The sequence below is a fragment of the Eucalyptus grandis genome, chromosome 1 (assembly GCF_016545825.1).
Source record: "Eucalyptus grandis isolate ANBG69807.140 chromosome 1, ASM1654582v1, whole genome shotgun sequence".
NCBI classification, from domain to species: Eukaryota; Viridiplantae; Streptophyta; class Magnoliopsida; order Myrtales; family Myrtaceae; genus Eucalyptus; species Eucalyptus grandis.
The window spans coordinates 15,694,944-15,821,700 of NC_052612.1; the positions used below are offsets into that span (position 1 = coordinate 15,694,944).

The 126,757-nt window shown below is 40.5% G+C and overlaps 15 protein-coding genes, 1 long non-coding RNA gene and 2 pseudogenes across 23 annotated transcripts; 11 read left to right on the forward strand and 7 right to left on the reverse strand.

Moving 5' to 3' along the window:
• Positions 1-1,355: 1,355 nt before the first annotated feature.
• LOC104432515 (non-specific lipid-transfer protein 1) lies at positions 1,356-2,191 on the forward strand. The gene is made up of 2 exons (XM_010044957.3): positions 1,356-1,819; positions 1,920-2,191. Exons 1-2 carry the CDS (start codon positions 1,455-1,457, stop codon positions 1,927-1,929), a joined length of 375 nt encoding a protein of 124 aa, XP_010043259.2. The 5' UTR covers positions 1,356-1,454; the 3' UTR covers positions 1,930-2,191.
• A 3,040-nt stretch (positions 2,192-5,231) lies between these two features.
• LOC104432525 (non-specific lipid-transfer protein 1-like) lies at positions 5,232-6,005 on the forward strand. The gene is made up of 2 exons (XM_010044980.3): positions 5,232-5,666; positions 5,756-6,005. The coding sequence occupies exons 1-2, from the start codon at positions 5,287-5,289 to the stop codon at positions 5,763-5,765; spliced, it is 390 nt and encodes a 129-aa protein (XP_010043282.1). The 5' UTR covers positions 5,232-5,286; the 3' UTR covers positions 5,766-6,005.
• A 2,826-nt stretch (positions 6,006-8,831) lies between these two features.
• Positions 8,832-13,292, forward strand: LOC104432505 (pentatricopeptide repeat-containing protein At3g22470, mitochondrial). Of its 6 annotated transcripts, XM_039311685.1 has the most exons (4): positions 8,832-10,977; positions 11,454-11,569; positions 11,654-11,846; positions 12,757-13,292. In XM_039311685.1, the coding sequence occupies exon 1, from the start codon at positions 9,866-9,868 to the stop codon at positions 10,901-10,903; it is 1,038 nt and encodes a 345-aa protein (XP_039167619.1). In that variant the 5' UTR covers positions 8,832-9,865; the 3' UTR covers positions 10,904-10,977; positions 11,454-11,569; positions 11,654-11,846; positions 12,757-13,292. The 6 variants fall into 6 exon arrangements, with proteins under 6 accessions (XP_039167619.1, XP_039167615.1, XP_039167613.1 ...); XM_039311681.1 differs by having other exon boundaries at positions 8,832-11,569; XM_039311679.1 differs by having other exon boundaries at positions 11,454-11,846.
• Positions 9,071-9,829, forward strand: LOC120285942 (putative pentatricopeptide repeat-containing protein At1g12700, mitochondrial). The gene has a single exon (XM_039317137.1). It carries the CDS (start codon positions 9,071-9,073, stop codon positions 9,827-9,829), a length of 759 nt encoding a protein of 252 aa, XP_039173071.1.
• A 3,187-nt stretch (positions 13,293-16,479) lies between the features above and the next one.
• Positions 16,480-17,689, forward strand: LOC104432495. The gene is made up of 2 exons (XM_010044937.3): positions 16,480-16,940; positions 17,032-17,689. Exons 1-2 carry the CDS (start codon positions 16,620-16,622, stop codon positions 17,365-17,367), a joined length of 657 nt encoding a protein of 218 aa, XP_010043239.2. The 5' UTR covers positions 16,480-16,619; the 3' UTR covers positions 17,368-17,689.
• A 1,885-nt stretch (positions 17,690-19,574) lies between these two features.
• Positions 19,575-23,543, forward strand: LOC104432485 (probable serine/threonine-protein kinase PBL1). The gene is made up of 5 exons (XM_010044932.3): positions 19,575-19,817; positions 20,838-21,547; positions 21,818-22,075; positions 22,310-22,429; positions 22,566-23,543. The coding sequence occupies exons 2-5, from the start codon at positions 20,882-20,884 to the stop codon at positions 23,202-23,204; spliced, it is 1,683 nt and encodes a 560-aa protein (XP_010043234.1). The 5' UTR covers positions 19,575-19,817; positions 20,838-20,881; the 3' UTR covers positions 23,205-23,543.
• A 2,888-nt stretch (positions 23,544-26,431) lies between these two features.
• Positions 26,432-30,098, forward strand: LOC104432476 (elongation factor P). Of its 3 annotated transcripts, none has more exons than XM_039300949.1 (7): positions 26,432-26,701; positions 26,814-26,891; positions 27,722-27,828; positions 28,651-28,785; positions 29,003-29,104; positions 29,361-29,459; positions 29,736-30,098. In XM_039300949.1, exons 1-6 carry the CDS (start codon positions 26,530-26,532, stop codon positions 29,412-29,414), a joined length of 648 nt encoding a protein of 215 aa, XP_039156883.1. In that variant the 5' UTR covers positions 26,432-26,529; the 3' UTR covers positions 29,415-29,459; positions 29,736-30,098. The 3 variants fall into 3 exon arrangements, with proteins under 3 accessions (XP_039156883.1, XP_039156875.1, XP_010043227.1); XM_039300941.1 differs by having other exon boundaries at positions 26,438-26,701; positions 29,378-29,459; XM_010044925.3 differs by having other exon boundaries at positions 26,440-26,701; positions 28,708-28,785; positions 29,378-29,459.
• Positions 30,099-30,138: 40 nt separating this feature from the next.
• Positions 30,139-32,221, reverse strand: LOC104432465 (pentatricopeptide repeat-containing protein At3g04760, chloroplastic). The gene has a single exon (XM_010044918.3). It carries the CDS (start codon positions 32,151-32,153, stop codon positions 30,531-30,533), a length of 1,623 nt encoding a protein of 540 aa, XP_010043220.3. The 5' UTR covers positions 32,154-32,221; the 3' UTR covers positions 30,139-30,530.
• A 2,662-nt stretch (positions 32,222-34,883) lies between these two features.
• On the forward strand, positions 34,884-36,724 carry LOC104453792 (disease resistance protein RUN1-like). The gene is made up of 2 exons (XM_039317143.1): positions 34,884-35,560; positions 35,944-36,724. The coding sequence occupies exons 1-2, from the start codon at positions 34,884-34,886 to the stop codon at positions 36,722-36,724; spliced, it is 1,458 nt and encodes a 485-aa protein (XP_039173077.1).
• Positions 36,725-39,263: 2,539 nt separating this feature from the next.
• Positions 39,264-39,947, reverse strand: LOC120295719 (pentatricopeptide repeat-containing protein At1g62670, mitochondrial-like). Its single transcript, XM_039317148.1, has one exon. It carries the CDS (start codon positions 39,945-39,947, stop codon positions 39,264-39,266), a length of 684 nt encoding a protein of 227 aa, XP_039173082.1.
• Positions 39,948-48,326: 8,379 nt separating this feature from the next.
• On the forward strand, positions 48,327-49,271 carry LOC108960088 (uncharacterized mitochondrial protein AtMg00810-like). Its single transcript, XM_018874885.2, has one exon. The coding sequence runs from the start codon at positions 48,327-48,329 to the stop codon at positions 49,269-49,271; it is 945 nt and encodes a 314-aa protein (XP_018730430.2).
• A 1,489-nt stretch (positions 49,272-50,760) lies between these two features.
• Positions 50,761-52,961, forward strand: LOC104453747 (disease resistance protein RUN1). The gene is made up of 3 exons (XM_039317153.1): positions 50,761-51,384; positions 51,769-52,861; positions 52,932-52,961. Exons 1-3 carry the CDS (start codon positions 51,203-51,205, stop codon positions 52,959-52,961), a joined length of 1,305 nt encoding a protein of 434 aa, XP_039173087.1. The 5' UTR covers positions 50,761-51,202.
• Positions 52,962-61,975: 9,014 nt separating this feature from the next.
• LOC104453739 lies at positions 61,976-63,288 on the reverse strand (annotated as a pseudogene).
• A 1,091-nt stretch (positions 63,289-64,379) lies between these two features.
• On the forward strand, positions 64,380-70,552 carry LOC104432451 (bifunctional purine biosynthesis protein PurH). Its single transcript, XM_010044915.3, has 12 exons — positions 64,380-64,929; positions 65,070-65,196; positions 65,358-65,433; positions 65,646-65,742; positions 66,335-66,437; positions 66,639-66,772; positions 67,261-67,438; positions 67,657-67,811; positions 68,550-68,759; positions 69,161-69,508; positions 69,596-69,722; positions 70,057-70,552. Exons 1-12 carry the CDS (start codon positions 64,807-64,809, stop codon positions 70,206-70,208), a joined length of 1,830 nt encoding a protein of 609 aa, XP_010043217.2. The 5' UTR covers positions 64,380-64,806; the 3' UTR covers positions 70,209-70,552.
• An 808-nt stretch (positions 70,553-71,360) lies between these two features.
• Positions 71,361-72,928, reverse strand: LOC104453724 (annotated as a pseudogene).
• A 65-nt stretch (positions 72,929-72,993) lies between these two features.
• LOC104432442 lies at positions 72,994-73,884 on the reverse strand. Its single transcript, XM_010044910.3, has 2 exons — positions 73,805-73,884; positions 72,994-73,706 (listed from the first exon to the last, which is right to left on the reverse strand). The coding sequence occupies exon 2, from the start codon at positions 73,652-73,654 to the stop codon at positions 73,214-73,216; it is 441 nt and encodes a 146-aa protein (XP_010043212.2). The 5' UTR covers positions 73,655-73,706; positions 73,805-73,884; the 3' UTR covers positions 72,994-73,213.
• Positions 73,885-89,125: 15,241 nt separating this feature from the next.
• On the reverse strand, positions 89,126-90,529 carry LOC108958845. The gene is made up of 2 exons (XM_018871656.2): positions 89,495-90,529; positions 89,126-89,297 (listed from the first exon to the last, which is right to left on the reverse strand). Exons 1-2 carry the CDS (start codon positions 90,527-90,529, stop codon positions 89,247-89,249), a joined length of 1,086 nt encoding a protein of 361 aa, XP_018727201.2. The 3' UTR covers positions 89,126-89,246.
• An 896-nt stretch (positions 90,530-91,425) lies between these two features.
• On the reverse strand, positions 91,426-95,900 carry LOC108956325. Its single transcript, XR_005548312.1, has 8 exons — positions 95,762-95,900; positions 95,506-95,603; positions 93,889-93,950; positions 93,615-93,777; positions 92,926-92,995; positions 92,775-92,840; positions 91,720-92,061; positions 91,426-91,487 (listed from the first exon to the last, which is right to left on the reverse strand). It is a non-coding gene; the product is annotated as an uncharacterized LOC108956325 (long non-coding RNA).
• Between the last annotated feature and the right edge of the window lie 30,857 nt (positions 95,901-126,757).

Sequence of the window (126,757 nt, forward strand, 5' to 3'; positions counted from 1 at the left end):
AAACTAAAAATTAGTAGACATTCCAATTAACTCGGTCCTCCATGAGGATTAACCAGGTCTAATCATGTGACACAAACTAACATAATGTTTTATCCTTGAGACAAGGCGAGGAGTACCTCAAAGGCAGGCGTTTTAATTTTATCCTAGAGGAAACTTACCATTGGCCACCTCAAATTGGAAAAGTTCTTATATGTACTCGAATTTGTGAGCTCACTTCATCTTAATCATTAATGATGTGGATCTCACGTAAAATTCATATGATCCAATGACTAAATGTGGTAGGCTCGTATACACTACGTGCATGTGAAATTTGCTTCAAGATCATAGGTGAAAAATTTATGACATACCATTGGGGTCTATTCATACTTCCCATCAACAAGATAGCACGGGAATTCCATTCCTTGGTAAGCGGATGGGAGTTTGAGGGCTGCCTTGATAAGGGTTGCTGGGACAACGCTCTCAAGCTGCAGGATCGTTTGTATAGTTTGAATCCACATTTTATTGATAGTTTGGGATTGAGCCCACGAACAGCTACTATGTATATACAATTTTTTTTTTAATAATAAATGAGGGTTATAATAGAGATGTGTGGAGTGATCATTATAGTGAAATTCTCTGTTAGATGTAGTCCTAATTTCTCTTTCCATTTCTCGCTTTTGCTCTTTATTTCGTTGCGTTTATGTGCCGAGTCCTAACAGGTATGCACTCGTGAATAAATGCTTCAAACTTGATTACGCCATATTGTCCTAATATCATTGTCGATATTTATGACTTTATTGTATTTGATTACAATTCAATGTGGTATAGTTTTATGTTACATATAGAATTAGAGTGTGCCGTAGAAAATGCCAGATTGTTGGTAGATTCAATTCTCCAATATGCACGAGCCATCCTAAGCTCTCTTAACAAAGAGGTGTGGAGTGCTAATATAGTAGAATTATCTACTAAATGTACTATAATTTAAGGGTAAATCAGAATAAACCTTGTACCTCAATTTTTTTTCTCTATCTATTTCATTGTATTTGTACGTTGAATCCTAACAGGTATGCACTCATGCCAAATAAATGTTACGAACTTGATTACATTGTATTGTCGTAATGTCGTTGTCAATATTTATGACTTTATTGTATTTGATTATGACTCAACTTTGTATAGCTATATGATACATATAAAATTAGAGTGTGTTGTAGAAAGTTCCCGATTGTTGGTAGATTCAATTCTCCAATATGCACGAGCCGTCCTAAGCTATCTCTAAATACACTCTCTCTCTCTGATATTTACCGAACTCCATCATAAAAACTAAATGAGATTCACCTACCAACCCAAACCTCCTGTTAAAATCTCCTATATAGACGCCAGCTTCTTCATATAATCCCCAAGAAGAAGAAGAGAACAGAAAGTGGTGTTTCATCCAAAGGTCTTGCAAGTGCCCTTCAAGCAAACTAGCCACGAATATGGTCAACCCCGGTCTCCTCAAAACCGCAGCTCTGGCGGTGGCCATCGTGTACATGGTGGTGGCCAACGTGCCTCCGGCCACGCCGCAGATGTCCTCGTGCAACCAGGTGGTCAACAGGCTGATGCCGTGCGCATCCTACGTGGTCAACGGCGGGGGCGTGCCGCCTGCCTGCTGCAGTGGGATCCAGTCGCTGAACTCGGCGGCGAAGACCACGGCCGACCGGCAGGGCGTCTGCAACTGCCTTAAGTCCGTCCTCAACGGGATCCCCTCCAATGCCTACAACATCAGCCTCGCAACGGGCCTGCCGGCCTCGTGCGGGGTCGACATCCCTTACAAGATCAGCCCCTCCACCGACTGCAAGAGGCAAGTGTAACGTTTCAGCCGATAGATTAACGAAGTCAAAATGCCTTAGAATGCACGCGCTAAGTCTCATTTTTTCGATTTGCGCGAAACTGTATTGCAGCGTGAAGTGAGAGCAAGATGGAACTTAGGCAGGACGAAGTGCTTCCAGTTCTAAGGGCGGGACATGGATCAACATCAGAATAAGAGGAACTACCGTTGCCTTGCGTCCGGTTTTCTCTAGTTACGATAGTAGTCGTTGCCGCGTCGTTCTGGATCTTGTGTCGAGCAGCGATGCGATGCATTGTGTAATATGGTCCGATGTGTTCTCGTCCTAGGCCATCTATGGATAAACTACATTGTGCTTTTTGAATGTTAACGTGTTTTCTGTGCTTACCTTTTTATTGTTACGTCCACATCAATTAATAAATTTTGAGAGGCTACGGAGACCAAGAGCCGCACTTAAGTTGGGCTGCGGGGGCTCAATCTAGCTTTAGGAAACTCTCAAATACAGATGGTTTCAGATCACATGATTTAGAACACGAAGGATGAGCCATTTGGCCAAAACCTAACATGATAGCTAAGTTCGGTACGTACAAATGCTTGTAGATAGCTCACACGAGAGTTTTATTGACCCAAAATCAATTAGAGATATAATTTGACAGGTTAGATTACTATAGTTTCGTTAGCAATTTCATTGGAAAGTTCATAAATTCGAAAAGTTGGTTGTAAGTTATGCAAAAAACTATTGGTAAGTTACCAGCAAATTGAGAAAAGAAAAAAAAAAGTCACGAGTAAGTTTTCCTACAAATGATCATGCGAAAAAGGATACTAGAAGTGTTATAAGTTATGTATGGCGCTGATTTTAGTGTTAAAAGTTTTTGTCGGCTCACTTAAATGTCAAAATTAGAGTTAATTAATTATTTAAGTGCATTCAACGAGAAATTCCTATTAGGAAAATTATATAGCTTTCATAATTAAATTTTTTATCTAAGGTGACATTTTTCTAGCACTAAAGTAATCATTTTTTTGTTTAAATAACAACTAGCATTGAATTGGTTGCTTTTTAATGTGTTATACGACATTGTTATTGGGCACATCGGTGGGCCACATAAGATCGAAAAATTAATAAAATATGATCACATCAGATTTCCAGTTACTCATATCAAAGTTGGCACTTAAGTGATCCAAAAAAAAAAAAAAACTTTTGACATTAAAGTAAGTATCTTACACAATTCATGATACTTTTAGTTCCCAATGATCATTCGACTCTTGTTGAAATTTATCACTATGGAATACAATTTGTAATCACGAAACCATGAAATTCAAGGAGAAGGGCCTTTTTCCTCGAAGTAGTATCATATATACATGTCTGGTTATGTAAATCTTGAAAATCAATCATTTGTTGTAACCAGGAAAAGCGACATCATTGTTACATGAAATAGAATTAAACATAAGGAGACTATCAATCGATTTTGCAAGCTTGTACACGTAGGAGTGACCTATTTGATACTGGTACCGAGTTGATAATATATATAGGGATGGAAATATGTTGAAGGTTCTTAAATTTTTGTTATCATTAAAGAAATAATACAAGGACTGTTTTTCACAGAAAACCAAATGCGAGGACCAAAATGTATACAAATCTAAACGTACGGGAATTGAAAGTTGAATTTTCAACTAGAGACACTAGGGTTGTGCATTGGTCCCCGTATAAACCAAGAATCGGTCAATTCTCGTGGTTCCTACGAGAATTAGTTCGTTTCTCGGTTCCAAATCTAGTTCCCAATTCCAAGAAAAGAACTAGACGGAATCAACCCAAAGTATATTATTCGTTTCTAAAAGTAGAAATTACTGTGAGAGTAATCTCCTCTTTCACTAATTACCTTCTTATAAGTAGTAATTGCATCCTACACAAAAAATAATTTTCAATATATTTAAGAATATTTGAGAAAAAAAAGCATTTAAAAAAAAAAGTAAAACTGTCAGTTTTTGAGACAACTAGGAACTGGATTAAAATTGGTTTTGATTAGTCCAATCCGATCTGATCTAGGTCCACAGTGAATAAGGTTGATTCTCGATTTCACAATCTGGGAACCAACTTTGTTATGTTCAGTTCGCAATTTTAGGATTGGAATTGACTCTTCCCAAAACCGATCACCTCTATCACATGTCAATGATAGCTTTTGCCTCGATAATACTTCTTTAGATTTTGAAGAGGAATTTGATGGGAAATTGATAAAGCAAAATATGGAGACCCCAAAATGCACTAGTACCAAAGATATAAGATGAATGTTACGTGATATTTCATTATGTCGTGGCGCATCGATTCATTATCAATTATTGACCAATTACTTAGCTTTTCTCATTGCACATCTTTGTTAAATTACAAAATTTCCGCACTAAGGAAAGTAAGTTTAGTTAAACTGATTCAATGGTTCTGTATATCATGAGTGGACCTAATCACGACCCAAACAAGGGGCGAGTCTAAAGAAGTAATTTCTGATTGTCCTTGAGCTCGCCTACATCCGTAGACCTGCTTGAGCTCGTTCAAGTCCAGTCTATTAATGAAAATGAATATTTTTAAATCACGGACCGGCGGGGATTGAAAATTTTAGACCAGATGTTCGCCCTACATCACCTAAGCCTTTTTAAAAAAATAATAATAATCCAAGAATAAAAGCACGCTCTATATCTAAATTTTAACAACCCCATTCAATCATTCAAAGAAATACAAATGATCAATTCTTGAAGGTCCACGGAATAATCTGCAAACATCCATGTAAATCCAGGTACATGACCTATTCAAGAGGCCGCAACCCAGATTAAGTGCGTGGGATTTGAGTAAGTTATTTTTAGTTTCTGAAGTGGAAATTTGTTCCAAAGGAAACTCACCATAGGCCATGCAAAGTGGAATACTTCTTAAATGTATACAAGTCATGTAAGTTCATTTCATCTTAGTCATTAATAATATGGATCTCATTCTGATGATTGAGATATAGTGAGCTTGTATTCCCTGTGTGCGTGCGAAATTTGCTTCAAGATTGTGAATGAAAATTCTTTGAGATATGCACTCATACCGGACAAATACTTTGAACTCGATATGATGTACCGTCATAACATGATCAATATTTATGACATTCTTGTGCTTGATTATGAATGAATAACGTTGCATAATTGTAACTTGTATGGTACATGGAATTACAGTGTACTGTAAAAAGTGACCTGTTGTAGTCGTAGTCAATTCCACAACCCGCGGGCCGTACTAAAGTGTCTCCAAACAGTAAACACTCTCTCTCTCTCTCGAATTTAATCTCCCCAACCAAACTCCACCAGAAAAATTAAATGACATTCACCTACCAACTCAAACTTCGAGTTAAATTCTCCTCCTATTTAAACACGCATTCTTCATGTATTCCCCAAGAAGAAGAAGAGAACACAAGCGGTGTATCATCCGAAAGTCTTGCGAGTGCACATCAAGCAAAGTCGCCATGAAAATGGCCAACCCCAGACTCCTCAAAGCCACGGCTCTGGCAGCGGCAGCGGCGGCCGTCGTGTGCATGGTGGTGGCCAATGCGCCTCCGGCTGCGGCGCAGGTGTCCTCGTGCAACCAGGTGGTCAACACCCTGATGCCGTGCGTGTCCTACGTGCTCAATGGCGGGGCCGTGCCGCCTGACTGCTGCAGCGGGATCCAGTCGCTGTACTCGGCGGCGAAGACCACGGCCGACCGGCAGGGCGTCTGCAACTGCCTGAAGTCCGCCATCAACGGGATCCCCTACAACGCCTACAGCGCCGGCCTCGCGGCGGGCCTGCCGGCCAAGTGCGGGGTCAACATCCCTTACAAGATCAGCCTCTCCACCGACTGCAAGAGGCAAGTGCAAGGGTAACGTTAGTCAGAATACTTCAGAACATACGTGCTAAATCTCATTTTTTTCTGGTTTGTGCGAACCTGTATTGCAGCGTGAAGTGAGAGCAAAGATGGAGCGCAGGCAGGAGCAGATGCTTCCAAGGGCAGGAGCTTGGATCCACGTTAGAATAAGAGGAACTACTGTCGCCTCGAGTCACCGGCTTTCTCTAGTTATGATAGTACTCATCGCCGTGTCGTTCTGGATCTTGTGTCGAGCCAGGCGATGCGATGCGTCGTGTAATATGGTCCGTTGTATTCTAGTTCTGCACCATCTATGGAGAAACTATTTTGTGCTCTTTTGAATGTTGACGTGTTTTCAGTGCTTCGTGGACCAGCTTTGCCTGTGTCTGTCGCTCTCTCTTGTTCTCAATTCGATGCAAAGCTTGTGAACATAATATGCTTGCTGTGAACAAGCATGGAGCTCTGACTAAAAAAAAAAACAGAGGGGAGGGAGAGAGAGAGAGAGAGAGAACAAGCATGGAGCGAAATATAAACAGATCTTTAATATATAAAGATTGTTATCAAGGAGGAAACTTCAAAACTAACGTATTAGAAATGCTAATAAGATGGGATTAGGATCTTTAATCCTAATACCTTATCGTCACTGAAAGGAGATACTAAGCGAGGCAGAGGATTTATTCCATTACTATACGAGGCTCTGTAGTTATTTAAAATGGTCGAGCAGTGCATCTTGAAATCCCGGATCCAACATTTCATTTGGGATTTATTTATTTCGCAGGAATTAGTGATTTGAAAAACATTTTCCTAAAAATGACCACTTTTATGGTTTGAAACAATTAGCCAATGAAAAATGAATTTTTTTTATTAGTGGCTATAATTTATACATAAATATCTTTCTAAATGATAAAAATATTTTTCATTATTATCTTTTGTATGCAATGTGAGCAATCATTTTAACAAAAATATTTTTTTAAATCATTCAACTTTTTGCAGAACAAACATAATTTAAATATATCAAAAAATAACCTCTCTAATTACCATCTTTATGACAAAAAAAAAAAAAAAGAAAACCATTTTTTTGGGTGACTACAATAGAGTTGGCTCGGTAAAATATTTTCCATTTCAGGAATTGTTATACTATTTTTGAGTTACACTGAAATTTTGAAATGAGTTAGAAATAATTCTCCAGTTTTTGTAACTTTTTTTTTTAATAATTGGACATGGATTTGATGCATGACCGCTGAAACCCACAACCCCGGTCACTGACATGGGATTGGGCGCCCGACCCCGTGCTTGAGTAAGATCTGCCACTTAAAAATATTGTTTGCATAATTCCGGTTTAAGACGATACGAGCTAGAGTTGCAATTGGCGTAATTGAGCGTGAACATAAGTACTATTGGAGCCGATTTGCCTACTGTAACTCCTTAATTCTTGGTAATTTAAAGTAACCATAAGAAATAACTAATAGAAGAAAGAATTTTTGTTGGCTGAGGACCTAGGTCTAACGTCATTTACATTGGCCAAAAGATTAGTGATGATCGGTTCCCGAGTTGAGCCAATTTCTCCCTAGAACTGGGAATCGGATCAGGATCAGTCTCAGGTTGGATTTATTCGATTTAGGATTTTGGCAACTTCCTTTTCCTTACTCTTTAATAGAAAAGGAATTTAAAAAAAATAAATCAATCTAGTCTTATCCAAGTGGTTCAGTTCTGCACTTGGAATTAAGAATTGCCAAAAATCAATTGGTTCAGTCCAGTCCATGACAACTTCAATGACCTCGCATTGCATCTCTGTGGAGAGAAATGATTTTTCTTTGCAATCCAAGCGACAATCACCAAGTTCCTACTACCCAAGCGATGATCATTGGTTCTCACAACCAAGGCGATAGTTGCCCGGGTCTAGCCCTTGCCTAGATTGTGCCACTCTCATTGAGAATTGCTAGAAATCGAGCATCCTTAGACGATGATTGCCGATGCCAAATCTGGCTTGGTAGCAGCTTGAGTCTTTGGCTGACTACAACGAAATGTTTGAATTTTTTTTTTTTATAAATAAAACCATATTTAAAAAGAAGTTTGCCAAACACTACTTAACTCAAATTTGTTTTATAAAGAAATTTTTACTAAATGTTATATTTCCCTAGAAGGCTTTCTTTGTATTTTCCCAAAACCCATTTTCAAAAACCAAACGTAGTGTTACCAAAAGCCGAGATATAGATAAAATGAGTCCATTCATTCATGGGGCCTCCCCTTACAACCCATCGACTGTTACCACGGAGAAAAAGCCCAAACAAACAAAATCAGTAGCTTTGCGGCGGCGGCGGCGCTGCTGGGTCTGTTGAGCGTGGTCCGATCATGGTCTCGAGCGATCGATCTGGCGAAGCAGGCGGACTCGCCGGCGATTGGGCCCGAGGAATCTTGTGGAAGATCTGGAGGAGCGCGGCGTCTTGAAATTCTTGATCAGTCGATTTATTTCGAGCTTTAAAAACATCTATTAGTAGAACTTTTTAAAAACATCTATTATAACGATTCCGACGAGCCACATTGCATTTTTAAGCAAATTAAATATCCATACTTCTTACTAAGGTTTTTTCTTATTGTTTTTGTACAAATTTTGGCGAGATGACAAATTTATCTTTAAACTAATTTTTTATTATAAAAAACCCCAAATAATACATTTGTCATAAATTATTCTCAAACTAATTTATTCGACTGCCAAAAACTCCAAATTAATATATTTGCGACAAATATACCATTCATTAAATTGGATTAATATTACAAAAATTATATCGTTATGACAAACATAAAGTAAAATCCAAAACCAATATACTAATGTATTATCACGTGTCATCCAATTTAATAATTTGACAATAAAATTTAACAAAAACTAATATAAAGTAAATTTATCACAAGTATACCAATTTGGAATTAATTTATCAAAGGTATATCAATTTGGAATTTTTGTGATCGAAAGATTAGTTTGGGGTAAATTTATTATAGATGCATCAATTTAGGGGTTTTCAAGGTATTAATATTTTTTCGACCAAAAAAAAAGGTATTATTATTTTTAAAATAATCTAATTAATACTTATTAATGGTTTGATATTGCCGAATATTTTAAAATAGTTCAAGCCCTTAGTTAAAACCTATGAAAGTGAAGTACGAATTAATTTGTGTGTTAGAGAAAGAGAGAGAGAGAGAGAAACCCCAGAACGATGAAGCCGACGAGTCTCCGTCGCCCTGCTTCCTCCATCTTCCTCCTCCTTCAAGCGCCGACTGCGATCTCCAGCCAGCCATCATCCCATTCCATCCTCCCTCTCTCGTCTCGCCCTCGTCGTCGTCGTCGGTTTTCCTCGACCCCTAACCTTAATTTAGATGACCCAAAGGAGGTCTTGAGTCACGTGAGGAAAATGTGCAGGAATGGTGGCGTGTTTTCGAGCGTCGGCGATGCCCAGCGTTGCTTCGGTGTAATGATGAAGACGGACCCTTTGCCTTCCCCCCGGGATTTCAGTCTTCTGTTGGGTACTGTAGTGAGGATGAAGCACTACTCCACTGCCATCCGCTTGATTGAGCAGCTGCATTCGTTAGGGGTTGAAGATAATCATTATTGGCTGACGATTTCCCTGAATTGCTTCTGTCGGTTAGAGCGGGTCGATTTGGGTTTGTCTATCCTGGGCAGAATCTTGAAGCTTGGGTTTCCCATCACTGTGGTGGCAACGAGTACCTTAATTGATGGTCTCTTTATTCAGGGCAAAACTGATCAAGCACTGAGGTTCCTCGATGATATGGGACGAAATGGCCCCGAACCTGATGAGACCACGTATGCAATAATCGCAAAGGGGTTATGCAGGGCTGGTAACACCAGATTGGCGATTGAATTGCTGAGGGACTGGGAAGAGAGAGGCTGCAGGTTCGATTCCTTCGCATATGGCATAATAATAGATAGTCTTTGCAAGAAGAGATTCATCACTGAGGCCGTGAGACTCCACGAAAGTTTCAGTAGGAAAGGCGTCGAACCAAATGTTGTTACTTATAACTCCTTGATCCACAGTATGTGCGATGGAGGCCAGATGGAAGATGCTCTCGTATTGTTGAAAGAGATGATGAGCGGAGGCATCCAACCCAACATATTCACTTATAGCTCCTTGGTTCATTGCTTATGCAACTGAGGCCAATGGAAAGATGCTACGGTCTTGTTGGAGAAGATGATGAAGGCAGGAATCAAACCGGACGTCGTTACTTATACCTCCGTCATTCAAGGAGTTTGCAATTCCGGCCATTTAGAAGAGGCTCGAAGACTGCTGAGTCATATGGTGCAAAGCAGAGTCATGCCTAACGTTCTAACCTTTGGTGTCCTGGTGGATGCACATTGTAAAGAGGGATTGCTTGTAGAGGCAGAGGCCATAGTTGACCAGATGATTCAATTAGGTAAAATGCCTAATAGTTTGATTTATAATACATTGATGAATGGTTATTGTTTGCAAAATAGGATGAAAGATGCAATGGAAGTGCTTAATTTGATGGTTGAAAGAGGCTGCTCACCTACTGTTGTTACTTATAGCACGTTGATTAATGGATACTGCAAAGCGAAAAGAATGGACAAGTCAAAGATGCTTTTCCAAGAAATGCTCCGAAGGGGCCTGATTCCTAATGTCATAACATACAGCACTCTCGTGGACGGATTTTGCAAGGTTGGGAACCTTGAAGCCGCAGAGGAGTTAATTAACGAGATGCAGTCTCGCGATCTCTCTCCAAATCATTATACCTTGAACTCTTTCCTGGATGGCTTATGTAAAATGCAGCAGATTGACAAGGCCATGATATTACTTCGAAAGATGGAAGATTCCAAATTTGTCCCACACATCGTGACTTACAATATCCTAATAAATGGCATGTGTAATGCCGGAAAGCTTGACGATGCAATAGGGCTGTTTGATTGTTTGCATGCTCGAGGGTTGCAACCTAACGTGTGGACGTATAGTATTGTCATGCGTGGATTGTGCAAAGGAGGACGCACGGAAGAAGCATATCAGCAGCTAAAGGAGATGCAAAGAAATGGATGCCTTCCAGATGGTGTCACTTATAACACAATCATCCAAGGACTACTAAGAGATAACAAAAATACGAGAGCAGCGCAACTTGTCGGTGAAATGGTTGAAAGGGGTTTTTCTGCAGACTTAGCAACGATGGAGTTGTGGATTAACTATCTCTTGACAAATGAAGCTCCTTCATTTTCTAGTTGAACCCTCCATTGTGTGTGAGATCTGTCCACTTTTTCATCTGAAATTTGATGGAGAGTAAACCAGATTAATGGCAGGTTTTCTTCCAGACATCACCTCCTTGAGTCCCATGTCCCATTTATGAAGCCGTTTTAAGTCTGGGAGATTTTTCCTCTTGCTTCATTATCAGGCTTTTAGAGGGGTGGAAGGTTGATTTTGCTTTTCGTATACCTAGGTTTTGCAAGAAATCTCTGTATTTAACTGGTACATGTGCTTGTCGGTTAGTGCTTCTGGTGCCTACTATTTATCAAACAGGTCAAATTCATATGAATGATCAAGTGGTGTGAGGATGTTCTCAAATTAAATCAATGTTAATAGCAATAACTGTACTGTGTACCATATGCAATTCAGACATTATAGACAAGTATCATGGATCTCTTCTTCAATGGGACCAAAGAAAACAAATTTTGTTTTTTTTTCAGGGTGTAATGTATGCTTTGAGAGAGAGATACTGGTTTTCTTTTATTTTCTTTTCCTAACACCTCTGATCCCTTCAATGTCTTATTTACCATAGTTCTTCAAGGAAGATGCACGGGTGGAAGTGGATGGTATATGATCATGGTGATGGGCACTTTGAATCAATAGCGGTGAATACTTGTGGCGGGCTGGGTACTCAGATTGTCATCGCAGGTCGATTACATATTTGGGTTATTTGCTCTGCTTCTCACAGCAAAGTTTGATGGACGGCTTGCTGACTAAGGAACATGGCTGCAGCTGTATGGAAACAACTTTCAGTATCATTTCCTTTGCACTGCGAGGGATTTTCCAAAAAGCATCTGTTGATGCGGAACATGAATGCCACTGACAGACATTGCCAATGCCAAACCGCATTGACGTCTGCAGTGGCACCAATCAACTTCATTACAACAGGCCCATAGGATGTAACTTTCTTTGGTCCTCTATAGAGGTAAATTCATTGCCAGTTTTCTGTTTTATTAACAGACGAACAAATGTTTTGGTTTGTTTTTGCACGTTTTACTCACAGCTACAGGAATTTCCTGGACAGTCTCGTTACCCCCTCTACTCTGTGTCTTGACACAAATATAATAATAGTAGCGTGCAAGCAAATAATTGTTTAGTGTGGTGTCAGGATGCTCTTGAGTTAAGTTGATGTTAATGGCGATACATTTACTTTGCACCATTATAAGGGACCTATATATATATATATATATATATATATATATATATTTTTTTTTTGGGGGGTGGGGTTGGCGTTGGGTTCAAAAATTATACCGTAAATCCAGATTAGCTTGTTACTTATGTGCTTGAAGAGAGATATACTAGTTTTCTTTTATACTCTTTTGCTGACAATCTGATCCCTTCAATGTCCTGTTGTTACTTCAAAGAAGATGCATTAGTGGAAGTGGATGGTACTTGATCATGGTGATGTGCACTTTGCATTAATAGGGGAGAATATTTGTGGCGAGCTGGTTACTCAGATTATCATCTTAGGTAGATCACACATTTGGGTTATCTGCTCTGCTTCTTGCTGACTAAGGGATGTGACGGCAAGTGTATGAAAACTACTTGCAGTATCTTTTTCTTTGCACTGTGAGGGATTTTCAGAAAAGCCTCTACTTATGGGTGAACATGAACACCATTGACAGATGGCAAACCACATAGACGTCTTGAGCGACACCAACTATATTCATCACCGTCAGGCCCATATGATTTACCTTTCCATTGTCATTTCCACTGCATCAATTGGTTTACTTTCCCAATCAATAGGGTTGCCTCTCAATGGAGGCTCATTTCTTTCCCTTTTTATCTGTTTCAATTACTGATTTTTCTGTTTGTTTTTGCATGTTTCGCTTAAGGCAGCCGGATTGCTTGGACAGTCTTCCTCTTGTCACGCCCACTCCTCTTTGTTTGCTCACATAATCATAGTAGCGTGGAAGCACTCCAGAGAACGCTCTTCTAGCAAAGTTCACGTGTGGATATCATGGGAGCAAAGTTCACGTGTGGATATCATGGCCGATATGATCGATTGAACTCAGAAGAAAGAACCTGTCAAGCAAAAGGATGAATTGGAAGTTCTGCATATATAACAAGAGGATCAACTCAGCTCTCTGTTGTCCATTTTCTTGTTTACAAAAGCTGGTCCATGGGCTTGCCCACTGAAGCAAAGCCAGTGTTGTTGCGATGATGGTTTTAATTTCACTTTTCGAGATTCTTCGCTGACTGGAACCATGTGCAAGTGCATCAGGCTTCAGTTTTAAAAGAAGCTTTATGATTTCTTTTGCTGGAAAGTCGTGAGCATGGTGTATCCTTTACTGTAAATTATGTCGACTCACCTCAGATTGATCCTTTAGTGTTAGATATCGATATGAAGTAGAGGCCTTGAAACCTTCAATCTTTGCAAGAATTGAGAGTACAGTCATTTAGGGAACATCATTTTCGAAATAGATTCACGCTCTGGACCATCAACGAAGGAATACAGCAAGCATCAAGACATTATTGTAAGAGCACAGCCACACAGCTCGGGTTACATGGTCACAAACTCAATGGATAGCTTAATGCAAGCAAGCAATGTACAAGAATGTTGTCTTCCTAAATGAAAGATGAGATTAGGGTCTTTAATCGTAATGCCCTTTTTTTAATTGTAATCCTAATATCTTATCGTCACTGAAAGGAGATACCAAGCGAGGTAGAGGATTTAAAATGGTCGAGCAGTGCATTACCATACGAGAGTTATTTAAAATGGTCGAGCAGTGCATCTTGAAATGGTCGAGCAGTGCATCTTGAAATCCTGGATCCAACATTTCATTTGGGGTTCATTTATTTCATGGAAATCGATAATTTGAAAAATATTTTCCTAAAATGATACTTTTATGATTTGAAACAATTAATCAATGAAAAAGCAAATTTTTTTACTAATGGCTATAATTTATACATAAATATCTTCCTAAATGATAAAAATATTGTTCATTATTAATTTTTATATGCGATGTGAGCAATCATTTTAATAAAAAAATATTTTTTAAATCATTCAATTTTTGCAGAAAAACATAAATATATATAAAAAAAATACCCTCTCTAATTACCATCTTTATGACAAAAAAGAAAAAACGATTTTTTTGAGTGACTACAATAGAGTTGGCTTGGTAAAATGTTTTCCATTTCAGGGATTGTTATACTATTTCTGAGTTACACTGAAAATTTGAAATGAGTTAGAAATAATTCTCTAATTTTTGTTACTTTTTTTTTTTTTTTAATAATTGGACATGGATTTGATGCATGATCGCTGAAACCCAAAACCTCGGTCACTGACATGGGATTGGGCGCCCGACCTTGTGCTTGAGTAAGATCTGCCACTTAAAAATATTGTTTGCATAATGCTGGTTTAAGACAATACGAGCTAGAGTTGCAATTGGCGTAATTGAGCGTGAATACAAGTATTATTGGAGCTGATTTGCCTCCGATAACTCCTTATTTCTTGGTAATTTAAAGTAACCATAAGGAATAACTAATAGAAGAAAGAATTTTTGTTGCCTGAGGACCTAGGTCCAAGGTCATCTACAGTGGCCAAAAGATTAGTGATGATCGGCTCCCGAGTTGAGACGATTCCATCCTAGAACTAAGAACTGGATCAGGATCGGTCCCGGGTTAGACTTATTCAATTTAAGGTCTGTTTGTTTTATGGAAGATGGGCCATTTCCGGAAAATATTTTCCCAAAAGTTATTTTCTAGAAAAATAACAATATTTTCTGGTGATTGGCTAAAACCTGAAAATGTTTCGGAAAATATTTTCCGGTGATTTCGTAAGGAAAATATTTTCTAAGACTTTACTACTTAAGTATGCATTTGACCTATAAATCCATCAAATATGAACTTACCTTTAAATTCGGGAAAACTTACTTCATATCTTTATTCTCTCATTGTCACCAAATGCTCATCTACTCTAAAAAAATATTTGTATGGGTTTTAAAAAGAAGCAACGGAGAAAAGAAGCAAAGCATGTACAGCCCCAATGAAAATCTTCTAGTTGAGTGGCATGTTCTCCTATGCGTCTTTTGTGTTCTAATAAACAAAAGAAAAAAGAAACAAAGCATGTAAAGCTCTTTGCTTAAGCTATCTACAACTGCAGGGTAGAGTAAATAAAGAAAATGATGAGCAAGAGTGCAGAGCCTGAACTTGAGATCGACGAGCTCAAGGTTTGCCTGGCAACGCCAATGACTAGACAAAAAGAAGAAGATGGGAAACAAAGAAAAGAAAACGCAAAAAAAAAAAAAAAAAAAGAAAAGAAAAAGGAAATTAAAAATAATTGGAATTAAAAAGAAAAAAGAAAATTAAAAAATAATTCAAATGAAAAAAAGAAGAAGAAGAAAGGGAAGGAGGAAATGATGATTTATAGAGATCTGAGATAAGAGAAATCAAGTGGGGAAAATATTTTCTATTTTTGAAAAATAGAAAACATTTTCCCCAAGGAATTCATTTTCCGTGAAATGAACGCCAAAAAATCCGGAAAACGTTTTTCCGGAAATTATTTTCCGCGAAACGAACGGAGCTTTAGAGTTTTGGCAATTTCCTTTTCCTTACTCTTTAATAGAAAATGAATTTTTCTTTTAAAAAAAAACCAGTCTAGTCTCATCCAAGTAGTTCAATTTTGCACTTGGAATTAAGAATTGCCGAAAACCAATTGGTTTAGTCTGGGGACAATGACCTCGCATTGCATCTCAGAGAGAGAGAGAGAGAGAGAGAGAGAGAGAGAGAGAGAGAGAGAGAGAGGTGAGAGAGAGCATGAAAGCTCCGAACGGGGTAGAGACTTCGCTCGGTATGGATGCAACAATTGGAGGTGGCTAAGAGGCGAACGATAGCGGTTGGTGGCGGCGGTGGTGGTGGGGAGATTGCCGCTTGGGAGTGAGTGGGTTTATTACGGACTTAGAGTGAGTTTGGTTAAGCTTTTCCAATTGTCCCTTGGGAAAAAAAATAAAGTATTTGTTTTAGATTTTGGTTCAATGTTTGCCCAAATGCCGGTCTTGGCAATGCTAAATGCCTAAAGAAAGTCTGCACCCGCTTTGGCTTTCAACATTCGTAGAGGGCCATTTCTAGGGTTAAACGATTTTTCTTTGCAATCCAGGCAACAATCGTGGGATTCCCATTACCCAAGTGACGATCACTAGTTCTCACAACCTAGGCGACGGTGGCCCGGGTCTCGTGACCTCAGGCGACCCTTGCCTAGGTTGTGCAACCCTCATTGAGGACTACTAGAAATCAAGCATCCTTAGATGATAGTTGTCGGCGCCAAATCTAGCTCGGCGGTGGCTTGGGTCTTTGGCCGACTTTGGCCAAAGGTTTGATTTTTTTGAATAAAACCATATTTAAAAGAATGCAATCAAAGCCTTTTGCAAGAAGAAGTTTGCCAAACACTACTTAACTCAAATTTGTTTTATAAAGAAATTTTTAGCAAACGCAATTTATATTTTCTGAGAAAGCTTTCTTTGTATTTTCCCCGGGCCCATTTCCAAAATCGAACCAAACCCGGCGTTACCAAAAACCGAGAGATGGATAAAAGGAGTCCATTCATTCATGGGGCCCAAACAAACAAATTCCTCCACACTCCTCCATCCTAGGAGACTCCTTTTCCACTTTCCACCCCAACGGCTCCCCGACAAAACCCAGCCCCGCCGAAACCCTCTCCTTCACTCGTCGGCCTCCGCCGTGACCTGACGGCCTCGCCATGCCAGCTGAGCTCAAGCATCCGCCGCCGCCGCCGCCGCCGCCGCCGCAGTGGAGAGTCAACTTCCGCGCGAGGTCCAGGAACTTCAGCGTCGAGGTCAGGGCCGCAACCCCGATCCCGACGTGGAGGCCTCCCGGCCACCACCGCCTCTCGGTCTTGCTCCGGCTCTGGAGCTTCGTCCTCCGCCTGCAGTCGGACTGCGGGGCCGAGCCTCCGAGGCCGCGCCGGCGATCCCTCGGGTCCAGATTCCTCGGAGCCCTCGAGCGAGTCCGAGGATTTCGAGCCAAGAAACGAGCCGCCGCGACGCGCGAGGCCGATAAGGTACGGTACAGTACGGACTACGGATTCCTGCTTTGACGATGCGGTTTCGAAACTGAGGGAATGTCGACTTAATTCCGCTGATCTTGTGTAGGCTGAGGTCGGGATCGTTCGGCTGTCCCTCGTCCCCGTCCTGATCTCCGCGTTCCTTCTCGGCGCGGTCACGGCCCGCCGCCTGGACAAGATCGGCGCAGCCGTCGCCGCCGTGGCTCCGACGATCCTCCGTCGCTGGTCGAAGGAATTTTTCGCGTGGCAGGGCAGCTTTGCGGCGGCGGCGGCGGCGGCGGCGGCGGCGGCGGCGGCGCTGCTGGGTCTGTTGACCGTAGTCCGATCATGGTCTCGAGCGATCGATCTGGCAAAGCAGGCGGACTTCGCAGGCGATTGGGCGCGAGGAATCTTGTGGAAGATCTGGAGGAGCGCGGCGTCTTGAAATTCTTGATCGGGTCGATTTATTTCGAGCTGAGTCCTCCGCCGCCACCGCCGCCGCCGCCCAGGGCCGGTAGAAGTTGGAGTAAAGCCGCCTTAATTTCTAAGCGATGGATATGAGCCGATCATAGACGAACCAAAATAGGCCCTGAACGGCTGGGCCGATCACCTCTTTGTAGTTTTCGACGGAACATAGTCGCAATCGGCATTAATTTCGGGTTCCATCTAACTCGAAAAAGAGTTTGGATTAGAGTATTCAGGGGTTATTTTCTAGGGTACATTATGGTACGTTGCCGACGGGAAATATTGACTCGCCTCTTTCTTTATTGCCCGTCTCCATAAGAACGTTCCGAAAAGCCACGGTGCGAACATCACGCCATTCAAACACGGGTCCAGACTCCGGACCATCTTTCCAATTCGCAATAATCAAAGATCAAAAGCAAATTCAAAGTCAGCAATCTAAGGGCAACAGAAAAGTCCCCTGAAGTTGCGCAGCCCGGAAAGCATTCTCGTCACGACATCCTCGCAAGTGGCGGCCGACCCTCTCGCCAGCAGCCGGCAGGGATCAATGGCCCTCGCCGGCGAAGTCGGGCACCAGATAGGGTCGCCAAGCCCATGGTAACGGAGATAATCTTATCAATCGAACGAGTTTTAGGATGCAATCCCGCAACGAGTTTTGAAATCTTTAGTGCAATTTTGAAGGGGCCGGATCCTACGTTCGGCCCAATCGACATGCGACAAGTGGGCCCGAGGTGGGCCCGCTCTTGTGTGAGTTGTGGGGCCCCACTTCGGTTCGCGATGATGGGAAGCTTCGGCACGAGTGCACGGCGCGTGTGATGTATGGCACCGTCGACATAGCTGTCGGTGTCAGGCGGGGCCCACCGCAAACTGAATCTCGCCTCGCTGGAGGCACGGGGGCCGTCGATCGGCGACCGGGGGGGTGCATCCGACGGTGCGCGTCGAGAGTCAAAGCGGGATCCCCATGGGTCTCTTTGACCACACGGGAATTGTGTCGTTAGAAATAATGGTTTTCTTTTCCTTTTTGTTTTTATCCTTTTTTTTTTTTTTTATTTTTTTTCTTCGTTCTTCTTCTTAGCCTTTGACTGGATTGTCACTTCAAACGAGGGCTATCTTTCGTTGAAAATCGAGGCCAGTGGACCCGCTTTTACGTAACTGCCCCCCCGCCCTTTCTGGATCCCATCATGAAAATATGCTTTATGTTTAATTTGTTTTTGCAAAACAAATATCTCATCAAATATTTTGGACGAGTTTTGATAATTATAATAAATGTTTTTTTTATTTTATTTTCGAGAATGGGAAAATGGGTCAAACTAATTTGGTGTTGGGGAAAAGGTTTAAATGCAGATTCTTCTTTTGTACTTGTTAAGTTTAGGTCGGTCGAATAAATGTAGATTCTTCTTTTATAAAATTAGGCAAATTGAAAGAGTTGTCCATGAGTTTTCCTCAATTGGACTTTGTGATTCATAGTGCATGCTTTGCTTTCCTTCCTTTTTTTGGAATAAAAAAATTGACATACATCATGATATTTCAAAAGTCATATTTCACGATATATAGATACTATGAATATAGACCTACAAAATATAAGTCTCCCAAAACTGTAACAAATAAATTCTATATTTTGAACTGCATAATAGAAATTGACTTTTCTCCGTCACTTCTTTATATGTTTACGTCATCAATCACGTGTCCCGCTAATCAAATTTCGATAATCCCCGACTCGTACGAGTTTTACTAGTCAAACACAACATAATAGGAAATTCTCATATTAGAAAAGCATTTCAGAGCACACGGATTGCGGCTAAATTTTCCAAAAGCGGATACGCACCTTTGAAAATTTCCAAATTCCCCAAACGATTCAAACCCCCCCAAGAGCAAATTCACTAATTCGAAACTCTCCAAATTAAGAGGTGCCGGGGGGGCAAAACCGTCAAATCTTATTTCCGCTGCTGTGGAACGAGGGATATAAAAGATAATGATTAAATTACTAAATCCGGGGGTTCCCCCCTCTTTTTTCTTTATGGTTAGGTTTGACCACTGCCCAGTGGGCCCCACTCCCCTTCCCCTTCTCTCTCTCTCTCTCTCCATTCAAGTCCAATATTCCTCCACATCTCTCTCTCTCTCTCTACTTGGACGCCATTTCCTTCTTTCCTTTCAGCTCTGCTTTCTTTCTCTCTCTTCTTCTCTCTCTTCTTGTCTCTCTCTCTCTCTCTGTTTTTTTTTTTTTTTTTCTTGCGTTGTTTCTTTTGACCTCCTGTAGCAGCCCGTCCTCTATTCTTCCGCAACCAAAATCGCTCTCGATTGGACTGCCGAGAAGGGAAGAAAGAAAAAACCTTCAGCCGCACTCCCTCCTTCCTTCCATCTCTCCTCTCCCCTTCCCGACTCGCCTCCCGAATTCAGCTCCAGCTTGTCTTCCCGGGGATTCCAGTTTCTCAGGTAACGATGCTGGTTCTCTTGTTCTTTGCTTTGGATTTCGCCTCGGGGGTCGTTCGGGGTCGCTTGCCCGCCGTGGCCTTTGGTCTTGGGTCGTCCTCCTCGCCAGCGCGCCCCGTGGTTCCCGGGATCTCCTCCCTCCCATCCTGCGCCCGCCCCATCTTTGACTGGCCCGCCGGCGGCCGCGGATTCTCCGGCTGGGTGTGTAAATGGGCGGTTTTTAGGAGGGGGGTTGGAGCTTTGCGTGATGGGTTTTGGTGGGTTTCGCTAGATCTGTGGTCAGGCGGTTTCTTTTTTGTACTTTTTTTTTTTTAAAATCTTTTTCTGGTAGTCTTGCTTTTGGTGAATGGGTGATGATTGTTTGGAGCGATCAGTAGCCGCGTTTTCACTTGACCGGCGAATAGGGTCGATGCGTTTGCTCGTGTTGGTCAGTGGGTTAAGGAGATTTTTCGATGTTATCGTTGTTTGGGTGGTGGGTTCGAGTGGGCGGAGCCGCGGAAATTAATGTGGCTGAATATACTGCCATGCTCAACTGGAGAATGTCGTGTTGAATGGCTCTGTCCCACTTTCGAAATCTGATTTCCAATTGCCTTGAAATGGTCGGTGCGCCATGTTAGTCTAGGGAAGTAATGGAATGAGTGCCTGGAATCTCCTTTTGGGGACAGGCAATGAAAGCAAATGAAGACCAGACCTTGGGTATTGATTTTTAGCCGGTTATGATGTGGGCTGTGAGGGTGGGGGAACATTATAAGAGGAGGAAAAGGACAAGGCTAATTAAAAGGAGGGGAGAAACATTTTGTACAACCTGCTATTTATGGTGCCTCATTTGCTTGTGCAGTTTAATATATGACTTTTTCTTTCAATGTGTTGTGGCCAATGTGTTCCATAATGATGATGCCTTCAGAGTTGAAGACAGTATTCGTGAATTGTACTGCCAGATGTGTTTCTTTTATGGACCCGTATGAAATTCTGGAACATGCAGAGGTTTGAGATGTTTATGTGTTTATTGTTATGCTTTGGCAGGAACAGAGACGACGAGATAGCAGCTGCAGATTTCTGAATCTAAAATGGGTTGTTTCACCGTCTTGAAGGGTAGGAAGAAGAAACCTGAAAGAACCAGTTACACCAAAAACAATAAGGACTCTAAGGAGCTCCTGCCAATGATTCTGCCCGAACCCCAAATACGGACACGGTCATTGCAGTCTGCTCCACCGAGTTTCAAAACTAGAGTTAAACCTGTTCCGACAGTTTACGTGGTTCCCAATGGTAGGACGCGTGCATTTTCTGCTCCATCTATTGCCTTTGATATGGCCGAACAAGATGCTTTCTCATTGGCTGAATTCGAGGAACTAGAAGATTCAAGACACCGTGCTTCCACAAGAGAACAAAGGTCCTCGAGTCCACAACCTCTTCCCCTTCCATCACCTCAGGGTCCTGCTGTCCTAAAAAATGCTGGAAGCTTTAAGTCCACAGCAGGGAGTGGCCCACTATATTCTTCTGGACCACTCTATCCTTCTGGATCACTTCCTTCTGGACCTTTGCCTTTGCCTCCCTCAGGAGCCCTTCGAAGGTTTTCATTCGATGAAATTGCTGCAGCTTGCCATAATTTCTCTTCAGATCGATGCACATCAGAAGGTCTATCTTCAATCATGTATAGAGCATCCTTTGGAGAAGATAATTCGAGCTCAAGAAAATTTGAAGCTACCGTCACTCGCCTTCAGACGTCCACTCAGGTAAAGTGCTTTAAATTGTTGTGGATGCAACATCCATACTTTCTGGAAGAGCTTAAGATATTCGATGCAAAAGAACGCTAGGAGTGCTTTCCTTTGCTTTGAATATGCATTTGACAGTTTATGAAACCTAGATCTCATGACACTCACTAGAGGTTTGGTTTTAATAAGATGATTTGTCCTACAATCTTCACTGGCTTACATGCATATGTTTGAGCTGATTGGCCTGCTTGTAATGTAGCCTTACAAATTTCTTTCACTTGTTGCTTTCAGGGAATAAAAGAGTTCATAAGTGATGCAAACACTCTTGCATCTTTGCAACATCCTTACCTCAGTAAGCTGCTCGGGTACTGTGCACCTGAGGGTTCAGAGCTCAGAGCTCTTGTGTATGAGAGGCTTTACCATGGAAGCTTGGACAGGCTTCTGTATGGAAGATCTGACGGACCACCTATAGATTGGAACAGCAGAATGAAAGTTGCCTTATGTGCTGCACAAGGTCTTACTTTCCTGCATGAGGAGGGGCCCTTTCAGGTAACCAAAAGGCTTTTGTTCCTTGTTTCTTAATGCATTATGGATGACCACAATGCAGTTTGTGATGGAGAAAACTTGAGAAGGCTTTTACCAAGATCACATACCTTTAAAGACGAAAATCTGACGTGATGAACTTGGATTTCTAGGGTCCTGATTCCAGGACTTGTGGCTTTACAGATTTGTATTTATAATTTTTGATCTTTTTAGATACTGATAGGACTCTTGCATTCACAGGCTATGTTCAATGAATTTTCAACGGCCAACATCCAAATCGACAAGGATTTCAGCGCCAAGCTTTCGGGATACGGTTGCATTGGGCACATTCAAGAGTCAGATATGTCCAGTAGTTCAGTGGTAAGTTCCTTCTCCGACTTGTGTTCTGACTTGCATGGATTGTTCAGACCGATTCTTGGTCAATGGAATTTCTATTAACTAGCGCGTTTGCCTAACTTTGATGGTAGATATAATTGTCATTTTTATGTGTGTTCAGGCATTAGCGAACCTTTCAGTGGAGACAGTGGAGAAGGGATTGCTCACTCCAAAGAGCAACGTATGGAGTTTTGGCATAGTTCTTCTTGAATTGCTCATTGGTCGGAGGAATCTGGATAACCGGTATCCTAAAGAAGAGAGGGACCTGGTCAAATGGAGTCGGCCTTTCCTGGCTGATGATTGCCGGCTATCACTAATAATGGACCCTCAGCTTAAAGGTCGTTTCCCAGCTAAAGCAGCAAGAACTGTGGCTGACATTGCTCAACGATGCCTCCAGAAAGAACCTTCAGAAAGACCCACGATGAGAACCATTGTGGACCTTTTAAAAGTCATACAAGACATGAAGTATTCCTGCCGATTCCCTTTGCAAGAGCCAGCAGCAATTACCGGGAAGCAAATGTTGAAATCCACAAGCCTAAACGGAATCATGGTCCCAACACCCAAGTTGAATTTTTCCCCGTCCCCACCCGCTAGAGTGGCGCCACCATCTGTCTCTCCCAGGAACTTCCGTGCTCTACCCACATCTCTTCCTCCTCGCGCATGTTCCTCGACCCTTTCCTTGGAGGAATTAAATTCTCAAGAAAGTCGTAAATCTTCATCATCATCGACCGTGCGAAGGGCTAGTGTGGAAGGATTTTGATTGTTGATAATGTGATTTTATTTATTTTTTTCCCAGGTTCTCGTGTTCATTCGTGATTTAGTATGAAGTATAGATTATAAAGGTGTGGTTTTTTCACCTTTCCATCCCTCTAGATAGTGGGTCATAGAGGGGATGCTGTTTTGTAGATAGAGTGCAGGATCATGCTGTTTATTGTTATACAAGAATGCCATTTAAACTGGAGTGGCCATGTCCATCATCTTCGCAATGTTGTCACGGGCGCTCTTCATTGTATATGCATATGTTCTTGTCTGAATTAGAGTTAATGGTTTTGCAATAAAGCCTCTGTGGAGGAGAATGGGGTCGATATATTCCTTTTAAGTGGATCTTGCAGATGATGTAATTTTTGAAAAATGACATCCTTGTGTCTTGTGCTCATGACCTGTTGGGTGAGCTGGAATGTTTATACCGCCAATCGGAATTAGTTAATCTGTTTCACGTTGACTGTTTAAGGGAGGTGTTTTGGTGATGATTCCCCTCTGCCTGATGCTGTAGTAGGACTGTCTGAAGCGGATGAATTCTGGAGCTGTCTTAGCAAAGACAATTGCTATGACCTAACTTAAAAGGCAGGTTATTCTGTCGTGGCGGCAGAATAAAGCTTGATACCGATGGTTCGATTCAAGCTGGGGCTGGAGGTTTGTTCCGTGACTACCTCCTCAGTCAAGGCGGAGCTCGAGCTCCGGATTGCCGGATGATCAAAAGGTGGAGAAGCTGCTGATTGAGAGTTAAGGGTTCAACTGATCCTTCCTTTGCTGGTTGAAAATAAAGTGTTCAACTCATCCTTCCTTTGCCAGATGGACTAATTTGACAAAAATCAAAGTTAAAAGGATGGTCGTGCTGGTTAAAAGGATCAAAGTGATTCGAACTAAATGAACTAATTTGACAAAAATGATAAGTAAAGGACAAATTTGAACATTAGTTTACAGTTCATGTAAATATGACAAATGGGCTAGACAACCTAGCCTGGCACAAGAGCCGTGATCATTTGTCATGGCCACTTGAACAGGGTTTTGGCCCTTGCCATGCGGAGCCTGCACAGCCAGTACAGTGTCAAGCCTGAACAATCGAGCTGGCCTCTTTAACATCTATAAGTTTGTAGAAAATATTGACTGCACAAGATGTGTCGACGCAACAAATAAAAAAAGTCCTGAGATTGTGACATGTGTCCACAGTGGACTCAAATGTTGGACTTTTTTGAATTGAGTGGGCACTCTTTTCTCTCTTCTTTCCTCTCTCTCTTCTCTCCTCTCACGCTCGCTTTCTCTCGCCCGACTCTCTCTCTTCATCGCCCCCTCTCTCTCCCACTAAGTCTTTGTCCAATCGACAAACCACCACACTATCCCTTTGGCTCTGGCTTGTCCTACCTTCTCTCTCTCTCTCTCTCCCCGCCCAACGCTCGACTCTGCCCCCTCTCTCTCTCCCTTAGACGAACTATAGAGCCCTTGTACGATCAATGAGCCACCACGTCGCCCCTCCAACTTCATCGTTACTGAATTGCTGCCTCCTCCCGGTTGTACCCTCTCTTTCTCTCTTCGAGTCATGATTGAGCCCTCGTCTAACAAACCACCACATGACCTCTGCCTCCGCCTTGAAAGATTGCGTTTGTTGTTGCGAAGTTTGTCAATTGAGTGCAGTGGTTTGCTAGTTGAATGAGGCAATGGGAGAGAGAGGAGATGGTGAAGAGAAAGAGGGTGTCGAGAGAGAGAGCATGTAGGGGAGAGAAAAAATTCCCCTAATATTTGGGCACCATTTTAGACATATATCACAACCTCAGGATCCTTCTTATTTGTTGCGTTGACATATCTTGTATAGCCAATGTTTTCTCGTAGGTTTAGAGATAATATTGGATACTACTGGGATTCCACATTGTCAAAATCATAATCCAGTCACTAGGTGGTGGGACTAAGACGGTGGTGAGGTGGTGTTGGTGGAAGGAAATGAACGTATGTTGTTGTCCATGTCGAAGTGAAAGGAAAGAAAGAAGAAAAAATAAAGGAAAAAACAAGAGAGGGAAGAAAGAGGCGACAAATGGGAGAGCCAAAGGGATTTTGGTTTTGACAATATAGAATCCCACCAATACCCAATATTTTCTTGTAAATTTGGGATCAATTTTGACATTGTCCATTATTATGGTCAAAGCATGCCGGGCATATATGCAACGATAAAAGAACTAGGAAAAATATGAAAAAAAATATTGTTTACTCTTGTTATTACTTACATAGCTCTATTTTTTTTTTTTTTTTTTTTTTATCTAAATGCAGTCTTGCACCAAAAGGACCCCTACAAATCCTAAGCACCTAAATCTCCGCAAGCCCTAACTTCCATCACTGAAAAACCCTATCTCTCCTCCCCCATCGGTCACCATTTACCACCATCCATCACCGTCAAGCCCTCTCCTTATTTTGAAATCTCGACTCTCCTTCCTTCCTACGTTCATTGTTTCCCTCTCGCTGCCCATCCTCTGCAATCTCTCTCTCTGTCTATGCGCATGTGCGCCCCGGCTACCAAAGGCCTACCTCTGTGGTCCAATGGCGGTGGATCTCGGCCTCGACCGAAGTTTGTCCACGGCCTTCTCACGGTTGGCAGGCATCATGAGCCACCGTGAACAACCTTTGACTAGAGGCCATCCCTAGCCCTAGGGAGGCTTGCCGGCCTCATATTAAGCTCAGCACTATCGTGACGTGACTGAGAGATAGAGAGAGAGCGTGTCCAAAGGAAGCACACAGAGGACGGAGGGTGATGGCGCCAAGGTTGATAGCAAGCCTATCGACAAGGGGCATGGTGGTAGAAAGCACGGATAATGATCAGTGGCGACAATTATGCTTAGGATATGAATCCATCAAGTAATTTCTAATGAAAATGAAAATTTAAAATTAATAAATTATGATAAATATACTCTCTACTAAATTGGATTAATATCATAATTTTTTTTTTCTTTTTTCAGGGCGACTCATAGGGACCCTTCCCACAGGTCACAGGTGAGTTGCGCAATGAGGTGCGGAGTTTCGAACTCCTCCCCTCCTAGATGAGGGAGAAGGGCACAAACCAGAGCATTCACCACGGGATGGGTACTGATTTATAATTTTTCAGGATATTAACATTTTTAAAAAATTAGAGGTATGTTACTGGCAATTGAAAAAAAAAAAAAAGATTAGTCCTATGATTTTGGTATTTTCCGACAAAAACGAAAGTAAAAGAAAAGGAATCACCTTCCTTATCCGACTGGTATCATTCATGGCCCCGTAAGAAGGAACGCTTCACAGGACCAATTCATTCACCGACGCTCTGAGGAAGCTCGTCCGCGGCAATGGCGTCTCTCAACCTCTCCTCCTCCGTGGCGTCGTCGTCGTCGCCGTCGCCGTCTTCTTCTGCCGCTCGTTCGATGCTCCGTGCGCCCGCGCTCTCTCTCTCCTCCTCGAAGCACTCCGTCTTCTCGCCCCGGTCCTTCCCCGGATTCCATCGACGCGCTTCCTATCCGAGTAATCAGTCAACAGCCTCCTCAGTCCATCCTGCCTACGCAGGGCTCAAATTCAGCTCCTTTCTGATGTGGGTTTCGATTGACGCCCTCGCATTTGCGGTTGTTTCTCGCAGGAATTTATGCTCTGTCCAGTAACGACATAAAAGTCGGCACCAGCCTTGTCGTCGATGGGGCTCCTTGGCGTGTTCTTGGTAACTGCTTCCTCCGTTTCCTCTTGAGATAATTTGGGTTCTTCTCGCTCTCCCTACTGGTGTTTGTTGGTGTGGAACGTGCACATGGTTTAGGCAAATTCTCGTGTTTGAGGGTTGTATCTTCCAGCGTCATTGCAATGCATTCTTGGTTAATGGAATGCTGATAGTCTGGTGGGTTTACGTTTATCTGGTTTCTGATTGTATGGATAACTATAATCGCGAGAACCCAGCAGTGGATGCGGGGTTTTGACTTACAAGGGGACGAAAGGATAAGGAATTTGCCAAAATCTAAGCTTGGGGGGCGAGATATACAGAATTGACACGAAAGTTTTGAATAACATAGCAAATACTACTAGAATTAGCTCGAACACCCGACAGTTGGGGCTGGTTAGCACCGGTGGGTACCAGTGATTGGCCTTTCTCCTTTTCTCTCATTGCTTCTCGGTTACTGTATATGGATTCTTCGAGGGTTTTAGGGCCAGTTGGCTCCAGAAATTGCTGGCTCTCAGTTTACTTAACTACTTATAAAGACATTTTTCACAGAGATATGGAGATCATGTTCCCTTGTGGAAAGTTTTTACCACACTGGTCATTTTTAACTCTCACACTAATTGGTTCCCTTTTTTGAGTAGTTTTCTTCTTCTTCAAAGCTGGCATTGGCTGGTTATGGGACTTTGGTTCAGTGTGTTGTATGTTTTGCGAAGTTTTAAGCTGTCCACAAGGCTTATGTGTTTGCTATTTAATTCATTTGGCTTGTCAGGTGCTGTGCTTTACTGTGGCATTCTTCTCCATGTAATGGTCCTATGTCTTCTGTTGTTTGGTATATGCAGAATTCTTACATGTGAAACCTGGAAAAGGAGCAGCTTTTGTTAGAACCAAGATGCGCAATTACATAACAGGAAACTCTGTTGAGAAAACCTTTAGAGCCGGAAGTTCGGTTAGTTTCTCAAGTCTTATTGGTCTCTTATCACTGTTTGTGTTATTGAGAAGGCTAGCGTAGTATGAACTTGTATTTCCAGTTAACTGATTGTTGATTTGAGGAGAAACCATAATTGTTATATACTGAAAGTTATGTCATTTCATATATATGGACTTAGGGACTTGCATTATATAAATTCTAGCACAGGATGTTCTTGTGTTTGCCATACCTACCAAAATATAAATTCATTGTTCAATCACAGTTTACTTTTATTTAAAGTGATGGTTCAGTCCATTAAAGGTGAGGTATTTGAGCGTGGACAGAGGAATCACGCTTTCCATACAAGCCTTGGTCAAATGAAAGCCTGCCTTGATCATTCGTAAGAATGACACTGGACGTTACTTATGCAAGATATTATGTGCAACCTCTGATTTGCAAACAGAGTAGCTCCATCACTATTATCTTGCACATCGGAGCCTATGGGTTCTTGATTCCTGGGCTAATTGCATAGAGTTCTATGGTCTAGCTCAGTAACTTATCTCGAAGACGTCTTATGGAAAAGGAAGTCGAATTTAGTATGTCAAGTGCAATGAATTGGGCAAAGCTTTTTGGAACTTATGGGTTCCGTTAGAGACGGTTTATGTGGGCTTGTACTTTAATTGCCTTTATTTAAGAATTGCATTTTGGATGGCCGTGAACATGGCCGTAGTCCTCCTTTAGAAGAATTGCCACAGTTATAGTATAATCTCACAGAAATAAGTACCTGCATTTTGATTCAGCACCTTCGGCAGAACCCTTCCTGAGTCTTTTTTTCTCATTGAGCTTATGGCAAGCATTTAGATCTTTTGGAGATTGCTGTCCAAACCAAGACTATCTGATATCTGGATCACTTTCCAGATTGACGAGGCAGATGTATTCAAGGAAACCAAGCAATTCACTTACAAAGATGGTGCCCAGTTTGTCTTCATGGACTTGGTATGTTTCTTTGTTCATCTAGTTTCCATTTACTGCACTTTTCTCAACCAGCTGTCTCTGCTCAAGCATCACCTGCTTCATCACTCGAGGAAAGTCTTTTTTTGCAGTTGTTTATGTGAGAGTATTATTATCTAGGCCACTTCAAAAATGAATTGATAAAGGAGTGGCTGCTATCATTATGTTCAGTCTTCTAAGATATGTACTTCTCATATGACAGACTACCTATGAGGAAATTCGTCTCAATGAATCAGATGTTGGTGACGAGACAAAGTGGTTAAAAGAGGGTTTGGACTGCAATCTGCTGTTTTGGAATGGGAAGGTGATTTTAATTTCTGACTTTAGTATGGTGATTTCAGGTGTTTTCATCATATGATTGTGATATGCCTTCAGTGTTCTCGTGTCACAAAGTACATATGGATTTAATTGATTTAGGAGCAGTTTGATGTAGGGCCAATATCAAGCTGCACCTTGACAAAGCCCATATGTGCTTCTGTGAATAAACAGGCATATCGGATAAAATCTCTCTAATGACACTCAAGCTGCTATATTCAATAATTGGCCTTCTCATTGTGCAGCATTGTCTCTGTTGCAGATTATTGGCTTTGAAGTCCCAAACACAGTTAAGCTGAAGGTGGTGGATGTTGACCCTGGTCTTAAAGGCGATACTGCTCAAGGTAACTTCCTTCTCCTTTCTCAAACTAAAGAAACTATTTTCTTAATAGTGAGGTATAAGAACACTAAGTCTCTAGAAATATGAAGTGAGGCAGATGGATCTTGTAGGTTTCATGCACCTCTGTTTGATTTGGCAGTATCTGAGCTGTGCACGATATAGTGAGAAAAAGTTCAGGACTTTGTGCTTTTCCTTTGTTGCATTAGGGGCTTGGGTGGTGAAGGAGAAGTTGGTTGTTCTTTCTGACGATCTGATCTTATGATTCATGTTCTTATTATAGGTGGAACGAAACCAGCGAAACTTGACACAGGTGCTATGGTGAACGTCCCACTGTTTGTGAACATAGGCGACGAGATTTTGGTAGATACAAGAGCTGGGCAATACATGAGTCGTGCGTGAGGTTTTAGCCCTGTATGATTCTTACTTACTCCAAACGTGTAGCCTTTTTTCTGTCGGACCTGTGACCTGTGAAATCACTCGTGAGGCTTAGATAGCAAAGAGTTAGTTGCCCAAATTTCATAGTTGAGCAATTCTTTTTGTGTAGTCGATTGTTGTATTTATTACGTATCATGTATGTAAGAAAAGGGCAAGTTTTGTGCCCAAAGCTCTGGCCAATCGAAATAGCAGCGTAGATACTTTGCAATTGCTTTATTTGTTTTAAACCTTTTCGAGTGCGGGAGACGGTCATAATCCTGCTTTAGTTGAATGTTTACAAGCCAATAACTGTACAAAAGTCCTTGTTTACAAGTCACATCTTCAAGGACGAGTACACATTCAGTTGGATCACACAACAGTCTTAGGAACATACAGGGTTGATCAACTGACATCGAGCCTCTCTTTTTATGACGGTTGGGCTATCTCTGCCGGGGCGTCGTTGCCAAAAGAATGGAAGATAATCTGCTTGCTTTGACACTTTGAGGGTCATGACAATTGACGTGGGCTGAGGAAGAAGCTGGCCAACCAGAAGGTTCTAGTATTTTGCTCTGTTGATGACTTCAATTCAAGAGCTATTTTCACAAAAAAGTTGCTCGGAACTGTGAGGCCATTTCCCTTTGGTAGTGACACAAGAAGGTAGTTACTGTCGTGATTTGACCAAGACTCTTCCCTTGGCGTCTTCTGGCTTCTTCTCGGGCACAACACCTTGCTTCAGTGCCATGCCATACACATTACAAGCGCATAACCACCTTCCTTGTCGATTAAACTCGTTTATAATCACGTTGTACACTTCTTTACTGGGATGCCCCAATCTTTCATCCATTAGGACCGACAAAGCCTTGCCCAGCTTTCCCTCCCTGCAAAGTGCTCTCAACAATCTAGCTAAGCTAATCATTTTTGGTGAATGCCCCATTGTCATCATGTGCTCCATATTGAACAAAGCTTCTTCATTTCTATTCCCCACTGAAAGCGTTTGTATGATAAATCCATAAGAGCTCTCATCGATAGCACAACCCGTGCTTCTCATTTTCTTGAACATCTGGTATGCATCATCCAATAGGTCTCTCTCCTTCCAAGAAATCTTGCACAATGCCCTCAGCAACGTATTCGACATCCTCTCTTCAACTTCAAAACCATCTCCTACCATCTCTTTATAAGCCCTCAATGCAGCCCTTATCTTCCCCCACTTCAACAAGCCGTGAATCAAGGTGATATAACTGATGCGGTCCGGCGCGCAATCTCTCTCCTTCATCAGCTTCAACACCCCAAAGCCCTTCACTGGCTTCCCTTCTTTGCAATACCCATTGAACAAAGTATTGTAAGTGACCACATTCGGAGCCAACCCTGCCTCTAGAGCTTCATCAAGCAATTCCTTGGCCTCTGGTGACCTACCCACTTTGCAAAACCCATCCATAACAGCTGTGTATGTGTATATGTCCGGCTCGATCGAAATTGATTCCTTGCTGATCTTCCCCAACATCTCGTATGCTTCCTCCACCCTCCCAACGTAACACAACCCTTTGATCAAGCAATTGTACGTCTGAATCGTGGGCTCGCAACCCACTTTCTTCATCACGCCCACGACCTCAAAAGCCTTCTGCAATTCGCCCTTTCTGCAGAACGAATTCACGAGGGTCGTGAAAGTCGCGACGCTCGGGCGGAGCTCATTCTCCACCATGAAGTCCAAGATCCGCGCAGCATCATCCAAACTGTTCTTCAGACAGTGGCAGACGATCAGGGTCGAAAACGTCCACGCGTCCGGGACCAACCCGTGAGCCGGCATTTCGTCGAACACCTGCAATGCGATGTCGGGCTCGCGCGCCACGGCCAGAGCCGCGAGCAGATCGTTGGCCCCGGACAAGCTCCCCATCTGCCCATCACGCCGCAGGAGGCGGACGAACTCGGCCCTGTCCCTAGCGGGCACCGCCCTGATCCTTTCGGCCAAGTACTGGACGCGGACCGGGCAGCTCCTCTGCTCCTGCACTTCGCTCGGCCGCGTTAGGACGGCGCCAGTTCTATAAACAGAAGAGCCGTGCGAATCTCTGCTCTGCGAGGATCTCGCGACGAGGTTGCTCCGTCGGATCGTCCTCTGATGTTGTCGGGAGATGATGGCGCTTCGAGACGAGCAAGGCTGGTGCTGCGAAGGAAGATGGAGGAGTGGGGATGGGGGAGGATGGGGAGGGGACGGCAGCGAGGAAGGATGAGGAGGCATCGTGCGCGACGACGTGCGCGCCGTGCCGCCCGGGCCATTAAGAACCCGCATGCAGCCGGCGTCTCTTGTCGCGGGCCGAGCGGCCCATGCGGTCTCTCTCGTCGTTGGCACCTCAAGGGCTAGCCGCACATCCCTCTTAGCTTGGGCACCCGGTGCTGTGAACACTATATGTTGGCCAAAAAATTCTAAATCTATTATAATTTTATCAATTCAGTTATAAATTATTATTTTTTAATTTTGCCGATTTTTTGGTCGATTCTATTTTAATCCTACTCTAATACTCACTCTCAAACTCCGGCTCTACCTCTCGCACGCATGGGAGTCAAAACCTATTTCGAAAATAAAATCGTTATCACCCCAATCCCCCTGAGAAGGTGGGGATTTGAATCCCTCACCTCCCATTTTTAGGCAAACCGATTTTGATTAAATAAACACCTTTTAGGCCTCGTTGCCCACGGTGGAAAAAAAAAAAAAACGAAAAGAAAAAAAATGAATTTGTTTTAAAAATATAAAAATTGCTCATGTTAGCACTAACCATATTGTGTAAGACGACCAACATTTATGTTAGTAATTTCCAGCCAAAATTGGGAAAAAAAAGATTAGATTGACAAATTGTCACAAAATTTATGACCAAATTAATCAAATTCAAAAGTTCACGGGACTAAATTGACATTTGTACAATAATTTTATGAATGTTTTGGTAATTTCCCTCTTATTCGATATATCATCTTAGATAGTCATCTAATAAAGTTTAGCCTCATGTAACATATATCAAATACACATCGATATTCACTAAAATTACTCCATTTCCTTTCCGCATATTTCTTATCTACCCATGCTAATTCCCTCATTAGATTCCGTGGGGAAATTTCTAGTCTCATTCTCATTCTTCCCTTTTACTTGGTCCTCGTTTCATTTCAACCACACGGCAGCTGAATCAGCCTCAGCTCCTTCTGCAGAAAAAGACCGGAAATTCCACTTGAAGTGGATGAAGCTTCTATAAGCGGCTATCACCCCGGTCAAAGCGTAGAACATGATACTGATTTTCCATGGTCTGAACATCCCGGCGTTTAAGTTCGTTTAACAAGTCTCACATGACTATTCTACCAAAAAAAAAAAAAAAAAACAAGTCTCACATGACTAGGGAAGAATTCAAGTCTTGGCGGGGAGCCGTTGTCGTACTCTTTTTGCTATAACCTAGAGGCACGGAAGCCTAGCCATTTGGGGGTTCATAAAACATCTCTCAAACCTTGTGAACATGTGGGTCCGAGCGTTAGGCCTCAGCAGACTGTCCTGACCCAAAGTTATATGTGCATAATTTGTAGGTTTTGTCCGGGTGACTTCCATTTTCCTAAGTTAGAAATGTCTTGACGTCCCAATTGAACTATGCCGACCTCGGGGCTATTGATATGATGTATTGAATCTAGTGTATCCCTATTAGCTTTCTCTCGAAGAATGCGTAGGAAAGTAAAAGGTTCTATCAAATTTGATGCAAGAATATTGCAAAACGAGATATTGATGAGAACTGTAGAAATTTTCCTACCTTAATGAAAAGATGAATGTAGCAATCCTGTTTCCATTACATGAGCACATTGAAAAATCAAAATGACATTTGGGTGCATTTATTTTAATGAAAGAGCTTTTGGTGGATTAATTTTCTAAACTTTCGTGTGTTTTGGTCCTAAAATGGTTAGTCAACGGAAAGACATATTTGCTATGTAAAAAAACACCCGTACTTAAAATTAGAAAAAGATGAATTTCCGTTTTCTCATTTTCCAATCATAACAATTTTTCAACAATGACTCACTTCTTTGCCTTTTTCAATACCAATTGTTCCAGATGAGATACTAACACCTGAAAACGCTTTCGGTTACACATTTTGGCATATCATCAGATAAATAAAAAGTAAACATTTTTCTTGAAAATAATTTTGATGGAAAGTATTTTCCTTCGTCATAGAGTTTTACATGAAACGATGCCCTTATTTTGTGAACTTACCTTGAATATGAACACTGCTCTAAAATGAAACTTATTTATTTAGCTAGAAAATAGCTTACAAAGTCATGTTATTCAAGGAATCTATTTATTAGTTGCACTGCTTAACTTTTATTAACAAAGTAGATTTGATGATCGATCTGCAAGGCCGAGACCCTCGACCACGAAAATGCCTTCGGGCCCTTGTGAGCGGGATCGGGCAGCTGGGCCTATGACTAGGTGGTTAAAAGAGAGAATTTTTATATGATAGGGATGCAAGAAGAGTAAATATATATAAATATATAGATATATAAATATATATATGTCTTAATTAGAGAATGTACTTTCCCTAGACTTATTGAAAAGTTGATGGCCAAACTAAAAAAAAAGGACTCATTCAAATGTGGACGTCATTTAGGAAAAATTGCTGATGAATCTGATCTTGTGCATGTGGAGTTGGGAATATTAAGAAGTGACACGCCAGAAACGTTCAGTCCAACTTTAGTTTGGCTTTGCGGCGTCAACGTGACTTTTCATGGAAAGTACACCAGCTTGGTTTTCAATGCATTGATTCAGGACAGTCACGTCGCAACTCGCAATGGAGTCGGGTACTATTTCACATCAACTCGGCACATGAATGACCGGGTCAGCAAACAAGCGCCATCACCGCGTGCCCCGTATGTATATATCTAGCCATCTCTGCCAACTTCCGAAAGCGGAATGACCCGATAGAGAGATTATATAAACTTCTTTTTTCTTGAGTGCGTGAGATTATCAGTTTTTACTTACTCTTTTTCACGGCGAATAATGCGCGAGTACTTGTGGTTCGCCTGCGGGGTGACGGTTTCCGCCATCCTCTTCGCCGCTCTTCTGTTCAGTGATTTCTGGAAGAGAAGTGCAGGTCGCTTGGCTAGCGAAGACAGGGCCGATAAAGATGCAGCTGTCCATAATGGAACAGCAGCAGGTGGGCCCGCTCTTGATACTGATACAGCACCCGATGAGAAGAGGATGGCGACTTCTTCCTTGGGATATGATTATGAGGTGTTCTTGAGCTTTAGAGGGCCGGATACCCGATCGGGCATCACCAATTTCCTCTATACGAGCCTAATGGATGAGGGGATCCGTACTTATAGAGACGATAAAGATCTCCGATGTGGGCAAGTGGTTGGCCTGGAGCTCCTTAAAGCCATCCACCAGTCGAAGATTTCCATACCCATCTTCTCGAAAGGCTATGCCTCCAGTAGATGGTGTCTCCAGGAATTGGCCCACATAGTGAAGTGCAAGAAGACTCGGGGGCAGATCATCATACCTATTTTCTATGATGTGACACCTTCAGAGGTCCGACTGCGAACCGGTGTCTATGTGGAGGCCTTGTCTTTGCACGAAACCGAGAAGCGGTACACTGACGAGACTATTCGAGAGTGGAAGGCGGCTCTCGAAGAGGCCGGAAACATAAAGGGCTACGACCTGAGCATGCGCAACAGGTGACCCATTCCAACATTCCATTTAGAATTTGCATTCATCTCTAGTTGAGTTCTATGCTGGATTTGTGTTACTTAATATGGAACTGTATTTGCTTCTGTTAAAGTTCAGACCCGATAGAAAAATTGGCAGTGTGCGTAGAGTTTAAGTAAATTGGAGATAGTTCTTAATAAGTTCTACTCATGTTTGCTTTTTGCATTTCAATCAAAATCATCCGACTTCTGGCAGGTCATTCCACCGACCGGGACAGGTAAAGTCAATTATAATTGAATTGAGGACTTGAAATCGCAGACGGATGGTTAAGGTATTCTGATTTTGTCTGTCGCAGCATACGGTTCAACACATTTTTCTAATTCCTTGTGCTTTTGACAATATTAAATATCAGGGGCGAAGGTGAGTTCGCGAAGCAGTTAGCCCAGGACGTTCTCGTTGCACTGAAGACACCTTACTTGGTAGTATCTGACTGCTTGGTTGGAATCGACCATCATGTGGATGAAATCATGCAAATGATGGGCACTCGGATACAGGAAACATGGATTGTCGGAATCTACGGAATGGGTGGTGTTGGAAAGACAACTCTCGCCAAATTCATCTACAATCAACTCTCGCCTGATTTTGAGAATTGCTGTTTCCTCTCCAACATTCGAGAAACTTCGGAGCTCTATGGTGTCGAGCGGGTGCAGAATCAGCTCCTCTCAGGGGTTCTCAGACAGAATTGGCTTATCATCGAAAATAGCAGTGAAGGGAGTAGGATGATCGAAGAAAGGATATCAAGTAAAAAGGTTCTTCTTCTTCTTGACGATGTTGACAATGAGATTCAACTGAATGCACTTATGGGCAAGCGTGACTGGTTTGGTGAAGGAAGCAAGCTTATAATTACGACTAGAAACAGAGACCTTCTCAATGATCACAAAGTGGGTTATACTCATGATCTTACTGGTATGAATTTGGACCAATCTATGCAACTGTTTAGTAGACATGCTTTCAGAAGAGAGAGTCCGTTGGATGAGTATGTCACCCTCTCCAAAAAGGCAGTGGACATTGCTGGAGGCCTGCCTCTTGCGCTTGAGGTTATAGGTTCACTTTTATCACGCACCAATAAAGAAAGGTGGGATGACAAGCTGGAGGCGTTCAAAAGGGCCCTCGTGAAGTTCAGAGCAAGCTGAAAGTAAGTTATGACGCCTTGGATGATCGGCAAAAACATATCTTCCTCGACATAGGTTGTCTATTTATTGGATGGGATGTCGATACTGTGATTCATGCGTGGGATGAGGATAAGTATTCCCCGAGAGAAACCATAGAATTTCTGCAGCACTTGTCTTTGATAAAGATTGAAAAAGATAAAAAGCTGGGGATGCATGATCATCTGAGAGACCTCGCAAGGGAAATGACTCGTCAGGAATGTAAAAGGCGAGATGCAAACCAGAGGAGGGTGTGGGATCACAAGGAAGCATTTGAATTGCTAAAGACACGCGAGGTAAAGTGCCGGTACCACTTATTTCCGATTCGAGAAGACAAGTTATATGCCTTGTCTCCTGCACTAACGCATAACCTCTATGATATGATAGCAGTTTAAACCGTTAAAATTCATAGACCAAGAATTCATGTTGCTTCCATCTCGTTTCCATTTTGTACAGACAAAAGGAAAAGTCGAAGCTATTTGTCTCAAGTTCGACCATCGGAAGCAATACCGTTTTTCGTACGGAGACTTCTATAGATTACCGGGTCTTACGTTCCTCCATGTTGACAGTCTAAACTTGCACGAACACGTCATGGGAGACTTTCGTGCGCAATGGAGGCTTTCCTGGCACAATTTTCCATCCGAGGTTGCTCAGGCTTTTCTTCCTGGGAGGAGGTCAGGTCTCCTGCCGAAGCTGCGATGTCTCTCTTGGCACAATTACCCTTTAAAGTTCGATTTTACCGAATTTTCGTTGATAAATCTAGTGTTTCTTGATCTGTCGTGGAGTAAACTGAAGGAGAGTTGGGATGGTTGGAGTCACATAAAGGTATGTTATATGCTTGGGACTGTATGTTATTCGTTGTCGTGCAATTCCATGAGCTCTAAAAACTTATCAGGGTATGATCTCTTTGTTACAGTTGTCGAAGAATCTGAAAGTGCTGAATCTGACTGGTTGCACACGCTTGAAGAAAACTCCTGACTTATCTGCTAATGTGAAGTTAGAGAGATTGATCCTAGAGAAATGCAGTATCTTGGAAGAAATTGATAGGTCTATCGGTCAGTTACCACACTTGGTTTTATTAAACTTAAATTTCTGCAAGAAACTCCGCCACCTCCCAAAGCAATTATGGGATATGGAATCTCTGGAACTCTTGATTCATGAGACATCAATAGAGGAAATGCCCGCACGTCAAGGTGATACGGGAGCATCAAGTTCTATGGAACAAATTTCACGCCCGGACAATGTTTCGTCAATTAGAGCAGACCAATTCTCATTCCGGCAAGCGAAGGCCAAGTTACTCCAGCGAGCAGTTGCCAAATTACACTCGCAACAAATGGCAATTTCCGCTACAAGTTGATGCGAAGGGTTCTAAGTCGAAGTCGCTGATTTTCTAGGGAAGTTGTCGATTCAATAGACTAGTTGTCAATTTCATGAGTGTCAATTAACTACCAAGATATCGATTTATAAGTTTGTTGTCGATTCCGACGCTACTAATCGATTATTCAGTGATCGGAGGCTGTTATGGTCAATTTTTATTGTTGTTTGTCGATCTTCCAAGATGATTGTATTAAATTAATATATCGAGTTTGAATTCGGATAACGATATGTTAAATCGAATTTGTTGATAAAATTTTTTCAAGTAGATTTCAAATTAGATGAAGAAACTTTTCTTTTGTTGGATTTGTTATAGCTATGTAAGGGAGGAAATAAAATTAAATAAAAAGGGAGCAAACTTTTATCTAGAGGAGTCGAATCCGTGCAGGTTATCCATGGTGGGGCCAAAGTAAAAATTTGACTTTGGGCACGCGGTACAGGACTAGGTTACTTTTAGCCCATAGAAATAAAGAAAGAAGCCTCTGCACGCAGAGCAAAAAGTAAAAAAGGAGCGCCGCTTGAGAGAAGCCGCGAAAAAGCCAGTAGAGTCGCACGTCCAGCAAGTGCAGAAGCCGACGAGAAGTACAACCCACCATACCTGAAAAAAAAAAAAATTCAAGAACTCTGCATCGTCCTAATTTTGGGTCATACGAAAAGAGTATTGAACAAGATTATTTTTTCATGTCGTGTGTTTATATTATTTATTTATAAACACTTTAAATTTTGAATTAAATATAGATGTAGGAAATACTTGAGCATGTGAAATATTATAAATCTTGACTCTTTGATTATAATGGATTATTTGCTGCGGGCTTTTTTCATGAATGTAGCTATCGATACTCGGATCGAATCATATAAATTTCTGATGTTTTTATTATTTCTCGTTTATTTCTCTAGTGATTTTGTATTGATCTAAATTACAAGATTTTATTGTTTTCGTATATTATATTCCAACAGACTGTTCCACTATCCAAACCAATGGATGAATTTGGAAAGTCAAGAATAAATTACTAAGCATTAAGTGAAATGCATTTAGTCCTAATTTTATAAGATTATGGTGTCAATTTCAAAAGTCTTAATTATGTAAATACTCCGAGAGTCCTTTCGGTTTCCAGGACTCCAAACGTCATTTTCTTTTGTTTAGCAGAAGCTACATATGCTGTTGGAAAGAGGGACTTCGAAAGGCAAAAGCCTTCTGCATTTCGCCCTTTCTGCAGAACGAATTCACCAGGGTCGTGAAAGTCGCCACGCTCGGGCAGAGCTCATTCTCCACCATGAAGTCCAAGATCCGCGTAGCATCATCTAAACTGTTCTTCAGACAGTGGCAGACGATCAGGGTCGAAAACGTCCACGTGTCCGGGACCAACCCGTGAGCCGGCATTTCGTTGAACACCTGCAATGCGACGTTGGGCTCGCGCGCCACGGCCAGAGCCGCGAGCAGATCATTGGCCCCGGACAAGCTCCCCATCTGCCCATCACGCCGTAGGAGGCGGACGAACTCGACCCTGTCCCTGGCGGGCACCGCCCTGATTCTTTTGGCCAAGTACTGGACGCGGACCGGGCAGCTCACCTGCCCATGCACTTCGCTCGGCTGCGTTGGGACGGCGCTAGTTCTATAAACAGGAGAGCCGTGCGAATCTCTGCTCTGCGAGGATGTCGCGACGAGGTTGCTCCGTTGGATCGTCCTGAGATGTTGTCGGGAGATGATGACGCTTCGAGACGGGCAAGGCTTGAGCTGCGAAGGAAGATGGAGGAGTGGGGATGGGGGAGGATGTGGAGGGGATGACAGGGAGGAATGATGAGGAGGCATCGTGCGCAGTGACGTGTCCTCCATGCCCCTTGGGCCATTAGAACCCACATCGAAAATTACATAAGACCACCGATATCTATGATAGCGATTTATGGTCAGAATTGGCTAAATAAACTATATTGACAAATTATCAAAAGATGTATGATTGAATTGCTCAAATTAAAAATGTTTATAATTAAATTGACATATATATAATAGATTTAGAAGTTTTTTTTATAATTTTGTCCCTTAATTAATATGTTACTTAGATAGTCATTCAATAAAGTCTAGGCTCATATAATATTGTATAAAATACATATCAATATGCACTAAATTCCGTCGTTAGATTCCGTGGGGAAATTTCAAAACAGGACCAGCTAAAGAAATTTACCGATAATTTGAGGGCATGGAAATATCAGCCCCTGCTAGATATCAGACATGGTCATGGTCTCATTCTCATTCTTCCCTTTTACTCGGTCCTCGTTTCAACCACACGGCAGCTGAATCAGCCTCAGCTCCCTCTGCAGAAAAGACCAGAGGAGAAGGACAACTCAAGCGGATGAAGCTTCCATCAGCGGTAATCACCCGGTCAAGGCATCAACCGTGACATTTATATTCCAGAGCCTTGAACAATTTTTGGGTTTAGTAAGTTTTACAAGTCTCACATGACTAGAGGCGAAGTCAAGTTTTGGCGGGGAGCCATTCCGATGTACTCCTTTTGCTAGAACCTAGAGGCACGGAAGCCTAGCTAGGAGGCCATTAGAACATCTCGCAACCCTTACGAACATGTGGTTAGGTTAAAGCATTAGGCTTGTGCAAATTGTCCTGACCCAAATTGACCTGCGCACAATTTGTTGGTTTTGACTAGGTGACTTCCGTTTTCCTAAGTTGGAAATGTCTTGACATCCCAATTAAACTATGACAACACCGGGGCTACTAATATGACTTATTGAATTCAGCATATTCCAATTAGCTTTCTCTAGGGGGATGCCTAGGAAAGTAAAAGGTTCTATCAAATGGGATGCAAGAAAATTCTGAAACAAGATCGATGAGTAATATGCAGATTTCCTACCCTAACGGAAAGATGAATTTAACTATCCAATTTCCATTACATGAGGTTGTCGAAAAACCAAAATGACATTTCGGGTGCTTTTGTTTCAATGAAAGAGCTTTCAGTAAATTAATTTTTCGAACTTTCATGTGTTTGGTTCACTAAAATGGTTAGTCTATGAAAAACACACTTGTAGTAAAAAAAAAAAAAAACACCCACACTTATAATTAGAAAAATGAATTTTTGTTTCTCAATTCCCAAGCATAACGAATTTTCCAACAAAGGCTCACTTCTTCACCTTTCTCAATACCGGTTGTTCAAGTAAGATCCAAATATCTCAAAAAGTTTTGGTCACACATTTTCAACATACCATCAAATTTCTTGAAAATGAATTTCATGGAAAGTATTTTCTTTCATAATAAAATTTTATGTGAAACAAACACTCTACTATTTTGTAAAACTACCTTGAATATGGACACTAGTATCCAATGAAACTTATTTATGTGGCTAGAAAATAGTTTAGGTAATCGTGTTATTCAAGGAATCTTCACAATTGAATTAGGGAAAAAATCACCTAAATCTATCAATCAATTGTACTGTTTAACTTTTGCTACAAAGCAAATTAGATGACTGGGCCGGGCCCTAAAGTCTAACCTAATAAATTTTTGTTGAAACCATTTTAGTTACCTTCGGGTATGGCCGGACTTTCTCCCTAAATGTCATTGCTCAAACCCATTAAAAAATGCCTTTGGGCCCTTGTGGGTTGAGTGTAAGCTTGAGCGGTCTCACACGTAGTCAACCTATGACTAGGTGGTCAAAAGAGAGGGCTTCAGTGTAAGCTTGAGCGGTCTCACACGTAGTCAACCTATGACTAGGTGGTCAAAAGAGAGGGCTTCAGTGTAAGCTTGAGCGGTCTCACACGTAATCAACCTATGACTAGGTGGTCAAAAGAGAGGGCTTCTTCTTCTTCTTCTTCTTCTTCTTTTCTTCTTCTTCTTCTTCCCTTGACATGAATGCGAGAGAAGTACATATATATTAGAGCTATATCACGAAAAAAAACACCAAATTGATATATTTATGATAAATTTACTCTTTATTAGTTTTCATTAAATTTAATAGTTAAATTGCTATATTGAATAACATGTGAAAGTTAATAAATATATTAGTTTGGGGTTTTACCATTTGTTCATCATGTGTACGGTTTTTGGTTTTTTGCGGTATTAATCTAATTTAACAAAAACTAATAGAGGGTAAATTAATTACAAATAATCTAACTTGATTTGTCGTAAGTATAGTCTACTAGTTTGCGGTTTTTTGGTGCTTAAAAAATTAACTTGGGGTATATTTATCAGAGATGAACCAATTTAGGGTTTTTGGTGATATTTGCCCTATATTTTATAATTAGAGAATGTGTTTCCCAAGGCTTATTGAAAAGTTGATAGCCAAATTAAAATGGTTAATACCAAGAAAAATCTCAAAGTAGAGATGTAATAAATTTATCAAAAATTAATTTTTTGACTACGAAAAACCTCATTGGTATATTTGTAACAAATTTATCTCAAACTAATTTTTTGACTAGAATATCCCCAAACTAGTATACCTATAACAAATTTATCCAAAACCAATTTTTTGACCACTAAAAATCCTAATTTAATACACCTGTGATAAATTTATTCTCAGTTGTTAAATTTTACTATCAAATTATTAAGTTGGATAACATATAACAATTGACAGACATACGGATTTAAGTTTTTACCCTCCATATGTCATAGGTGTATCGATTTTGTAATTTTTCGTAATAATAATCCAATTTAATAAATGGTATATTTGTCACAAAAGTATCAATTTAGGAATTTTGGCAATCAAAAATTATTTTGAAGTAATTTATCATATGCATATAAGTTTGAGATTTTTTATGATCACAAAATTAGTTTGGGCTAAATTTGTCTCATGTATATCAATTTGAGATTTTTGATGATTAAAAAATTAGTTTGGATTTTCGTGATAAAAAATTAATTTAGAATAAATTTATCGTATGTGTACATACTTAGGATTTTTAGTGGTATTAACTAGGGGTGTACATGGTCCGGGTGGGCGGTTCCCGACCTAGAACAGGGAACCGCCCACTAAGGACCGGTTCCAAAAATTTTGGAACCGAGAATCACCCGTTAATTGCATGAATCCACTCGAGAATCGGGCCGCCAGTCCGGTCCGATTCCCAAGTGGATCCATTGAACCAATCTCACCAATAATAGTATTGTTTTCCAAATGCCACCACAAGTACTTGTCATATTGAGTAATATCTTTCTTTAAATCGAACCGGCTTAATTAAGGGTACCATTTTTCTTTATTTTATTGGAAAACACTACCAAAGAAGAGAAATATGTTTTTTTTTCCTGTTTTTGAATCATTTCAGTTAAAATCTAAAATATTATTTAAGTTCAAGGTTCTGGGCGATTGTCATATGTAGATTGTCTTTTCCTTTATCCCCTATGTTGGAAGATACGCAAGATTCTAGAGGATCAATCAATCTGATATTATTGAATCAATCAAGATCATTCAATATCAATCAAGATTATTCAATATCGGATCTAATCTGTATATTATTTTATTTCCTTTTCTTTACACATATCTTGTACTATAATATCGATTGTGTATACTGAGTAAATTGACAAGAATATACATAAAGTTTCCCCAACTCTTCTCTCTCGACTTCTTCCTTCACATCTTCTTTCATGGTATCAGAGCAGGTCACACGTCTGTGATCCATTTCTTCTACTTTTTTTTTCTTCTGGTTTTCTGATTGCTGTCGAGCGAAACAAGCTAACCTGCAAAAAGGCGTTAGCACTCCGGTGTAGGAATCAGCACCTTGAAGACTTTATATCAAAATAGACGAAGGAAAGGGAAGAGAGAGAGAGAGCTTGATTTATCACCATGGCCAACAATCAAGCTCGTTTACCTATGGATATGGTGACCTCAGAAGCACAAAATCCTGTGCATCTCATCACAGGTTGAACATATCAGCCCACGGGAGGGCAATTTTTTCCATGGCAAACCAACCTGGGGGTGCCCACGTCAGGACCTTCCTACCAGTGGATGCCGATACCAATGTATTATGGGCCAAGCCCACATGTTTCGGTTTTGGGAGGCCAGATTCAAGACGGTCCACCAGCCACCAGTGGGTTAGGCCATTCGAAGGTAACTGGGAATTTCAATGCGGGTGAAAACCCTAACGGGTTAGGCGACTCGAATTCGGGAATTTCGCCGGGTCAATCGACAAATCCCTACCTGGGAGTTCCACCCGGGTTTATGCCTTTTCCTTTTGTGACCGCCATGGGTTACCCAGAACCCGGGGACGCACTCTATGTGTCCACCACCGATGGGCCCGAGTTGCGACTCATCAGCCACCATCTCACGGGACCCAAAAACTATTCGAGCTGGGCATGGGAGTTTCGGCGAGCGCTCGTCACAAAGGACAAAGAAGGCTTTATTGACGGTACTGTCCCGATTCCGACCGACAAAAAAATGAGAAGGCAATGGAGAAAATGTAACCAGTTGGTTAGAACGTCGATAGGAAATTGCATAAGCCAGAAATCACAGCCGGTTTGCCCCCAAGAAGACTCAAAAACATTTGGGACAATATTAAAGAGATGTACGGGAAGTTGGATCGGGTGAAGATTTTCTCGCTGCATCAAGCTCTCAGCGAACTGAAGCAAGGAAACATATCCATGACGGCATGCTTCAACAAGCTATCAGCCCTCTAGAACGACCTGGAAGCTACCGAAGAAAAACTTCAAGGGTCCGAGATAATGCTTCGGCGGTTTAAAGAGATGAGAGACAGGGAGAAAGCTACTCGGTTTTTACTGATCCTTAACGAATCATTTATTACCTTTAGGTCGCAGATATTGGCTATGGAGCCAGCACCCACCCTCGGCCGGATCTTCCAATTAGCCGTGCAAGAAGAAAGCCAGAGACTCTCCTCGTCGAACAATAAGGCCAGCGAAACCCTAGCGCTAGCGGCAAGAATCTAAAGGGGGAGAAAACCCTAGAAAAGAAAAATGACCTGTTGCTAGGGTTTTCCTCCGAAAAGCGAGGCTTTAAAGCCCCTTCAATGGACGGTCAAGATCGAGGGTAGCAATTCGACGGTCCACAAGGCGCGGGATATCCGATTGATTTGGACGGCGGAGATGCATCCGGATCTAAGGGATCCAACGGCCCAATTTTTTCAAAAGCTTATGGGCAGAATTTTAAAAATAGAGGAAAACTATTTTGTGATTTTTGAAAGCGGCCCCATCACACCATTCAAAATTGCTGGAAATTACACGGCAGGCCTGGAGAAAAAGAAAAAAAAGGGAAAAGATATATCAGCAGTCGCCTCCGCTTTCCAAATTACACATGGGGAATATCAGTAGTTGATGTAGGCGCTACAAAAATTGGACGTTCAAAAAGGGGGAGCAGCTTTATGTGGTACTTCTTGTTACATGATAAATTCCATATCAAGAAATGCCTGGATTATTGATTTGGGAGCCAGTGATCATATAGCATGCGATAAAGGATTATTTTCTGTTGTTCATGAAGAATTAGAAAATCCTATTACTGTGCAATTACCAAATGAGAACATCACCCATGTTACTACAACAGGAACAGTCACTCTTAACTCCCAAATTGTTCTAAGCCATGTCCTTTATGTCCTAAACTTCCAATTTAATCTCATTTTTGTGTCTAGAGCCTGTAAGGAAAATTCCTATCAAGTACCTTTCAATGCTGATACCTGTTTATTTCAGGCCCTTTCGACTAGGAAACTGATGGGCCGGGGTAATCTCTCTGAAGGGTTATTTTTCTAGAAAAGCTTGCCCACACACCTTCATCATTTTTCTTGTAATAAATCATTGTGTAATTTGACTACCAATGATAGAAAATTCCTTTTGTATTCTAGATTGGGGCATAGTTCTTCTTTTCCTTATCCTCAGTGTCATATTTGCCCACTTGCAAAGTAGTTGCGTAGTCCTTTACCCCTGAGCAAAAGTCGCACAAAAAACATTTTTTCCCTGCTGCATATTGATGTCTGGGGTCCATACCATACCCCGAACCATGATGGGTCTCATTTTTTCCTTACTATTGTGGATGATCACTCCAGAGCTACATGGATTTTTCTTATGCAATCTAAGGGTCAAGTTTTGTCCCAATTAAGAAATTTCCTTTCCCTGTCAAAGACTCAGTTCGGGAAAACTGTCCAAAAAATAAGGACATATACTGGAAAGGAATTTTTCAATCATGAATGTGTTGCTCTATTTTCTTCACTAGGGATATTACATGAGAGTTCATGTGTATATACACCACAACAAAATGGAGTGGTGGAAAGGAAGCATCGTCACCTGTTGGAAGTTGCAAGGGCTTTGAAATTTCAAGCCTCTATTCTAGACAATTTTTGGGGAGATTGTGTATTAACTACAGCCTATTTGATAAATCGTATGCCGACTAAAATACTAGGCGGATGAACTCCTTTCGAGTTGCTTTTTGGGAAGAAACCAGATTTGGATCACCTAAAAATATTTGGTTGTCTATGCTATGCTACAATTGTTAGACCTAGGGATAAAATGGGTCCTCGAGCTCGAAGTTGCATATTCATGGGATATCCCAACTTACAAAAGGGATATCGGGTATTTGATCCTCCACAGGAGATTTTTCAATCAGCGAAGACGTCTTATTCTAGGAAAATGTCTTTCCATTTGCTTCTCAGAAGTCAAGCATAGATCGCACTGGAACCTCTCATATGTCTTATACCGAGGAAACAGTCGGGGATCCCACATATGTCTTACTTCCTTCGGGTGCGTTTGGCACCAGCTTTGCCAAGTACCTTTAGGTACCCAAAGCCCATTTGCCCAAATATTGGGTGTTTGGGAAAAAATTTTAGACCTGCCTTGAAGAAATGCTGGCCTTCCAAAGGCCCGATGCACTGTTCATCTCCTCATTCGTTGAATTCTCAGATGTCGGCAGGCGAGGTGGCGAATCGGCTGGCGAGGTGGCGATGGGTCGGCGATGGGTTGGAGAGAGGCCGGCAACCGTCGTCGCACCCCGACGATCGCCGCCGACACAATCGCGCGACCCGGATCGGGTCGCGGAGGTCGCCCGGGTCACGAGGTCGCTGCGCGACCTCCGGCGACCACGACCTCGCCGCGACACGGATCTGGGTCGCGGAGGTCGCCGGAGGTCGCGGCGACCTGTGCAACCCAGATCCGAGTCGCGGAGGTCGCCGCGCCGGGCGACCTAGATCCGGGTCGCCGGAGGTCGTGGCGACCCGGGCGACCCGATCCGGGTCGCGGAGGTCGCCGGAGGTCGTGGCGACCTAGGACCTCACTGCGACCCGGATCCTCTCGCGACCTTGTGGTGACCTTCGCAGCGTGGTGGGTTGCGCGACGGCGCGGCGAGGGTCGCGGCGACCCTCGCCGGATCGCCTACCCTTGGCCGGTGCGAAGCCTTGGCCGGCGGTAACAGGCGAAGCCTTGGCCGGCGGTCACCGGCGAAGCCTTGGTCGGCCAACTTTCCTTTTTTTTTAAATAATAAAAGTATTTTGCAAATTTAATTTACCCAAACACTATTTTGCATAAGTATACTTCACAATGGACTTTCACAAATAAATTTACCAAATACACTTTGCATTTTGGAAAACACCCTTGACTCAAAGACGTTTGCATTTTCTCAAAGACTTTCCCCAAAAGTCTTCCCAAACGCACCCTTCATCGGTCGATACAAGGAATTCTTCTCCATCAAATACCAACTTGACACCTTTAATGGAAGCTGCCGATGAAAGCCCAAATGATATGTCTTCTTCTCATTCACCTCCCGCGGAAGATCCAGCTTCTCCAATTCCTCCAGAAGATGGACAACCGCGGCGTTCGGCCGAGCCACACGTCCACCAACTTGGACAAAAGACTATATGTGGTGTCAGGAATTCACCAGGTATTCCTTTCCTCATTTCCTCTTATGTTTCCTTCGATAAGTTATATCCCGAACATAGATGTTGTATCACTCGAATCTCCGAAGAGCAAGAGCCGACCAGTTTTGATGAAGCAAGAAGTGATCCGCGATGGCAGAAAGCTATGGAAGCAGAATTGATGGCCTTGATAGATAATCACACATGGGATCTTGTTACCCTACCCTCACATTGCAAAGCCATTGGATGCAAATGGGTATATAAGATCAAATATCGGGCCGACGGATCGATCGAATGATACAAGGCTCGATTGGTGGCAAAGGGTTTCACACAGCGGGAAGGTTTTGACTATCACGAAACCTTTTCCCCGGTAGCCAAAGATGTAATTGTCCCATCCTTTCTTTTAGTAGCATCCTTCCAGGACTGGTCATTACATCAAATGGACGTTCATAATGCTTTCTTGCATGGGGATCTAGACGAGGAGATCTATATGGAAGTGCCACAACGTTTACAGAGACAGGGGGAGAATAAAGTATGTCGTCTTCGCAAATCTTTGTATGGACTCAAGCAAGTTTCCAGACAGTGGTACGCGAAATTTGCTAAGTCTCTGATAGTTGCGGGTTTTCAACAGTCCAAATTCGATTATGTGGTCTTTACATGGACTCAAGGTACGTCATTTATTTACTTGATGATATACGTAGATGATATACTTATTATGGGCAACGACGAAGTAGCTATCAAGGGTTTCAAGGAATATCTACATTCCACTTTCAATATTAAAGACCTAGGTCCTCCCAAGTATTTTCTTGGAATTGAAATTGCGCGGTCAAACCAAGTTATCTCCCTCAGCCAAAGGAAATTTGCCCTAGAAATTATTTCAGAAGTAGGTTTATCGAGATGTAAGCCAGCAGTGATACCAATAGAGCAAAATACCAAACTCACTATAGCGGATTATGATGCTGGACTATCTCAACAAAATGATCCCGTTCTCAGGGATCCATTGGGGTATCAGAAACTTATTGGGAAGCTTATATATTTGACTATGACCAGGCCAGACATAAGTTATGCTGTGCAGACGCTCAGTCAATTTATGCACCAACCTAAGGAATCTCATATGAATGCTGCACTGAAGGTGGTAAAATACTTGAAGAAAAGTCCTGGACTTGGCATTCTCCTTTCTAGGAAATGTGACATGAGGATGACTGCATATTGTGATTCAGACTATGCAACTTGCCCAATGAGCAGAAGGTCCATAACCGGTTTCTGTATTAAGTTGGGGGATTCCTTACTTTCGTGGAAGACGAAGAAACAGCCAACCGTTTCATTATCCTCGGCAGAGGCAGAATATCGTGCCATAGCTAAAACCACATGTGAAATAGTGTGACTACGATGATTACTTCAGGATCTCGAGGTACAAGTTAAAGGGCCGACAAGATTATTTTGTGACAATGATGCAGCCCTCAAACTTGCATCAAATCCCATTGTGCATGAAAGAACGAAACATATAGAAGTGGACCGTCATTTCACTCGGGAGAAAATTCAGCAAGGAATGATCGAGACACAAGGGATTGGAATAGAGGAGCAACCAGCGGATATCTTTACCAAACCCTTATGTCAGAGACAGCATGCGTATGTCTTGAGTAAGCTAGGCGTCTTGGACATCTACAAGCCATCGGCTTGAGGGGGAGTGTTGGAAGATACGCAAGATACCGGAGGATCAATCAATCTGATATTATTGAATCAATCAAGATCATTCAATATCAATCAAGATTATTCAATATCGGATCTAATCTATATATTATCTTATTGCCTTTTCTTTACACATATCTTGTACTATAATATCGATCGTGTATACTGAGTAAATTGACAAGAATATACATAAAATTTCCCCAACTCTTCTCTCTCGACTTCTTCCTTCACATCTTCTTTCACCCTAGTAATACTTAATCTCTTACAACCTTTGCTTTTATTGAATTCTTTTTGTAGAAACAATTTCACCGAAACTTCACATTTTCTTGCACACAGTGTCCTATGTGAGTGCCGAAAGTATCATTTGAAAGAACCATTTGTTGAGTTGTTGAAAAGCAACTTACACACTATACTAAATTCTTATAAAAACATGGAAACCATGAGAGGAGATAGAGCCCTAAAATTTAGGTTTGCTAATTAGTAATTTAAAATTTTATTTCAATATTAAAAATTAATATATTATTATAATATAATCGGTCCGGTCCGAATGGCGGATTCGCCCATGGAATCGGAAACCGGACTGATACCCACCGATTCTCATAAATTGAAACCGAGAACCGGACTGGTTCCCTCAATAACCATCGGTTCCAAGCAGTCCGAGCGAATCCCGGTTCTTTTGCATACCCCTAGTATTAACCCACCTAAAATACCACTAAAAAAAGACTCTCCAAACGTGGCCATCATTTTTTGACCCAAAAAAAAGAAAAAGAAAAAGAATGTGGACATCATATTGGAAAAATTGCCGATGGACCTGACTTTACGCACGGAGATTTGGGAACCTTAAGAAGCGACAAGCCAACGCGACTTTGGTTTGGCTTTGCGAGTCAACGCGACTTTACATGGAAGGTACAGTGGACCTCACCAGCTTAGAGTCTCGCTGCAACTTGCAAGCGAATGACCGGGTTAAGTGCCGCCTCCGCCTGCCCCGAATGCTTGTGTCTCGTCTGTGTCTGGCTGCCGCTGCCAACTTCCGAAACCGGAACGACCCGATAGAGAGATTACATAAACTTCTTTCTTCTTGAGTACGCAAGATTATCAGTTTTTACTTACTCTATATCGCGACGAATAATGCGCGAGTACTTGTGGTTCGCCTGCGGGGTGACGGTATCCGCCATCCTCTTCGCCGCTCTTCTGTTCAATGATTTCTGGAAGAGAAGTGCAGGTCGCTTGGCTAGCGAAGACAGGGCCGATAAAGAGGCAGCTGTCCATAATGGAACAGCGGCAGGTGGGCCCGCTCTTGATACTGATACAGCACTGGATAAGAAGAGGACGGCGATTTCTTCCTCGGGATATGATTATGAGGTGTTCTTGAGTTTTAGAGGAACGGATACCTGAGCGGGCATCACCAATTTCCTCTACACAAGCCTAGTGGATGCGGGGATCCGTACGTACAGAGACGATAAAGATCTCCCATGTGGGCAAGAGGTTGGCCCGGAGCTCCTTAAAGCAATCCGCCAGTCGAAGATTTCCATACCCATCTTCTCGAAAGGCTATGCCTCTAGTAGATGGTGTCTCGAGGAGTTGGCCCACATAGTGAAGTGCAAGAAGACTCGGGGGCAGATCATCATGCCTATTTTCTATGATGTGATGCCTTTGGAGGTCCGACTGCGGACCGGTGTCTATGTGGAGGCCTTGTCTTTGCATGAAACCAAGAAGCGATACAGTGACGAGACTATTCGAGAGTGGAAGGGGGCTCTCGAAGAGGCCGGAAACATAAGGGGCTACGACCTGCAGAGCATGCGCAACAGGTGACCCATTCCAACATTCCATTTAGAATTTGCATTCATCTCTAGTTGAGTTCTATGCTGGATTTGTGTTACTTAATATGGAACTGTATTTGCTTCTGTTGAAGTTCAGACCCGATAGAAAAATTGGCAGTGTGCATAGAGTCTAAATAAATTGGAGATGGTTCTTAATAAGTTCTACTCATGCTTGCCTTTTGCATTTCAATCAAAATCATCCGACTTCTAGCGGGTCATTCCACCGACACAGGACAGGTAAAGTCAATTATAATTGAATTGAGGACTTGAAATCGCAGACGGATGGTTAAGGTATTCTGCTTTTGTCTGTCGCAGCATACGGTTCAGCACATTTTTCTAATTCCTTGTGCTTTTGACAATTTTAAATATCAGGGGCGAAGGTGAGTTCGCGAAGCAGGTAGTCCAGGACGTTCTCGTTGCATTGAAGAAACCTTACTTGGTAGTATCTGACTGCTTGGTTGGAATGGACCATCATGTGGGTGAAATTATGCAAAGGATGGGCACTCAGATACAGGAAACACGGATTGTTGGAATCTACGGAATGGGTGGTGTTGGAAAGACAACTCTTGCCAAATTAATCTACAATCAACTCTCGCCTGATTTTGAGAATTGCTGTTTCCTCTCCAACATTCGAGAAACTTCGGAGCTCTATGGTGTCGAGTGGGTGCAGAATCAGCTCCTCTCAGGGGTTCTCAAACAGAATTCGCCCATCATCGAAAATAGCAGTGAAGGGAGTAAGATGATCGAAGAAAGGTTAAGAAGTAAAAAGGTTCTTCTTCTTCTCGACGATGTTGACAGTGAGATTCAACTGAATGCACTTATGGGCAAGCGTGACTGGTTTGGTGAAGGAAGCAAACTTATAATTACAACTAGAAACAGCGACCTTCTCAATTATCACGAAGTGGATTATACTCATGATCTTACTTGTATGAATTTGGACCAATCTATGCAACTGTTTAGTAGACATGCTTTCAGAAGAGAGAGTCCGTTGGATGAGTATGTCACCCTCTCCAAAAAGGCAGTGGACATTGCTGGAGGCCTGCCTCTTGCGCTTGAGGTTATAGGTTCACTTTTATCACACACCAATAAAGAAAGGTGGGATGACAAGCTGGAGGCATTCAAAAGGGCCCCTCGTGAAGTTCAGAGCAAGCTGAAAGTAAGTTATGACGCCTTGGATGATTGGCAAAAACATATCTTCCTCGACATAGGTTGTCTATTTATTGGAGGGGATGTCGATACTGTGATTCATGCGTGGGATGAGGATAAGTATTCCCCGAGAGAAACCATAGAATTTCTGCAGCACTTGTCTTTGATAAAGATTGAAAAAGATAAAAAGCTGGGGATGCATGATCATCTGAGAGACCTCGCAAGGGAAATCACTCGTCAGGAATGTAAAAGGCGAGATACAAACCAGAGGAGGGTGTGGGATCACAAGGAAGCATTTGAATTGCTAAAGACACGCGAGGTAAAGTGCCGGTACCACTTATATGCCTTGTCTCCTGCACTAACGCATAACCTCTATGATATGATAGCAGTTAAAACCGTTAAAATTCATAAACCAATAATTCACGTGCTTCCATCTCGTTTCCATTTTGTACAGATAAAAGGAAAAGTCGAAGCTATTTGTCTCAAGTTCGACCATCGGAAGCAATACCATTTTACGTACGGAGACTTCTATAGATTACCGGGTCTTACGTTCCTCCATGTTGACAGTCTAAACTTGCACGAACCCGTCATTGGAGACTTTCGTGCGCAATGTAGGCTTTACTGGCACAATATGCCATCCGAGGCTGCTCAGGCTCTTATTCCTGGGAGGAGGTCAGGTCTCCTGCCGAAGCTGCGATGGCTCTCTTGGCACAATTACCCTTTGAAGTTCGATTTTACTGAATTTTCGTTGATAAATCTAACATTTCTTGATCTGTCGCGGAGTAAACTGAAGGAGAGTTGGGATGGTTGGAGTCGCATAAAGGTATGTTATATGCTTGGGACTGTATGTTATTCGTTGTCGTGCATTTCCATGAGCTCTAAAAACTTATCTTTGTATGACCTCTTTGTTACAGATGGCGAAGAATTTGAAAGTGCTGAATCTGACTGGTTGCAAACACTTGAAGAAAACTCCTGACTTGTCTGCTAATGTGAAGTTAGAGAGATTGATCCTAGAGAAATGCAGTATCTTGGAAGAAATTGATGGGTCTATCGGTCAGTTACGACACTTGGTTTTATTAAACTTAAATTTCTGCAAGAAACTCCGCCACCTCCCAAAGCAACTTTGTGATATGGAATCTTTGGAACTCTTGATTCATGAGACATCGATAGAGGAAATGCCCGCACGTCAAGGTGATACGGGAGCATCAAGTTCTATGGAACAAATTTCACGCCCGGAGGATGTTTCGTCAATTAGAACAGGCCAAATCTTACTCCAGCTAGCGAAGGCCAAGTCACTCCTGGAAGCAAATGCCAATTTACCCTCGCAAGCAAATGGCAATTTCCGCTACAGGTTGATTCGATGGGTTCTAAGTTGAAGATGCCGATTTCTTTGGGAAGTCGATTCGATAGATTAGTTGTTGATCTCATGAGTGTCAATCGACTACCAACATATCGATTTACAAGTTTGTTGTCGACTCCGAGGCTGCTAATCGACTATCTAGCGACCGAGGCTGTTCCGGTCGTTTTCCACTACCGTTTGTCGATCTTTCGAGGTGGCTGTTCAGCTGTGCAAACCAACGGATGAATTCAGAAAGTCAAGAATAAATTGCTATGCATCAAGTGAAGTCACGATGCATTTAGTCCTAGTTTTATAAGATTATGATGTCAGTTTCAAAAATCTCAATTATGTGAATCCTCGAAAAGCCCTTTCGGTTTCTAGGATAGTAAGAGTTGTTTTCTTTTGTTTAGCAGATTCTCTCTATAAGAGGAGGAGTAATCTCATTTGTGCGCATACCATACTTGCATTTGAATATACGTGAAATTTTCCGAAAGTGAATTTCTTATTTTAGTTGTTTATCAAAATTCATTTGGTGGTGAACCCATAAATCCTTTTTCCTCGGTTGATGGTGTTCCTTTAAACTTTAGTGGTAAGTTTCATATATCGCCATCTTTATACTTGGTTGGTAGCATGCCTTTTATGCTTGGGTGGTAATCTTCTATTAAGCTTCCTATTGTCACTCAAAACACATCCCCATGACCCATCACAAGGATTTAAAAATCTATGAATTCTCAGTGCCTGCCATTGTTCCTCACCGACTATAAGCCCTTCACTTGGTCACTTAACTTCGCTATCGAGGCATTCTCCACAAGGAGCTGGGATTGCGCAGCTTCCTGAGTCAATTGGATCCCTCGTAAGCCTTGAACACTTCGTCTTTGAGAAACTGCAAGTCGATAAAGATGCCACAAGACTGAATGGGGAACTTCCCAATCTCTTGAACCTGAAATGGAAGATGATATCCCCTGGTGGATTGATGGGTTAACCACACTGGAGTCTTTAGAGTTGTCCTCTTTGATAATGACCACCTTATCACCAAATATTGCACAGCTTTCTCGTCCCAAGAGACTTGAACTCTCTAGTGAATGTCTGCAGCACCTCCCAAGGATTCCCTCAAGCTTATAATCCTTGTGCATTGGACATTGCCCGTCAATGCGTACATTGATAGACCTATCGCACTTGAAGAAGCTATCAGAACTTGTAATTGAGTATTGCGCAGTTACAGAGATTCAAGCCCTTCCCTCAAACTTCTTTTCTGACTTTAGCAAAGGATTATTCTTGATTTCTCGAACTTTCTGGGTGCTGCCATCATCTATGCGAGAAATTAGGATTTATAAGAGCATCAGCTGAATTCGAGCCAAGCCCACCCATCATCTATTCTCGGAAAACACAGGGCGTATTTCCTTCGACAAGGTTAATGATTGTCCCTCAAAAATCCAAGTCCAAGGAAACTTTAGGAACAGGGGAAGTATTGGGTGAAGATAGCGTGGGAGACTGGAATATTTCCTAAATGTCTCAGAATGGTTGGTGTTGAACCCATTTGGACGTAGAGATTTTCCAACGAGAAAAATTGTGCGACAGCAATAAGCACACACGAATGCTGCCCATTCTTGCTAGTTACTAGGAATATTAAGTACGCAAGAGAAGATATTGTTTAGAAGTCCAACGTACAAAATGAGATTCGTAACTGGAGAACTTACAAGTTTCTTCCAGACTGCAATTGATTATGTTTAGTGAACTGTCCCCATTGTCACAGAGAGAGAGAGAGAGAGAGAGAGAAAGAGAGAGAGAGAGAGAGAGAGAGATGATCGTGACGATGGTCACATGAGCTGCAATCAACAGGCGATCACCGTGACGGTGGTTGCATACATTAAAATGGCAGCAACTAGCAAGTGGCATGCAGTGGTCCCAAGCAAATGCCCATGGAGGTCACTCGTTTCTCTTTTTGCCAAAGCTGCATGAATGAAAGATTATGGCCCTGAATGAAGAGATCAAACCAGCATGTCCCATCCCAAAACAAGCATAGAAGTCACCACCACTTGGTGATAACTCTTTAAGCATGTACTGCTGTCTTGAATATATGCAGTCGCAGTGAAATGAGACAAGATTTCAGGTACCGATCAATCATCTCGGTATGGCTGAAGAATTCTATGAATTTCCAGCGATGTGCTCATGATTTCACAATAAGTTGCTCTGACAGGCAAAGCGAAATAGCATTTTAATCAGATGTTAGACAAGCATCTGCCATTCAAAAACAACTGCAAAATCCTCATTTTTTAGCATAGAGAATAGATATAGTTTGTGGTATGTGAGCCGGACAGAGCTTATAACTGAGCAATAGGATTGAGATACATTTGGCAACATCAGCGGACCTCAGAATGGATTGGCGACGACAAAGCTCAAGAAGTGAAGCTTCCCTTGCAGTTTCATTGCTTGCAATAGGAGACTCGAATTGAAAAGCAGAACTGTGGAACAAAATCGGATTATCAGATGACATACAGCATCCACACCAAAAAGATCACAATAAGTTGATGAGCTAATGTCAAGCCGAATTGTCAAGAATAGCAGAAGCTACATACGCTGTTGGAAAGAGGGACTTAGAAAAGCAAAAACACAATTTAGCCGGAAGAGCTTGAAAGGTGCATGCTACTCCCAGTACTAATGACAAGCAGTAAGCTAATAAAAAAGTGATTTCCACTTCCAGGGACAGAAACAGGGAAAAATACAAAGATTGGGATTCCAAAGGGGAACTCCGTAAAACAGGGGAAAAACATGTACCCGATTATCAAGCAGTTGATTAGTATTCCGAAGGGGAACTCCGCAAAACTGGAGACAAACCTGTATCGAATTATCAAGCAGCTGAATGAATCAGAACATCATACGAATGCTTTGGAGAGACCGAATTGGACTCTGGTCCTAGTTGATTTGAAATGAAATGCATGGCATATTGAAAGTCAAATTAGAATTTTCGATAAATGGTGGCACACTGACACACCATGGTCCTAATATGGATTAACCTGACCTTACATTAGCTCAGCGGGTAGGTGATAGAACTCGCGACATAAGACAAAGGGGAATCCGTCACATACAGAGGAGAAAGTTCACTGGTGATACACTCATCATGTGAACTCCTTGTTACCATATATAAAAGTGGAGAAGCATGATCTGAGTAGTGATTTATGTTAGCATGAGACATGGTATCAGATACACGAGAATCTTTTCATTAGAGACTGTCTAGAATGCTGCTTTTTCAGGAGACGTATAGACCCACTTTTTGGTTTTTTTTTTTTTTTTTGGGGGGGGGGAGAATTGAGTACCCATTGCCCATGACCTGTGACAGTCTAATTTTCTGCTTCTGTTTTCAATTAAATGAATTGGGCTTTTCATCGACATGGGTATAGCGCTATTCTCCGAAGCGATCACTCGCGAGGAAACTAGACTAGTTGGGGAAGTTATTAAAGAATTTTGATGCAATAGATTTGAGAATTCGACCAGAAATCGACGACTCAATCGTGTTAGTCTACAAGAGTCATTGCGACACAGTCGAAAATCTATAAGGGATCAGAAATAGGTCCATGCAATTGAAATATGTAATTAGGCATGGGTGATTCTATTTAATTACAAAATTTATTGACAATCGACACTAAACCGATTTTTCTGTCGTTTTGGTATCCGTGTGCTCGTAATTAAAATCTTGAGATTCATGCAAAAATCAAGGGTCGCTAATGGATCGAAGATGCACATTATGGTTCGAAAATAATCGGCCACAAGTTATTTGCACCGAAAATTTCCAAAAATTACCCGATAGTTTAGGCCGCGTTGAAATCACGTTCGACTGAATTTAACTGTGAAATTTACTCCGATTTCAGAAAATTGAAAAACTCTAGTGTGTCACAATTCATCCCAGGGACATTGTTGCATCTTCTCAAAATTTATTGATGATGAGAATTGTTCATGAAATGTGCAAGAACAACAAACTAAAAGAGCAAGAGAATTGTCACATTTTAAGTAGGATTTTTAAGGCTTTTAATGTGAAGCAACTTAAGAGGTATTATAAGTTGTTACTAAGGGATTTGACCCTATTAACTTAAATGTTAGTTTGGCAAATAGGAAAGGGGGAAAAGTCTCAACAAGAAAGGAAAATTCGTAAGAAGGCATGCCCCCATGAATTTCACCTCAATTTTCATGCCATTTGTGTGGAATAATGATGCATAAAGTAGAGGACCACTTGATAGGGATAGGAATTCAATTTCCATGGAAAAACTACGAGAACCAACTTCAAATTCGGATTCAGCGGTTTACATGAATTCCAACCTTTTCTTTCATATCTTTTAGAAGAGACAACGTTGGAAACTTTGTGGGGCCTATGATGGTGATAGGTGGTCAAAATTTCCATGGAAAAATAGGCCAAAAGCTGAAGGAAATTTCAGTGAAACTTTCAAGCATTTTCCTCTCTCCTTCCCATCCTTTACCCACGCATGAACGTCTGCTGTATTTTACAATGGCAACTTCCATTTTTTTTTTCCTTTCTTCCTCTTATTTTATTCTTCTCCCTTGTCTCTTTCAACGTACAAGCTATTGCTTTCTCTTCCCTTCAACGTGCTACTCTCGTTTTTGCTTTCTCTTGAACAACAAACCGGAGACTAAGAAACAAAACAGAGCAAGGCATGAACGTGACGTTACCAAAAATTCTTGGACCCACATAAACATCAACCGCCTACCACCATGGTTTTTATATATAGGTCGGATAGTTCGAGTGAGGAAAAAACCCCCTCACCTGCACAAGAACCACACAACAGACCAAAATCCATATTTAGTTCTCTCTACCGAAAAATTTATAAATCCGTGTGTTGCTGTTGCCGTCACACCACAGCACATTCCTCTGTGGTCTCGGCTCATCACCATCACCGAGAGGCTCAAGACTGGTCTCTATGTTGCTGTCCAACCACCAACAAGAGCTGCTGTTAGCTGTGAATAGGTAAGTTGTCTCATAAACTTAGATTAGGGGCTGAGTACATTCTTTAGGGATTTTTATGTAGAGGAACCATGTAGATGAAGTTATATGTAGATGAATATTACTTAGGGATGTTATAATTGCTATATAAAAGTTTAGATAGGGTTTATAGAGCAAAACAAATGTCGTGGAGGAAGAGTCGGAATAGAACAGTGGCTGTTTTCTAAAACAGTTTTCAGGACATGACTGTTTTGCTGATTTTGTGGATAACTTTGTGATGCGATTTTGAAGAAATTTCCTTCTGAAGAAATGTTTTGGACATCCTAAATAATAACATATATTTCTCTCAGAATTTTTAGAAATTGAAAATATGACGATTTTAATGACGTCATCATCGGAACAGTATTTCAGACAGTTCTGTAACCCGTAACCTACCATGATTCCAAGGGTTGTTACCTACCTTTAGAGGTCGAATTTCCAATCGGTTCCTTCATGAAAGTTGTTCCTCACAACTTATAATATAACATAATCGAATTTCAAATCAAATGGATAATATTTCAACCCAAAACCAAACTGATTTCAATGAGTTAGACTCTCTGGAACTGGACCTGATTTTTGTGCTGGATAGAAAGAATTTCTGGGCCGAATCCAGAGGGATCTGGATCTCGGTGTCTTCATGAAAAATGTTTTTTTATATGTTTTCTAGCACATGTCCGAATTTGAGAATTTTTCGAGATTATATGATTGAGTTTCTGACTTCAAAATTGGGAGAGTGTTATTGGGCAGTTTTCCGTCAATTTGGATGAATAAAAGTATATGCTTGTTTCGAAGAATTCTTGCTATGAAATTGCTCAGTTGATGCTGTGGATGCTATGCATAATTGATTATTGAAATGTGACATCAATCATATGCATTCACGACATGATTCCGTCACGTGCCTTTGGGGCCGGACGATGCTCATTCGAGAATGCCCCAAGTCAACGGATGTTGGGCCGATGCTCCTTAATTGGAATGCCTTCTAGATATAAATGTTGCCGCGCTCAACGGTGTGAGGCAAAGCCTGGTTATACCGGATGACTATTATCTCTTAAAAATTGGCCACGGTCAATGATCTGACATATGCATCCCTATCTGTATGCGCACTGAAGTATTCAATTGCTAAGTGATATTAATGTGATATTGTATGATTGAATGCCACTAATGTGCAAGAAAGTGCAAGTGATGAGAAAGGGTAAGAAGGGTGATTAGACTGCATGTATATGTACCCTTCTTCTAATATAGGTTTAGTAGATAACTTACCTATTCATAGCTAACGGCAGCTCTTGTTGGTGGTTGGACAGCAACACAGAGACCAGCCTTGAGCCTCTCGATGATGGTGTTGAGCCGAAACCGCAGAGGAATATGCTGTGGTGTGACAGTAACAGCAACACACGGATTTATAAATTTTTCGGTAGAGAGAACTAAATATGGATTTTGGTCGGTTGTGTGGTTCTTGTGCGGGTGATGGGGTTTTTTCCGCACTCGAACTATCCGACCTATATATAAAAACCATGGTGGTAGGCGGTCGATGTTTATGCGGGTCCAAGAATTTTTGGTAACGTCACGTTCACGCCTTGCTCTGTTTTGTTGCTTAGTCTCCGGTTTGTCGTTCAAGAGGGAGCAGAAACAAGAGTAGCACGTTGAAGGGAAGAGAAAGCAACAGCTTGTACATTGAAAGAGACAAGGGAGAAGAATAAAATAAGAGGAAGAAAAAGAAAAAAGAAGAAGTGGAAGTTGCCATTGTAAAATACAGCAGGCGTTCATGCGTGGGTAAAGGATGGGAAGGAGAGAGGAAAATGCTTGAAAGTTTCACTGAAATTTCCTTCAACTTTTGGCCTATTTTTCCATGGAAATTTTGGCCACCTATCACCATCATAGGCCCCACAAAGTTTCCAACGTTGTCTCTTCTAAAAGATATGAAAGAAAAGGTTGGAATCCATGTAGACTGCTGAATCCGAATTTGAAGTTGGTTCTCGTAGCTTTTTCCCATGGAAATTGAATTCCTATCCCTATCAAGTGGTCCCTCTACTTTATGCATCATTATTCCACACAAATGGCATGAAAATTGAGGTGAAATTCATGGGGGCATGCCTTCTTACGAATTTTCCTTTCTTGTTGAGACTTTTCCCCATTTTCTATTTGCCAAATTAACACTTAAGTTAATAGGGTCAAGTCCCTTAGTAACAACTTATAATACCTCTTAAGTTGCTTCACATTAGAGGCCTTAAAATCCTACTTAAAATGTGACAATTCTCTTGCTCTTTTAGTTTGTTGTTCTTGCACATTTCATGAACAATTCCCATCATCAATAAATTTTGAGAAGATGCAATAATGTCCCTGGGATGAATTGTGACACTAGAGTTTTCAATTTTCTAAAATTTGAGTAAATTTCACAGTTAAATTCAATCAAACGTGGTTTCAGCGCGGCCTAAATTATCGGGTAGTTTTTGGGAATTTTGGTGCAAATAACCTGTGGCCGATTATTTTCGAACCACAATGTGCATCTTCGATCCATTAGCGACCCTCGATTTTTGCGCGAATCTCAAGATTTCAATTACGAGCACAGGATACCAAAACGACAGAAAAATCGGTTTAGTGTCAATTGTCAATAAATTTTATAATTAAATGGAATCACCCATGCCTAATTACATATTTCAATTGCATCGACCTATTTCCGATCCCTCATAAATTTTTGACCGTGTCGCAATGACTCTTGCAGACTAACACCATCGAGCCGTCGATTTCTGGTCGAATTCTCGAGTCTAGTGCATCAAAATTCTTTAATAACTTCCCCCAACTAGTCTAGTTTCCTCGCGAGTGATCAACTCGGAGAATAGTGCTATGGACACGTCGATGAAAAGCCCGATTCATTTAATTGAAATTAGAAGCAAAAAATCAAACTGTCACATGACCAACACAATCTCAGGACACAAAACACCAAATTGTTGACAATCGAAGCACAATAAGATGCAACACAATACAATAGAGTCAACTTCATTGAGTCTCACTAAGTACACCATTTATGTAATTCCGACCACTTGAACAATAGCAACAGTATCGAAGAACAAAGGTATAAAGACCACAAAGTTGGAGAGTACTCATTGTCAATCCAATGACGAAGTGATTGGCAAAGTCGAATCATAAAAAGGATGTGATTCTTCTTGTTCCACAAGCTGCTGGTTTGGCAATGGAGGTGGTGGGGGTGGCGGTGGCGGTGATTGCTCTCCTTGCCAGGTCCAGACAATGCCCTTGAGAGAGCTGGTCTTATTTCCTCCTTCAATACCTTATGATACTCCATTGTGTCCCCACTTGGCTTCTTCATCTCCACCAAATGAAAAGCCGGAGTAATCTCAAAGATTTCTGCATCGAAACTGAGGACACCCTGTCTTCCAACCTTGGTGCCTTTGAATTTCATTAGTCCGCCATCCTTGTTCTTTACCTTCAGCCTCAGGCGCTTGGCCATATCTTCAGCTTAGAGATTATAGTAGAAACAGGTTTATTCACCGTGAACCAAACTTCCTTTCTTTGATCCACTCCCTCAAACAATCCAGACAAGTCAAATCTTGCAGGATATGATATGATATCAAAAGCATTCAAGTTGCTAAGCCTTGAAGGTTCCTGCTTTGACAGGGCATTCAAGTTACTTTCCCTTTCACCCTCGTCAGGGCTGAATATGCATCCACATTAAGAGACGGCGATTCTTTCACTTCTCTTACGATACATATAGTTTTGGAGTCTACACCTTTCCGGAACCAAGAACTCTCCATAATCTTGGTCATTGAAATTCTTGTGTTTGGGTTCGGATCTAAGATCTTCAAAAGGAGTCGACACATATTTGGGGCAAACCAGTTTTGGAAATTTGAATTCTCCTTTTCCAATCTTTCGGCACATCTCCATGAGATTAGAGTCATGAAAGGGAAAGTAACCGGCTAATAGAACAAACAAGATCACGCCACATGACCAAATATCAGCTTTGGATCCATCATAACCCCTTCGATTGATCACTTCTGGAGCAACATAAGTAGGGGTCCTGCAAGTTGTGTGGAGCAACCCATCTAGACGCTTTGATTTAGCAAGGGCACTCAACCCAAAGTCGGAAACCTTCAAGTTCCCATTCTCATCTAAGAGCAGAGTCTTTGGTTTCAAGTGACGGTGACAAACACCCCGGCTGTGACAATAATCAACCGCAGCAATCAGCTGTTGAAAGTATCTCTGTGCGGCGTCCTCCTTCACCACCTTTAGCATATTGCATGACAAAGTAAATCTTGGTCTTGGTGGCCATGACTTCGTAAAGCTCCACCACATCTGGATGCGGGTGCCTAATAAGTGTCATGACCAAAATCTCTCGTTTAATCTGATCATTCATTCCAACTTTCAAAAACTTCTCTCTGTTGATCATCTTTACAGCAGTGCTCATGCCCGTGCTGATATTTCCTCGCATAATGAACCTAGGTAAATGTCCCTTGCCCAAGTAATCTTCCCAATTCATGTCGGCGCATCAGAACACCCCCTCTGTTCTCCATTTCAACTGAGTACTTCACGTACTTTTATGAAAACTTTGTACAATATAACCAACTACTAATATGTACAGAAATTAGAAGAAAATCAGAAATGCTCAACCATCTTCAGAGACATCATACTTCAGGGTAGCATATTCTCTCGAGTTACATTTTATAGAGGACATGCAAGAAACTATGATGACTGATTTATCAACTATCCCTCCTCATCCAAGATAATCAAGGGCTCTCCGCATAGAGTTAAAGCCCCATCAACCTTCAGAAAAGGATTCTCAACTTTCAAGCACATCTTTCAGCATTTCCGGGTTGTGATGATTTCCTAGAGAATACTGCAGAAGGGAAGCACTGCATAATTGAGTGTCTGAGGGGACGGTGGAGAGCCAAAACTAAGCTTCGATCTGCTGAAAATGCTAGAAATATATCCTGCAACAGAAAATGGTAGAAGAGGATACAGTCATTGACTAACATGACGTTGAAAGAGTGCATAATTCTGACTGTAAATAGCTTGAACGCCAATTAAGCAACCCAATACACATGAGATATGCACCATCCAAGAGCTGCAAACCCTACTGAACCAAGAATCAAGGGAAGCAGTTTGCAAAAATTCAGATTAGGAACTTGAAAAAAGGTAAGCAGATATAAATTAAGAGAGAATATGGCATGAGAGCAGTACAAAATATTAGCCATGACATTGATCCTAATCTCTTAGACAACGTCCGCGAAACAATTCAAAAGTTACAATAATGCCAAATATCCATTGCATTCACATAGTTGTCTCTTGAACCACGACAAGTTACAAAAGATGACTCAAAAACAATTAATGGACCAAATTCAATGTCGAACAGAAAGATGCCTATAGAGAGCTTCCATTCAAAAGAGGGGGAAAATTTTTCAACCTTTCCCCGGCAAAGAAAGATCTTCGAATCTAGAACAACCAGATATATACCGAACATAAACCAGTATTGTGCCAGCTAAATTGCCAAACCCACATCGGACACGCGAAAAATCGAACAAAAACGCAATACCCAGAAACCAAAACCTATAAAAAAAAGTACGAAATTTCTGAACACCCAAGAAATTTTCTATGAGCAAAAACACAATACCCAGAAACCAAAACCTATAAAAAAAAGTACGAAATTCCTGAACACCCAAGAAATTTTCCACCCGGCGGCGGACCACCGCCCTCGTCGGCGTCGATCTCCCTCCCGGCGGCTCCGATCCCCCAGATTCGATCGAGTCTTTTCTCTCTCTTGGTTTGGATTGTGTGGGGGCTTTTGCTGGTTTTTCGATGCGATGATTCGAGTGAAGTTTTGATTTTTCCCTCGTGCCTTTGCCACGTGCACATGACAGTCTTCCGGCGCCGCGCGAATTGAACACTCGCAAAGCAAAACACCGGAGGCAGCAGACCAGAGTAAAGCATGTTGGGTTCTCCCACCGCCCCCACCTCCTCCTCCGCCGCCGCCGCCGCCGCTTTCCGAAGCTCTCTGCTTCACTCCACCACCACTCACCGGACCAGAACTTGCCCTTCCACCTCTCACCAGGTAGAAATTCCGGCGCAATTCGTTCATCTCATAAATTTTTAGTTTTCTTGTCGTTTTGTCCTTCTCTTTTTGTAGTGGCTTTCAGTCTCAGCTCTCGGCTCTATCTGCTTTCTCTCCGTCTTGCCTCATGGGGGTCGCAGGTACCTGTGGCGTGTGTTCGACTTCAGTCGTGTTCGTCGTCGCGCGCTGCTCCTCCGATCAAAGCCATGGCTGCCGAGGCTGAGATTCTGTCCGCGCCCGACAAGGAGCTGCGCCCTTCTGCTCCTCGTACCCTTCTTTTTCTCTCGCGTCTTTAACTTCTTCGTTGATCTTATCATTCCAGATTATGAAGAGTGCTGCTTCAGCGTCGTCGTTCTTTATTCCTGGGCGTGCGCCCTTTTGTAAATGCAAAAATCTGATTTTTTTTTTTTCCTTTCTTCAACGTTCTGGGAGCAAGCAGGCATTGATATCTTTGTCTGACAAAACTGATTTGGCTTTTCTTGGAAAGGGCCTCCAGGAATTGGGGTGAGGACTTTACTTTGCACACTTCTCGTGTGTGCGTGTGTTTGCATGTGCGTGGTGTCGCATAGGTGCTGAAGCCTCACTGTTTTTGTTGGATTTTAGGCATGCCTCATTGCTTGTGGATAGTGTTTTTATACAGGGGTGCGCATGGTATAAGCACTTGTCGAGTCGGCACATTCAAGTGTTCATGTTGTCTTAACCGATCAAACATGTAGGTATACTGTTGTCTCAACTGGAGGAACCGCATCTGCTCTGGAAAATGCTGGGTTGTCTGTCAGCAAAGTGGAACAGCTTACTTGCTTCCCTGAGATGGTTTGTTTCTTTGTCCCTTACTTGCATTGTTTATTCTTTTCTTTCTTTAGTTGCCTTGTCTTAGGAGGCTGATTGTAACGAGTGATGACGACAGTCAAGATCAGCACTGCACTGATACCATACAACTTGAACTGCATCATGGCTTCAAGTGGTTTATCTGGGGTCTTCACAGCTTTTGCTAACATTATCATGCTACATCTATTCCTAACAATGGGGGGGTATAAATCGGATACCTTAACCACTTCAGACAGCTCAAGACTTTCCAGCTCATGACAAAGAAATCAATTTCAAGTCATTAATGCGCACGAAAGATTTTCAAGAGTCCTTCTACTGAGACAGTATTTTCTGGATTTTAAAGATCACAATTTTTAATTAGTGCATTCCAAGTATTTGTCATGGTTGTCTCTTTGTGAGTGGTTGTGATATCGCTGTTCTTTGAGACATTTGACAGAGGATTTTCCACTTTAACATTTAATATGATAATTTCATCTCTTTTTTCTGCAACCAGGCGCACACCACATAGAGAAGATTCTTCTTTTGGAAAAACGATTTAGATTTTAACTTGGGAATGTTACATTACTCTTTTTAACAGCTGGATGGTCGTGTAAAGACCTTGCATCCTCATATTCATGGGGGCATCCTTGCTAGGAGAGATCAACAGCATCACATGGAGGCTCTTGATAAGCATGGAATTGGTGAGTTGCCTTGTAGGTTTAATGGTCTTGTAGGTTTATGCAATCTGCATTTAAGGTGTCCACAAACAAATTCATATACTTGTACATGCTAATGTTTGTAGTAACATTCTGACAGTTTTTCAACTTGGAAATTCTGAGTACAAACAAATAATGTTCTTGGCATAATTTTACTATATTAAATGCAAGATGGAACTTGTGCAGGTACTTTTGATGTAGTGGTGGTTAATTTGTATCCTTTCTACGACAAAGTTACCTCTGTGGCTGATATTGAATTTGAAGATGGAATTGAGAATGTTGATATTGGTGGTCCTGCCATGATCAGAGCTGCTGCAAAGGTTCTTCACTATTTTATGTTCATGTTCATTGTTATTGGAGCATGCCTTGTTTATGTTTCGTTTTTGCCTCATTGCATATCAGTTTGGACGTATGCGGGAATATGATTGTATTGGTGTCTTTGGTCACATTGGGCTTGCTGATATCATGCAAACTTAGCTACAATGGCACTGTTTACTGAGAAATGTAATTGATTGAGAGCATGGTAACTTTTACATTGAGATTGTGTCACCGGACTCTCTTTTTACTATTTGGGGAATGATTTCTCTTGTGCTTTTTTGCTAAAACAACAATTTCTCCTGTGATGCTCATTAAATAGTATACTATAATAGGTATGCCTAATATGTTGCACTTTTTTTTGAAGAGTTGTTGCTGGCCTTGCCCCTCTAAATATCAATATGCATGTGGTAGTTTTTTCTGTAGTTTTTGCATCGAGTACCATTATATTTGCTCACAATCTGAATTGATGTCGACATTTGTCTCCTAACAGAATCATAAGGATGTCCTTGTTGTGGTTGATTCACATGACTACCCTGCTCTGTTGGAGTTCCTAAAGAGTAATGGAGATGATCAACAGTTCCGTAGAAAACTTGCTTGGAAGGCCTTTCAACATGTTGCTTCCTATGATTCTGCAGTGTCAGAGTGGCTTTGGAGACAAACAACTGGAGGTATTCATCTGGTTCGTGTTCTGAATTGATGTCATAGCCTCTAGGGCAATTCAAAATGCATGTAGGTCTAAATACATGCAAATGAGGGGCTATTTTAGAGACTTGGTTTGGATGCATCCTTTAGTTTGTTTCCTTTGGAGATTGGTAATTTTAGTGGTTGTGTCACCCTGTTAGTTTTCAACTGATTTATGTAGAGGTTGATGACTTCTTTTTGATAGAGAAATTCCCTCCCAGCTTAACAGTCCCTCTATCTCTGAAAAGTTCTCTTCGTTATGGTGAAAATCCCCACCAGAAGGCTGCATTTTATGTGGACAAGAGTCTTGCTGAGGTTAATGGAGGTGGTATTGCGACTGCAATCCAACATCATGGAAAGGTGAATCCCCAATTGTTATATGTTTAAATCTAAATCAATCTTTTGTGGATGTTGATATTGAAGTGGATTTAGTAATTATCTAGGTTTTAAATTTCATGAGATAGAGGAGGCAATTTCTAAAAAGGGATCTTGTTAGAGAATTAAATTATCAGACCGTGTCTTTTTTAATAGCTGAAGCTTTTTGAGCAATTGACAAAGGCCTTATGAAATCAATATGGTATCAGTGCAAGAGGTCCTCATTTCGAATCTCTGGGGCACTTTATTTATCTTCCACCCTTTTATTTTTGGTAAAATGCTAGCCTGTGTGTGATGACAACTATAGAGCATTTAAATACTAAACTACTCCATCTAACAGGGTAGCTCAAACTTTTGGTTTGGTTAGCAGTGTGACAAAATTCTACAAATCATTCTCAAGGAGCATCTAGTTTCTTTTCTTTTCCAGTTCAACTATCTGGATATTTGAATGTGCAGATTGTTAAGTTATAATAAAGCACTAATATTTATTCAGTTATAATAAAACGCTAATATGTTCTTCAAAGGAGATCAGCGCTTCAGGGGACTAATTAGCTTCCTCTTTTACTGTTCAATCATGTGTTTTTGAGATGAGATTTGATGCTCTTTAGAAGTGTAATTGCAGGAGTCGTTTGTTACACAAATTTCTTTTTCTTGATCAACATATCATGATAACAATGGCTGATCTATCTCTCATTTGTTGTGAATTATATACTGATGCTGCAGGAAATGTCGTATAATAACTATCTGGATGCTGATGCTGCATGGAATTGTGTATCCGAGTTTAGCGACCCTACATGTGTTGTTGTGAAGCATACAAATCCTTGTGGGGTGGCTTCCCGCAGTGATATTCTTGAAGCATACAGATTAGCCGTCAAAGCAGATCCTGTCAGTGCATTTGGTGGTATAGTGGCCTTCAATGTAGAAATTGATGAGGTAATTTCTTATTTTATCATGTAAGTGAAATAAGAATTCTAATTTCCTTGTATTGTAGATTCACTGAATCCTAATATAACAAACTGAAAGAGACTTGTCATTTTTCATCCATGTAGTTCCAGAGTGGAAGCCCATTCTTGAGTCAACTAGTTTGAGCTAAGAACTAGGGCAAATGTGAGGCCTATGGTCACATTCCTTACCATATGAGAATTCGTTGATAAATATAAAGGAGCATATGAGTAAACATAAAACCTCATTCTAGGCAACCCTCCAAAATGAAACAAAAATAGTGGTGTAGGTGCAGGTCTTTTGTTGTTGATTCAGGATTATAACGATTCACTTGCTAATATTGATCAAGTTGAACATCAACACTATCTTGCAATGTCCTACTGTGCATATAGAACTTGGCTAGGGAAATCCGGGAGTTCAGAAGCCCAACAGATGGTGAAACTCGGATGTTCTATGAGATTGTGGTGGCACCAAAGTACTCAAAGAAGGGGCTAGAGGTTCTCCGTGGGAAGTCAAAAACATTGAGGATCCTTGAAGCAAAGAAGAACGAAAAAGGGAAGCTTTCTCTGAGACAGGTCGGTGGGGGATGGCTGGCTCAGGATTCCGATGATTTAACTCCTGCAGACATCCAATTCAATGCAGTCTCAGGGATGATTCCACAAGAGAGTGAACTTGAAGATGCAAAGTTTGCATGGCTCTGCGTTAAGCATGTCAAGAGCAATGCCATCGTCATAGCGAAGGTTTTTTTGTCATGCCATTTTGTTTTATTTCTCTTTTGCTCGCAAGTTGACGGGAGAGCTGAATGCTATTTTGTTGACTGTGGCCAGAACAAGTGCATGTTGGGCATGGGAAGCAGACAGCCAAACCGTTTGGAGAGTTTGAGGATAGCTATGAGGAAATCTGGAGAGGAGGTCAAGGGGGCAGCTTTGGCGAGTGATGCATTCTTCCCATTTGGTAACAATCAAGCTAATTTTTCTTATATTACTTGTGATGGTGATGGAATAGCCCACAATTATCAGTGGGGAAAACCCATCGCTGGCTTTAATGGCGTGGCTGATTATGCTGCTGGTGGACAATTGTTAATGTTATGTACTTCTCTTACTTAACATCCATAAAAGGTTAGGTGATCTGGGATACATTTTAGAAAATGACATTTGGAAGTCAATACCTAAAAACTGTGATTCACATGCTTGTACTGGAGTCTTGCATCTAATGTCAAGGTCGATTTACTAAGTTGAATGTCTATTATCCGTCCATGATGGGTCTTTGTTCTCCTGTTCATGTGCAGCTTGGAACGATGCAGTAGAAGAAGCTTGTCAGAGTGGGATTGCTGTCATTGCAGAACCTGGTGGAAGCATTAGAGATCAGGATGCCATAGAATGTTGTAACAAGTATGGCGTCTCGCTTGTTTTCACCAATGTGAGGCACTTCAGACATTGATGCTGCACTTGACCTCCTCCTGCTCCAATATCTCGGGGAAATTTTGTGGAAAGAAATCCTAGTGATTTTGTTCTTCACTATACCGTGAGCAATGGGTGAATGTGTTCGTACTAAAGATGATCTGTATGTGAGTTTTGCAGTCGCTCGCTTGATTTGTGCAATTGCTTTTGGGTCTATGTGTCAGAGTCGCCGAAATGAGCGCTCACAGACTTCGTGACCGTTCTTAACATTTTGCGTTTTGAAATTGTATCGTAGCTTGGGGAACTAGGATTTGCAATGGTTCGTGAACATGAGCATTGTTGCCGAGACAATCAATAAAGAGAAGGCTTTGAAAGTTGCAAGAATTGATCAGATTGAGCGAGAGATTTCGGTCATGGGACTAATTAGGCACCCGCATGTGGTGGAGCTTTACGAGCTCATGGCCACTAAGGCCTAGATTTACGTCGTCATGGAAAATGCTAAAGGCCGCCAGCTATTCAACAAGGTAACCAGAGGAAAACTGAAGGAGACCGTAGCCCGGAGACACTTTCGACAGCTGATTGCTGCTGTCGATTGTCACAGCCGAGGCATCTGTGGCCGCGCCTTGAAACCGGAGAATCTGCTCTCGGATGAGAATGGGAAATTTGAAAGGTTTCGGACTTTCGATGGAACGTGCTCGCCATATCAAAAAGCGTCAAGATGGGTTGCTCCACAACTTCCGGGACTCCAATGTTGCTCCGGCAGCGATCGATCCAAAGGGCTGTGATGGATCTGAGGCCGATGTTTGGGCATGCGGCGTGATCTTGTCTGGTCTATTTGCTGGTTACCTCTCCTTTCATGATTCTAAAACCTCATGGAGATGTATCGAAAGATTGGAAAAGGGAGAACTCCAAATTTCCAAACTTGTTCGCCCCAGATGCGCGTCGACTCCTTACGAAGATCTTCGATCCGAAACCAAACACTGAAAATTTCAATGACCAAGATCCTCAAAAAGCTACATGTATTCATTGATCTTTACACCACAAAAAAAAGGGACAAATAACATGAGGTATAGCTAAGTTTACACTTACATATTCTCATCAGTCATCCCAAAAAAAAATGTTGAATCACTCGCTATTGAAAAGAAAATAGAAACGCTCATTTTCAATTTGGTTTCATATACTTCGTCTTTACGTTTGAATCAAGCTTCAGGAACCTTGTCACGCCCACGAATGCTGTTTTCATTCCCATTTGAGGCCTCATTGCGCGGATTGCATTGCCCCACGTCTCTCCAAATCTCGTACCTCCCCAAGATTTTCCAGCCCGGGTCTCCGACGTGCAGGCCGATGTACGTCCCGATGCCGCTGATCATGCCATAGGCTATGGAGTACGTCAACGGCATGAGGATAATCGTGGCGAACGCCGTATTCGCTTGCCTCATGTCCTCCCACTCGATCTCCACCACCGACCTCATCATCAGCACCCCCACCAGGGTCAGTGGCAGCCCCACCGCCCACGTGGGGATCGAGGCGAGCAACAGCGTGAAGAAGGCCAGGAAGAAGTAACCTGCCACGGTTATTGCCGTTAGCCTGGTCCGGCAGCCTTCCTTGATCCCCGTCGACGATTCGATGAACATCGTCATGGGTGATGTCCCAAGTAGCAACCCTACTATGATCGACGATGCATCGGACATGAAAGCAAAGTATTGGCCCTCGAAGTCGCCGTTCGCGTCTGTGAAACCAGCGAATTTGGCCATCAAGTACAGTGTCCCCGTGGAACGTCACTAGTCTCCCAGAAACTGGCTTTGTCGATGTCCTTGAAGCTCAGAGCTCCGGCCGTGGTCTTGATCGAGTGGACATCCATAATCTTCCTGAAGTACTGGTAGCGCAACTTCCCTTGCTCCGTGTCCGGGAACACCGTGACGGCGTTCTGGAGCCACAAGACGACCGTGACGAAGACGATGCTGTGTATCATCGCCCCTTTGACGTTATTCACCAGGCAATATGCGATTATTATGAACCCTACTATGCCAGGCCATAAGTTTAGGCTTGCCATGCGATTACCCAAGCGCATTATGATGTCACCTAATACAGATAATTACTTAGTGAGCCCACGTAATTCGTTGTTAAGCTGTTTAGGAAAGGCAAGTCATCTTAATTTGTCCTAAAGATAATGATATGTCGTCCTGAAAAACTGATGGTAAGTTGAGATGTACTTTTCACGGTGATGAAATAATATATGTAAGGTATGCAAAATTCATCTCCATGTACGTAAATCATCGTGTACTTTTTCATGAAGTTTATGTATATGTGATTCACCGAATCGTTCGGCAAAATGGATATCTCATTTGAAGCGATGCCTTGAGGCACCAAGCCACCCGTGCCATTGGCCAACATCACGACGGGGACTAGAGCCACTTTAGAAGATCTGGGGCGGCCTCCAAGCGTGACTAGAGTCGAAGGACTGTAGCCAATGAGCCCGATTCCTCGATTGTTTTGTAACCCGACAAATGCGAGAAACAAGCCGATAGCTGCCGTTAAAAAAAACCCAGATGGTCTTTGGGACCAGCTGCGCGAGTTTCGCTCGTAATCCGACCGCTGACGATAGAAGAAAGATCAAGCCTCCGATGAATATGGCCGCGAGGGCGCTTTTATAAGGTACTTTACCCCGGACCCGTGGAACCCGACCACGGTGTAAGCAAAGTAAGCGTTTGTACACATGCCGAAAGCCAAGCCTAAGGGGAGATTGGCCAATATTCCCATCACGTTTAGCTTTATAGGGGATGGTAGCACCGAAAAAGCTCGAGAAATCAAGAATAATCCTTTGCTAAAGTCAGAAAAGAAAAAGAGCCACTCTTTATTACGTAGCATCATCTACAGGACATGGACTAGCTTTTAGAACAAGGAAAAAAACAAAGACAGGATCGAATTCAGGGCAAACGCTTGCCTCGACTCGGATCCGCGACCGATCATGTCAATCACGATCGTTGGCATAGGTCCCACAAAATCCAACGACTGTGATCGCCGCGGCGAGGATTTCCTCAAACGTTAGACCCTCAGTGATCTGCTGAAAGCCTTGGAATACTGGAAGTGGGGAATCCTGGCGTCCGCTTCCTCTGCCGCTGCCGCCGCTTCTGCCGCTACATTGTTGTTCGCTGATTTCTTCTTACCCAGAATGGGCCTGAACAGGTTCTTGAACACTCGTCGGAAGCTCGACGGGCGTCGCTCGGCAGCTGCCGCCGTGCCACCGTGGGCCGAACTGCGGTCCGCCCTCGATGGTGCACGGCGGGGGGCTGGGGCGAGGCTCGGGTCGGAGAGGCTCCTCCCCAGCATGGCCTGGTTCAGCTGGACCTCGAAGGAGATCCGCTCGAACCGGTCCAGCAGGGTGCTCTGCTCGTCCCCGAACCGCTTCAGGACCGCGTTGATCTCGTCCACCGCCTTGGCCTGCTTGGCGTCCTGCGGCTGCTGCAACCATTTGTTCATCTTCATCGTGCGGGGCGGTCGGAGGAGGAGGAGCTTGGGGGGGAAACGGACTGATGATCTTCAAGGAAATGGAGGGGTTGCTTTGGTTGCGTTAAAGGGCTAAAGGTAACGATTTAAAGGGACGAACAGCGGTGAAGGAGATCTCGGATTCAGTACCTTGACGTTGGAAGCGAGAAAGGTATCTCAAAAGAACATTACCGACGGGAAAAGACGGTCCTTGAAGACGGGGTGGTAGTCGTATGGTCGCCAGAAGCGAAAATTGGCATTAAATAAGCAAATACAAGCTTAAGAGAGCTTTAAATAATTTGTTATGATTAATTGGGAAAAATGGTTGTCTGCTCATGAAATTAAGGAGCTTTATATTTTCTAGAAGCTAATTGGTGTAAAGATAATCGGAGTTTGGAAATTTCAAATTTGGACAGACAGCGACAACAATCTATGAAAATCGAAAAAGGAAACGAGAAGAGAATCGAGATTCATGGTGCTTATCTTTTTCGTAGCAAGCTATCCGATAGCACTTGCACTGACACGATTTTAGATGATTAAATAAAGAGATCGCATGAATGAATACGATGTCAATGGATATGACTTGAAATTAGTAAAATTAGCATATTTTAATTTGTTTTTTTTCTAAAAAACGTGAATTTCGTCGATGCATAAAAGGACACAAATTAAATGACTGGGGGTGATGCCACTTGACTGTAAGTATGATTGTGTATTATGATTTTATCTCCCGACAGAAGTAAGACAGGACAAAGAGGCGTTAATTTGAAGTTGAAAAAGCATTGAAATTCGGTTATCCCAATATCAAAAGACAAGAAGATGGTGTCCTTTATGAATCAAGGGAACTGGGGTCCCATAACGCAACTCATGTCCCATCGAGAAAATATAAGGTATGCTTATATTCAAAATGGTATCAACAGTAACATGCGATATGACAAGACATGAAAATTTTGATACATTGAAGCGCATTATATATTAAAATATATATTTTTATATATAATGATGACTATTTTAATCAAATTAATTTGATTTTGATTCACAAATAAATAAGCAATAATAAAATAACTTAAAATGAATTTACACTAAAAACATCATTTATTGATCACATTCATTATTTTAATTTGATGATTCAACTATATTTCATTCCAATAATCCATAAAATTTGGAGAAAAAAATAAAGTAATCCATGTTCCACTATTAAATTTAATATTTACTAATAAGTATATAAAAAAAAAACATATTTCACCATCAAATAGAACAAGAAGTCTTTCCCATTTATTATTTTTATTATTTTATTTTTTACGTACTTTTATTTTGACTCTTCATTTAAATTTTTAAAATTGACCTAGTGCATATTAGAATCACATGTTAGAATTGTGGCTTGCATGTCAAAATATGTCGGGAGAGTTGACCACGTGTCGGATTTTCCAACACATGTTGGTTGCGTGTTGGAGTGTGTCGGACACGTGTTGAGATATGTATCCGATATGATACATTCAATAGAGTATTGGTGCTTCATAACTTATATTATCATGTTAATGATAAGCCATTCTATTCTGTAATCGCCATGTGTCCAAATGGCTGCTCACATTGTCAGTCTCTTGTCCTCCCCCTACACCTTGCATTTCTCCTCTTCTTCTTCCTTTTAGAGCCATGCCCATGAAGCCCCTACCACCAACCACGGCATTATCACGCCAGCCTTGCTCGACTGTGAATTGGATTTTTTTTTTTTCTTGTGAAGTTAGGAGAGGGGTCATCTTGAGTTTCATCCTTTTGGAGGTTTGCTTGTTCTGGTTCTGAATTGGTAAGAAAAATTTGATTTTTTTGGGGTTTCGATTCCCTACCCAACATCACCTCCAATGTGACGTAGTGCGTAGTCCCCATCATCATCGACCCGAAGTCGGCGAGCCTCATGTTGTTGCCCCAGTTGAGCAGGATGTGGTCGGGCTTCATGTTGCGATGGACGACTAAGAGGCGATGACAGTGCACCAATTTGACGAAATGGAAGTCTTGGGCACGGAGGGGGTGACGGGCAATGAGGTCGAAGGTGTGGCGATCGCAGAGATCAAGGACAAGGGAGAGGCAATCCGGGGAGTCAAAAGGCATCAATGACGTAGACGATAATTGGGTGGGGGAGAGAATGCAGGTGAAGAAGTCATGATGTCTGTCGTGGGTGTCTCGGCCATGTTTAGGGCAAGGGGCAGAAGAGAGATAAGAGACCCACCGGGCCTCTCCTATACACATGGTGATTACTAAATGGCGTGTCTTACGTGGTAAGATAGGTCTACCTAATATTTCTCACATAAAACATAGGTTGTGTCCTTACCATTTCATTGTGTTTCTTTATCATACGAATGAAGCTTGAAAGAGCAAGGATTTTTCACACTTCTATAATGGACAGGGTGCAAATTTTCAATCCAAACAAAAAGAAAAAGGGCTTTTTAATTTAAATTTGGAAATTGACACAAATTGTCAATGAATTTAATGTATAATTTAATCCATAAACTTTTAATTTATTTAATGTGGTCCCTAAACTTTAACCTAATGTGCAATGTAATTCTTAAACTTTGACCAAATGTGCAATGTAATTCAAACAATATTAAACATTTTCATATAATTCAATGACTGGATTGGATATGTACCAAAAGTTCATAAACTACATTGAACAGATTAAAAATTTATGGACTATATTACACATTGGATTAAAGTTCATAAATCACATTAAACAAATCAAAAATTCAAAACCAAATTGCACATTAGACTAAAATTTATGGATTATTTGTGTCATTATCCTTATAAATTTAATGAAAAACTATTTGATTTTTGAAAACCTTGACACGAGAATAGTTAGTATACCGAAAGTTGCAATAATTTCATTTTGTGAGACGTTTTATCAAACATCTTTTCGATTCATATTCTCTATAAAGGATAAAAAAAAAATGCCCAATCTCCCTTCCCTCGATTGCCTCGGTTTGTTAGCATACTTATGCTTGTTGGAATCACATTTACAATAAAAGAGTGCCTTTGTTTAGTGGAAAAACATTTTCCATATTTTCCAGCATTTGATTTTCTTAGAAAAATGAGTCAACGGAAATGTTTTCTTTATCAATGGAAAAAGGTTTTCCTACTATAGCTTAAATTAAAAAAAAAAAAAAAAAGTCATTTGAAAGAATTGGAAAATGTTTTTCCAAATATTTTCCTAGTCTTTGGATCTTTGGTTGATGAAACTTTTATTTATAGAAATAACATTTTAAAAATATATATTTTTATTATCTTTTAAAAAAATCGATTTATTTATTTATTTATTATTATAAGAGGATCTCGGATTTAGTGCTTTGTCCATGGAAGCGAGAAAGGTATCTTATAAGGAGAACATCAGCGACGGGAGAGAAGGTCCTTGAAGACGGGGTAGTCGTATGGTCGCCAGAACCGGAAGTCATAATTGTAATAAATAAGCAAATTCAAAACTTCGCAGCATGTGTTCGGGTGGGAAAAAAGAAGAGAACTTTAAATAATTGGTTATGATTGATTGGGAAAAATGGTAGTCGGCTTATGAATTGAGGAACTTTATATTTACTAGAAGCTAATTGGTGTAAAGATATAGGGAATTTGGAAATCTCAAATTTTCGGAAGACGATGATAATCTATGGAAATCAAAAAGGGAACAAGACGAGGATGAGATTAATGGTACATTTTCTTTTCTTAGCAAGCAATTCGATAGTATTTGTGCCAACTCAATTTTAAATGATTAATCACATGAATGGGATATGATACCAGTGGATATGGCTCAAAATTAACTTAAATTAACATATTTTATTTTAGGAAAAATAACACAAATGGTCTCCAAATTTTGATTCAATATATAATGTAGTCACTAAACTGTAATTTAATATGCAATATGGCTTGAACTTTCAATTTATTCAATGTGATTTATGAACTTTTGATACATGTTTAACTTAGTTTCTAAACTATATAAAATATTCAATATTATCCTTCCATTATAATTTCATGAACAATATTGAACATTTTCATATAATTTAAGGATTAAGTTGCATATGCATCAAAAAGTTCAGGGACTACATTGATTAAATTGAAAGTTCAAGAACTACATTGCGTATTAGGCAAAAATTTAGATATTACATTGAACAAATTACGAGTTTCGTGACTATAAATTATCCGTGTCATTATCTTTCTGTCTTATTTTATTTTATAAGTAACATTAATTCCAATCCTTTCAGTGGTTCATTTTGAGTTAGAAATCATATGAAATGACACAAATTCACGGCTGCTGGTGATGATGCAACTCGACTTTTTCGGCGGGGGTAGTGTCACTCAGTATTATGATTTTATCTCCCGACATGGGTAAGACAGGACAAAAAGGTTTTGATTCAAACATGAAAAAGCATTGAAATCTGATTATCCCCAGTATCAAAAGACAGTAGAAGGTGTTTCTTTATGAATCAAGGAACCTGGGGTCCACAACTCACGTCAATCCTAGGTTTTGTCTTGACTAGTTATGGGCCTTTTCACCGTATGAATGAAGCCTGAAAGAATAAAAAAATTTCACGCTTGTACTTCTAGAGCAGTTTCAAATTTTCTATGAGTTCTATTTAAAACTTAAAATCTACTCTATTGAAATAGGTTTTTCATTTTTTTTTAGAACTTATAACCTACCCTACATACCATGAAACCTATAATGTCATATGTTCTAGGATCTACTCAGGTTCCACTTGTATTATTGATTGAATGATTACAATAAATCATCATATTTAGTGATTATCACTTATTATTACAATCCACTGATCACAACTTATATTTAGACACACAAAGAATATGAAATATTATTAAAGTAAAAGTCTTAATCATAAAATAAAAGCTCAAATTAAAGGTTATGGATTATACATTGATTATCGAATGTCAATGTATATACTATAGGATTGCGCAAAGACACTAAAAAACACACACACACAAAAACTTATTTCAAATTCCAAGTTTTAACCCACATGTCGAAAAAATTCCTTAATTTTTGGAACCTAAAATCTATCCTACGTATATTGGAATTTGGAACTGTACATGTTCCCACCGGTTTAGTTCTCAAGTTTCAAGCGAACCTGAAACCATGCTCACTTCTAACTAGGAGTGCAAATCTTCAATCCAAACAAAAAGAAAAGGGGCTTTGGTGATGTAAATTAATGAAAAAATATTTGATTTTCAAAATTTTGGTTTGTGCATGTCGCGAGAACAATTAGTGCAGTAAAAATCACAATAATTCCATATTTAGTTGCTTAATAAGTGTTTCCTGACACTTTTTATCGAAATTCTTTTGGACTCGCATTCTCTATAAAGGATTAGATATCCCAACCTACCTTGCCTCAATCGCCTTGGGTCGTTAGCATTCTTATGCTTCTCGGAGTCTTATTTGCAATGAAGTTTGGATCAATAAGCAAATTTCCCTGGTTGTTGATCGTGTAGTCTCGCCCTTTCTTGTTTTCTCTGGTTCTCCGTTCTTAGACATTGTTGTTAGGGTGAAGGGCTTCCTATGGTTCATTTGGTTGTTTTTCCCCTAGCTTGTGCCTTCTTGGCTGGTTGTGTTTTCTTTCCTTTGTTTCCCGTTTTACATCGGTTCCCCTTCACTCTTATCTCTTTGAGAGTGTATGATGCAAGCCTAGGGTAGGTTTTCTCAAACAATAGGATCGGGAGAGTGACTCACGCACAAGAAACGGGACGAACAGTCATTTCAGCACTGCGCAAGCTCAGGAGAATAGTCGTATCTTTGTCGATACAGATCAGATCGACCTGATTCCAAAGCCAAATGAACAAAGACTTCTGGATCTACAATTTCTATGTTTTAGGTTTTCTGAAATAAGCACCATAGGATGGTCGAAATTGGGTTGGAAATAACGAACAGAATATGAAAAGATAGAAACTCCGTTGGTTGCTCTTCTAGGCCTCCAAGGAAGTTGAGGGGGCACCGATTCTTCTAGATTGATGACTGCAACCCTTCAAGGATGCAGATTTCGAAAGCTCCGACTCTTCAAGGACGGAGTGAAAACTCTTCTAGGTTTAGGTTCACGATACTTGCTTCAATCAAAGTTTTTCATTCATCAAAAGCTGTCAATCTTCTACCAGAAATTGGATGGCTTATATCGTCAAAGAAATAAAGACAGAGCATTGAAACTAGGAGAAATAAAGACAAAACATTAAAACTAGGAGAAATAATAAAAACATAACGTCTTCATGGCTCCCAAGGTGTCTTTCCAGCTTAGGGATGGACTCAAGATGTCGTTATGGCTTCTCGGTTTCGTCGAGCTTTAATGCGGGCCGATCTTCTTGGTCGAGAGTTGGTCTTCAATGTGGAAAGGTGTCTTTCCAGCTTCCGGGATGGACTCAAGATGTCGTTATGGTTTCTCGGTTTCGTCGAGCTTGCGGGCCGATCTTCTTGGTCGAGAGAGTTGGTCTTCAATGTGGGCTGCATCGGTGTAGGTTATGGACCCGATCTTTTGTAGTTGACCTTGCTCCTATTTATTTATTTACCTTACCAAAAAAAAAAAAAAAGAAGAAGCAAATTTCCCAAAAATCAGAACTTCTCTTATTCTGAAGAACCGGGTTAGGCACAAACCTTCATGGACCGAACCGGATTAATTCAGTCGCGGCCCACGTTTGGGTCCGAGAACTTGCTTTCCGGTCTAACCTCTTGGGTTCGGGCCCGGCCGGGCCGGACCGACCCGCACGAAACTGGTACACTCGGGAAATCTCACTTTTTAACGTTGTTTTTATTTATTGAAGAACATCTCTGCTCCTCGATTGATTACGTTGACTAGTCAGCGAATTCATGCCAGTCTCGCTCGTTTTAAACCTTAATTAATGCTAATTACATTCGGCTTCCTGGCGAATTTTGGCAGATGCCCGCGTCACATCCCGAACTATTTTCGTACTCGGAGCAAAGAATTTCGAGAATCCATCATCTTCCGCTTCGCGCCTCCTTCGTAATTCTCCGATTTCGCCTGCTTAATGTTGCAATCGTTTCCTCCTTCGCAAGAAAGCTAAGCACGTGCATGTTCAGTTCAATTTCTTGATCCTCGATTCGTGAATTGCTACTGACTCTGGTGGGAGTCGAATTTCGAAGACCCAGCGTCGAGTCGACCTCCGGAGCAGTGGCTGAAGATTCGCTGTTCGGAGGGCTCGAATTTGAAGTGGAGTCATGAAACCGTGACAGACGACTGATGTTCCAATGGCGAAAGGTGGATTTCTCGCTGTGATCTTGGTGTGCTCGATCGTGGCCGATGCATTCAGTTTCGGTAAGCTTCAGAATGCAAGTTGGTTCGGAAAAATCTGTAACTCCTCTCCGCCACGACAGGTATGTTCTCTCTTTTTCTGGGAGTGCGAACTGTCATTTTCTATTTTTCGCTCGTTTGGGTAAATGACACAAATTGTCTTTACATTTTAGCCAAATATGTGACATAGTGCTCAAATTTTTGTTCAATGTAGTCTTTAAACTTTAACCTAATATGCGATGTAGTCCTTGAATTTTAATTTATTTAATGTAGTCCCTAAGCTTAGTTTTTTAGATTATATGAAAATGTTTAATCTTGTTGCTGATATTGAATTAATAAAGGATTATATTGAATATTTTCATATATTTCAGGACTACATCACGGATGTATCAAAGTGTAGGGATGATAGTGATCAAATTAAAAATTCAGGAAACATATTATACATTTGGTCAAAGTTTAAAGACATTCTGTGACATTATCCCTATCAATTTTTGGTTCCGTAGTAGTAAAAGTGATAGCTTCAATGATATGTTTTGTTTAGGCGTCTCTGCTGCCAGATCCTGTTTCAGGTTTCCAGAAATCGGATAGTAGAACAGACAATAACAGTACATATAGGGAGGTGACCACAACTTCGACCAATTTGACCCCAAAAGGCCAAAATGGCGGCGGTGTCTCTATCAGTTCATCTTCGGTTGAACAAAAGGAGAAGAAAAAGAATGATGAGAAGAAGGAACACAAGGAGCTGCATGAGCCAGCAGGAATGAGCTAGACTTGTGATGGAAAAGAAGACAATGTGTGTTGCGATCGTGGAACTCTGACTACCTGCATTCTGAGCTTTGAAGGTGGAGATTTATATTTTCGATCATTTCATTTCATTCCATCTCATTTGAAATGGAGATGGCCAACTTCCCATTTCTTTTGATTTGTTGTCAAAAACTGTGCTATCTCTTCTGCATTTAGTTTTTGAAGATCTATTTTGGGGAAAAACATGAGTTTGAAGCTTTGCGACATGAGTTCTTGTGATTGATAGAAGCATGTTGCCCTTATGTTGCCTATTGTTTTGACATGAACTTTGGAGACAGCTTGCTACGCAGGCCACAAGCCATACATCAAGTGTAGAGTCAATTCTGAGTGTTATAATCTGTAGCTTTTGTTGCTTGCATGAAGTGGTCAAGAAATCTTACCATTGAAATGATATGCTTCCTGTCATTCTTTAAGGACACTCTTGGCCTTTACTAGAGAAGTCCTCATTGAGAAATTAGTATTTCAAAGCTTATAGCGAATCTTCTCTACTGAGGCTGGTGGGCATAGTCAGGATGACCGAGTAGGTAATCATGATCAACTTACAACTGAATACTTCAAGGATTTACAGAGTTCTGAATTTTCATGGAACGAGAAAATTGCACCAAAGGTCCTAAATGAATTGTTGGTTGTGCAATCAAGTTCTAAATGTTCTGGATTTGGGGAAATCAAATCCTTCCAGCAAGGTATCAACTAAGCTTGCTGACATGGCATGCTTGAAATTGGACGTGGCATTTTTTACTATTTTTGAGCTTATGGTTAATGGGGCATTGACATGGCACCACATTAGAAAGCAAGCCAAATAAATAAATAAAAATAAAGGGAAGCTTAGGACTTGATTGCATATCAGGCTAAAATCTACTAGTTTCAGGCAATTTTCCTTGTGGAAACGAGCCCAGCATGGACTATTGTGGGTAATAGAAGAGGACAGGCGTATGCATGTGGAAAAGAAAGTGAAGGGAAGTTTCAAATGGGTAAGGGAAGAGATGTCAATAGAAGATTTGAACTGTTTCAGGAAAATGAACTTAAACTGTCATCGGATGAGAGATTTTAATTTTAATTTCAAAATGGATGAGAGGTTTAAGGGATTGCATAGCAGTTATGTTGATCACGAGAAATTTTCAATACTTTCTTTGACATACGATCAAAATTCATCATTATTAGGGGCATGAGTTGAAATGAAATTCTTATGTAGAAGTTGCAGTTGACTCTGTTTTTGAGTTTGCTGTTTACATAATAGAGATTACTACAATGGTTAAGATTTGAGATGTGGGGAGGCCAGGGGCTCACTTCTTGAGAGTCATCAGTCTCTTAATTGGTTAGTTCCGTAATAATTTTCCAACAGTTGCTTGGAAAGGCGTTTGTATGGCAGGTGATTTTAGTTGAATTAGTCTAGTCTGCTAACATAAATTCAATCGATCGGTCAATGGGGAAATAGAACTGGAGCCTCCAATTCTGAATTACGCTTTAGCTCTTTCCACACATTTGGACTTGCGAGTGTTTACCCCCTTAACAGAGGCCAATTCTTTACATCCACTTAAGCTGCAGAACTGTTAGAGATCTCCAGTTTGGCTTGTCTAATATAGCAAGCCATGCAAATTATTGTCAATTGAATTAGATTTGCTTGTATTCACTCTCTTGCTTCCGGAGGCTCTTTTACACTGTATTTTGACCGCAACATCACTGTATTTTTCATCTGCTGCTTCATTCTATTTTTTTTTTTCCTTTTTTGGGGTTTCCTATTAAGTTTTTTCTTCCTCAGATAAATATTTCTCTTTCTACCGGGGAAGGCCATAAAGTTGTATTAAATGATGGGAAAGGGATTGTGTGCTTCGCATGGGGCCTCTTGTATCTGACACGAGTGTTTTCCTCTCCCTCCCTTTGTTTGACAAGCTAATTACCCCGATCAATGGTGCCTATCTCTTGATTCTAACAGTGGTAATCTTTGGCGTGGTGTGGCCTTGCTGTGTGTTTAGGAAGCAGCGAAGAAAGAGCGAGTTCAGGTATCAAGCTCGAAATGAGTTCAGGAGAAGGGACCAATAATGAAACTGAAGAAGGTTGGGATCAAGGATGGGACAATGATTGGGATGAGGAAGATGCTGTGAAATCTTCAGGTCAACCTCACGTAGGAAATATATCTGCAAATGGCCTCAGTTCTAGGCCTGCAAATAGGGATGGTTGGCAATGTGACTGGGATGACTAGGAATCGACAACAAGAAGGGTGTTTAGAAAGAGTTATACTACTACATGGGAAGAAGGAAAGGAAAACCAGGAGACATGATGGCAATATCAAAAACAGGTACTTGATTCAATTTCATAACACCTATACGCTTATCTTGTGAAAAGTAGCTTCAGTTTGGCTTTCCACAGTTAAAGGTTTAGAGTTTGGTTTATTGAAATTTTTGAGTTGAGGAAGTGAATTGTGTTGCCCTCTAATCCTGTTTGACTTGGATAGCCTGTACAGTTAGCTTTACATCAAAGGAGTTTTTTGAAACATTGAACAATTCCCTACTATTTTCTTCTGATGTCAATTTGTTGCTTATATAAGTACGTGATTTTGGGTTGGGCACAGAAAAATATCTCTGTAGCAACATTTCTTTTTCAAATGAAAAGTGAATGGTTTGCATTTTTCTGTTTTCATGTTTCTCTTGCTAACTGGTGTTATCAGGCATTGATTTCTTATCACGTGCTCTTTGAGTCAAGTTTTCGGATACAGTTATTGGAGGAGTGGAGATTGCACGTCGCAAGATTTTGGCATCCAATACAAGTAATTATCTACTTTTCAAGGTTAAATCCTCTCATAGATGTCTACGAATAGTGACATATAAACTTGAACCAAGGATCCTCTCTTGAAGGCTTCATATTGTATTAGATTATGATTCCATTCCAGTTATTTTTACCTTTACCTCACCCTTTTCGGTTCTGAGTGTTTAATCTTTATAGTAAGTTGCTGTTAACAACCCAACCTAATAATTTTGCTTTGCAGAGAGATTAGAATCAGAAAGTGACACTTCAGTTTCGTCATTTGTTTGAGCTGTCAAATTGCCGCAGAGATAAGAAGGGAACTCCTATCAATAATGTCACGAGGCTGGAGCTAATATAAGTGGGTCTTGTGTTTAGAACCGGCAATTTGGGCAAGTTTTTGTCTGGGTTCTGATCGTGAACTTGCCATTTAGTCCATGGAGATAAGCTTGATCCCCATTAGTCTCTAGTCTTGACATGGTTTCGAAATTACTCTAGTTCAGAAAACTATGTAAGCTTGATCTGGCACTCTAGGTTGGGTCGTCTTTCTCATATAATATGTACGTGCAGAAGCTCCTTCTCTTGAGCATGCTTCTTTCTAGGTCAGCTATACCGACTTGTTGATTAAGTTAGGTGAACACAAAGAATGGTCCGACAAACTGACGGTGAAGGTGGCTGTGACTGTCGACGCTCCCTCTGTTGTGGAATTAGTCCTGGAGCGACTGATGGAGTCATGACTTGAGAAGGCGCCAGGTGAAGCTCAGGTCTGTTCAGAGGTCATGGTGCAAGAATTAGCTCAGACTTAGAGGAATCAAATTGTTGGCTGCCAATGGATTTAGAAGTTCCTAGGTCCGTGCATGTTGCCACAACTCGATCATCTGATATGGTTTTATTGTATCATGTTGAACTGACTACGCGCTTCTTGTAATAAGGAAGTCCTATTTCCGAGCCTGAATTAACTTTATAATAAGATCCGTCTCTTCAAGTGAAACTTTTCCGTTATCGGCTTCCTTACATGGTCGGCAAATTTGTCTAGGATTGTCTCAGAGTGTAGGCCTGCATGGGAAGCTACTGGATCTTAACTAACTTATCTCATGAGAAAAGAAAAAGGGAAACTTCGGGAGATAGATTGAACCCATTTTTCTCCATTTTGCCACTTAGCCCCTTCACTAAAATATGTCCCGACGGACATAAATTAAGACCGTTAAATAGCAAATCTTACACAAAAGAAGTGAAATTTGAGATTCTGTTTACATCTTCAATAATTCATTTTAGAGGGAAACGCAATGGCATTTTAAATTTCAGTGGTTAATGAGCTTCTTCTTCTTTTTTTTTTTTTTTTTTTTTTTCCGTGCATTTCTTTCTTTCCCTTTTCTCCTCCTTCCCCATCCAGAAAGCTCCATGAACAAAGCCGGGTTGCCGACCGTTGCCACTTCGAACATTGCCACTCCAGACAGCTTCATCTCTCTCTCTCTCTGTGAGAAGCGTCTTCAGGACGGTGGTGCAAGAGCGAGCAACGACACTAGCAGCAAAGCCAGTGGTTTTAGTGGAGCATAGGCAAGGAAGATAGCGGAGAAAAAGATTTGGAGATTAAAGATGGCATTTGAAAATAGGTAATTTGGAAAAATGATTCTAACTTTGCATGTTCTTATTATTTAAAAAAAAAAAAAAAAATGAGTTAATAAAAATACTTTTGTCATTCACAACAATCTACGCCAAGAAGATTTTATTGATAATGAATATATTTTCAGTTGACTAATTCTCCTGAACATATAAACAATCAAATTCAGAAAATATTTTTTTTTCAAGTTATTGATTTTTCTGAAATAAATTTAGCAAATGTAAAAGTTTTTTAAAGTGTAAGGGTGCCTTTATGTGTTCAGCCTCATGCAAAAAAAAAAAAAAAAAAAAATTGTTTAAACACTTCTTTTTTGGGCATTTGGTCTTTTTTTTTTTTTTGTCGGTGCGCGGGTTGAGGAATTTTTTGTCATCTTGTGTTTCGGGATTCATTGATATTGGGAAATTTAGGGCTATGGACACACTATCACCATGGATAGAGATGGAGCTCTTCCGAGAGAGAGAGACTCTTACGGAGAAGAGGGTTTTCTCGACATGAGATTATGACAGGGCATTTGGTCCTTCAATTGATAAGAAATTTAAGGAAATAATTTCACAATTGAAATAGTAAAATGTCATTTATTAACAAAATGTATATGCTTTAAAAATCTTCTTCCACGACTTGGTATAAACTCTATATATTGATTGGACCGATTTGCGCTTATAGCTCATTCACAAGCTCCATAGAGGATTCTTGATATGTTTTAACACAGTAATATCCTCTACCAAGTTGGGTAAATAATTAAAGAAGTTTTAGGTTACCTTTTTTGCTTCTACTATTTCACAGCAACATGATTCACTTACATGTAATCATCGTAAGTTTTTATTCTTTAGAACTTTATATTTTCTGATTTTAAATTATGCATACGTTATTCAAAATGAATTATAAACTTTAAAGTAAAATATATATTATTAGCTTTTTAAGTACATCTTTTTATTAGGTACAGTTTATTCCTTAATTAAATAAGAAATACATTAACTTTTAACAATCTTTTCAGTGACAATATCTATTTATTATATTTTCCACTTTAATATTATAATATATGTCTTCTTAATAGTTTTTGAATTTATATTAGCAAACTTTTTCCATTAAGCACGTGATTATTAAGTTTTTTTTTTTTTATTAATTATTCAGTTAATCAAATAAGCTATACATCAAATTATGAATGGCACTGAGATACCTATTTTCCTTTTTATAATATTTTTTATCGTAATAGTTAGACTTAACTGAAATTTAATAATGTTAATTGAAATTTATTCTTTCAATAAAGTAAGCTCTATGCAAATTATAGTGATCTGCTTATGAATTAGATATATTATTAGTATTGTTTTTAGCTTTCATCTTACTTTCATTGTAAATCAAATAGATGCCTTGAGTTTATTATTATGATTTTTTCCAATATATGTTAAATAATTGGTCAAAAAATTTTAATTTACATAATTTAGAAGTATTTTTGAAGATATTTTCCCTTTACTTGTCAATACTCGATAAGAAATAATAGTTTGGGGATGATAAATAAGCTGAAACTTGTTGTATCCGTACCCTGCAACAACATATACGAAGTCAAGTGTGATGTGGTAAGGACAAACACATATATTCTATCAATTTCGAATTTAATTTCGGTTTTAACTACATAACTTTGTGGTAAATTTATCCTTGCTGGTAGTTTTAGCTTTACCATGGTGAATTGAGCAACATTCTTGAGGATAATAAGAATATAATCATGCAACTCGCTGATTAAGAAAGGCTTTAACATTGCACCCTTAAGAATAATTGTTAATTGCTTTGTCCATAAAAATCAATGGATCTAGTTGTTGATAAAAGCAAGACAATAAGAATGGGAAGGAGAGCGAAGCTAGGGTTTTGGCAAGCACTGAAAGAAACCGATAATGATGGAAATTGATTCAGTTATTATCAATTAGAAGAGTTGTGTTTTACTATTCTATCATCTTCCTCTTGATTTCTGTTATCGACACCGTTTCTTTGCTTGCTTTTGATGTTTCGACGCAATCTCCATCCATTCATTTGAGCATTATCCATTTCATTCTCACTGGCCATCAATTATTTTCTTAGCACTGAGATTACACGTAAACATAAATCACAGATATAAATTACTTAGGGTCGCCCCAATGGCCATCATTCTCACGTACCTCTGAATGGGGGGTTTGTAGGTTTCTCAGGTGAGCCCAATAGGGACCCGCCCCAGCTCCTCAGGGAAAAAAAATCACAGATATAAAATTGCATGTAGTGCTAATTTTTGTATTAATCATTTTATAGCTATGGAAATATAGCTTCCATCACAAAATACAACCAACTCCACATTTTATATGTAAAAATACAGGAAAAATGAATTGATTGAATATCGTCCTGACTGAAGGCTTGCGATTCAGAAGTTAATCCATTTGGACCAGTTCCCCAGGGGTTCAACATCCATGCCCCATTCAGGTTTGAAAAAAAAACCAAAGTGAGCCATCAACAACCACACAAAGGTAAGAAGCTCTCCACCTTTTCTCAACACTTGCATATGTACCTCTCCCCTAATATGCATTACTGCATATGATAGCATCTCAAGCCACACTCCACTCATCACCTTCCACTTCTTTCCCTCGAGCTTGTCTATCTCTTTGGCCAAATTGATCCCCTCACTGAGAGGGGACGTCCAACGAGGCGGTCCCAATTGAACCTCATACAATGTCGCGCATAACCTTTCCACATCCTTGGTTGCATTACTGATGTGCTTTCGGAGCTCGAGCACAATCCCTGCTGAGGTGATTTGGGCAATGCCAGCCACAGAGGACACTACATTAGGTTGTTTAAGTAAAAGATACAACATATAATCGGAGAGGATCTTACTAAATTCTCTCGCATCATTTTTGGTTGTGGGACTTTTCTCTCTATTATACCAAATTTCAGTAGCTAAATGCCAAATTATAATGCTGGCGTCATAAGTAGCATGGGTGACATACTCTAATAGATTGCAACAATCAATCCCCTCTGGTTTACTCTCGAGAAATAGATTACCTCTAGCCTCAAATATCTCTCCAATCATTCTCATGATTCGTGTTCTTAGATTTATGTCTCACCTCCGTAAAGATAAAGATCCATAGTTCCTTACTAAAGGGATTTGTGGACAAGTACTTCGTATTCGCAATCATTGGTATCATCCCATAGATATGGAGCCACGGACCATAGCCTCCAGTGATTGCCTCACCTGCTTGATGGAACCAAGAGATGATCTTCTCAACCATATGGAATGGAAAACTACAAATACTAGAAAAAGCGATGATGCCACAACGCCTATCACACTTATAAATTTTTCTTGGACTCTCCTTCAAGGACTCAGATAAAAGGTTGCAAGTAGAGATGGATTCTGACCACCTTCAAAATATTAATGGTGTATTTAAAAACCTCCAAAGTGGCCTTAGGCTCTGCTTCACATTTGGTGAATTGGGGCTTCCTTAGGTTAGCCATAGCAAATACCATATTGTGGAGAATTGTACCTAGTTTAGATGATCCTTTGTTGTACCACTTGATTTCTGCAACAGTCCAATCGGAGAAAACGAGCATGAACAAAGCTATTACATCAAAAGCAATCCCTCCGAAAAGAAGGGAATAAGTAATTACCACATCGAGTTTGGGAAGCTGATGCTTCTTTAAGCGATTGAATAGTATGAAAGCCACCATGATATTAGTGAAGGCTATGAAGCGGAAAATGTAGCTCATTTTGGAACGTATTGCTAAAACTTTTGTGTGAAGCATCTCATAAATGAAATCTAGTTCCACCGATATCAACCTCAAGGCATCTGCCGCAGAAACTTTGTGGAAATATTCACGGCTCATTTTGCATTCTCCTTTTCTAAAGATGAGATCGGCAAGGAAGAACATAAAGATTTGAAAGAACCAATAAGCATGCTTCACTATGATGCTCTCGGCAAGTTTTACTTCTCCCCCATTAGAATATCCATCTCCTAAACCATTGAGTTCATTAAGCCATTCTTCTCCTAGCAATTCTCTCCATGCATTAGGAGAAGAATTGTTTGGGAGCTTTGCATTTTTGAGTCTACGGAGGCTCAAGAGCATCCATTCCCTTATCCTCGGGAAGCTTGAGAGACTAAGCGCTAATAGCCTCTCGGCATTTTTTATGACTCCAGCAAGAAACACCAGCATCGTCGGAATCATCATCAACTTGTCGTTAGGAAATATTTGCACAAAAACATAGATCACGGCAGTAACTTGGAAGGTGAGACTAAGCAGGTGTCTTCGCCAAAGTGATCTATCTTCCAGAGAGAAGGCAGTGATGTTGTCCGGACCTCCAAGATGTAATAAGAGAAATGAGGCCCAAAATGCCTGAAGTGCTCCATCTACTTCAGTTGTATGAGTGTACGAATTGCCTTGGTTGTGAGAGATGAGCCCAATCACAAATGCAGCTACCCAATCAGACATCAAATAGGCCAACCACAAGAGGAAAATGATGCAGCGGTTTGTTGTTTTCTTTCTAAGGGGTGCAAATAGAATGAGAAAAACTTGAAGCAAGAGGCTCAAAATGACGAAGCCTCGGATGTTCCATTTGATCCACAAATCCGAAATGGAGCTAAATGCCATATATTTGTTTGGGTTGGATTGTATCAATCCTCTCTAATATAACTTCGAGTACAACATGTATGGGACGAAAATGACAAATACATTGAGATGATTCCTTGCTTGTTCGTCAAAAATAAGTATATATTTAAAAACCCAATGAGGAAAAAGAATCATAAACTAACCATTTGGCTAATAAACACTAGCAATGTATCTTATGCATTAATTGACAAAAGAAAAGCATCTCTTGCATGAACGATGATGTGTGTGGCTTTGTGTTGGGTTGATGTTTTATCGTCAAACAATCCTATCAGTTTTGTTTGCACATCCACATGTAATTATTTGGGTTTTGAATTATGAAACTTCAATAGTCATGATTAGTTTATTGAATTCTTTAGTGATTCCACATTTAAGAAGACAATTGATTTTATTGATCAATAAGATACTATCTAACAAGTCATATATGTGTACTTGTATAAGATGAGTAGGATATCCTCTATATTTGGAAAATTAAATCCTCTTAATCTAACTTAAAATTGAGAACTTATCCGGCCGAATTTATAATATGTGGGTAACGTTCAATGGAGGTGATCATGCTAATTGCATCACGTCACCCTTTCGAGTATCAAAAGCTTAACGAGTCCCTTGGTCTTTTTCCAGTAACCTCCTTGTGCTTCAACGGTGTGACCCGAATATTCCCGATATTTGCTATGATTTCTCCCAATGCCCATTTTGGGTGCATCTATTTGGCCTCCCTTTGCGAGTTACATCGGAGGTAGTTAGAGAAATTGCTTCAAGGATCGGCGAAGTTCTTGAGGTGAAGCTGGAAGCAAAAGGAAACGGCATATATAAGATTGGGAAGGCTAGGATTAAGCTCAACCTAGGTACTCCTCTCAAGACAGGGATAGTGGTTAATTTAGGGTGCAAAAAGCTGTGGATCGAGTTCAAGTACGAGAGGCTACCACACTATTGCTACTCTTGTGGTAGAATTGGCCACTATGCCTCGGCTTGCAAGGAAATTCCTTATGAATCTACAAGATTGGAAGAAGACATACCGGGTAATTTTGGGAATTGGTTGCGAGCGGAAGCACGGATACTAAGCCCATATGGCAAAATCTTCTATGGAAAACAATCCCAGCTCATTGAAGAAGAAGAAATGGTGCCGGAGACTCCTCTTCAAGCGGAAATCCATGAAACTCAAGAACCATCAAATGCAGGAAAGCAGGCCCTTTTGCCTCCCCGATCACAACACTCTTATGAGGAAGAACAGCAAGCTGCACAACTTGTATCTTCCCGACCCTTGACTATTATGGAAGGCAAATCTCCTCAAAAACGTGATAACAGCTGCTTGGATGCTGAATCTATGCTCACCCTTCATGATGAAAACCTCAAAGAAGCTGAAAGAGAGAAGCAGCCCTGTTTACCATCAATAAGAAACTCAGCAAAAGGTAAAGCAAAATCTACTAAACGTCCTACATCAAAGAAAGGAAAAAGATTCTGCCCCTATGGTGCTCAGTCCACAAAATCAATTGATGCTGACAACTCACAACTCATAGAAATCCCAATCACGGAGGAAGAGAAATCTATTCAATGGGCTTTGGTGGCTGGCCCTAATAAGCCACCGGTGCAGCCATGAAACTCCTGAGTTGGAATTGTCAAGGATTGGGGTCTCCCTGACAATTCAAGCTCTTAGAGTCCTTGCGACTCAAGAAAGACCAAGCATTATTTTTCTTATGGAAACAAAGAATCAAGAGCAAAAAGTTCAGCGTTTGAAAAGAAGACTTAAGACTACACACAACTTTATTGTGAATCCAGAAGGTTTATCGGGGGGTTTGGCTCTCTTTTGGGATGACCAGGTTTCTCTTTCAATCGAATCTCACTCTAACTTCTATATACATGTGCACTGTTTTTTGCATGAAAATAACCAGAATATGCAAATTACCTTCCTCCATGCTCCTAATGTATTTCATGAACGCCTTATCCTATGGGATGATCTACAAAGAATCAGTCTCTCCAATCACTATCCTTGGATATGCATTGGGGACTTTAATGAAATATTATACCATTGGGAAAAGGTAGGAAAGAGGATGGCTGAACATTGTCGCATTACCGCATTCAGGGACTTCTTATATGCATGTTCACTGATGGACTTGGAAGCCAAAGGGTGCGCTTTTACCTGGACGAACATAAGAGAGGGTGAAGAAAATGTCAAAGAAAGGCTGGACAGAGCATTATGTACCATGGAATGGAGAATAACTTACCCGAATGCTGAAGTTGCAGCTTTACCAGCCATTGGTTCAGACCACAGTCCTCTTATCTTGTCAACTCTACCTGCTCTAACACGCAAGAGGCGACAGTTTAGATACGAACCATTTTGGGTGGAGGATGACGAATGTAAGGAAATTGTCAAGCGGACATGGGAGGCGTCCCACAGGAAGAACATGGTCGTCAAATTATCTAATGTAGCGATGCGTCTAACAACCTGGAGCAAAAAGCGTTATCCTAATGCTTCCAAACAAATTGAGGGGCTGAAAAATGAGCATATGTTCCACATGAATAACCCTATTTTAGAGTATGATCAGAGCAGAATTCGGCATATTCATAAAGAAATCGACTCGCTATGGCGTCGGGAAGAAATGTTTTGGGGTATCGATCTCGGGTTAAGTGGCTGAAATGGGGGATCGGAATAGCAAATTTTTTCATGCGGCCACTATACAACGAAGAAACGGGAACCGTATCTCGATGCTACCGAATCTTTGAAGGAGATTGGGTGAGAAATTCCGAGAACCTTACAAATATGACGGTGGAGTATTTCAATAACTTATATACTTCGGTCGGACCGCGAAATTTCCAGCCTATTCTTGACCATATCCCAACACCAGTTACTGCAGCTATGAACTCGAAACTAAAAGAAGCAATGACAATGGAAGAAGTATATGCAGCTACTCACCAAATGGGGGCTTCCAAAGCTCCTAGACCGGATGGTCTGAATGGCCTATTTTTCCATCAGCATTGGCAAGACATAGGTGCGGATGTTTTCAGAGAGGTACAGCGTTTCTTTGAGTCTGGAATCATAAACCCAGACATCAATAGAACCTGAATTACTCTTATTCCTAAAAATTCAAACCCAGAAAGGTTAGATCAATTTCGGCCCATAAGTCTGTGTAACTTTATCTACAAAATCATTTCTAAAATACTCACAAATAGACTCAAACCTTTCTTACCAGACATCATTGTTGAGGAACAGAGCGCTTTCGTCGGGAGTCGGCAAATTCAGGACAACATCCTAATTGTTCAAGAAGTTATACACCGGTTACAAACTCGAGACAGGAGGAAAACTCGACATGCAGAAAGCTTATGATAGAATCGAATGGGACTTCCTGCAGGCATGTTTACATAAAATGGGATTTAGTGCTGATTGGGTGAAGTGGGTTATGCAATGCGTTACCACTGTATCATATAGCATCAATCTCAATGGTGAACCTTTACCCTATTTCAAGCCATCTAGAGGTCTTCGACAGGGGGATCCGTTATCACCATATCTGTTCATTATTGTTGCTAACGTCCTATCTTATATGAGGAAGAAAGCAATCGCAGAGGATAATATTCACGGCATCAAGCTAAACCGGACCTGTCCAACCCTGTCCCACCTATTATTTGCTGATGACTATATTTTCTTCCTAGATGGCACAATACGGGAATGTCGAACTTGTCAACTGTACTCCACCACTACATTACGCATCCGGTCAAGCCATAAACCTCAACAAATCAGGAATGTTTTTCAGCAAAGGGTGTCCGAGATAGCCTTAGAAGTAACATGGTATCGGTGTCATGGATTCCAGAAATTACAAAAACTGGGAAATACTTAGGAATTCCTTCAGACCGGGGATCCTCAAAAAAGATATGTTCGCATGGATATTGGCCAGGGTCAACTCGAAATTGGAAAGTTGGAAGGATAACTTACTTTCAAGAACTGGAAAGGAGATTCTTCTCAAAGCAGTGGTTCAGGCGATACCTCAATATGCTATGTCAATTTTCTGAATCCCAACTTCCATTATCAAAGCAATTGAGAGGAAAATCTCTAATTTCTGGTGGCGAAGCTCTAACAAGAATTCTGCTCCACATTGGCGTAAATGGGAGACTCTAAAACTACGAAAGGATGAAGGCGGCCTTGGCTTTAAGGATCTACAAGCTTTTAACACGACCATGTTAGGGAAACAAGCCTGGAGGATGTCTCAGAGTCCGAATACACTATTATCCCAATTCATGAAAGGCCTTTATTTCCCAAATTGTAACTTTTGGCAAGCAGGAAAAGGCTCTTATCCGTCGTGGGGATGGCAGAGTTTATTGGCTGGAAGAAATGCAATTGCTCCCCACCTTATTTGGGTTGTGGGTAATGGACAGAAAATCTCCATTAGAGACGATCAGTGGCTGAAATTAGGAAGAATTAGAGGAATGGCAAGCCTGAATGAACCGCCCAAAGTTGCTGATTTGATAGATTTTGAAGCTGGAATTTGGAAGGAAGATCTACTGCTATCCTTATTTGATGAACCCCTAGCAACAGCAATTAAGGAAACACCCTTCGGACTCCCAACTACCGAAGACAAGTTGGTTTGGCCAAATAATAAATCAGGAACCTATACAAGAAAGAGTGGCTACTTTTCAAATAGGAAGCCGACATTCCTAGCGATCTATACCAACATCATCACACCATTTTGACCCACTCATTTGGAAGCTTATTTGGAACTCTGTGGTACAACCGAAAATTAAATTCTTTCTATGGAGTGCATGCCAGAATGCGCTTCCTACCTTGGATAATCTTTATAGGAGAAAGATGGTACCTGAACCGTTATGCCCAATATGCAAGTCGGAACCCGAGACGATTGAGCACACTTTACTGCTCTGCCCCTGGATGACCCAAGTGTGGAACGACTCATCCCTGCAAACATGCACAGAGCGAGTTGGATTAACAAGATTTGATGATTGGTTGTCTCGATATTTTGTGAGGCAAAGTGACTCAAATAAGTTTGAAATGGTTGCCACAGTTCTTTGGGGCATATGGAAGGATCGCAACCAATTTATCTTTAACCATCATACCTTAAATCCGCACCGAACCTTGTTCAACGCCACCACATCAAAGGACTGTTTCTCTGCTTGGAATAGAAAAGCCCCAAAAAAGAATCAATGCCAAGGCGAATATGAAAAATGGCATCCTCCTCCACCTGGAACTCTTATAGTTAATATCAATGCCTCATTTAATATCATTGGCGATACCAACAGTTGCCGGGAGGTACAAGTCCAGCCGATATCATCTTGTTCGAGTCAAGAAGTCCAAGCCTCGACACGTTGGGCGCACTGTTGTAACAGAATTACAAGTCCAGATCAGGCCCTCCCGCGTCCAAGTATTACCCCCGTAGGAGCACCCACGATGCAGAACAGATACAAAGCGATGCAAGAGAATAGTCAATCTCTATGTAGAAGCCTAAATATAGTGGCTCCCTTACTGTCTGTACAGCCTCATGAAGACATTAGCCCTCTCGGGATATGCAGACATAGAACTGAAGCGGAAATACTGATTGATCCCGATGTGGAAGAGACCCGTGGAATCGTCGATTCCGAACCCAACGCCTTTGCAACCGAAGATCATCCACTCGAGAGTTCCTCATTTTTAACCGAAGATCAAGAACCCAGACTACCAGCACCCAGACTACCAGCACCATTGCGAGATAAAAGACCAGTGAAAGATGCTCAATATAGCATGCTTCGTGCTTCAGATCGTAGAGAAAGACGTTCCCCTGCCTCTGCAATCAAGGAATCATCCCTCAGATTTACTGGATGTGATTATTCATCACCACAGCAGCAGCTCAAAGTGAATGTCGCGGCTCAGCGAAGCTCACATTACGAACCGGATGAAAGGGAAGAAGAAGTATTGAACAAACTCACCTGTGCTGTGGAAGAACGCCCGCGACTCGGACTAGACCCCACCGGTCACTCCCCCCTGACCAGCGGAACAATTGCTGCCGTCGATCCCACCCCTGCAACTGACACCCAGCCTCTCAAAGCCACCGAATCTACACATCTAACAAGATCGCAGCTCGGAAGACCCAGATCGCAGCTCAGAAGACCCAGGGATGACACCCATGGCAAGTCTCGCGGTTCAGAAGAAACAAAAAGCCTTCCTCTGCGTCTCCGCACCGGTATAATCGAAGCTATGTCTGATGCCTCTGCATCTGAAGAAGGAAATCTCAGATCTACCAGATCTGAATACCCACCACAAAGCAGCAAAATCACAACAAAGCATTGCCGACGCACACCATGGAAAGCAAAGTATGAACCGGAAGAGGAGGAAGACGGCACGAATAACCCACGCACCCGTGCTGTTGAAGCAAGCGAAGCCCCACATCCAGGACCTCAGCTTACCCATCAATCTGCTAGCAAACTTCTACCTTTGGCATTGGCCCACGCCTCACCCAGAGAGACGACCAGAGAGAAGACGTCAGTTCTCTTCAACTCTTCGCAGACCAGATCTGCTTCGTTTCGTCCTCACCATCCAAGCGCAAGACCTCGGGCTGCTATTGCTTGTGTCTCGCAGAGATTCTTTTGGGAGGATTCAAATGGGTTTGCAAAGCATATTGAGGTAGGTTCGGCTGAGCAAGCGGAGGCCGTCGCTTTGGTTGAAACCCTAGATTTTATCTCTTCAACCCTTATCCCTAATTCCCTTAAAAGAATTTCTTATCCTATTTGATTGTCGGTTGCTAGTGGATAGTCTATTGTCGTCCTCTACTTTTAATTGGTCAGTGCAACCCCTTGTGGAACGGGCAAAGCACAAATTGGAGTCTATTTTGGGTCTCTCTTTAGCCCACTACAATAGGAATTCTAATTGGGTTGCTGACTGGGTTGCTAAAGCCCGGTGTTTTGATTTCCTTCCTAACAACTGGGTGTCTAGTCCCCCCTCTGCTCTTTTGGATCTTCTTTGTACTGATGCTCATGCTGTATTATCTTTACCTAGTATCTAATAATATCAGCTTTGTTTCTCGTCAAAAAAAAAAAAAAAAAAAAAGATGGTTCAAATTTATAGTATCATACATGTTACACTCTTCCACATGTCCAGTAATCAAGAACTAGCAAAACCACATCCACCCAACAAATTGACGAATAGTTATATGTTTATTAAGATACGATAGAGTCACATGCGGTAATGATTGTAATTTGACAATTTAAAAAATTTGAATACGCGTACGTGATTATTTCCCAATGTTTGGAAGCATGATGGGGGAGGAAAATACACAGGAAATATCCTCTAATTTTCCCCCTCCGTTTTCCTAATCTCTCAAAGATAGAACTAATTAATCTTCCTCTCTATAATTCAGTAAAAATAAATTCAAGATCCTGCTGTAAATTATGTGCAATGATTTTAATAGAAGTAGGCAAAAGTGGTGCGTCGTTTCATGGCTGGAGCAGAACTTCGAGCTGCCCGAGTTTGCATAGCTGAAAGTCCTCAAACAGGGTCACTCGATCTCCCCTTCGGCTAGAAAAGAATAAGTGTAGAGGTTAAGAAGTTCGTCTTCAAGATGCCAAGTTTCACGTGAAGATATGTCAAAAGTAAAGTTCAAGCATCAACAAAGGGAAAGGACAATAAAAGCTAGAACTATTAAAACAATATTTCTCTCAGCCTCCACAAGTTTTCATGAAAAGCAACTGGTAATGAAAAGAAGGAATAAATTCTTAGTATAAACGCAGAACACGCATGGAAGCAAGGGAGAATTACCAAAAAAAGTCTAAATCTATTTCAATCATGTCAATTCAGTCTTAATTTTTTTAAATATCAATTTAGTCCTAAATCTTTTGTAATTGTGTCAATTGTCCATTCTGTCAAATTTGGCGAGCTGAGATGACGTGGATGCCAATTGATGTTGGCCGTCCGGCCAATGCCCATGTGGTTATTTTTTTAATAATATTTATATTTTCAATTTTTTTTTTCTTTTTTTTTTCTTTTTTTTTTCCTCTTCTTCCTCTTTGGCTTCTTTCCCCATAGTGGCCGAAAAGACTCTGGCAAGGTTCATTGGGCACTAGGTGAGGGTCGCGACCCTCGCCAATGGCCGACGAGGGCTTCGTGGCCCTCACCCAGTGGCAAGTGAGCCTTGCCAAAACACTTGCCAGCCACTACGGAGGAAAAGAAGCCAAAGAGGAAGAAGAGAAAAAGAGAAGGAAAAAGAAAAAAAAAAAAAAAAAATTAATAAAAAATTGAAAAATAAAATAAAATATTATAAAAAATGTCACGTCAGTATCAGCAAGTCTAATTTGCCCGAATGGATTGAATTTGCACAATTACAAAATGTTTCTGACTGAATTGGCCAAAAATAATCTAGGACTAAATTGATAATAAGTTTAAGACGTTTTTAGTGATTTCCTGCAAAACAACTCTCGGAAGAAAGCCTGGATGACTGACAGAACGTGCCGCGGTTGGGGGTTAGCATGGCCAAAACTCCTACTTGAACAATCCGAGAGTATAAAGCTCTAGTTCACGTCGCGTCGCGTCAAGACTCAATTTTTGACCAGTGACTACTGGTTTTAAGGAAAATTCATTTCCAGATAACATCCAGGAGACGAGCAATTCATATCTGATCATAAAGCTGCTAAATACAGGAAAGATCGGAGAGAGAGTGGGCCATGCAGAAGCAGAGGTATTAAGAGAAACAAAGGTATAATAGAAAATAACACTAGAGTGAGTGAAGTATTTTAATCGTAATATTTGAACTTAAGTGAAATTTGTTCATTCAATCAAGTAAGCTCTATTGCAAATTATAAATGATCTATGTAAATATTATAGTATCTTCAAGAGAGAGGGAGAAAAAAATCAGTAACTACATCTTTACTCAACTGGCTTCTTTTTTTTTTTTTTTTTAATCACGAAATATTAAATAGTATCCATAATATTTAATGATATCTCTAATGATATTCTCCAACAAGGAAATCTCTAATCTCCATAGATATACTCCATCATTCCCCCTCATGAGCATGCGGCTTGCATATGATTGGTGCAACTTTCTTTGAAAGTCTTAATCAGACGCCATGTAAACTAGACTTTACAATAAACAAACTAGATTTGACAAGCACTAAAACAACACATGCTTAGAAAGTTGACTTATCTTTTTCATACAACCTTGATAGAATTGTGTGGAAACCCAACTTAAATTGCGGCCAACTAAACCGCATCACCCCATAGTGCTCATCTTTGGCTACCAGATGAAAGTGCGCTTGACTCCGGCACTCGCGGCTACATGGATACTTGATGACACCACCTTGTGACGCTTATCTTTGGTTGCTCGATGAAGGTGTGCTTGACTCTTGTATTCACAACTACTTGGATATTTGACGACGATTTCGCTCGTCGATGTTGATCATCATTAGAAGAGAGTACCACAATAAATAGCATCCATAGTAGCGTTGTTGAGTGTCGACAATATCAAGGAGTTATTGAAGATGAGACGACTCGACAATATCAGGGAGTTATTGAAGATGAGACGACTAAAGACAACATAAAGAATGAAAAAGCTAAGGTATGATTTAATTCCTTTTCTCTCGTGGCTCTGATATCATGTGAATATTATAAGATCCTAGAGAGAGAGAGAGAGAGAGAGAGAGAGAGAGAGAGAGAGAGAGAGAGAGAGAGAGAGAGAGAGAGAGAGAGAGAGAGAAGAATGAATAAAGACTACAACTTTACTCAATTGGTTTTTTTCTTTTGAATCACGAAATATAAAATAATAATCCCTAATATCTAATAATGTTTACAAAGATATAATATAACAAGGAAATCTCTAATCTCCATAAATATACTTCATCAATTTACTTATCATTGTACATATAATTGGATGTCATCAATCTTCTTATTTTAATTGTAAATTAAATAGATGTTCTTGAATTCATTAACATAATTTGTTTTCAATATAAGATAAAGTGTTTGAAACAAAAGTTAGATGATTCGGGAATACTTTTAAAGATGTTTTCTTGTGCTCATTTAAAATCCACTAGAGATAATAGTTTGTGGATGATAAATAAGCTAAAGCTTATTGTTGAATCTGTACATGCCATGGCATTTGTGAGGTCACTTGGGACGCGGCAAGGACACACAAATGTATTCTCTAAATTTCGACTATAAATTTCATAATTTTGTGGTAAATCGATCTGTTTTGGTATTTTTGGCTTGACCACCATGATAAATTGAGCAATTTCTTGAGGGTCATAAATCACGTAACTCCTAAATAGAAGAAGCTTGAACATCGCACCTTTAAGAATTACTAATTAACTGCCTGTCCAATAGAAATCAATGAATCTGGTTGTTGATAAAACCAAGATACTTGGAAAGTTGGGGGAAGCTAGCCTTTTGGCAAACCTGAAAGAAATCTATAATGATTGAAATTGATTCTGTTGTAATCAATGAGAAGAGTTGTGATCTTTTTTTATTTTGTTTTTTTTTAATCTTGTTTTACTTTGCTTGGATATCTTAACACAATCTTCTTCCCTCATGTGACTTCCTCCGTATTCTCACAGCCATCCATTATTTTATTAGCATAAGGATTACATGAAAGCATAAATTACAGATTAAAACTGCATATTGTACCAAAGCGTGTATTAATTATTTTATAGTTAACAATACAATGTTCCTTTTTTATCTTTCTAAGGAGTGCAAACAGAATAAGAAAGAGCTAAAGCGTGAGATTCAATATGACGAAGTCTAGGACGTTACATTTGTTCCCCAGATCCAAAATAGAGCTAAATGCCATGTTTTTGCTTTGTTTAGATTTTATCAATCATCTCTATATAATTTCTGGTACAACAAAATGTATAGGATGAATAATGGGACTGAGATTGTTCCTTGCTTAATTTTAGAGAACAATATCTATTCCAAAACCCATCTAGGAAAAAGAGATAAGAACCAACTATTTTATATATGTGTGTTTGAGCGCACGCGCATTGAGATTGTTTCTTGCTTGATTTTTAGAAAATAGTATCTATTCCAAAACCCAATCGGAAAAAGAATCATGAACCAACTGTTATCATATATGTGTGTGTATGTTGAAATTGTTCCTTGCTTGAGTTTTAGAAAATAGTATCTATTCCTAAACCCAACTGGGAAAAAGAATCATGAATCAACTATTATATACATGTGTGCGTGTGATGAGATTGTTCCTTGCTTGACTTTTAGAAAATATTATCTATTCCAAAACCCAATTGGGAAAAAGAATCACAAACCAACTATGATATATGTATGTGTGTTGAGATTGTTCCTTTTTTTTTATTTTGAAAATAGTATCTATTCCAAAACCCTACTAGGAGAAAGAATCGTGAACCAACTATTATAGATGTGTGTGCGTGTGATAATATTATTCCTTACTTGATTATTGGAGAATAGTATCTATTCCAAAACCCAATTGGGAAAAAGAATCGTGAACCAACTATTATATATGTATGTTTTGAGATTGTTCCTTGTTTGATTTCTAGAAAGTAGTATTTGTTCCAAAACCTAACTGGGAAAAAGAATCGTTAACCTACTATTCGATGAATGAATACAAGTAAAGCATCTTGTGCATTAAATAGCAAAATGAATATATATTATAAGAATGATGTTTATTGCTTTGTGTTGAGTTGATGTTTTATTGTCAAATCGATCATATCTCAATTCAACTTGCACATTCACCTGTAACTACCGAGTTTCAAGTTAGGAAACTTCAATATTTATGATTAGTTTATTTAAGTGTTTAGAGATTCCACATCTAAAAAGACACTAGAAATTATTATTCAATGAGATACTATTTTAGAAGTCATTTATGTGTGCGCTTGGACAAGATGAGTAGTTATCCTCCATTAGGAAAATAAGATCCTCTTAAACCACCTGAAAATGAGAGTTACATTCAAGGAAGGTCACCGCGCGAGTTGTCTTTCCTCACCCTTGAGCGTGTCAAAAGCTTAACAAATAAGGTGGCTCAAATTAATAATATTATACAAGTTACTCTCTTCAACATATCTATTGATCATACATCAATCTAAGAAAAATCAACCTAGTCGAAGAACTCAATAAAGTTGCAATATACCAGATAAACATTCAAATCAAGAATTAACAAAATCACATAGCACCCAACGAATTGATTGAATAGATAGTTCCGTGTTTGGTTAAGATAGGACAGAGTTATATCTAGTAATAATTGTACTTTCACAATTTAAATAATTTGAATGCGTATCTATATCACAATAAAAAAATAATAAATTCAAGATCCTGCTGTAAACCATGTGCATTTTGACAGAAGTCGTTCAAAAGTGGCGCGTGTTTTCATTGCTGGAGCAAGACTGGTAGCTGCCCATGCTTGCGTAGCTGTGAGTCCTAGATCAACCGATCTCGTCTTCGGCTGTAAAAGAACAAGAAGATAAGTAAAGAACCTCATCTTCAAGAAGATATGTCAAAAGTAAAGTTCAAGCATCTAGAAAGCGAAAGTATAGTAAAGCTAGAGCCGTTGCGATAATACTTCTCCCAGCCTCGAAATTTTCGTTAGTGAATGGAACAATGGACTCAAACAACAGAATTACGTCGTAATCCCAAGAATTTATTATAGGCGACTATTAATGTAAAGAAGGAATGCATTCTTATTATAAATGCAGAACATGCATGGAAGCAAAACAACTCTCAAAAGAAGGCGAAGAACAAATCGAACCGCTGACCAGAAAATACTGTGGTTAGGGGTAGCATGTGCAAAAATCCTACTTGGGCAAGCCAAGAATATAAAGAACTAGTTAATGTTTTACCAAACATTCCTTTTTGAGCAATGATGACTGCCCTTAAAGAAAATTCATCTCCAGATATCGTCCAAGAGACATGAGCATTTGTATCAAAAGATAATCCCAAAGCTGGTTAAAACAGGAAGGATACCAGAGAAGCCCATGCAGAAAGATAGGCATATAGAGAACATAAAGCTAGAATGAGTATGGAAGAGTGAATTCCTACAAATTTTCTGTTGACATCTTCTAGGAACATTTTAGGAGAATCCAAATATTCAACGCAATCACTCTTCACGAACTCTACCAAATCTCTTTCTCCGGCCTTCTCTAGATTTCTTATGAGAATCATCAGGGTAAATTCATTTGGGGTACAGCCAGCCACTTTCATCTTCCCATAAGTCTGCGTTACCTTTTCAATCATGTCCGCTCTTAGATATGCTCCAATCATCTCGGCAGCCTCGTGTCAGGTTCAATCCCTTAATTCAGAAGTCCGGAGAAAACAATTTCAGCAAGTGCAACCATTTTGTTCTTTCCCAATAGTTGGATCATGTCGCAACGCAATGCAAGATCAGTTTCACACCATTCCTCCTTGCACGTGTACTCGAAGACCCATAGCTGGAATCCTTTTAGATAGAGTGAGAACAGTAAAAAGGAAATGTTGAAATAGTGCATCCAGAATTCACACCACCCGTATGTACACGGTGAGTGTATTACTTTATTTCTCTTTTTCCTCAAAATACTAATAAGAATATTAGTTTGAATATGCCGAATGCTGTTTCCCTTGATGAAACATGCAAAACCTGCATTTCTGCCCAATTTTATTAGTTATTATCTTTTAATTTAAAATTAATCTCCACGACAATTCTTCTTTCTTTGCGAATGCCTAATGTAGAAGATTAAAAAGAGTACCCAGACTCAAACTCAGAAAATCCCAAACATGGTTATAATCTATAGGGCCATAAAAAGCCTACAAGAATCATTTTTGCAAGGTAAGCCAGTCCCATCAGTCAACACTACAGCCAATCTCATCAGTCAACGCTCAACACGCTTTCTACAAATCACCCACGCTACTCAGTAGCTCGATGTAACGGTTGAATCACGGATAACCAATGGGAAAAACGAGTCCACTTAAACTTCAGAGCAACGCTCAATTGCCAGATCACTTGCTCTGCCCATACCAGTTAGAGCATCCGCTACAATCAAATAATGCAACTCACACAGACACCAAAAATGGCCTTCTAAACTTCCAATTCCTATTTTTACGGCCATATTGTTCATACCACAAGCCAAAGTTACAACGAGAGGATTCGAAAACCAACAAGAAAAGCAAAGAATATAAAGACCAAGAACCACAAACTCCAACAAGGGAAGATTCTAGGTGCAAAAAAGGCGATGCCTTGAGGCCAAGTCACCCTCGTTCCGTCTCTTGAGCTCGGGGAAGGCGTTCAAGAGATCGGATTTCAAGAGCCAAGCAAGGATCATGCCGTGGGCGTGGTTCTACCGAAGAGTGGATTTGGCCAGCTTGACGGACTGGTCAACTCGTATGGCCTCCGTCGACAACATGTTTGACCTCCACAAGGACCTTCTCGTGCTGTTGTTGGAGGTTTGTTTGTTAAAACAAACTGAGTGTTTTTCCTTGTCCACATAGGAAAAGTGAGAGGAAGTGGGCAAATTTAAAAGTGTGGGATTTCCTTTGTGTACTTAAAAGAATGATTGGGTGGGGCTAGACCCCATCATACCCGCGTGTGAGTGCGCGATTATTTGGTGCACGCTTGCGTGCCCACAGTTTAATTAGCACTAACCCATTTTTTTTTTTTTTGGTTATGTTATTAATTTTTAATAACATTCAAAGGTTGCCTTATATCTTTGAGAATTTTCTGAAATAAAATATAAAAATGAAAATTCGATATTTTATTTATTTAAAAAAATTATTATTATTCGAATTTTGTTTGTCTTTTCAAGACAACTTTTTGAAAAATTACTTATTCAGTTTGCAATTTTTCGAGTGATTGCAATTGTTCGTTTTTTAACTTCTTCTGAATGGACTCATTTGTTCAATTGCACAATTTTCAAAAGGACACGTTTGTTCAATTTTCGCAATTTTTCACGAAGAGTTGCATGTGTTTGAGACTGTTTTATATACTCGTCATTTTTCAGAAGAACAAGAGTGATCATTTTTCTTCTTTTCGAGCTTTCTGTCTGAAAGAAACTACGACCATTCTTTCAATTGTTTCTTAAAGAGATCCTAGAAAAATCCTAGAATTGCTATCTAGTATTCTCATCTACGACTTTGTTGTATCCTAGAGGATTTTTGCTGGTAACCATTAACAACGTTGTGGGGTAAATAATTACTTAAAGAAAGTGATATCACGCCTCAAAGTCCAATTTAAGTACTCTGAATATCCGTCTTCATTGTTCTACCAAATTCGTAGCCACTATTTTCCCAACAGCTGTTGCTAAGCCCGCGGGTGATGAGGCCCGTGGTGGGAGCTTGGTGGAGACGCGGCCGGACAGAGTGAAATGGAGACAGAGAAGACTTTTCACTTCGGATTTTGGGTTCAGTATGTCCTAGGTAGTGAATAGGTCGGTCAAATCATTGGATTAGGTCGGACTGGAAATCATTTAATTCAAATTGATGAATTTAATCTATTTTAATTTAATCATTTCATCGCTCTTTTCTAATATAATTTCAATTACAACAATATATATGTGTATGATATAAGCCAAAGCTAAATTGGAGTTAGTGTAAGTAGGACACTCGCACCAAAGCAAGCGGCGACTGATTTTCTCCAAACAGGAATCTCTCTTCATCTTCTTTTTATTTCTCGATTGTTGATTCCCACGATATGAAGTCGTTCCATCTGTCGTAAAATTAAACTTTATAGGACAAATATAACATTTGTAAATTAAGATTGTGTTGAAATAATTAGGATATTCTCTATATCTCTCAATTGTGCATATACGTCAGCTGGTTTTCTCCTCAACCGAACGAATCGGTTCGTGTAGCCTGCCAGACCAGTTCTCTACCTTTTCCGTCCAGTTCAGTTACTTTTTGACCGGTACTCTCGGTATTTCGAAATGCTGAGCGTTGTTTTGGCCTTACTCTCCAAGGCTGTCCTCGAATGTGTTGTTCTCTTCACCTTCTTTATCCATTCAACTGTTTAGTTTTTTGTATTGATAATGTCTTGGGATATAGAGACAAATAATTTCTTAAAATTCTACCCAAAATGGTACTATTACTCATCGTTTTTATCCAAGAATTTCATAACGAAACGGTCGAGCAAAGGGTAAACATACGCAGGTCTTAGGGCGATTAATGTGAAACTATCCTTGAGTAATTTAGCATTTCTCTTTCAGAAATGAATTGTATTTACATTTTCGTTTAAATGTGAGGAGCATTCTATACGTGGGAATTGCGCTAGAAATTATAGAGTAAGAAAAAGGCATTGGCAAATAGACATGTTTGTAATATTCAAAACACTAATGGGCATGACCTGATATTATTTTAGGCTCGCAAGTAGTGCGTGATGCACAGTGTATCTATACCTCTTAAATTAGGCAAATATCATTCGTGATCTAAGAGCGAATCTACACCTTGATACTGCGGTGGTTGGAGACCCCCGCCTTATGATTGGGTGATTCAATCAAGATCGAAGAATGCTTTCGGCTTTCTTGCGTATGAATTGATTTATAATTAGCACACGATTCCACAAGATATAGCCAAAGTTCTTTATCAATTGGACTGCCCGAACAAGCACACCAAACATACGACTGGATGGGTTGGTGTTGCCATCGACGATTTGACAACGCGTTCCGTCATTTGACTACCTTTGGGGTCGATGTTGATATGTATAAATACTAAATAGAGAGACTTCACCTACTACTTTCGATCATGAAAGAGAACCTAACATGTGTCACGGCCCGAAAGAAAGCATGTCCAAGAGGTTTCGATCTGCCCGTGACACATGCATGATGATAATGATGATAACAATCAAGTTTGTGATGAATTGATCTTTAATTACACGTTTTATCCTTGAATGGTCAGAAGCTTAGTGTTTGTGGTTCACTGACTATGTATCAAGTCATCAGGTAAAAGTTTACTGTAAGTAAATACAATTGCATGATCGTTGTGTTGGATATTAACAATTTTGAAATATTTGAAAGTAATATGGTTTATAGAAATTATGACAGTCATGAAAGCTAGTACTCTATAACGGTTTTATAATTTTTCATAATGGTTAACAATGGTTTTGTAGCGGTGAATGCAATCAGTTTTGTAACTATTGCATAACGGCTTTATAACGGTCATGTAACAGTGTTGTGAGGCCTTGTAACATTTAATTTATTTTTTCATAAACTCTCCATTATTTTATAACGACTTTATAACAATTATCAATTTATTGATTATAAATTGATTTATAATGGTTTCTTAATGGCTCTTTCTTTCATTTGAATAGAAAAACTTCAAACCACAATTCTTGAGTATATATCAAATTAAAAGAGAATTTTACTTTCCTTCTCATTTTTAGTTTGCTAGCTTGTACACATAATATTGTTCTTATTCCTTCTATTATTTTGTGCAAAGTGAAAAAAAAAGAAGGTCATGTGTCTTAGAAGGATCACCGCTAGAACCTATCACATCAAGTTTTGAATTCGGAGAGGCAGAATTATCTTTAAGGATAGTATTTGTACGCCTCAAACAATTTATATTATTTTTTCATAATTTACAATAGATTTCCAATCATTCTTATTTTTCATATTCTTTAATATTTTTCCAACAAATTTTGTGTGTATTGTGGTTCTTACATTGAGGTTAAATTCAACTAAAGCATCAAGCACTTACAAACATGGGGGTAATCACTTGAAACTTATGCTCAAATGCAGTCAAGTCCTTTGAGATATTTAATTTGGCATGTTAAGGATATTAGGAATTTCTTTAGGATAATTTCATACATTAGAGATATTTGATAATTCTATTCATTCTATGCATCTCTCAAGATTATGTGTATATCTTATTATTATTATTATTATTATTATTATTATTATTATTATTATTATTATTATTATTATTATCTTGATTGATATATGTCACCTTATATAGTCATTTTGTAATGCTTATAAATATGCTAATATACTATTCATTATAATATATCCAAGTACATAGAAAATTCTCCATTTCACTTTTTCACTTTATTCTTAACTTAATATCATAGCCTCCTTTCCTAAGACAACTTGTTGCGACCAAATTTTCGGGTGTAAACCACCTAGAGTTTGGCTAATGGATTGTTAAGCCTAGACTTAACTTGGGCTCTCCCAAACCCATACCAATTCGCGACTTAGATTCAAGTTCTTAACATGCAATTGATTTTTAACTAGGAGTCGCCACTAATCTATTTTTGGTGGGTCGATTAGAAATCCAAGTAAAGTAACAGGAGATTTACTTTACTCCTCCGAACCAGAGATTTGGATACGGGGACTTGATTACACTAGATTTTTCTAGCGCCCTTTCAGTACCATTTCTTTTATTTTGAAAAAAGGTTTTGCAGGCAGCTTGAATTGATTTTAAACTATTTCCCTAATTCGATTTTTATTTTTTATTTTTTTCCTCTTATGAAAATAAAATTGATCCGAACACCACGACATCAAATCAAGCAAGACAATGTTGATATCAAAAATTGGCGAACCATATCTCGCGCATGAGATCGGGTTAATCAATTTTAAAATTAAATCGTGAATCGAATCTCGAGCGTGAGATTGGATTGTCGATTTTTGTAAGAGATGCGAGTCGAATTTCGAATGCAAAAATCGAACTGTCAATTCCTAGCTTGAGGGACTATTTCATGTTGGAATATCAATAATATATTAAGGAACAATTCCACTAAAACAGAATATTAAAGAAATAATAAAATAAAATAAAAACTACCTAATCTAATTTTTTTCTTTTTTTCCTTTTTCAAGCACGGCTTGCTCGCAGTCTCCAAGGCAACAGTCGTCGCCTAGCAAGGAAGCTTCGGCAAGGGTGAACGGGCAGAACAGGGAAGCACTCGGATAGCGGGGACGGTCGGCGGAACAGGTGTCGCGGTCGAAACCGCAGTGTTCGAACTCGCATAGGGCGTCGCGGGCGGGGGACTCCGGGTGCAAGCATTGCGGGCGGAGGACCTTAGGTCCGGCTCGGATGGTCGCTCGAGTGAAGGGATGGCTGAAACGGACCACCGGCGAAGGCAGGGCGGCGTTGCTGCGTCTGGGCGAAAGGTTCGGCAGCAGAGCAGGAATGGCTCTGGCGTCGAGCTTCACGGCTGGATCACGGAGACGCGGCGGGTGGTAGTCTTGCGAACGCGAGATCAGACTCCAGGCTGGGCAGATTCATGGTCGGATCGGGGGGCAGAGCAAATGCGTGCAGCAGCAGCTCGGACCACCGACGAAGGGCGTTGCGGGCCGAGAAACTTCAGGTGCAGGCATAGATTGGAAGTGGGGCCATCTGGTGTGGTGGCGCGGTGAGGCGGTGCGGGGGCGCCTCGAGATGCGTTGATGGACACCGATCGTGGCGGTGCTCACACCTGCGGAGGCGCGATGGATCGGGCGCAAGGGAGTCCGAGTGGCTTGCAGTTTGATGGCGTCGGCGCAATGCGGGCGTGGGTGAAGAGAAGCCGACGACCGGGGCAGCGGATGGGGGCAGCAAATGTGGGGAAGACGATGAACAGTAAATGTCTAATCACTTCCTCCCCTCTACTGCTTCTGCTTTTACTTTTCACTTTCCTTCCCCTTTTTTTCTTTTGTTTTCATTTGACCAAAAGAAACCCTAGAAAAGCCCTCCTTCTCTCACCATACACGATTGCTTTTATAGGTAAAAATAGGTGATCTTCGTGGAATATTTTATCTCGCTTTTTCAATATACACGAAGATAATCTATAACCTCTCGATCACCCAAAATCCTCTTATTTTCCTTATCTCCTTAATATTCCCAACGATCTTATCACCTAAAGACTAAAGATAAGATTGGAACCTGATTCCAAAAATCACCGTAATATCACATAAAATCTCAATTTCCCACGAGATAATTAATTTAAAAAATAACGGGGGCCTAATCCGGCCTGCCAAGCTAGAGCTCAGAAATATTAACTCACACCCTTCCACCACCAGTCCTAAAAAATAAAATGCAAATATGCAGACTAAAAATAAATGCATATAAATTTATATGCTATGCAATTAATATTTTTTCAGGGATAAAATTATCCATAATTTTCTATGCAATAAATAAATGACCGACTCGCCAAAATTTAGGTGTCAAATACTGCCCCTATTTGAAGGTGAGCTCGTAAAGGTTGCCTTCAAAGACAAATTGAGACCTAAATTTTGATCATGCACATATACTGAATGATTTTTTTTTTGTAGGGAAATGTATCCCATTTTAAAAAAAAAAAATGCAATTCATATGGTGCATGGAAATGCTAATGCAAATGCATGATGTCAAAGGAAAGAATGTACCTACAATTACTTACCAGTCAGTGCGGTAAAGCATCTTGAGGTACATGATAAATCCCTATTTACTCCACAAGTACCCAACTCTCACTTAGGTTCCTTGAAAAGCGTAACAGGTAATAGATTGAGACATCCAAATCCAGACTGAGATGTCAAGATTTTTTTATAACTCGAAATATCTAGATCCAGATTATGGTATAACGAAGAAGCTTGAAAAACAATCACATCCAAAATGAAATGTTTAACGAAAAGAATTAAGACATCCAGATCCAGAATGTGATGTCAAGATTTTGTGCTCGAAATACCTAGATCCAAACTAAGGTATAATGAGAAGGATTGACAAACATTCACATCCAGAGTGAAATGTTTGAATGAAAATAATCAAAACATCCAGGTGCAGATTGAGATGTCAAGATTTTTGTACTCGAGATACCTAGATCCAAACTAAGTATAACAAGAAAGGTCGAAAAAACATTCACATCCAGAGTGAAATATTTAACAAAGAGAATTGAGACATCCAAATCCAGACTGAGATGTCAAAATTTTGGAATGCAATTTGTATGCAAATGGTAAAGGAACCTACCTGGAATATCTTACCTTCAAGGAGGGTAGAGTGATTCAAGATAGTTGGTGTTACATGTTCAGACCCGTACCTTTCTACGGTCGCCTAAAATAGTAACGAAGAGACTACTTTCCTAAAACCCATACCTTTCTACAGACGCCTAGTAGGGCAATATTTGGTTGTGTCTAGGATCCATACCTTTCTACGATCACCTTGACGAAAAAATTGATTTTCCAGGACCCGTACCTTTTTATGGTCGCCTGAATGGGAAATTACTTTTCGAGGACCCATACCTTTCTACGGTCGCTTATTAGAGCAATAAATGTTGTCTAGGACTTGTACCTTTCTACGGTCGCCTAAACGGAGATTCGCTTTCCAGGACCCATACTTTTCTACGGTCGCCTGAATAAGGAATCATTTTCCAAGACCCGTACCTTTCTACAATCGCCTGAACTGAGGTAATTGCTTTTCCAAGACCCATACCTTTCTATTGTCGCCTGTTAGAGCAATAAGGTTGTCTAGAACCCGTACCTTTCTACGGTCGCCTAAACTGAGGTTTTGCTTGGCTAGGACCCAAACCTTTCTTCCGTCGCCTAACGTTGCAACATAGATTATCTAACCAAGACCCGAACCTCTCTTCAGTAGCCTTAATTAGACTGAATCTGGAGAAAAATCTTTGGGGGATAGCTTGATCGAGTGTCGGTGTTTTCAAAAGGGAATACCTGCACAATGACAAGTATTTAAGGTATGGATAGAGATATACTTACCTGTTATCATCTATATTCCTAGGGGAAATGTCTTCTGCAAAACATGGTCATAGGAGAAGCAATATGCATTTGTGATCACAAACATGCATTAATTTAAGGGAGGTTCATGTGCTATGATTTATATCAAGCTTGCATCACCTAATTCCCATTGGGAAGGATTTCACAAAGAATGTTCAATCTGAACACATGAGTGTCATGGATGTGCCAAATGGGGGACCTCTTGGTCTGAAAGGACTTTTCACTCATCCTCATTAAAATGGGTTGTTTTATTCTGACCTTTGATGCAGGATTTTTGATAATCACTCTATCTTTCCATCATCATGCCAAACAAGGGTTCGAGCAATCTCGCAAGTGGTACGACCTTACCAATCTGAGAGGTCTTTAACAGGGACCGTAATATAGGCTTGATCAACGGCTTAACAAAGGAGACTCTTTGAGCCGAGGCTATTGAAAAATGACATTTTGCAATTGTCTTGGGGTTTACAAGTCAAGAGACATACGAAATGAAGCAGAAATTATCTTACTCACATTTCTTCAAACGATGCTTTCAAACATATGAACTTCTACGTTAATTCAAATGCCCTAATCTGAAGAGATTTTGTAAGGGACGTAACGTAGGTTGGGTTCATGGGCGTCAAAGTCGGTGATCATCTTAACATTTCCAACAATTTTCCTCCCCATGGTCGAAGATTTTCTTCACATTACAACTCCACTAATTGCAACATCTCAACATTTGAGTTTTTTCCACCTTGTTGGGGATACTACCTACTTCATCAAGTGTTTGATTTTTTTCTTTGGGCATTGGGCTTGCTTTTACCAGGTACACTACTTTTTCATGCCCCATTTTTCGCACTCTTTTTTTTTTTTGAACAAAGTCTCCATTTTTATCAGCATTGTAAATTATGCTACTTGAGTGGTTTGATTTTTCTTTCCTTGCCCCAGTGTGGGGGATGATCACCAAATGGATTTAATGTGAAATGAATTCATAGGCTCAAGGGGGCTGGATAAAGTGTATAGGATAGAGAAAGAACTGCTCTTCGCCGTACAAGTCACACTGTAAAAGCAATACTCGAAGATTGATGCAAGTGAGAATAAGAAAATTCCTATCATTCATTTCAAATCTTGTCCCAAGATGGGACGATCCTTGACAGGGATAATTTAAAAAATTCTTCATGTGTGTGGGCTCAAAGGGCTGAACAATGGATTTACCTGTAGTGTTTCAGATAGTAGAAGAAATTGCCTCTCATCACCTCGGTTGACGTACCCTTTGCGAGATCACCCTTTTCCTCGTGGGCATGGAATTTTTCCACACAACTCACTAGGGGTCAGTGTATGGAATAGGGTTTGCCTTTCATCATTCCAAAGTATCCCATTTCACACATTCAATCAATCTTACACAATTCATCAAGGAAGAAAAATGCAAGATTTGTAATAAATTTGAACAATTCAATTCACTAAGGCAATTTACTCATCATAGAAATGCTTGCAGCTCAAAACATGACATGACAAATTCTATTATAAATAATACTTCTTGAAAGCATTAGAATTTACTGGAGTTTGAAAACTCATAACCATCCATTTCTACTAGGATGGCACCTTCTGGAAGTACCTTCCTTACCACATATAGGCTGTAATTTGGAGCAAACTTGCCCCCAGGATCTTCCACCAAAGAATGATGGTTCTCTTTTACTTGCCCCAAATCTTTTTTCATTACAAGTGCACTCTAAATCTATTGATCACAAGTAAAGTATATTATCATTGAAACTTGATACGCCATTCTCAGATGTCCCTTGTCATAACAAGTTATAGAATTATGCTCTGAGACAAGAAGCAAATGAGTCAGACAAACAAACACGTTTAATCTGCTACAAGTTTTGGGAAAATGTTTTTTTTTTGTTTTTTTTTAGCAGTGAAACGCTTTTGTTTTCGAAAAAAAATTTGGGAAGAAGCATGAAAAAGTCCAGCCCTAAGGATTTCTCCATGGATGATAGTTTCTTTCATGGTTGGATATCGTCATTGGACTGGTTTGGAGTACCCCGTCATGCTCTCAAAAATTGGAAATAAAATTGTAATTTCATTGAATAGAATCAAATGAATTACATTATTGGAATGGAAATTATGATTCCTAACCCCTAAAAAGAGAAGAAGTCAAAAACAATTTCTCGAAAGCGAAAACAATTCCTAAAATGCGATAAAAATTCCCACGCGGGGGAATGTGCAACCGAACATGCCCCTAATTAAATAAGGAAAGCGATCTACTTAAGACCATGAATCATGTTCACTTGAGTTCTTCACCCTCCTTGATCTTGTGATGTGAACCCTCCAGGTTAGAGATTCTTCCTTCTAGATAAGTCACTAGTCTTTTCATGGTGGCATCTCGTTAGGAAATCCCTTATGATGTTTTGAAGATGGCAAAATAAATCAAAGGCTACTAACATGTTTAATGGTTAAGTAATAGACCATGCAGATGATAGAACATGTAAAGGATATTATCAAAGTCGAAGACAGCCAGTAAGACTGAACGTAACATATGTCTAGAGTATATTTTGAAGATTTCTAGACTTCGTGTCAAAGTCTCGAAGACCGCCGACTTAAGACTTAAAGTCTGAAGACCGCGACTTTAGTGTCAAAGTCTGTTCTACATCGAAGTCCGTCAACTCGACTAATTCCTGCATCGAACGTGAATGATGCACCAGAAGACGGACTCTATGCTGAAGCCGAACCAGAAGACGACTCTATTCTCGAAGCTGAATTGATACGTACCTTAAAGCTAAATCTATTCAGAAGCAGATGTGTTCAGACCCAGATTGTAAAGTCTACAGACTCAGATTGTAAAGTCTATTGCTCTCAGACTTTACATCCAGACTTGACAGAACGTAACTCAAACCCAATCATATAACGGCTAGTGATCTGGTTTGGATTCCACGTCAAGATTAATTTGATTGACTCAATCTATTTGACAATTGGATGTTGAAGACAAGATCTTTCTATACGAAGAAGCTTTACTTATGGAAACCAAGATTTCGTTTATATGGGCGATCGGAATCAATTTGGGATTTTACTTTTGTCACTCAACGACTACCAAATCTTCTAGATACAGAGCTGTCCAATGGGTATATTGGAAGACGATTCTCCAGGATATTTTCCAATGGCTAGTTTGGAAGTGGAGAAGTATTTAAGGAGATCATGGACCGATGAGCAAGTAAGAGACGGAGCGTAGAATTTATAATTCCAAAGTCTGAGCGACTTTAGATCATATACTTGTCTCTTGAGAGCTTAAACATTTGTAATAGTAAGAGAAATACCAAAAGAGTGACTTAGTGAGATAGTGTGATCTACTACTAAGTGTTTGCACTCGAAGTTGTAATCTCTTGTTGATTGCATAGTGGAATCCAGCCAAGAAGGCTGTTAGCGTGGGAGATTGGACTTAGGCTTGGATTAAGCCGAACCACTATAATTTCTGTGTTCTTATTCTCTTCCCTAACTTCTTTATTTTACTCAAAGTTTATTTTATTCCGCATATATTTGCCAAGGTTATTTTATACACCTATTCACCCCCTCTAGGTAATTATACTAGCTATATCAGCATCAAATTCAGCTACCTCAGGAAAATGAGACAATTCAAAAGTTCTTTTGGCTCTCTTCTTCGAGTCACAGTTTCTCATTGAAGATAGAGTACATATGTCATCACAACCCTTTTGCTTGATGAGAAAAGCCACAGTAGCAGACAATTCATCGACTTGACTTTGGTGGTGTGCAATTCGCTTGTTCATATTGTCAATCATACAGTCCAGCACATCGTTTCGATTCGCCATTTTAGCTTTCGACCGTGTACGGATGGGTGAGCGGGAGCGCCCCATAATCACCCAAACTAAATAAATGGGAACATGTAAGCATGAGGTGTAAATAGAGAGCTAGTCCATGACAACAATCTATTTTTAGTCAAGAAAAGTCCACATATGAAGAGGATTTCCTAAAAATGGACTAGGAAAACAAAGATATGGGATGCCCCAAAAGAGGGACGAAATTTCCTAAACATGAACTAAGAAGAGCCAAAACATAAATTGAAAACAAATTTCCAATTTTTTATTTTCTAAATGACTCATTATATGTCAATTTATTTCCTCATTTCTTCTCTAATTGACAAAGAAATTAGATCAGATGACTAACCTAGATTGTCATGGATAGACCAAAAGCACGACAAAATAAATTGCGTGGTATAGGGAAAGAAGACTTACTTCACCAAGGAAAAATCAAAGGTAATCACATAAACATAAGCATGGTAAGTGGCTCGATTTCTAATCTATAAGGCTTAGCAAGGTGGAGCCACAAGGATTATCAGACTAGCCACGGGCTTGTGGACTATGTCGGGTCCTCATGACTCCGGCTTGGTCAAAGAGCCGACTCAGGTTGCGGGCATGCGGACCGATGTGGGTACTCTTGACACCATGAAAGAAACTTCGGGATTGAGATGGGCGACTCGTACCGCGAGCATGCGGTCGAAGTGGTATCCATCTCAATACCATCTTAAATGATCCCATGCAGCCTAGGTCCGGCGGCAGGTTGTGTGTGCAAAGTGTAGTGATAAATGCAAAGCATGCACAGCAGTTTAAATCAAACAACACTTCAATAAAAATAAATAAACCATACATCCCTAACTCCAACCTGCAAGGCAAAGGTTAGCAATCACTTCCCCTTATACCTCCCAATCTGCAAAAACATTTAATACCTTAAATGTTAGGGATGTACCTGGGATCCTCGCTGCCAAACAAAAATATTTTTTCAAAAAAGAAAATTGGCTAAAGTCCACTAAGAGTTTCAACTCAAGTCCCCAGTGGAATCGCTAAGCTGTCGTGATCAAATTTTCGGGTGAATCACCTAGGGTTTGGCTAATGGATTGTTAAGCCTAGACCTAGCTCGGGCTCTTCTAAGCCCATACCAATTCACGACTTAGGATCAAATATCTAGCATGCAAAAGATTTTTTATCAAGAGTCGCCACTAATCAGTTTACGGTAGGTCGATTAGACACCTAAGTAAAATAATGGGACAATTATTTTACTTCTATGAACCAGAGATTTTGGATACGGGGACTTAATTACGTTAGATTTCTCTAACGCCGTTGCGGTACCTTTCTCTTTTATTTCGAAAAATGTTTGGCAAGCAGCTTGAATTAATTTTAACCTACTTTCCTAACGTGTGAATTGATCACACACAGGTGCGCAAACCACCAATTTAACACCCAAGAAAGCAAACAAATAAAATGTAGGACTTACCTCATAGCAACGAAAGCATCTGCGTGTTAATTAGAAATCATATCTAGGATTGTCAATGTGAATGCAGGACTTACCTTATGGAATTGTTCCTTAATATATTATTAATATCCCAACATGAAATAGTCCCTCAAGCTAGGGATTGACAGTCCAATTTTCGCACCCGAAATTCGACTCGCAATCTCTTACAAAAATTGACAATCCAATCTCACGCTCGAGATTCGATTCGCGATTTAATTTTAAAATTGATCAACCCGATCTCATGCGCTAGATATGGTTCGCCAATTTTTGGATATCAACATCGTCTTGCTTGATTTGATGTTGTGGTGTTCAGATCAATTTTATTTTCATAAGAGGAAAAAATTTTAAAAAAATCGAATTAGGGTTAAGTTTGTTTTAGAATGTTCCTAGTCTTAGGGTTAGAATTGCAATCTTATTTCGAATTTTTAAATAAGAAAATCCAAAAAATGTTGAATTAGGATTATGTTTGTTTTTTTTTTTATTATCTTGCATATTAGAGTAGGAATTTTATTTTGAATCATGGAAAAGAAAATAAATAAAAAATGCACATTCATCTAGGTTGTTAGTTTTTTTATTTGAATTGCATGTTTAATTATGTGTTAGTTTTAATTTCGAATTTCATAAGAAAAACACAAAAAGAATCGTTGTGCATATTAGATTAGAATTGCATGTTTCATTTTAAATTTAGATCATCTTTTTAGATAAATTGCATTTTAGATTTAGATAATGTCTTAGTTTAAATTAGATTTAATATGACTTAATCCCTAGTTTAAATTAGATAGAATCTTAATCTAACTGGATCATTTTTTTCTTAAATTTTAAATTTCATAAAATTTGTCTTAGGATAAATTAGTTGCAATTTCTAGGATAGATTGCATTTTTTAGAATAGAAAAATCATGTGCATGTCATATAGAATTAGGTCCATGAAATGCACGTCATTTTAGTGATTATTGTTAGGTTCATTTCTAATTAAATTGCTCGTCATTAGATTAGGTCATTTAATAAATGTCACGTGACTTATAGCTCACATATTAAATTGCATGTTGCATGTCATTTTAGTTAAAATAATCTTGTACGTCATTGCATTGCTGCATGTCACTAGAATTGAGTCATTTTTGTTAATTTAGATTGCATGTTCATTAAGAAATCACAAATTTTTTTACTCATTCATATAGTTTAGGACATATTGCCATGCCATATCATATTAGATTAGAAGCATTGCATTGCATATGGACTATATTCTCGTTGAAGAAGAGAAAACAAAAATTGAGTAATTGCTTGTTAATTAGAAACCATATCTAGGATTGTTGATGTGGATTTTAATTTAACATTGCAGACGCTTTCGTTGCTATGAGGTAAGTTCTGCAATTTATCTACTACTCTACTTTGCTGTTAAATTGATGGTTTGCGCACCCGCATGATAACCTTACATGTTAGGGAAATAGTTTAAAATCAATTCAAGCTGCTTGCAAAACATTTTTTTCAAAATAAAGGAAATTGTACCGAAAGGGCGTTAGAGAAATCTAACGTAACCAAGTCCCCATACCCTTTAGTCTCTGGTTCATAGGAGTAAAATAATGCTCCATTTATTTTACTTAGGTGTCTAATCAACCCACCATAAACCGATTAGTGGCGACTCATAGATAATAATCTTTTGCATGTTAAAACTTTAAGTCGCGAATTGGTGGACCTAACTCAAATCTCCGGTGGGGACTCCAGGTGCGGTCGTTACGGGTGGAGGACCTCAGGTCCGGCTCGGATGGTCGCTCGGGTGGAGGGCTAGCTGAAACAGACCACCGGCAAAGGCGGGGTGGCGTTGCTGCGTCTAGGCGGAAGGTTCGGAAGCAGAGCAAGAATGGCTCTGGCGTTGGGCTTCACAGCTGGATCACAGAGACGCAGCGGGGTAGTCTTGCGAACGTGAGATCGGACTCCGGGCTGGGCAGATTTGCGGTCGGATTGAGGGCATAGCAGATGCGTGCGGTAGCAGCTCGGAACACCGGCGAAGGGCGTCATGGGCCGAGAAACTTCAGGTGCAGGCGTAGATCGAAAGCGGGGCCATCTGGTGTTGTGGCACGGTGAGGCAGCACTAGGGGCGGTTTGAGATGCGGTCGCTGGACATCAGTCGCGGCGGTGCTCATAACTGCGAAGGCGCGATGGATCGGGCGACGAGGGAGTCCAAGTGGCTTGCAGTTTGATGGCGTTGGCGTAGCGCGAGCACGGGTGAAGAGAAGCCGACGACCGGGGCAACGGATGGGGCAACAAATGTGGGGAAGACGATGAACAATAAATGTCAATCACTTCCTCCCCTCTACTGCTTCTCGCTTTTACTTTTCACTTTCCTTCCCCTTTTTTCTTTTCTTTTCAGTCGACCAAAAGAAACCCTAGAAAAGCCCTCCTTCTCTCACCGTACACGATTGCTTTTATAGGTAAAAATAGGTGATCTTCGTAGAATATTTTATCTCGCTTTTTCATTATACACGAAGATAATATATAACCTCCTAATCACCCAAAATCCTCTTATTTTCCTTACCTCCTTAATATTCCCAACGATCTTATCACTAAAAGACTAAAGATAAGATTGGAACCCGATTCCAAAAACCACCGTAATATTGCATAAAATCTCAATTTTTCATGAGATAATTAATTTAAAAAACAATGGGCTTAGGCTAATTTACTCATTTCGCAAGCCTAATCCGGCCTGCCAAGCTAGAGCTCAGAAATATTAATTCACACCTCTCCACCGCTAGTCCTAAAAATAAAATGCAAATATGCAGACTAAAAATAAATGCATCTAAATTTATATGCTATGCAATTAATATTTTTTCAGGGATAAAATTACCCCTAATTTTCTATACAATAAATAAATGACCGACTCGCCAAAATTTAGGTGTCAACATAACCCATTTCACCGAGTACACTTCGCATCCAATGCACCCCATGCACTCGTTGCATAATAAGTCTATCATCACCACTCAACAGTATTCATCCAAGTGCCTCATTCCCATCTAAGTAAGCTCCATGATGGTAATGTTACAAGTGCCTCATTTCCGTCTAAGTAAGCTCCATGATGATAATGTTACAACATCGGCAACGCATCGCCAAGTCGAGCTTTTGATGCCGTGAAGATGCGTCTTTGTACAATAACTTTCACTTAGCAAAATATGGCTTATTCCGCTTGCTATTGCCATGCTAACCATATTTATGACATCCCAGATTTTTACTTCTATTTTCTATTGAATAAATCGGGCATTTTATCGACACGCCTATAGGGCTGTTCTCAGAGCCGATTACTCTCGAGATAACTAGACTATCCAAGGAAATCACTAAGGAATTTTAATGTGATAAACCTGAGAATTCAACCAGTAATTGACTTCTCGATCGTGTTTATCTTTAGAGGCCATTACGGCATAGCATAAAGTTGATTTGAAATCAGAGATAGATCAATCCGACAAAGATATGTGGCTAATCGTGGGTGACACCACTAAATTAGAAAATTCTCGTCGGCCAGCACTAGATTGATTTCTCTATTGTTTTGGTTCCTTGTGTTCATATTTGAACCCTTAAGATTTTCACGACGATTGAGAGTCGCCAATGTGTCTAGTCAGTTCATTATGGCTTGAAGAAAATCGACCACGGGTCATTTGCACTATAAATTTCTAAAAACTACCTAGTAACCTAAGTCACGCTAAAAATACGCTAGAGTAAAATTAACCGTGAAATTGAATCGATTTGATTCTGTCATGTTACAATAAATTATAGGAACGTTGACTTAGCAACCCGAGACTTTTTGGGAAAAAGTCGGCATAAGACCATTTTTGTTCAAAAAAATGGCTGGACCATTTTTTATCGCGAAATTGGGATACAAGATGGATCTATTGACGAAGAAAAATATCGATTGGATCAAGGACTTGACGACGGGATTTATTGAGACTGAATTGAGTTGATTTGAGAATCGGTAATGACCAATTTGAGGAGAAACTATGCAAATTCGTATACCCCTCCATCCCCTATGGTTTTGGACCATTTAAGAGGTTATGAGAAGTGCTTTAGTGGCTCACTAACAGCCAAGGAGCAGTTGGTGGCCATGGATGAGTCAAAGAGACAAAAAAGTGGAAAAATTGGCCAAGGAGACCCCACCAAAGCCAAACTTGTCCCTCACTCCTTTCTCTCTCTTTCCCTCTTGCCATCCACTCCTCCAGCTTCCTCCTCTCAGCTTGTTCGACACCCACAGCAGTTGGAGAAGACCACCAAAGACAGCAAGCCACCGCACTGCCGCACGCCGTCCCCCCTTGCACGCACGCCGCCGTCACTACTCCGCCTCTACCCGCACACGCTCACCTCCCTCACACCGTCCCAACTCATTGTTCTAGGAGGTAGTCTCATTGTCCAGCCGTGCCAGCCACCACTTGAGCTTCCTTCATCATCGGTTTGCCCTGGTTTGGACCCGAGACCGTCCCCACTACCTTTCTTGAGCCTCACCGCACCAAACCAGTTTTGTTTTCCCTATTTTGTAGCCAAGATCAGAGGAGAAACCAGTGGGTTTCCAGCCACGTTTGTGACCCGTTTTAAGGTGTTTTTGGGTCTCGAAACCTAGGCCCGCTTTGGGAAGAATTGTTCCTCGCGACATTCTTGTCGGTTTGATCCAACCCGCTCGTTAATCAAGTGAGTTTTGCTCACCAAAACTTGCTTAGTATGCTAATGATGCTTAGAATTTGATTAGATTTAATTAAGTGCAATTAGGTGGATATATTAGATTAGAGTAATTAAATTAAAGATTTATCAATGCATGTTAGGCAAATTATTAGTGTAGTTAGTAATGAAACAGGTCCTAGTAATTATTGAACAAATCTCGAAAATTTTCCAGGTCCGTTTTAGCATCCAATTAGGCATTACGGGCCTAAATTGGATTTATTGCATTTATTTAATAATTTCCGTAATTATTTATTTATTTATTTATTTTTGGAAATTAGGCTAGGATAGCCGACAACCAGAATTTTATGATGATTGCTGCAGTGTGGTTTGCTTATTTATTTGAGCTCTAAATTGTGCTAAATTAATTTAATTGTGATTTTAGGATTTTATTCCTAAATTAATTAATTTCGGTAATTGATTGGAAAATAACCGAGCGTCGGTTTACAACGCCAAAAATATTTTGGTGGACTATGTAAAACAGTGGGATTTGTGGAAATGAAATTATTATATTTTGGCTAAGGCCGACCGTGTACCCACACACGATATTTTATCGGGTATAATAAAAATGATGGAAATGTTGGATGGTTGGGATGGTATATTATATCGACCTACGGACGATATGTCAACTTTGGGTGAGCAATATACCGGTATATTATATCGGCCTACAGGCGATATATGGGCTTTGGGTGAGCAGTATACCTTATTATCAGCTTTGGGTGAGTATTATTAGTATATTATATCGGTCTACAGGCGATATGTCAGTTTTGGGTGATCAGTATACTATATTATCAGTTTTAGGTAAGCTATACTATCTATCTTCAGCTTTGGGTGAGCAGTTCTAGATTAAGGTCAAACTTTATAGATAATATTGAATGTACCAACCAAGGGAATGTCGTGATGACATGTAATCGACTAAGTCGATTGATTAGTTATTTGATCTAATACTGTGAAGACTAAGTCGATTGATCAATGATTTGATCTAATACTGTGAATTGATGTGTTTCCTGTATATCTGATATATACTAACTAGTAGGAAGGAACTGAAGCCAAGGTAAGTCCTCTGACTCGTGTTATGCTTAGGCAGCCCTAAGGTGTATTAGCTTCCTAATTGGATCTTATGGGGTAAAACTTGCTGAGACATAGTCTCACCCTATTATGGGACAACATTTCAGGTCCCTAGATGGCAGTACCTCCACCTCCTCGTCCTCCTATGCACTTTGGTATACCCGAAGAGATCACCGAGATAAGATACCACTTTCCGATGCACCCCCACCCTAAAGAATTAGAATATGTGATCAGATAGGGTGCCTCATAGGTCGCCACTACCATGATGGGCGAAGGGAGGGTCCTGTGTCGGAGTTTGATATACCTCAGTTCGTTCTGGAAATTGCTTTTGGTGAGGGTACAGCAGACCATAAGGATGGATCGGTAGTTAATGCAAAGCATCCTAAGTTAGGTGATGATCCCGACTCTCCGGAGCAATCAGCAGTAGACTCCAGCTGGAGCATGAAGGAAGCAGAGGTTGTTGAGGAGGAGGAGTACCCAAAGGAGAACCCGGAGGAGGAACCCAAGGAGGAACCTGAAGAAGAACATGAAGAGAAGTCGAAGGAGGATTTCGAGGATGATCCAGAGTATGACCCGGATGAGGATTAAGACTCCGTTGCTATTGGATGACTTGTTTTGTTAAACCCGTTTGAGTAGAAACCGACTTTCTAGTGTGGCTTGTATATGTATATCTATGACTGAGATGTTATATATGTATATAAGTGTGTTGGTTTTCAGGTTCAAGTTTTTAGTCTTACTTTGCTATCCCATTGTTTTATTGTCTATGAATTATTTATATGCTTCCGCATGCGTATTAAAATTAAAGGGTCGGCAATGCATTCTGGGACATCGCTATTAATCGACCTTGGTGAGGGATGGGTGCATGCCCGATGATTAGGGCGTGACAATATTGGCCACATTTGTTCAATTACTATTCCGATAACATAGTTGACCGCAAAGGATGCATGCTTTTGGCCTTCAATTCTTGACTTTTCGACTTTTCACTTCTCGTTTCGAAAAGCCAACACCAACACCATTAAAGAGCAACATACTGAAATCTCGTTGTCAACATAAGCTTGGAGCCATCACATGCGTTACCATGCGCCTATTAAGGTATGGTTCATATTTTCTATCGATAGAAAAGCACGGGGTCCTTGGGCTAGGGATGGGGGCAGTGCCCTCGGGCTGCCAAATGGCTTTTATAGTTTGGAATTGTATTTTATTAATAGTTTAGGCTTGGATCCATAAATAACTGTCAAGTGGCCTAGGACTTTCTCAATCCCTAGAGTTTTCTTGCGTCACCTATATATAATCTATTTTTCTTGTAATTGAGTGTGGTAACATAGAGGTGGGAGGTGCCAATTATAGTGGAATCATCTACTGGATGTAATCCTAATGTAAGGATGAATCAAGATAAACCTTATGTCTCAATTTCTCTTTCTCACCTTACTTTCTATTTCATTGTATTTGTGCACATAATCCTAACAACATTGCTCCACCTCAAATCTATTGAGTGCTGAATTCATGAAGAAACAAGTGTTTGTGTCACTGTTCCCCTTGATTTCAAACTCTGGTTGACTTAATCATGCTTTTGAGAGGATGTTAAAGATAATTATGGGTTTCTCTATGATAATTTTCTATATTATAGATATTTGATAATTCCGATGATTATATATATGTATGTATGTATGTATGTATCTCAAGATTGTGTGTATATCTTCTTTTCATTGTATATATCTTGATTGATATATGTTACCTTAGATAATCAATAAGCTAATGTATTCTTCATTATGATGTATCGAAATACATAAAAAAAAAATTCTCCAATTCACTTTTCTCATTTATTCTTAACTCAGCAAATTCAGCCCTGTAAATGTTAGCAAATGAATCAATTAAGTCCTTTCGATAAGTATCCGATCATTCTTATGCCTGACACTATCATGTAGGGTTTCAATTAAATTTAACCGACCAAGATAGTAAGAGGGATTGGGAATAAAAACGAACCATGCTCTTACCTAAGCATGCCTTTCTCAACCTTTTGAGTAAGATCGAGTATAATATTTGTTAAATGTGTGATGCTCACTGCATTTTGATCTTTTTGGGTATAGAGCAAATACTTGATTTAAAGGGAAGTGTAAACCAGTTTATCACTATAATTCATCACGATCGCCCAAGAACATTTTGAGTACATTTTGATCGTGGCGGATGCTTTCGGTTTTGGTGCTTCTCTTTCTCTGAGTTTTGGAAAGAAAGTTGATTCAATGCTGATTCGAAGTTGAAAAGGCATCAAAATATGACTATCCCAATATCAAAAGACAGAAGAAGTTGTTCTTCATGAATCAAGGAAATTAGGGAGGTTGGGACACCTGGAGTGCCATAACTTGGCACGGAGGGACACTTAAATGCCATAACTTTAAAATGGTACACTTAAGTACCAATATCGGAGTAAAATGGGACACTTAAGTGCCACTCCTGCGAAAATCCAGCCAAATGGCTGACGTGGCAATTTTCCGGCGAGTTTGGTCCAAAACGGTGTCATTTTGCACGCTGACGTGACGGAGAAAACGCAAAAACGACGCCGTTTCGTGTCTACGTGTTAATTAAATTAGATTTAAAATATTCCAAAATTTTAAAAAAAATAAGAAATTTTTAAAAAATTAAGAAAAATTAAAAAAATTATTAAAAAAAAAGAGGGGGAGGTCAAACGGGACGGCTCCCTCGCCGCCGCCACCTCCCGCCGTCGCCGGGAAGGGCCGGCGACGGAGGGGTGAGGGTCGGCGGGTCGCCGGCCCTCGGCCGATCGACGCCGAGGGCCGCGAGCCCTCGCCGCCGGTTATGGCCTCGCCGGACCCGGCCGGGGCCCGGCGACCCCGGCCAACCCTCCCCACTCCGTCACCAGCCCTTCCGGCGGTGGCGGGGAGGCGCGAGGCCCGCGAACCCTCACCGAATTTGGGCAAGGGCCGCGACCCTCGCCCTAGATCTAGGCACGAGCCGCGACCCTCGCCCTAGATCTAGGCACGGGTCGCGGGCCCTTACCGCCCCCGCCGCCCCGGGAAGGGCCGGCAATAGAGTGGAGAGGGTCGACCGAGTCGCCGAGCCTAGGCCGGGGCCGGCGGGTTCGCAACCCTCGCCGTCGGTCGGTCGGGGGCCGGCGACCCGGCCGACCCTCCCCCTCCGTCGCCGACCCTTCTCGGCGACGGCGGGAGGCGGTGGCGGCGAGGAGCCGCCCCATTCGACCCCCTTTTTCTTAATTTTTAAAATTTTTTAATTTTTCTTAATTTTAAAAAAATTAAAATTTTCTTAATTTTTTAAAATTTTAAAATTTTCCTTAATTTTTAAAAAATTTTAAAATTTTCTTATTTTTTAAAATTTTTTGAATATTTTAAATTTAATTTAATTAATTTTTATATTATTATTTACACGTAGACACGAAACGGCGTCGTTTTTGCATTTTTTCCCCACATCGGCGTGTAAACGACGCCGTT

Coding starts and splice junctions, on each gene's coding strand:
- LOC104432515 (XM_010044957.3), top strand. CDS start 1,455: ATGGTCAACCCCGGTCTCCTCAAAACCGCAGCTCTGGCGGTGGCCATC.
- LOC104432525 (XM_010044980.3), top strand. CDS start 5,287: ATGAAAATGGCCAACCCCAGACTCCTCAAAGCCACGGCTCTGGCAGCG.
- LOC120285942 (XM_039317137.1), top strand. CDS start 9,071: ATGTGCAGGAATGGTGGCGTGTTTTCGAGCGTCGGCGATGCCCAGCGT.
- LOC104432505 (XM_018871695.2), top strand. CDS start 9,866: ATGATGAAGGCAGGAATCAAACCGGACGTCGTTACTTATACCTCCGTC.
- LOC104432495 (XM_010044937.3), top strand. CDS start 16,620: ATGCCAGCTGAGCTCAAGCATCCGCCGCCGCCGCCGCCGCCGCCGCCG. Junction 16,941..17,031: donor CGACGCGCGAGGCCGATAAG/GTACGGTACAGT, acceptor GATCTTGTGTAG/GCTGAGGTCGGGATCGTTCG.
- LOC104432485 (XM_010044932.3), top strand. CDS start 20,882: ATGGGTTGTTTCACCGTCTTGAAGGGTAGGAAGAAGAAACCTGAAAGA. Junction 22,076..22,309: donor ATGAGGAGGGGCCCTTTCAG/GTAACCAAAAGG, acceptor TTGCATTCACAG/GCTATGTTCAATGAATTTTC. Junction 22,430..22,565: donor ATATGTCCAGTAGTTCAGTG/GTAAGTTCCTTC, acceptor ATGTGTGTTCAG/GCATTAGCGAACCTTTCAGT.
- LOC104432476 (XM_039300941.1), top strand. CDS start 26,530: ATGGCGTCTCTCAACCTCTCCTCCTCCGTGGCGTCGTCGTCGTCGCCG. Junction 26,702..26,813: donor TCGACGCGCTTCCTATCCGA/GTAATCAGTCAA, acceptor TGTTTCTCGCAG/GAATTTATGCTCTGTCCAGT. Junction 27,829..28,650: donor CCTTTAGAGCCGGAAGTTCG/GTTAGTTTCTCA, acceptor GCAAGCATTTAG/ATCTTTTGGAGATTGCTGTC.
- LOC104432465 (XM_010044918.3), bottom strand. CDS start 32,153: ATGCGGGTTCTTAATGGCCCGGGCGGCACGGCGCGCACGTCGTCGCGC.
- LOC104453792 (XM_039317143.1), top strand. CDS start 34,884: ATGCGCGAGTACTTGTGGTTCGCCTGCGGGGTGACGGTTTCCGCCATC. Junction 35,561..35,943: donor GACCTGAGCATGCGCAACAG/GTGACCCATTCC, acceptor ATTAAATATCAG/GGGCGAAGGTGAGTTCGCGA.
- LOC120295719 (XM_039317148.1), bottom strand. CDS start 39,947: ATGGAGGACACGTCACTGCGCACGATGCCTCCTCATCATTCCTCCCTG.
- LOC108960088 (XM_018874885.2), top strand. CDS start 48,327: ATGGACGTTCATAATGCTTTCTTGCATGGGGATCTAGACGAGGAGATC.
- LOC104453747 (XM_039317153.1), top strand. CDS start 51,203: ATGCCTATTTTCTATGATGTGATGCCTTTGGAGGTCCGACTGCGGACC. Junction 51,385..51,768: donor CTGCAGAGCATGCGCAACAG/GTGACCCATTCC, acceptor TTTAAATATCAG/GGGCGAAGGTGAGTTCGCGA. Junction 52,862..52,931: donor AATTGCTAAAGACACGCGAG/GTAAAGTGCCGG, acceptor ATATGATAGCAG/TTAAAACCGTTAAAATTCAT.
- LOC104432451 (XM_010044915.3), top strand. CDS start 64,807: ATGTTGGGTTCTCCCACCGCCCCCACCTCCTCCTCCGCCGCCGCCGCC. Junction 64,930..65,069: donor GCCCTTCCACCTCTCACCAG/GTAGAAATTCCG, acceptor TGGGGGTCGCAG/GTACCTGTGGCGTGTGTTCG. Junction 69,509..69,595: donor ATGCCATCGTCATAGCGAAG/GTTTTTTTGTCA, acceptor GACTGTGGCCAG/AACAAGTGCATGTTGGGCAT.
- LOC104432442 (XM_010044910.3), bottom strand. CDS start 73,654: ATGAAGATGAACAAATGGTTGCAGCAGCCGCAGGACGCCAAGCAGGCC.
- LOC108958845 (XM_018871656.2), bottom strand. CDS start 90,529: ATGTCTGATTGGGTAGCTGCATTTGTGATTGGGCTCATCTCTCACAAC. Junction 89,298..89,494: donor AGCCTAAGGCCACTTTGGAG/GTTTTTAAATAC, acceptor TCCATCAAGCAG/GTGAGGCAATCACTGGAGGC.